The sequence below is a fragment of the Prionailurus viverrinus genome, chromosome A3 (assembly GCF_022837055.1).
Source record: "Prionailurus viverrinus isolate Anna chromosome A3, UM_Priviv_1.0, whole genome shotgun sequence".
Lineage (NCBI taxonomy): Eukaryota > Metazoa > Chordata > Mammalia > Carnivora > Felidae > Prionailurus > Prionailurus viverrinus.
This window is the reverse complement of record NC_062563.1, coordinates 112813248-112957426: the sequence shown is the minus strand read 5'-3', so window position 1 is coordinate 112957426 and position 144179 is coordinate 112813248. Positions and strand designations below refer to the sequence as shown.

Below are 144179 nucleotides of genomic sequence, written 5' to 3'. Positions count from 1 at the left end.
ATCAACTGAATGCAGTAAGAGTTCCTGGATCTGTCTTGAACTAGAAGACACATTCAATAAAAAATATTATTGAGATAAGAGGGAAATGGCCTGTAGTTTAGATAGAAGTATTGTATCAAAGTTAAATTTCCTGAAGTTGAAAAATAAGTAAGTTGTATTTTATCCCTGAAAGTAAGGAGCTGCAGAGAACAGTAAAAGGAAGGTAATGTAGACACTTCTACATTACTGGTGCTACCACATTGGTGGTAGAGTGAGTAAACTCTTACTCTTGAATATATATTTTAAGAATTCCTAGAATTTCTGGTTTGCTTCCATCCCTTGATACACTCGTTTGGTGATATGGGGCAGCTATGTAATGGAGACAGTTTCTTGTTCCTATTATGGCCTGAATCTGGAATGTAAAAATGTTCTGGCATCTTCACCAAATTGGAGTGGTTGGACTCATCAGTGAAAGGGAAGACTTAAATCCTGTGCCCACCAGTAATCAGGCCAAGCAGCATGATCCTGAGGTATCCTGAGGGACATTTCCCTAAATATAGACATTGTAAAACAGAAAACATACCAATCTGTCACAAATCTATGAATATGAATACTCTGGATGTGGTTTGAAATATCCTTGCTTTCAATACAGAGGGAAAAAGTGGAAACATATTTATACAAGTATGAAATGATTTCCTCATTTTCACTGATCGGACAATTTCACATTTGAAATTTTAATTAATTTTTTGTTCTTCTATTCAGGAGATCCTCACTGTGTCCTTCTTAGGCTTATGTGTTAGATGTCAAATTGAAGTGCTTCTAAATATTCTATTCTTGAATTATTTTTATTTTCTCCATTTCTAGTACTAGTTCAATCCTTCATGGGTAGTGGTTCAAGAACTTTCTAACCGCTATGGCTACTAAAGGTTATCTCCCATACAATCTGTCATCCAACATGTGACCCTCAGATTTTTTTGCGTCAAATATAAATCTGACCATGCTCTACCCACTTTTAAGATTGTAATAGTTTACTTTTTCTATAGGACAAAGCCAGCTATATCATCATAGTAAATATTGTTCTCTCCCAAACTTCCTTCAGTTGATGTAGAACTACTTTCTGTTTTGGGAACAAACCACATCCATGTGTATTTTTTCTGAAGTATGCCTTCTTTTTAGGGTTATTTTCCTTATGCTTCTGGGAAACTGAGGCCTTGATTAAAATGTGTCCTCTCTCATCAAACAATATTAAGAGGTGCAGATATGGACTTTCACGGCACATTTATCTGGTTTCTTTCAGACTAGAATATGTTTCTAAATTTCCATATTTCCCTTTCCCTGGTAACTTGGACCATAGCTTCTGTGATGCAGGCCTCACATCTTATCCCAGTGATTTGTACAATGTTTGGATCCTGTTATAGTTTTAATAAATATTTGTCAAATTCAAAGATAATATTTACCATGACTACATAATTAAGTCAACTGGAGAAGAAAATAAGATGTTAGGAGAATGGTCTATAAAAGAAAATCCCCCAAAGACTTCAGAAGCAAGAGCACATGTTGCACAAATGGTCTGAATGCATGTACCGCCCATTAAAAAGTTTCAAATTGTACCTAATGATACTCCATTAACAACACCCAAGATGATTTTGAAAACATTAAAGATGTTGGACAGAATTAGACATCTGGCTTGAAATAATTCCAGTGGGATACAGACAGGCAATCTCTTTGAAGTAAAAATGTTTATGCAACACAGAAGAATTATCAAATACTCTACCTACTGCCAGAGAGTGGCTGCAGCCAAATATTAAATAATGTGAAAGAGAAAATCAGGCTGTAATTCTCTCAATGGGATATAAACCGAGGATAGGCCTTGTTTCAGACATGTATTGGGACACAAGCAATACATTCATTCAATAGTATTATCTTTAGTACAAAACAAAATGAGAAAAATGAACAGAAAATATAATTTTGCCTTTCAAAAATTTAACTCAGAATAATGCCTCTTTATCATTTTTGAGTAGTGCTTTGATTTCAGTCAAGGGGAATATTAAAAAAGTAAGACGTTAATTACTAAGTATGTAACTTTTTCTACTCTTGTTGTTTTTATATTTTTTTCTTTTAAGTAGGCCTTTGTGTATACTTCACATGATTCATTTATTAAAAGACTTAAGACTATGAGCAGAATAAGAATTAATTTTCATGGCGTGGTTTCTCTTATTTGCATACATAATGACACTTATCTTTAGTAAAGAGGCTTTTGAGAGGTAAGTAAGAAGCAGATAATCTATAGAATTCATAAGCACCATCAGGACATCTTTGTACTCTGTTGTCCTCCTCCCTCTGCACTGCAGAACCTGGCTCATGATTCCTTTCAAACTACATTATAAACAAGTCAAATTCCAGCAGAATATTTACATCAGTGGCTCATTCAACCTCTCTGGCTTGAAAAGGCTTCCTGGGCATTGAAATTATGGCAGGATTATGACTTATTTGATTAATTATATGAATAGTAACCCACCCACTTCTATGTGTTACAAGCCAAGTCCCTTAGGGAATGAAAAGAATAATAGTATTAAGTAATAATACTTAACATTTATTGAGCAATTACCATGTGTTGGTATTTTGTTAAGGAATTTACATGTATTTTCTCACAGAAGCTCCATGATGTGGGAAATATTACCTATATTTTATACATGAGGAAACTCAGTACAGTGTGATTATTTTCCCAAGAGCCATATGAAGTGAAGAAACAAGATATGATCCAGTTCTGGTCCAAGATAGCAACATAGGAAGACCCTGAATTCTCCTCCTCCACAAATACACCAAATCAATACCTATTTTTAGAGTGGTTCCTTCTGAAGAACAACCAAGGACTGACTGAATAGTTTCTGCATAACAAATGATAAGGAGACCACACAGAGAAGAGCAAAAAAGACAGAGACACTGTAACAAGGGAATCCCTACAGCCAACACCACCATTGGAGGGATAGTAATACGAGATTTGTCTACCCAGGGGCACAGAAAAAAAAAGTCATGGTTTAGAAGGACAACTAGAATGTAAAGGAACCAGGCCTAGAACACTGACAAGCAGCAGAGAAGTTGCTGGAACTCTCTCCAGGTCATATGGGCTGGCAAACACCACAGTCTACTCCTTCCACCTTGACAGAGCTGATGGGAAAAGGGTCTGGATGTCATAGCTGGCCTGCTGCCTCAGTGAGTCCTGAGACTCCAACCCACACCAGTCTAGGACACCCTGGGACATGGAAAAAAAAAGTTAGTTTATAAGAGCAACTGGAATCTAAAGGAGTCAGCTCTGAACTCTGCCAAATGGCAGGGGAGATGTTGGAACTTTCTCTGGGTCAGAGGGGCTGGTGAATATCACATTTTGTTTCCATCCCACCTCAATAGTATAGATGGGAACAGGATCCAGGCATCCTAGCTGGCCTACCGCTTCAATGAACACCAAGCCCCTAGACTACATTAGCCTAAGCATTCCTACCAAGACAGCCTCAGGGCAGTGCATACTGGGATACCCCTAGTCAGTGCTTACTAGAGTTCCAGGCATAGTGCCAAAGTGACACAGGTGCAAAGTAGCCAGAACACTCGGGTCCACACCGCTTTGACTTCATATGGCTTGTTAGGGCAACCCCAGCATAGAGTGCTCTAGGACCTTCTGACTCATTCCTGCTTTGGCTCCAGCAACCCTGCCAGAGTACCCCCTGATATAGAGCACCCCAGGATACCCTGGCCCATGCCAGCCTCAGCTCCAGCTACCCTGCTAGGACACTATCTGCACAGAGAGCCCCCCACCCCTGGACACTCAACCTACCCCAGCCACAGATCCAACCAGAAGTCACCAGGCACACACAATCTATACAGCAAATGACTATACACAAGACAGTTTCTTCAAGTTTAGGAGAAATGGATGTTCTAATTCATAGAAACAAACACAGAAATTCAAAACTAAAGGAGGAGACAAAGGACCATGCTTCTACCAAAAGAACAAGATGTTATATACAAACCTAATGATAACCTCAAATCAAAACCCAGTCATAGATATGCAAAAAGTAAAGAGAAAGGAATCTCAGTATCTCACCAAAGAAAGCCAGCTTTGATAGAAGAGAGCAAGGGAAGAAAGGAACAGAGAAGAACTACAAATACAACCATAAAATAAGTTTTAAAAAATGGCAAATGCATACCTATCAGTAATTATGTTGAAGTGGACTAGACGTTCCAATCGAAAGACACATATGCGATTGGATTAAAAAACAAGACCCATCTATATGCTGCCTACAAGAGACTCTCTTCAAACCCAAAGACACATGCAGATTGAAAGTGAGGGGATGGAGAAATATTTGTCATGCAAATGGATGTGCAAAGAAAGCATGGGTAGCAATACTCATATCAGATAAAATAGACTTTAAAACATAGACTGTAACAAGAGACAAGGAAGGACACTATATAATAATAAAGGGGACAATCCAACAAGAAAATATTACAAATTATAAATATGCAACTAACACAGGAGCACCCAAACACATAAAACAATAACAAACATAAAGGAAGTAATTGATGCTAATACAGTAATAGTTGGGGACTTTTAAAACCCCACTTACATCAATGGACAGATCATCCAAACAGAAAATCAACAAGGAAATAGTGACTTTGAATGATACGCTGGACCAGGTGTATTTAACAGATATATTCAGAACACTCCATTCTAAACAGCAGAATATACATTCTTTTCAAGTGCAAATGGAGAATTCTCCAGGACAGATCACATGTTAGGGCACAAAACAAGTCTCAACAAATTTAAAAAGATCAGTCATACCCATGTATCTTTTCTGACCACAACAGTGTAAAACTAAAAATCAACCATAAGGGGCGCCTGGGTGGCGCAGTCAGTTAAGCGTCCGACTTCAGCCAGGTCACGATCTCGTGGTCCGGGAGTTCGAGCCCCACGTCGGGCTCTGGGCTGATGATGGCTCAGAGCCTGGAGCCTGTTTCCGATTCTGTGTCTCCCTCTCTCTCTGCCCCTCCCCCGTTCATGCTCTGTCTCTTTCTGTCCCAAAAATAAATAAACGTTGAAAAAAAAATTAAAAAAAAAAATCAACCATAAGAAAAAAATCTGGAAAGAACACATACATGGAGGTTAAATAACATTCTACTAAACAATGAATGGGTCAGCTAAGACATCAAAGGGGAAGTTAAAAAATACATGGAGACAAATTAAAGTGAAAACACAATAGTCCAAAATCTTTGGGATGCAACAAAAGTGGTTCTAAGAGGATATAGCAATACAGGCCTACCTCAACAAGAAAAATCTCAAACAACCTAACCTCATACCTAAAGAGCTAGAGGAAGAATGAATGAAGCATAAAGCCAGCAAAAGGAAGGAAATAATAAAGATTAGAGCAGAAATAAATGATATAGAAACTTAAAAGTCCCACAATAAACCAGATCAATGAAACCATGAGCTGGTTCTTTGAAAGGATAAAGAGAATTGATAAACCTCTAGCCAGACTCATCAATCAATCAATAAGTAAATAAAGTGGGCTCAAATAAAACCAGAAATGAAAGAGAAATAACAAGTGACACCACAGAACTACAAAGCATTGTAAGAGAATATTAGGAAAAATTATATGCTAACAAATTGGACAACCTAGAAGAAATGGATAAATTCTTAGCAACATGTAACCTACCAAAACCAAAGCAGGAAGAAATAGAAAATTTGTACAGACTAATTACCAGCAATAAAATTAAATCAGCAAACAAAAGTCCAGGACCAAATGGATTCACACATGCATTCTTCCAAACGTTTAGAGTTAATACCTATTCTCCTCAAACTCAAACTCAAAAAAAAAAAAAAAAAAAAGAAGGGACAGGAAAACTTCCAAGCTCATTCTATGAGGCCAACATTACCCAAATACCAAAGCCAGATAAAGACACTACAAAAGAAAACTACAGGCTATTACCCTTGATGAACATAGATGCAAAAATTGTCAACAAAATACTAGTAAACCACAGTCAGCTCTTCATTAAAAGGATCATTTACCATGATCAAGTGGGATTTATTCTGGGCATGTAGGATGGGTCGATATTCACAAAATGTCAATGTGATACACCACATTAACAAAATGAAAGATAAAAATCATATCATCTCAAAAGATGCAGAAAAACTATTGGGCAAATTCAACTCTCAAGAGTTTTTATCTCATGATAAAAAGTATCAACAGATTGAGCTAACATCAATTGTTAGCTTGGAGATTTCCCTCTAAGATCAGGAAAAGGACAAGGATGTCCACTCTCACTACTTTTACTCAACATAATACTGAAAATGTTAGACACAGCATTAGACAAGAAAAATAAATAAAATGCAACTGTATTGTCAAGGAAGAAGTAAACTGTCACTATTTGAAGATGACATGGTACTATACAGAGAAAACCCTAAAGACTCTACCAAAACACTATTAGAATAAATTCAGTAATGTTATAGGATACAAAATATATAGAAATCATTTAGGTTTCTACACACCAATAATGAAGTAGCAGAAAGAAAGAAAACAATTCCATTTACAATGTACTACAAAGAATAAACTACCTAAGAATAAATTTAAAGAGGTGAAAGACCTGTACTCTGAAAACTAGAAAACATGGATGAAATAAATTAAAGACACAAATGGAAAGACTTATCATGTTCATGAATTGGAAGAATTAATATTGTTAAAATGTCCATACTACCTAAAATAATCTACAGATTGAAGGCAATCTCTATCAAAATACTGACAGCATTTTTCAAAGTGGTAGAACAAATACTAAAATTGGTATGAAACTACAAAAAAACTTCAAATAGCCAAAGCAATCTTGAGAAAAAACAAAGCTGGATTTCAAGATAAACCACAAAACTATAGTCAAAACAATACTGTACTGGCACAAAAATAGACACAAAGATCGATAGAACAGAAAAGAGAATTCAGTAATAAACCTACACTTATATGGTCAATTAAACTATAATAAAGGAGGCATGAATATAAAATGGGAGAAAGATAATCTCCTCAGTAAGTAGTGCTGGGAAAACTAGACAGTTACCTGCAAAAGAATGAAACTGTACTACTCTCTTATACCATATGCAAACAAAACAAAAACACCACACCTCAAAATGAATTAAAAACCTAAATGTGAGACGTGAAACCATTAAAATTCTTGAGGAAAATATAAGCATCTCTTATACATCTTAAACATTGGCCTTAGCAACATTTTTCTAGATACGTCTCCTTAGACAAAGAAAACAGAAGCAAAAATAAGCAACTGGGACTACACCAAAATAAAAAGCTTTTCCACAGCAAAGGAAACCATCAACAACACAAAAAGGGAACTACTGGACAGAAGAAGATACTTGTAAATGATATATCAGATAAAAGGTTAATCTCTAAAATATAGAAGGAAATTTTGCAAGTCAAAGAACTTATACAACTAAAAAAAATACACCAAATAATTTGATGATGAAAACGGGCAGAGAATGTACATAGATATTTTTCAAAGAAGACATACAGAAGGCCAGCAGACACATGAAAAGGTACTCAACATTACTAATCATCAGGGAAAGGCAAATTAAAACCACCATGAGATACGCCCTTACACTTGTTGGAATGATCAGAATCAAAAAAAAAAAAAAACAAAAAAAACAAGAAATACCAAGCATCGAGAAGGGTGTGGAGAAAAAGGAACCATTGAACACTATTAGTAGGAATGTAAATTGGTGCAGTCACTGTGGAAAACAGTTTGGCAGTTTCTAAAAACATTAAAAATAGAATTGGTGTACGATACAATAATTCCATTCCATTGATGAGAATGAAAACACTCACTTGAAAATATATTCGTACCCCTATGCTTATTTTAGCATTATTTACAATAGCTAAAACATGGAAGCAACTCAACTGTCCATCGATAGATGAATGGATAAGGAAGTTGTGTTATATGTACACAAGGGAATATTACTCAGCCATAGAAAGAATGAGATCTTGCTATTTGGGACAAAATGGATGGACCTTGAAAGTATTAAGCTAAGTGAAATAATTCAGACAGAGAAAGGCAAATACCATATGATTTCACTTATATGTGGCATCTGAAAAACAAATGAATAAACATAAAAAGCAGAAACAAGTTTATAAATGCAGAGAACAAACTGGTAGGTGCCAGAAGGGTTTGGGGGTAGGGAGATTGGCAAAATGGGTGAAGGGGATTGGAAGGTACAGGCTTTCAGTTATGGAATGTATAAATTGGGGGGATGAAGGGTATAAAATAGTGAACACAGTCAATGGTATTGTTTAAGTGCTGTATGGTCCCAGATGGTAGCTGTACTTGTGAGTGAGCATAGCATAAGGCAGAGTTATCTACTCACCATGTTACACACCTAAAACTAACGTAACCTGTGTGTCAACCTACTTCAGTTTAAAAAAATAGCAACATAATAATAAACACACCAAATATAGCTAAATTTTAAGGAGAAAGCTTAAATAATGTACAAATATACAAAACCAGAGAGTAAAGAGCCAGGGTTAGAACCCATATCGCCCTGAACCCCACATCGAGTGACCTCTTAGCCAACCTATCTCCCTTGATGGATTGACACTTGTACACAAAAAAAGGGTCAGAAACTTCACAATCTCACCTAGTCTCCCCTTTTTCAATCATCATAGTTATTTCTCACTTTCTGAAGTCAGTCATGGGCACCCTGGACTGAAGGCTCCACCCAGCCTCTCTCCATATTTTCCTGCTGTATCCTACTGCCACCGATACATCAGATGGCAAGCAAATTATGTGTTTCCATTTGGGCCATTTTAAAGTTTAATCCTATAAACCTAGAATGTATGAGGCTCAAAACTTAAAATGGGAAAGTAGGTCCAATTTGCCCACAATTTTGAACACGTGCTTGATTGATAAATTTATAGTTTATTCAGGTATGCTATCTGGCACTATGTAAGTTTCAAAAATTAAGAATATGCTCCCTTGGAGATACTGCCATTTGTAATACTCATTCGCAATTTCTTCAACTTCCACACACAATTTTTGAAATACACATTCTTCATTGGATTTTTTTCTCTGATCTGCTGATGTCTCTTTGGCTGTGTAAAAAATCTACTTCAAACACTGCTTTATGTTCACAAGTCACTTACAAAGCATTAGTATTTCTTGAAGATTCATTAAGTTGATTTTATTTTCAAGAACCTAATATTTTAAAGAAAAAAAACTGCATGCAAATCATCCTATATCTCAACTAGAATTTCACTTTGACCTTTTTCTAAACCATATGACTTACTAGGTGATTTCACTATTACACTTCTTTGTTTTTGAAACCTGTTGATTAATATTGATTCAAGAGCTGCTTCATAATACCTGAATTGTTGCTTAGCAACTAGCTCAGTTCTTTCTAGGTTTTAGGAGGCTGCACATGTTGGAAGGAAAGGATGAAGCCATGGGATGATCTTAAATAAATAAATGGCTTTCAGTTTTCCAAATATCAAGTGATAATAAAACAGTATAAGTCTTTTAGTCCCCAATCTATTGTGATCTGTCATAGAGGAACATTGTTCCTACAAATTAATAATGATATATATGTTTCCTACAAGAGTATTGTTGATTTTATTCTAGTTATGTCTCATTTTATTTTCCTCTAGTAGTATATTTTACATTATGCTGATAAGTTTCTTAATAAAGATTCAACAGTTTTAACTAAGAAACTACATTTTGGAGATTGTCCTATCATTAAAAGGAAGGAAAGAATGATGGGGTACATACTGGCTATCCATGTATGGCATACGTGTCATCAGTGACTTTTCTAAAATAGAAAAATAAATGATCACAAACTTTTATTTGCAGATCTTTGTTTTCATTGTCAAAAACTGTGAGTATTCTAACCATCATACAAAAAGTTCTACAAAACCAGAACTTTTTGGTTATTTGGGTATTTGTATCAGTGTCTTTCCAGAAGGAATGCTTAATTGAAGTATTTGGAAACTTAACTGAATGGATAAAAGGTTGCAAAAAAGAGGAGCTTAGAATGGGTGAACAAGAATGCAAAAGAAGTTTAAGTCATTCAACAAGAATGAAAGAAATTCTAAATGTCATGAGTTTTATATGAATAACCAAACTTAAGCTGTACTTATCACAGTGGTTTGCTAAATTTCCAAAAGGTCCAAAGCTGAAATATCAAAAGTGAGACTTGATCTTCACAGGGTCTCTTAATTTTGAAACAAGTGATACTAAGAACTCTGTGAGTCTAATATTGAGATTATCTGAAGATTCATTAGACTGACTGCAATATAAAAAAATCAATGAAAAACAGTGGACAAATAAGTTTGCATCAATTTCAGGAGTAACAATATTAATTAGAAGCTAATTATGGTAGGAATGCTTAGGATCTGTTTGGTTTTCTTCTTAGAGAAAGGCATACACAAATACATACCCCAGTACGTGTGACCAAGGCATACCTGATAAGATAGGTCTATTTTTTCAAAAGAGCTATTATTCTTTATTTTAACAATACAAATAGAATTTCTGTTCTTCCACGTAATACCTGGGAGATCTTAAACAATTCCTCTCTCCTTCAAGAGATTCAGTTTCCTCATATAAAGTAAATGAGAGTCGTAATTAGGTACTCAACCAAAGGGCAAAATGTGGTATAAACAGCTTTCAAACCAACTGGAGATTCACAGTGAGACACATATTTTACACTGAGATCTAGTACATACACAGGCACGTGTGTCTGAACAGAAGATCCTGGAAACTCTATCTACCTTTCTATGTGTAATGTACCCTACTACTTTCTATTTCTTAGTACTAATTTATTTTCATAAAAAATAAAAGCTTGTTCCACTTCATGAAATTTGTGTTTAAGTCTACTAATAGGTTACAAACTATAGTTTGAAAAATATTACAGTAGGGGGTTACAGGGACAAGATCTTATGATTTGAGGTGTTCGGTGTATGAGAGCACTCTTACACTTCCATCTAAATGAAATCATTCATTCATTTCAGGCACACTTGGTTGAATTTATTAAAGAACTCAGTACATCACAGAAAATAAGAGAGGAAAAATGATAATTGGTAACCTATTGCTTTGATCTTAATGGTAACAGTTTGATGATTAAATGATAGTATGCCACCATTCCTGTTTTTCTGAGAATTTTAACAGATTACCAGGAAATAGTGTTTTTTTTTTTATAAACCATAAGTGATAGGAACATTGTTATGTATTTGATGAAATTATAGCTTTGGGGTTATTGATTAGCTATCTAAACATACTATACCTTTTCTTTAATATTACAGGTTATTTTATTTCCCCAATATCCTATGGAAAATATTTCCTTTATCCTTCACATACACCTGAAGATGAAATAAGGTTTGCTTTCAAAATGTACTTCATATGCTGGAAATAAGTAATTCCATTTCATGGAGTTATATATTTTTAATGCCTTTTCTACTTTCTGATTTACTTCCATGTCAGGAATGGATCCTGAAACACCCAGTAGGAAAAAGGAGGGAAATGGATGTCTAATACATACTACTCACTCCTGTACTCCGTAAACAGCTAGATTATATCTCACAAGACTTCATACTAAGATGTTTCTGATCTGGAACCTCCTAAATTGAAAACATTTTATTCAGTGAAGTTTGTTTCTCCTCAATTTTCCTTAAAGTATTTTTAAAATGTTTATTTTGAGAGGATGCATGGGGAAGGGGCAGCAAGAGGGAGAGATAGAACCCCAAACAGGCTCCACACTGTCAGCAAAGAGCTGGATGCAGGGCTCGAAGTTATGAGCCGTGAGATCATGACCTGAGCCAAAAATCAAGAGTTGGGTGGTTAACTGCCTTTAACCACCCATTTGCTCCTCTCCATTAATTTTTTTTAAAGACCATCCATGTTTATCTATGTTGGGATTAAGTAAACAAAACCCATATAAAATTAAGACAAACTAGAAAATTAAGAGTACGTCTTTTCCCAGTTGCTTAGAACAGAAGAGCACATTAGAAGTCCATGCTGTGAATTCCCACCCATGTGTCAGAAGAATGGAAGACTATGGTTTACCTGTTCTTCAGCTGTCTTCCCACCAGCACAGATTTTGTTCTCCCTGGATGAGAACTGAATACAAATGTGTTTGTAAAAGTTGAAACAATGGATACTCATTAGTAAGCCGAGATGAGCCCAGAGCTCTGATTCTGAAAACCAAAAGCCAAGGCCTACTATCATCAGACTGCACAGAGAATGGGGGGTAGTGAGCGAGGCTTACTCACAGACCCCACCAGCCATGCAGGGAGCCCATCTCTACCTGCACCTCACTTTGACAAAGCTGCTGTGGGGAAGGACCCTGACGGAGCTGTGAGCCACGTTCCTCCCTGAAAATCATCTCTCACTGCACAACACCAGCTTCTGTTGCACATCTGTCCCTCCAACCCCATTTCTCCTTCCTGTTCATCTCTTTTCATATATATCCAGTTTAAACTCTTTGTTTTTCATTGTCCTCAAGGTGAAACAGAAGTGGGGAGGTAGGTGAGCAGAGATGGGGAAGTGCGTGTCAAACTTAAGCTCTTAATTTCACATTTTCAAGTTTTAAAAGCTTTTCAGTGATAAAAGATAATTGTCTAGGTCTTAGGTTAAACATACATATAATTATGGTTTCCTTATGGAATCAAAATGCCTGATGAATCAACAAGTGTGGTATCACCACAAGCTGGTGGAACCATAGTAGAGGCCCTCTACCAAAGGTGTTTGCTCAAAATGTTGTTTATAAATACATTTTTATCACAAACGTTAGTGCAGTAGACCAGAGTGACCAAACCATACATTGGCATACTACAACTATTCATGAAAAATTCAGGAAGAATTCTTGTTACTTTTTTTCCATCAGAATTTTGGAGATAGGGGCACTGGCAAGGAAGAAGATATGTAATTTTTTTTTTCTTCAAGACATGGTTTCACTGTGCTCTTCTCTGTGAAACTCTTCTTAACAATATGCTGCTGTAGATAAAGCCATAAGTTTCTCTGTACCTTCCAAGTCATGTAGACTATCTTATTTTTTTTTTAATTTTTTTAACATTTTATTTATTTTTGAGACAGGGAGAGACAGAGCATGAACAGGGGAGGGTCAGAGAGAGGGAGACACAGAATCTGACACAGGCTCCAGGCTCTGAGCTGTCGGCACAGAGCCCGACGCGGGGCTCGAACTCGCGGACCGTGAGATCATGACCAGAGCTGAAGTCGGCCGCTTAACTGACTGAGCCACCCAGGCGCCCTTCATGTAGACTATTTTAAATGCGAAATAAATGTGTGCTATATCAGTGAATAGATAAGTGAATGAAAGAAGTTAAGGAGAAAATACAATTAATCAGATCAGGTAGGTATTTCTGTTAATTTGATTTTGTTGACTGTCATTAATACAGACATTTTGTTTTGGCTCAAAATACCCAGAGATAGAATCAAAAGCTTTTGTCTATATTTGAATCAGCTAATACTTAAGTCTTTTGTTTTGTTAGCTTAAACTTGACCTTAGTGTGAAACTTTACCATCACATTCCCTGTAAATACCTTAGATTTCAGTTCACCAAGAGTATTGAGATTTAGCTACAAGAAAGAAGGAAAAGAAAAGGAAGAAAGCAAACAAATAGAAATCCTTTAAGCTTTAGAGCTTCATTTAGAATAATCCTTTTCGGGGCACCTGGGTGGCTCAAAAGGTTGAGCTTCCAACTCTTTATTTCAGCTCAGGTCATGATCCCAGGGTTGTTGGGATGGAATCCTGCCTCAGGCTCTGTGCTACGCTTGAATCCTGATTGATACACACTCTCTCTTCCTCCCTCTCTCCCTCTCTCTCTCCTGTTGCCCCTCTCCCCCTGCACTCTCTCTCTTTTTTCCTCTCAGATAAAAATGGAAAAATATTTAAAAAATAGTCCTTTTCTCTAGGAAATTTCGTAACTTATCCAAAAATCCAACATTCCTTTTGTTTCAGAAAAAAAATTAGTAACTGCTCATGCAAATGACTGGATGTGACTAGGATGATAATGGGGCTGGATATTTTTCTCTGTGTTAGTAACTTTTTGAGTGTCTGTCTTTCCTGAATACTAATCAAGGAAAAAAAATAGATGGGCATAGATAATATAATATAAATTATGTTCAGTCCATGGTTATTCACGGAGGGATATACAAGTCAACCTAAGACCTTCTCCAGTTCTGAGGTTTGGTTCAAGCTCCCCCAACAAGTATGCCAAGAAGTTGTGTGTAAGAACTCTTGTGGTTACTGTTTCCCCAGGTTCACAAAGAGATGACTGGTAATGTGTTTTCCTTTACATTTCAGCTCATTTGGGAGTTTATAATGAGTTAAATATATAGTGCAATATTTAAAGGAGTTTTAGGAAATGACCCTCATTATTAAATGTATCATGCATACAGAAAACTAAATATCTATCTATCTATATATATATATATGCAAAAAATGAGCTAGCATGATGAAAAGAAATACTGATGTGTTCTTTGGAAGGATAAAGGAATTTCTTTCTAGAGAAAGCTGACATGCGAAAGAAATTAACCATCCTAAAAACTTTGTCAAAATAGGTCTTTAAATTTCAGTGTTTATTAAAATAAGAAAATGCCAATAATAAAGACTATGATTCTGAATTTACTACTAAGATGAATGTTTTTGTTGTAAAAAATATCACAAACATTTGCAATATTGTGACTATTATCAGAGATATAACAGAATCACTGTGTTGGCATTTGGAGTATGTAGCTTCTAAATGCCCTTTCTTTTTGTAAAACGATTTGTTCACACATTAATTTGGATGATTACATTAAACTGTATAATTGCTATTATACTCTCAAATCAGTTCTAATTATTCCAGTAGTGATTATTAGTAGAAAATTTTCCTTTGTTTACTATACCCTCTACCACTCCCAAAACAACTTCTAAAACAAATACGAGCCATCCTAAAACATAATGAGGCATTATTCTCAAAGTCTCTTACATCTAGTTCCACTTGTATGACTTCGCCAAAACAAATCTCTGAGAAGCCTCACTAATGAGACAATTTAATGGATTCTTTTTAACCCCTATACTTCGTGTCCTTTCTGCAGGATATGAGACATTTGAGGCAGTGGAGTAAGAAAACCCTGTGTCTGGATGTCTTTTCTCTTAGCTTCTGTGCTGTTGTGTTCCCTTCTGTCTACTTCATAACTCTCCTTTCTCACCCACCCTTTCCGTAAACATGTACTAGAATTTGTCATCAGTATTTCCTTTGTCTATAGTTGCTCACCCGGATATCACATCTTTCAATTTCCCACAGTTATGAGGATGAGTCAAAATTTGTTTTATTCATGTCTCAGCATTATTTTAAATCTTAAAAAAATATTTCCTTATAACCCCACAAATCTACATGCTAAAAATTCAATTTAAAAAAAATTCATGCAGTTGTCTCACCCACGCACTTCTAAACCAACTTCTCTTCCTTGTCTGATGTTATCATCATCTACTACATGTCCCTGAGTCAAAGATTGAGGTCACTGTTGATTTTGCCACTTAGCTCATGTGTAAGATTTAGTCACTTGCAAGTACTATCGATTTTATAAACTAATACAGTACATTTATTCGGCACCTACTCTATGAGAAATGGCTTTTAGCACTTTGCATATATGATGATTTAAATCCTCAAAACATGACAGTGAAGGAGTATCACTGTCCACATTATAAAAATTTGGAAATAAGGGTTCAGTGTGTATAAGTAACTTACCTAGTCAGAAACTAGACAGGACCTGGGGTTCAAACCAGTTTTGTTTGTTTTTTTTACAATAATATTTTGTGTTCTTTCCACCAAACTCTATCACTTTTATTTCCTTAATGTCTCACATCCCTCTTCTCCCCAGTTCTCTTAAATCCACATCACATGACACTTCCTCTTGCCTGCACTCTGACTCTTACTTCTCATTACTTCTATTTTTCCTAAATGACATCTTTGTCATATGACTCTTCCATAAATTTTAACTATTCCCCCATTGTTTGCAAATTATGTACAGACCCCTTTGACAGGTTATTCAGTTAGAACTCTTTGCTCGTACTCAGCAGAAACTGATTCTGATTAAGTTAGGCAAAACAAAATGAAAAAAAACAAAACTTCATAAACACACCACACATGCGCGTTCACACACACACACACGTACACACACAGGCAGTTTATTGGTAGGATACTGAAGAGCTCACTAAAGTAAAGAAGCAGGGCCTTGGGAAGAATAAGAAAGTGGGCAGATTCTGATAGTGGGACTCATGAATCTTTGTGTGAAGGTGCTGTAATCAACGGACTCATCTTCATGTGCCTCCTTGATTAAGTCTCAAATTCCTTAGGGGCAGATACATTGGCCCATATTGGGTTACATGTCTACCTGGTGGTAGGTGATAGAGGAGGAAGGGTAATAGTGATGATATTGTTAATCCCAATTGTAGTAGATGGCAGGAAGAATGGGAGCACCCCTAAAGAAAAGTACTCTATTTCCTAAAGAAGGGAGCAGAGGCACTCACGGGTGTAAAGGACAAGTGTCCATATGCAAGGCCTGTAGGTGCTCCAATGGAACCACAGCCTTTTTCAGCATCATTACCAACTCCCTCTTCCAAGTTATGCAACCCTGAAATCCTCACCATTCTCCATACATGCTATTAGCCTTTTAGGCCCCTGTTTTCTGGAATATTTGCCTTTCCCATGCCTTTAACAAAAGACTTACTATCCTTCTAGGCTCTGTGCAAATGATACTTTGTCATGATTGTTTCAAGATCTTTACTGACAAGTCATTTCCACTTCCTTTTGTTTTTTCTAAGCATTTCCTTTTGCTTATCTTCAACAGCACTTTTCAAAGTCTGCTTTCTATATTTTTTAATGAAATGTAAGTGCTTTGATGGCATGCATGTTTTACTCATCTCTGCATACTTTCTAAAGTTGAACATGAGTCCCTAATTGCAGTGATTAATAAATATAGGTATAGTTATTTTTCTATGCCATTTTTCTTATTGTCGATTCAAAGTACAGGATTTAATCTAATGAAATTATATCAATTATCTCCAAACTTATTGTAATATCCATGATGGGGAATTACACATAGCATTTCAAATTATTAACTTATACATAGTAGATAATGAAAGAATGTGTTGATGCAACCTTGATTTAATAAAGTTTAATAGCAATCTAACAGATTATTTAAAAGAAAAGGATAAAGTTACTGAAAGGGGGAGGGAGAAAAACAGTCCAATAATCACTAGACATTTGTAAAAAAATAATTCTTAGAACACAGCTATGAGATGGGCATTGTTATTTTACACATGAGGAAACTGAGGCTTGGATGGGGTTAATTTCTTAAAGGAGATAAAAGATACAGAAATTGTCACATATTAAAGACTGCTTTTTCCATTAACTGACAACTTTTTACATCTGAAATAATGAACATATATGGTTTTAAAAATATCAAGCCAATGGGCTTCCTCATAAAAATGAGCAGTAATTCTGCTCTAACCTTCATTATCTCAGAGGCAGCCACCTATAATCATTTCTTTTTGGACCTACTCAGGTGGTTAACTTCATTTTCTATGTAATATGCATATGCTACACTCTCTTGATGGATTGTAAGGAATAGACAGGGATTCTTTTGCAAATAATTTTTTAAAAGGCTAAATTACAGGATATTATAAAAGAAGGATAAGAGGGGCACCTGGGTGGCGCAGTCGGTTAAGCGTCCGACTTCAGCCAGGTCACGATCTCGCGGTCCGTGAGTTCGAGCCCCGCGTCAGGCTCTGGGCTGATGGCCCGGAGCCTGGAGCCTGTTTCCGATTCTGTGTCTCCCTCTCTCTCTGCCCCTCCCCTGTTCATGCTCTGTCTCTCTCTGTCCCAAAAATAAATAAAAAATGTTGAAAAAAAATTTAAAAGAAGGATAAGATAAATCCATGTAGCAAATAACCCAATAGAAAAACAAAAACAAAAAACGATTCTTAGAAGAGGAAACACAGTTGTCCACTGAACACAGAAACTATTCTAATCACAACTAGTAATCTAAGAAATCAACATCTATTAGCAAGATCCCATTTTCTATTAGCAAGAACCTAATGATTCAATCTAATGACTGGTAAAAGGCAAAACTTGTAATAGTGTGAGGATGCAGGGAACTAGAGCCAGGCAGTGTTGGAAGATGTGTAAATAGCACAGCCATTTTGCAGGGCAATTTGGTAGCATCTACTAAAACAAACAGAACCTCTGCACGTTCTGTAACCAACATTCCACTGCACTGTATCCTGTGCACAAGCACCTTCACACGTGACCACGGAGAAGCGTATGAGGCTGTTTACTGTAGTGTTATGCGAGGGGATACTGGAAACAACCTCAATACCCATCTTGTACAAGTTGCCTGTTTATATCCTTTGCCATAATTTTAATTGGTTATCTGCATTATTTTATTGATTTACAGGAGCTCTGAATAAATTTTGGATAGTAACTCTTTGCTTCATAAATGTTGCAAATATTTTCACCTAAGTTCCCACTTGTTGTCTAACTTTTCCATGCTTTTTTTCCTTTCAAAATTTTATCTCAATTCTAGTAATTGATGAATTTTAGCATTTGCTTTATGTATCATTTTTGGAATTGCCTTTTTTACCTCAAAGACTGTGATTTTTCTTACTACCTTCATGGCCTTAATTATTTCGTCTCCCTGGAATTCTTGTTTTCATGATCTCTTATTATGAAAGGAAAGGAGCTCTGTTTACAGTTCTCCCTTACCTCCCAATAATTTCCTGAAATCAAGTCTTAATTAATATATTTAAACCACAATTTCTTTGACAGATTTTGTTTGCTCTGGGTCTGCGAACTGCATTCCTTTCTTCTTGTAGTGAGAACAGAAAGTAGACTTCAATGGATTGTTCACTGTCAGCCTCTCCTGCTCCTGTGTCCTCTGTGCACTCTGAAGGCTCACTCAGTCCTAGAGCTCCACTGGGCTTATTTTCTCTGCTGGCCTTCCACAGTTCTAGGATACAGCCTATTCTGCTTTCTATTTTTCTCCTACTATGTGGAAATTAATGTACTGTCTTACTCCTTTTTAATAGTGATTTACAACATCTACATTCCTTTAGCATCATTGTAATGTGCATTAAGAGAGGAGGGAAATAAATGCATATGTGTGACCTGCTATCTGAGAAAAAATTACCTCACACAGTGTAAAATTATATTGTATTATCTCTTTTTTAAGTTTATTTGTTTTGAGAAAGAGAGGGCATGAGCAGGATTGGGGCAGAGAGAAGGAGAGAGAGAGAATCCCAGTGCAGAGCCCGATGTGGGCCCACAAACCATGAGATCATGACCTGAGCCAAAATCAAGAGTCAGATGATTAACTGACTGAGCACCCAGGCACCCCAATTACTGTATTATCTTTAAGGCCAAGTGAGTTTACCCTGTGTTCTTACTGGAAGAAAATTATAAAAGAAGAGATTTATTTATGCATTTAAATAAAATATGTTAAAACTTCACCTATTTGAGCTCTAATTGTTCCTTATTAACAAGATGTATTTTCCTCAATTTTATCATTATATATTTAATCAGGACTCTGCTAGACTTTTTTTCAAAACCTCTTATCTCTAATTTCTGTTTCCTTAAAATTGACTCAAGCCATAGAGCTTCTAATGGTCAAAATCACATCAACAAAGAAAAATAAACTCAATATAAAGTACTCATAGAAATTATTCAGGATCTATTTTAGGAACTTGTCTTTTTCATCTTTTCAGATGCATTCCTGCTGTTCCCTCAGCCATCTGCTTCACATGCTTTCCTCTATCCCCTTAATGGGGATGGTGATACCCTGCTGACAGCTAGAACTCTATCATTGTCATCATGTGGGACACTATTCCAATCTAAGGCATCTCAACTGCCAACTACTTTTCTATTGTCTTTCTCTACCAATTCTCATGATTGTGACCAAGTGCATGAGTGAAACCCTGATTAGCACAAGTAGACTGAAGAAGAACAGAGTCCTACACAAAATGCAGCTACCTAGCTTTCAACAGATTTCAAAGCAGTTTGCATTCATATACAACAACACAAACGTCACTGAATGATTCTTACAAAGCTCATCATATCATCTTACAAACTTCTATTTTCCCTTCAAAGAAGAGTACCAGGTCATTTGCTCTTTAGTTTACACATATAGGGATATATATATATATATATATATATATATATATATATATATATATATATCACATATATATCACATATATATCACATATCACACACACACACACACACACACATATATATATATAACATATATATATATATATTATATATATATATGAGTTTGGAATGAAAGGAGAGGATGAGAGATTGCATCTAAAATGAGAAGCAGGAGAGCAGAAAGACCTAATTAATCCACATTGTTAGCTAGCGTGGAGCAGTCCCTGGTTCCAACTTCAGCATGGACATAGCAATAATAAAACAGAAAGAAGAGAGGGACTTTGTACTGGAGAAAACATAAGAATATAAGGAGAGTTTGCCTTCTCAAGTCAAGATGTGGATGAGGGACACCCACCCCAGAAATATCCCCTTCCTTTTTTTGTTTTTAAAATTTTTCAGTTTTTCTCCCTTGTTCCTCAGGAACTAAATCCCTTTGGTGCTTTCCTCATTTCTCCTGTTTCAGGGAAAAGTGAAAGAAACATCTTCACCTTAGTGTTGGTGATTATTTTGCTTAAAGGAAGATACACTCTAACTTTAAAAGAAAGACATGTTTTGGTAAAATAGAGATCCCAGAAATAAGCACCCACATACATGGTCAAATGACATGGTGCCGAGACTATTCAATAGGAGAAAGACAGTATTTTCAACAAATGATATTGATAAAACTGGATATCAACACAGAAACAAAATTTGGCACTTACTTTATTTATATTATGTATAAAAGTTACCTCAATATGGATCAAAGATCAAAATGTAAGAGCAAAAACTTGAACCCTTAGAAGAAAAAATAAGGGGAGAGCTTTATGGTATTGGACTTGGTAATAATTTCTTGGATATGACAGAAAAAAACACAGGCAGTAAAAGGAAAAGAAAAAACATAGATAAATTGGACTTCATCAAAGTTAAAAGCTTTTTTTTTTTTTGCATCAAAGGATACTATCTAGAAAGTGAAAAGGCAACTCACAGAATGGGAGGGAATATGTGCAAATTATATTCTGATAAGGGATTAATATCCAAAATATAAGGAACTTGTACAACATAACGACAAAAAACAAACAACCCAATATAAAACATAGGTAAAGAAATAGGCGCTTCTCTAAAGAAGATATACAAAGTGCCAATAAGCAAGTAATAAGGTGTTCAACATCACTAATCATTATAAAATGCAAATTGAAGTTACAAGGAGATATTACTTCATGCCCATTAGGATGGCTACTATGGAAAAAAATGTATTGGTGAGGATATGGACAAATTTGATCCTTTGTGCGTTGCTGGTGGGAATGAAAATGGTGAAGCTGCTTTGAGAACCATTGTGACAATTGCTAAAAAAATTAAACATGGAATTACGATAAGATCCGCGATTCCACTTGTGAATGTTACTCAAAAGAAGCGAAAGCAGGGACTCAGATATTTGTGCACCCATGTTCACAGCAGCATTGTACACAATAGTCAAAAGGTAAGTGTAACCCAGGTGTGCACTGATGACTGAATTGATTGTTGCATAACAATATGGATGTGCTTAATACCACTGAATATACTTTATGTTATATATACTTTGCTACATAAAAAAAAGTATATATGAAAAAAACCCACATAGTTTTGAAATGGCACATAAATTCATTTTAACCTAGATAATGGGAAGACAACAATGCTTAGTTCACCAAAGGCAATTTAGTAATGAGTTGCAAGGAAGGACAATTGGGGCCTTCGCATACAACCATTCAAATATACTTATGTATACCAGTCACATTCCAGGGACAGTGTTATGGCAAATCAGATAATGTCCCTGCTCTGACTTGTAATTCAGGAGGACAGAGAAAATTAATCAAATAGTGACAAAAAAATCAATTTATAAATATGTAAAATGTAAATGTATTTGTATTGAACAAGCATTAAAATCTTTATTTTTCCCTAAAAATTTCCTTTTAAAACCACTTTCTTGATATTCTTCCTTAATGCTGGTTGTAATCTCTGGCAGGATTCAGAGGATTTTTTTTTAGTCAATTACATGAATAAACATATAGCCTTTGTGTAGGTAATAAAAACTTGAGTCTAGGTTATCAAGAGCTTTTTTTTTTTAATCATACCATTTAAATATTCTCTCCCCTAACTCAGGCCTTATTATCCTTGAAGGACTACAGCGAGTAATAGAGATATTATATATTTCTTCTCTCCTCCTTGCTTTGCCTCCTCTCCAATTAGGCAACTCCAATTTGGGAACTTGTAGAGTTGGTAGGTCAGTAAAAGAAGATAAATAGAGGAGCAAATCCTCATTAGGCTGGCATAAATCTCTACTCTTTCCCAAATTCTCCCTTCCACCAAGCTTTTGCATCCAGTGACACTTCAAGGTACTTTCTGCTGAAGTCACCTCTTCCTCTGTCTTTTGCGATAGTGCAAACTAATAGCACTGCAGCCTTCTCTTGTGTGTGTGTGTGTGTGTGTGTGTGTGTGTGTGTGTGCGCACATGTGTTTCTCATTCTCTCTCTTTCCTCAGGTCAAGGTATAGCATCTCAAGAACCCAATTACACCTCATGTTGTTGAAAACCACAGCACATGGACAACTTTTTCCAAATAATCAAATAATGAACTCAAAATAATCTCCAAACTGACTTTTTCTGTTATATCTTATAGGCAGATGATGTTCTAATGTTGGCAGAGGTAGCTTTGTAATGCCTTTATTGAGAGTTTTATATAAGTAGGTTTATTAGTCTGCCAGGGCTGCTATAAAAAAAGACCACAGACTAAGTGGTCTTAACAATAGAAATTTATTTCTCAAATTTCTGGGGGCTGTTAAGTCCAAGGTCAAGGTGTTGATTAATTTGGACAGCTGACTTCTGACTTTTTTCTTACGTAATGGAAAGAGAAGGAGGGAGAGAGGGAGGGAGGTGGAGGGAAAGAGAGAGAGAGCAAGCGAGTGAGCTTGGTGTCTTCTCTTCTTATGAGGGCACCAACCCTATCAGATTAGGGCCCCATCCTTATGATCTCATTTAATCTTTCACTTACTCATTGGCCCTATCTCCAAATACAGGCACATTGGGAGTTAGGGCTTCAATATATTATTTTTGCAGGGAACACAAATATTTGGCTCATAACAGTACATAACCTTATATTCCCATTTACCTGGGGTAGTCTAAGTTCACATCTATGGTCAAAGCTTAGTTTTTAATAGAATTCCAGTTTATTCACAAAATAGTGCCAGTTTAGATGATAAATAAGAAAGCCATCTCTTGTGTAAATATTCTAGCACTTTATTTTATTCAATCATGAGAATAAAGGAAGTCCTGCCATTTGGGACAACATGGATGGATCTTAAGGACATTATGCCAAGTGAAAAAAAGTCAAACAAAGACAAACACTTTATGTTCTCACTTATTTGTGGAATATAAAAAAGTCCTAACTCCTAGAAATAGAGATTACAGTGTTGGTTGCCACAGACTAGGGGGTAGGGAAATTAGGGAGATATTAATCAAAAGATACAGACTTGGGGCGCCTAGGTGGCTCAGTAGATTAAGCATCTGACTTTGGCTCAGGTCATGATCTCACCGTTGTGAGTTTGAACCCTACCTGGAGCCTCCTTTGATTCTGTGTCTCCCTCTCTGCACCAACCCCCCCCATCCCCCGCCCACTCAGGTACTCATTTGCTCTCGCACGCGCGATCTGTCTCAAAAATAAACTTTTTTTGGGGCGCCTGGGTGGCGCAGTCGGTTAAGCGTCCGACTTCAGCCAGGTCACGATCTCGCGGTCCGTGAGTTCGAGCCCCGCGTCGGGCTCTGGGCTGATGGCTCGGAGCCTGGAGCCTGTTTCTGATTCTGTGTCTCCCTCTCTCTCTGCCCCTCCCCCGTTCATGCTCTGTCTCTCTCTGTCCCAAAAATAAATAAACGTTGAAAAAAAAATTAAAAAAAAAATAAAATAAAATAAACTTTTTTTTTTAAAGTACAGACTTTCAGTTATAAGGTGAATAAGGTAAGAGTATCTAGTGTACATCATGGTGTCTATAATTAGCAATACTGCATTATAAAATTGAAAGTTGCTAAGAGAGTAGATTTTAGATGTTATCACAACACACACAAAAAAGGTAATTATGTGAGGGGATGGAGGTATTAACTAATCTTAGTCTGGTAGTATTTTAAAATATATATGTGTATCAATTAATCTCATTGTACACCAAAATGTACATGTTATACGTCAGCACTACTATCTCAATAAACCTGGAAAAAATTACTTAAAGAGGAGTCTGCCCTAATACTGCAATGATTCCCCCATAATAGCCTTAGAAGAATTTCAGCACCTTGGACAGTTGCAGGATAAATCCCATCCTATTTTCTAACCAAAAGTGCTGAGAAACTGAGGGTTATATTGAGAGAAACAATTAACTCAATTTATCCAATTTCATGGAATCATTTGATTTTTCTAGATTGTCAAATGGTCTACTATATTTAATAAAATACATTGATTATAAAATTTTACATTTTTGTTAAAATATTTTAAACATGCTATTTCACAAACAAAAAGATAATGCTAAAAGTACACTGTTCAGATAACCATTATCATAGGTGAATAAACAAATAAGGTTACTAAGCTATTTCTCTGGTACCACTAATAACCTAATAGCCATGTCTCCAGATTATAGGCCCAGTGATTTGGAGAAAGCAGCTTTTTAAGTTCCTAGTTGTAAACTGATGGTTATTTTCATATATGTGGGAATTTCTTATTTTAGGTTAATTTTAGGGTCTCAGAGCATGGTGGAGAGAATATTGGCTTTGAGATTTAGGAGGCATAGGTGTTAGGTTTAGGTATAGGATTGGAGTAGTATTTTAATTCTCTGGCTCTTAGTCTCTTTGAGACTGTACAACTAGATAACCTGAGAGGTATAACTAGGTGATCTCAAAGTTCCAATAAATGTGTAATTCATCATAAAGAAGTCACATGTGCCTATCAGGACTTTCTTGTCACTATGCTGTTCAGCATCTTCTCTAAAAGCAGGGCAAGATACTCTGTCAACTAAAGGCTTTTCTCAGTTCTTGCAATCATAGCAGCCGATCCTTGTGGGAGGCAGTGGTGAGCTATGGATTCATTTCCCCTGTGACAAGAACAATATCATAAAAAGCTTTCTTGCAGCTTGGCATGCCTGTTATAAGCAGTGGCAAGCATTTTAACCATGCTACTACTAGAGGTTTTCATTACCTTAAGTGACATCTTACATCACTAGTGCCAGCATAGCTTGTCACCAAGTACCACAGAACCATATCTGCCTCCCCCTAGATCTATCCTACTAGCACAGGCAATTTTGCTTTCTGATGAGGCTTATTGTAGGCTGCAGAAAACCACAGTGTCTTACTCCATGGTTACACAAATAACCTCCTCAATCAAAGCAGACAGATTCAGGTAGCAGCATTCACTGCCTCCTGATAGAGCAAAAGTTTTCAATCTGATGAGCTGGGAATGTTCGATTAGCATTATAAAAAAAAAAACAGATGTGCTAAAAATGTCCATAAATGTCTTGCACATAGATTGATGCGTTACCTCTTATAAATGCCCTTGTCCAAGTAAACATTATCAGGTCAAGGGAAAATAGTCATCATCTTTTAATAATCTTATTTTGAATTTATGTTACAAGTATCAAGGGCAAAATAAATTACAGATCATAAGCCAAAGGAAGCTAAAAGATCACGTGTAGTGTGATGTCCTTAAACAGTTCTTGTACTTCAAGCAGAAAATTCTGGTTGTGACCCTCCATGTTCCTCTTCTTGTCTGGACATAAACAAGCTACCTAACCTCCATAGCCTGCTATTGCCACATATGATATTGGGTTGAATATGCACTTTTCTAAGATGACTTCTGATCTGATAGCCCTTGATTTTAGTGCTCAGAATGAGATAGCACTTTTCTCAGAACTTCAAGGCTTTCCCCATACCACCCCAGCACTACTAGCTTTGAACTTCACTATCTCTAAAACACTCCAGACCTTATAGGTCTTGGCAAAATAAGACACATGCATTTTAAATATCTTCCCATGATGTATAAGAATAAAATGTACTGGCAAAGAATTTGGATTTCTACTAGCAGAGTTTAGGCAAACACAGAAATAAAAATATTTTTGTGTGTTTTAGCTCATATTACTATAGCCCCCAATTTTATATAATAGAGGGACCTACAAGTTGAGAATTGTATCCTTTCTTCATTTAATTGTCCTATCACTTTATGGTCTTTTATAATGTAACTGGATACTGGCAATCATTATACTTATTATATAAATTTATATTTAGTAACATGAAAAGAATTTGTGGTCTGTCAATGTTAAAAAGCATTACAAAAAGAATTTAGTAATTTTGTAAACTGATGTTTGTTTTCATATATGTGGGAATTTCTTATTTCAGTTTAATTTTAGGGTCTCAGAGCATGGTAGAGAGAATATTGGCTTTGAGTAACCCCATTATACTTACTTATATTTTCATATATATAATAAATAACTATATATGCATACATAACTGTTTGGAAAAGTGTTCTGTGATTCTATGTTATAGGATCATAACTGCTTTTTCACTTTTCACTATAATTTGAACTTATTATAATGTACATGCATTACTTTCATAAAAAATAAAACCACAATGATACAGAAAAATAAATCTTTCAAATCAAAGTCCAAATTGATTCCAAATATGCTTTTCCTAAACCTTAGTAATTATTATAGCCAGACTTATAAATATGTATACAGATTGTAATTATTCTTTCTTATATTTGTGGCACATTTTTCATTTTAGGCAAGAATATTTTTTTTAATTTTTTTTTCAACGTTTATTTATTTTTGGGACAGAGAGAGACAGAGCATGAACGGGCGAGGGGTAGAGAGAGAGGGAGACACACAATCGGAAACAGGCTCCAGGCTCTGAGCCATCAGCCCAGAGCCTGACGCGGGATGGACCCGCGAGATCTCACGGACCGCGAGATCGTGACCTGGCTGAAGTCGGACACTTAACCGACTGCACCACCCAGGCGCCCCTAGGCAAGAATATTTTATACACAAATTGAGGTGTATGTGTATAAATAATGCTTTCATTTTAAAATTCAACCAAACCGAATAGTTTAATTTTAGCGTTTACCTGTGAACCTCTCATCTAGTTTTTTAACAGATACCCAATGCATGATTTTGAATGAATAACAGATTTTAAAATGATTTAATTGCAGCAGATAATTTGAAGATAAGGCATGTTTAACCATCAGGAAACGTGGAAAATTAAGTGTTAGCCCCTCTTTAATAGATGATGAAAATGAGATACAGCTTCAAGTTGCTAAAAGTCTCTGAGTGCCTACTGTTTTTTTCTCAATTTTTTTTATTTTAAAGGACTTTAATGATGAGTCTAGGATTGAAGAGTGAACTCTGTTCACAGACTTAACCTACATGACTACTGCAAACAGTCTGAGATGTTTTTATTATATTTTATTAAATAAATTAATATTATAAAATATTTTCTATAAAATAAGTTTAAATACATATAATTTTTTTTACATAAAATAAATCCAGTAATCCTATCATGTGGAGAAAATCATCGATAGCATTTGGTTTACATCATTTATATTCTTTTAGCCTTTTGTGTGTTTGTGTATACATACATTTTTTAAATCAAGAAATTATACTATACTATCTGCCTTATAATGTATCTTTTTTACTTATGGAAAACATATGAGCTTCCTTGAAACATGTTAAATATTTTCTTCTATTTAAATAGGTGATAATTTATTTCATGGATGTGCTTTTATTTATTGAAACATCTATGAAATTTCCTCCAAATTTTGGAATGCTAATTTTTTTTTTGATCTGTAATTGTGGTCTCTCAGGATGGTTTATCAACTAATGCCTTTTCTAAATTACAGAATGCTTCTAGATTCCATGTGTCTTCATTGGTTTAGGCTACTGTAACAGAATATCATAGAATGAGTGGATTATAAACAATAAACATTGGTTTCTCACAGTTCTGGAAGCTGGGAGACCTAGGATCAAGGCATTGGCAGATTCAGTGTTTGGTGAGTGCTTCCTCATCCACAGAGAGCTGTCTTTTTGCTATCCTAACATGGTAGAAAAAAGAAAGGATCTCTCTGAAGCCTCTTTTATAATTGCACTATTCCTGTTTATGAAGGCTCTGTCTTCATGACCTAATCACCTCCCAAAGGCCCCATCTCCTAATACCCTTACTTTAAGTGTTAGGATTTCAACATCAATTTTGAGAGGATACAAACATTTAAACCATAGCACCACATATTGAAATTTTTCTAAATCCAGAGAAAACAACAATAACCAAATAGTACAATGCTATCAATGATTGTGATAGCATTTTAACAGAGATGAAGGAAGTTATACCTGTAAGTGCTTTGCCATCATACAGCCATCTAGATTGGACTGTTGTCCACCTTGCTAAGCTGTAGTCTCATTGCTACTCAAAGATGCTTCAGCCAAAATGGCAAATTCAGCTTTTCTACATTTGGACATTTTCCTCATGCAGCATTCTCAGATTGGAAGTTTCTGTTGAACATCTTCAAAAGCTGAAATGCTTCTCATTCTTGAAGTCCAAAATTTTATGAAATTTTAAAATTATCTCTAATTCTCTGAGATAATTTTTATATTTATCTAATTTATATGGATCTTTCATGAGTTTTACACAATTAAAATATTACTAAAGGGCTTCTAACCCAGTTACAGATTTATATGAGTATATCCATAACTTTTGATTTAAAATTTCTGAATCCAGAAAGTTGCTTGTCAATAAACAGACTTCCTAAAAATACCTTCTGATAGCCTTATTTTTTTAAACCTTATATTCTTTTTTTTAAATGTTTATTTTTGAGAGAGAGAGAGACAGAGCATGAATGGGGGAGGGGCAGAGAGAGGGGGAAACACAGAATCTGAATCAGGCTCCAGGCCCAGATGCAGGACTCGAACCCATGAACTGTGAGATCATGACCGAAGCCAAAGTTGGATACTTAACCAACTGAGCCACCCAGACATCCCAAACATTATATTCTGTGAAAAAGTTTCTAACTTTAAAGATTTAATTCATATGCAAGGATATTTAAGTTTGGGCACTGTATTCTCACTACTAAAAATAAGATTATCTTCAGTGTTGAAGAAGGCAGGTGAGGCAAAGCTTTATCATTTCCCCCTTGGTTTCATGCAGGTCACAATCCCTTTACTGGTAATACTTTTTTGGATGGCAGGAGCACAGACTCCAAATAAGTCTGAAATCAATGGTATGTGCCCCTATACAAGATTCTGCTGTAAGTCTCCATCCTGGTACTCTAATCTGCTGTATAATTTTAATTCATTCTCTAAAATAACCATCCTGCATTTGGAAAGACAACAGGATATTGACACTAAGCCACTGCACAGCTGTGGAGAGGATTAGGTATGAGAGTATTAGAAGATGTACCACACCTACAGAACATCTTCCCACCTACAGATTCAGCTATCATGAGGCAATCCATTGGAAAGGAAGAGGTGGGCAGAAAGAGGGAGCTAGTTGCAGCTGACTTTGACATGTGGTTAATTATTTACACTTTAAAATAGCTTAGAAGCCACTTTTTTTTTCTCTCCCTCTTACAAACCTCAACTAACGGAGACAGGTGTTTGGGCAATGTGAATTGTCAGGTCTAACTGCCCATCTTGACCTCCTTGCTTCAGTAGCAGCACCTTTTTTAAGCCCAATGCGTGTGAGTTGAAAGAAAAATACCTTAAATGGGCTACGTTCCCACAGTCAAAGCAAAGCTGGGAATGGAAGCAATTATCCAGACCATTTAGGGAAAGAGAGGTAAAGGTTTCTGGACATATCAGCCAAATAGAAAATTAACGCATGAAAAATGGAAAGCACCAATTCTCATCACAATTCAGCTCTTGCTTTGCAGAAGGTTTGTACAAATGGTGTCCCTGAGTATAAATGGTGAAGAGCTAGAAGGTACTTAAATGCCACTTGTTTATCCTGCTTGATTCAAACCTACCAGCCTCAAACTTTTTGCCCCAGTCAACTCTCAACCTCTGCTTTGCCTCTAAGAATGCCAAGAGCCACAAAACTCTCAACCACTATCTAGTGCAGTGTTTCAGAAATCTATTCTTGTAGAAAATCAGCAGGTGGTTTGTGTTCCTTTCTGTCATTCCTCCAGGTTCCTCTCCCTTTGTCTCCTTCCTCACCCATTTCTAAGCACCCAGTGGTACTTGCCCTTCCCTAGCCTCCCAAGACTTGGTTTTGCCTGCATGTCTGGGTCTGTGAATTATGGTATATACTTGGTTTGTCATGACACACAATTCACTGCCACATTAAAAAACAAAGGAAGGATGTTTATCTTGTAGCTTGCATTAAATGTGATGTTAATACATTAATGGGTTAAGTCATTATCTACAGTTTTGCTCTTTACATTTTAATTGGGATTAAGCTGCAACTGGGACTGGTATCTTCTAACAGTCACAATACCATGGTAATTTCAGGCACTGTGGATGGATAATGAGGGACAATTGTGGAGCAGGTGGACCTCTTATTGCCTATAAAACACACCTCCTGTGATGCCATGCATAAAGTTGGATGGCTGTTAAATTCAGCCAGTGTTTTATGTTTTCCTATTTTACTCTGGGTTGAAATACACTGTCATTATTATGTCAGCCACCTTCTTTATACCGTCCTCACCTCTCCTGCCTTTATTAATCACTTCAATGTTGCTCCTGTAAAAGTCTAGAAGAGTATTCCTTTTTGCTCCCGCTACATTTAAATTTCCAAACTTTTTATCCCTTCTTATGCCTGCCCAAACAAAAGTGTGATCAGAGAAAGTCTTTTCAATTCTCCTGCTCAGAGGGCATAGGAAACAGAAAATGGCGCCACCAATGGCCATCTGGTGGCCCTGCCCTAGTGACACTGACTTGTTTTAACAAATGTCATGAGAGCAGATTTAGAAGAAAAAGAACTTAAGGTTTCCTTTAAAATAGATCTAGGTTTGTTTTAGTTCTGTCCTTTACTAATCATGAGAACTTGTATCAGGATGCCTGATCTGTACAGACTTTTATTTCATCTCTAATGTGGAAGCAATATTATTTATCTCAAAATGTTACTGCTGGGATTAACATATCTATACGAAATGCCTAAGACTGCAAAATATGCTACAGTTCAGTGAATGGTAGCTTAGTAGTAGTATTGGTAGAGCACTGTTGCAGGAGTTAAAGGGATGAATTTGGTACACAGATTTTCTCTCTATTGGCTAGTGGTGAGTTAACTTGAATATCATGTCCAATCTGAAGTTATAGACTGAATTGTTATCCTCTAACTCCCAATGTAACTGTATTTGAAAACAGGGCTTGTAAGGAAGTAATTAAGGTTAAATGAGGTCATAAGGGTGGGACCTTAATCCAATAGGACTGATGTCCTTATAAGAAGAGGAGACACCAGGAGTGTGTACACACAGAGGAAAGGCCGTGTGAGGACACAGGGAGAAGACAGCTCCCTGAAGACAGCCTCAAGAGAAACCAACCCACCAGCTCCTTAATCTTGAACTTCCAGCCCCCAAAACTGTGAGAAAACCAATTCCTGTTGTTTAAGTCACCCAGGCTGTGGTATTTTGTTAAGGCAGCCCCTGCTGACTACTATGCCTGACATCAGTTAGCTGCTTTGGGAGTTCAGATAAGAGAGAGAGGTTTTCTGTTTGTTTCTCAATGAAGAAAGCAGAGAAGTCTACATGGAGGGAAGCCTTGGAGGACAGGGGCGTTGTTGAACAAAGGGAGACAGGGACACAGGCAAATACAGTGAAGAGTCTGCAAGCCCAGTTGGGGGAGATTGGAAACCTAGGGGCAGAACACAGGGACAGCAATGTAGCTCGGGGATTCCCTCAGACAGAATATTATTTCTTCACTCTGGAAGTTAAGCACATAGAAAATACATGTGACTATATATACATAAATATGACTTTTTTGGCATTTAAATAATCATAATGTATACCTTGATAGCAAATTACCTCTTTTCCAGAAAGGTCTGAAGCTATTGTTTTGCACAGTAACATGATCCATGACATCCACCAAGTTAGTCTTCTATACATAAAGGGCATGTTTTGAATAAGAAAATTAGGTATCTTTTGAAAACACCTTCTTTTCCAACCAAGGAGATAACAGAACCCATGCTGTTGTGATACATAAAAGTTTTTGAATACAACAGTTTGGATTGAATTCCGGGCTCCTCAATTTATAAGCTGTTTGCCTTTGATGAAATCCTTAATTGTTGTAAACCTCAGTTTCCTCGGCAATAAGCTTAATAGTTACTCCTACTTCCTACTTCAGGGGCTAAGTTGTGAGAATGTAAAAGAGGTGTGCAGTTAGTACAAGCAATAGTAACCCCTGTTTTAAATATTATGCTCTAAAAAGAAGTTAGGGAGGGAGAGAGCCAAGGCATGGGAGACTCTTAAAAACTGAGAACAAACTGAGGGTTGATGGGGGGTGAGGAGAGCACGTTTTGGGATGAGCACTGGGTGTTGTATGGAAACCAATTTGACAATACATTTCATATTAAAACAAAAATAAATAAATATTATGCTCTAGTACTTATCAGGAAACAAGATTGTAGCAGCCATCGAAGAAAAGGGGTGGTGGTGTGATGTGATGGAAACCACTTGCTCACCTCCCACTTCTATCTCATACTGTATTCACGTTAATTTTTTTGTTCCTGGAATAAACATTAGACACTTACCCTCTGGGCAAAAGCAGTGATGGTGCTAGGAGCATTTGGGGAAAATAGAAATACTTATTATGTACTAAGTTGTTGGCAGTCTTTACAAACAGATCATGTTCTTCCTCAGCCAGCCAAAAGAGGACTCTAAGGTAAAATATACTTTGATGAGGTTTAGGATGAAGAGATACATTTGTCATGCACTCAGGAGAGCAGATCCAGGTGAAAGGGTTTGGAGAGGAGTGTTGGGCAGCCCTGGGCAGCTGTCAGTCCCAGGAAGATGGGGTAATCAACAAGAGAGAGGATGCAGATTTTGGTGGCTCATGCATCCTGTAAACAAAATATACCTATTTTGTTTTATTAAAGTTTGTAACAGGCTCTTTATGGTGTAGTATATCACATCTGCCCCCACCTGTCATCATTTCTGGGAAAACCAGACGAAACCTCCCTATAACTTTGCATATAGAGTTCTACAGGTTCATGCGTTACCTGTCATCAGTTCTAGAAGAGGAAATACCTTAAGACTTTAATCTCTTAAAAATATTGCTAATGTTCTTTATGTTTTTAAATACCAATGAAGGGCTGGAATTTTCCATCAATTTATTTGGGGGGGCATATGTATTACATATCGTGCGCGAACATGTTTTGAGAGCTTCACAGATATTAACTGATTTAATCCTTATCACAACTCTGTGATGTAGAAACTATTATTTATATCTCTCAAAGAAGCTGAGACACAGTTAAGTATATGTAAGTCCACAAAGCAGATACATGATGGAGAATGGCAAGGAAACTTGCTATCTTAATTATTATCTTAATCATTAAAACCTCTATCAGCAAATACTACCAGATATAATAATAAAATGCTTGGCCTTCCTCTCCACTTTTTTTTTTTTAAATCTATTTGGATCCCAGTGACAAAGTTCATGGCATCATGTTAGTAAAATACAGTACTTTCAGGTTAGCTAGTCTGTTTTGGTCCTAGACACTACTTTGGTTACACTAATATAGCACAGTAAAGAGAAGCTGGGTGCTAATATTAATCCAGAACTGATGTTATTTGTAAATGGATAATCTGAATATCTCAAACAGTTGCATTTCCTAAGCTCCTCAATCTATCATAGTTTTTCTACAAACAAAATATAAATAGAGGTGAAATTTATTGCCAAAAATCCCAAGAATGTAATATTTTTTAAAGAAGAACCCCAAACTTTTCTTTTTCTAGAAGAAGTGGAATGTTTTTTTCCAAAAAAAAGAGAAATGTTTATGAGAGGATGTACTCCATGTACACATACTCATACAAAAATACATATGCCATATATATTTATAAGAAACATAGACTCTATAGATATATCTTTACTCTTATTTTTAAAAGTTATTTTGTATTATCTCTCAAAAGCATACATGGCCTAAAAACTCAAGTCAGTGATCTAAGGTTGTGATGGTGGTCTTCTTCATCCAAAAGGTGCTATTGCTTGCTTTCTCTCTAAAGTACCTTGCTATGTTTCATTGATCTGGGATGAGCCTTGATTACATGTCAGTCACATGGGCTTTTTCTCTGTTAATGCTATTTCTTAGTCTTTTCTAGATTTTGTAAAAAACTACCACAGATTGGGTGGTTTATAAACAACAGAAATTTATTTTTACAACTCTGGAGGCTGGAAGTCCAAGATCAAGGCACCACCATCTTTGTGTTCTGGTGAGAATCTATTCTCCAGTTTGTAACATGTGCCTTCTTGCTGTATCCTCACATAGTGGAAGGGGTGAGGGAGGTTTCTGGGGTCTGTTTCAAAAAGGCACTCATTCCACTCATGTGGGCTACACCCTCATGACCAAAGCACCTCCCAAAGACCCCACCCTCCTAATACCATCACACCGGGCATTAGGGTTTCAATATATAAACTTTGCAGGGACACAGACCTTCAGAATGTAGCATCTGATAACAGATTTCTTCATGAAAATGTGGAGATGGGAGAGAGAAAGGCTGTCAGAGGCCTTGGTTTAAAAACCTCTCTCATTGATGCCTTGGATTCCTTCACATTCTATTTCTATATCCTTATCATTAGCATAGATAGTAGAGCATTGTAGGTAAGAATACAGCACTGGACCCAGCTGGCCTAGATCTGAGAGAAGTCCTTGGGCCAACTTGGCCAAGTGATCCAACTTTCAGTGCTTCAGTGTTTTTATCTGCAACATGTAAATAATATTAATAATTAATAACAATAATTATAATATATCATATATTAATATGTAATATATATAATTGTAATTTTATTATTATTCCTGCCTCAATAGTGGTTGAGAATCATATGAATACATATTTTTATATATGTATATAAATTATATATATGTGTGTGTGATACATATTATATACACTTACAGTAAAATATATATGCACATGTGTACATTTGTATAAATACTCTTTAAGATATATACATATATCTTAAAGAATGTCTTGCACATATACATGTAAGTACTAAGTAAGTGTCTGCTATTATTATTAGTTCACTATCCCTCACTGTCAATGAGCTCATGATACAAATAGAGAGAGATAGGGAACATATTGCATAGTGATGTATAGATTCTGAAGTAAAATTACCTTGGGCAATTTATTTAACCTTTACAAGACTTTTCTACCTCACCTGTGAAACTGAGAAAATACTATTTTCAAGGCCATGACAAAGATTAAGTGATCTAATACTTATAAATTATCTGACATAATACTTGGCATATACCAAGAGCTCAATAACTATGTTTATTTTATCATTATTAATGTTATTATTAAACCAATTTCAGTAAGTATTTGACCTGTTATTAGTAGTATTAGTCTTTTTTTTAATGTTTATTTTTGAGAGAGACAGAGACAGAGAGCGAGTGGGGGAGGGTCAGGGAGAGAGGGAGACACAGAATCTGAAGCAGGCTCCTGGCTCTGAGCCGTCCGCACAGAGCCAGGATGTGGGGCTCAAACCCATAAACCACAAGATCATGACCTGAGCCGAAGTCAGATGCTTAACCCACTGAGCCACCCAGGCGCCCCAGTATTAGTCTTAGTTGTAGTATTAAATCAAACACACATTGAACTTTTTCTGATACAGGATATATGTGCCTATATTGCATATTGTGTGTGGCTTAAAGCGACATTGCAGTTTGAAGCATGGCCACTAAACACCCTGATAATAAGAATTTAGACATTTCCCTACAAAATTCCTCTTTATTTTCTGCAATGTTTTTGTTTTTCTTTGGAAATCCTAGGCTTCTGCCTTGCACTGTGCCTCTGCTGGAGTTGGGCACACATTATTAGTACAATCAAGTTTCTGTGTAGTAACAGAAGATAGCAGTTCTCTAGAAGAGGACTTCAAATTAATTTCCAAGCAGCAAGGCTGCTACTGCACAGTCCATCATTGTCAGACACTCCATTCATCCTACGTGACCAGGAATAGCAACGAATGTTTCGAGCAGGAACACTGCCTGCCAAGTCCCATATCTTTAAAAATGGACTCTAAACAGACACCTCATAATGAGCCTGGCCTCATCTCTGATCTCATGAAATAATCTATTAGTCGGCCATCAGGTTGTTCATTAACTTGTTCCTTCCTCACACCTTTGTTGGATTTAATAAGAAATTTGCTTTCTTTAATTCCCTGTTAAAAATAAATCAGTTACATTTCTCGGAGTTGTTCTTTTAAAGGACTCTGATCTCATCTCTGTCAACTTTTGTCCAGTCCAGTGATCCAGTAGTGGAGTGATGCTAAACCTTCCTAACATACAGTAGGATACGTGACCCGTGTCTATACTTTGATTTCACACAGGAGGAATATGTTGCATGTGGCTCATTTTTCCAAACAGTAACACTTCAAAGACCATTTGGTCTGTAGCTTTTTATTGTTTTTTAATTGAAAAACACTGTATGAACTTGCCCAGAAAGAATGTGTGGTACTCATCTTCCACACTCAATGTGGCCTGATTCTTGCTATTTTATCATATATTCTATCATTCCCCCTCACCATTTTGAATATATATATCATCTAAAAACTAGTTCACTAGAGCAGAACAGGGTGTGAGACTATTAAATTCACATTTCACTTAAAATTGAGCCCCACCTTCACTTTGCTCATTAGCCTTCCAAAGCCTCAATTTTCACATCAGTAAAAAATAATATTACCTACCCCACAGAGTTGCAGTACGTTGCAGTACGTGCACAGTACGTTGCAGAGTTCCACAGATACGGGAGGGGCCAAGGACACATTTTCTATCAGGTTTGTTATTATTATCTTAGAAATGTGAAGTGAGATCCCTACACAAAGGATTATGATGGTTCTTCAGAGAATGAGAGCCAGAAAAGTAAACACAACATTGTTTCCCCAGGAAGTATGTTTAACATAGGGTAATAAGTTAATAAACACACACAGGCTTTTGAACTTGCTCCACAGACCCAGGATGACCTTTTAGGCCTGAGGTTGTGCTGACCATAGTGGGAATAATAAATATTGGGTATCCTTAGTGGGGAATCACAGTTGAAATTCATATACATCGATGCATTGACAAGAGTCAGGAGCATAAGAGAAGAGATTTATGGATGGCATGTGCTGATTGCTAGAAGGAAAAGAATGACCCCTGACTTACTGTGTTTAACTCAGAATATTCTACATAGTAAATGATCAACGGTCTGAGAAATAAACAATCTCAGCCTTTTCTTCAAAATGTCTAAATAATAGAGAGTATAGAATGCAAATATCTACATGGCCATATAAACAAATACCAAACACTAGATTAAGACATATCTGATGTGTATCATCAGATACGCAGTTATATTTAGCTGAATTGTAATGTATACCAGATGGCAAGCAGGCACCTCTAGGTTGATTTCAGGCAATAGACATGCTTTCCTAGGTCTGCATAGTGTTGGATGAGATTGTAGCCTAAACACTTTGGCTTATTTTTGAACAATGGATAAAATAGGATATTTTATATAAAAGTCAGTTACTTATATAAGTGACTTATTAAAAATATATAAGAAAAATAAAGGGATAGTGCAAGGGAGAGCCCCATGGTAATGGAACAATTATTCATCTTGCATGTGGTGGTGTTTACACAAATCTACACATAAGATAAAATGGTATAAAATTTAAAAATTGTATAACAATTATATACCCACACTCAAATAAGAGGTAAAAGCTGAATAAGCTCTGTGGATTATACCGATGTTTTCCTGGTTTTGATAGTGTGCTAAAGTAATGCAAGTAGTATACTATAGTGTAATATGTGTATATACTATGTATACATAATATACCATGTATATGATACTATGTATAGTAATATAATAGTACTATAGTAATAATACTATAGTGCTGCAAGTAGTACAGTATAGTGTACTTGGTATATCTACTATGTACCTACGGTATACCATGTATATGATACTATGTACAGTAACATAATAGTACTATAGTAATAGTATAGTAATGCAAGTAGTACAGCATAGTGTACTATGTATATATACTATGTATATGTAATATACTATGTATAGCAATGCAATGGTACTAAATAGTAGCATTGCAAGTAGCATAGTATATAACAAGATATGTATATATAGTATGCTGTGTATATGATACTATGTATAGTAATGCAGTAGTACTATAGCAATAGTACTATAGTCATATAAATACTTTAGTATAGTATACAATACTATGTATAGTAATGCAAGAGGTTACTATTAGGGGAGGCTGGGTAAAGGGAGCACAAGACTTCCCTGTACATTTTTGCAACTTCCCTGGAGTGTATAATAACTTCTGAAATTCTAAATTTTATGGACATACATAAACATACATAAAGAGTATTTGAAAAAAATCCCACAATGAGAAATTTTTACAAATACCCTGTCAGAGGAGGAGATTTTGTTTTTGTTTATTTGCATCTGTTTCTGTAAGTGATAAATTAAGCAGATAAATATGAGGAAAGAGACTATTTGAACAACCTAATTAGTAAGCTTGGTTTAAAAGACACATATAAATAATGGAATATTACTCAGCAATCAAAAGGAAAGAAATCTTGCCATTTTTCAACTACGTGGATGGAACTAGAGGGTATTATGCTAAATGAAGTGTTTCAGTCAGAGGAAGACAAACATCATATGACTTCACTCATATGAGGACTTTAAGACACAGAACAGATGAACACAAGGGAAAGGAAGCAACAATAATATAAAAACAGAGAGGGGGACAAAACATAAGAGACTCTTAGATATGGAGAACAAAGAGAGGGTTACTGGAGGGGTTGTGGGGGGGGGATGGGATCAACGAGTAAGGGGCATTAAGGAATCTACTCCTGAAATCATTGTTGCACCATATGCTAACTAACTTGAATGTAAATTAAGAAAAATAAATAAATAAATAAATAAATAAATAAATAAATAAATAACATATAAAATCTATATTCAGTAATTGAAGGGTACACCATATTTAAATATGCACATGGAACATTTGAGAAAAGTTACTATGTATTAGACTATAAACTCTCAACAAATGTCAAATAATTGATTGCCAAACAATTGGCAAGAGAATACACACACAATACCACTCCAGGTACATAGATTTGAAAATATGAACAACTATATATTAAAGATACATAATTAAAGGGGCACCTGGGTGGCACAGTCGGTTAAGCGTCCCACTTCAGCCAGGTCATGATCTCGCGGTCCGTGAGTTCGAGCCCCGCGTCAGGCTCTGGGCTGATGGCTCAGAGCCTGGAGCCTGTTTCCGATTCTGTGTCTCCCTCTCTCTCTGCCCCTCCCCCGTTCATGCTCTGTCTCTCTCTGTCCCAAAAATAAATAAACATTGAGAAAAAAACATAATTATGTAATAAATACAGAAACGCAAGAAACTAGTAACAACCAAAATTGATATAATAAATGTTTCTGGGGGTCAGTGGATGAGGAGGGATAGGTGGATAAGAAGGGAAGCTTCGATACTCAGGAGGCTCCAAAAGCATGTGTAATGTTTTATTTCTAAAACCAAAAAATGGATACACAAGTATTTACCTTAGTATTGCTTACTCCCTCTAGTATATCCACATTATTTCACAATTAATTTTAAAACAACGGCACACACAAAGCTTTAACTCTGTGATTCACCACAAAACCACTGTTCCCCACTTTGACAGTGAGTTGAATGAGAAAACATAGATTGTTGCTTTTCCCTAACATAATACTAAGGAGAGAATAAAATATTTATTTTTAAAAGCTAGTTTATGTTTTAATAGCAACCCCAAGCATTCCCTTTACCTGATAGCACCCTGTAGGTATTTGAATTTATGGACACTAACGCTAGCACAGAGGAGACATTGCACAGACATTATTATTACTGTTGTTGCTAACACCAGACGGTATCCTGCATCTTGGCTTAGAAATTTGTCTCGTGATTATAAAAGGCCAATATAAATATGGAAGAATGAATAAAGAGATCTATAAAACAAAAGATCAGACATGCAGTTTATAATGGTTCTAAACTGCTTTGAATTCCTTTGTAAGGAGAGTAGAAATGAGGTTGCACAAAAATGTATAATTATTTTTGCTTTTAATTAACATCGCTTTACTCATAATTGTTATACTTCAAATCTATCCTCTCTGGCCTGGCAAATCAGAGTCAGTGTTGAATAAATTAAGAAAATACTAAAAGAAACTAGGTTTAAAGCAAGGGAAACCTTTGGTGAACTGATATTATCGTGCTTATTATAGAATGTGTTCCTTACAAAGGGGCTTCATCTCTTGTGTGACACCAGAGAATAAGTTTTGATCACTAAATGGCTTTTCAACCTGGGAAGTATGCACATTGAGCAGCTACTGGAATGAATGTTTGGGAGACAGTTACTATCAAATTAAAGATGAAGAGGATGTGATCTATGTACTTATGGATTCAACTCTTGAGCACGGTGAGATATATACAAAAATGTGTGCACATTTTAACAGTGCCACAACTTATGTTTATTGTTGGCAAAAAGATGAGTGGATTTTAAGCAGGAAATTGGAAAGTTTGTTATCCATGCATCATGGTAATGCTAGTCCTTACCGACTGCACCCTTGGCAAATGTATATTATTAAGGCTGTGTGTTGGTTGTATGCTGTTGAATGAGGCTAAGGGTATACATTTATGCCACTTTTCACTTCAAATTTCAGGAAAAGACAGTGAAGTTGCATAAAAGTAAATGAATTCATAAATGGTTTTTATAATGAGAGGGGTTTCATCACTGGATTAGAGACTTTGAAATATGTATGGAAATTTAGACTATACAGAATAGTAGAGGAATCTAGTAGCAATCCATAGACATGGATAGGAGGAGACTGTAGCAGAGAGAAAACATACTCCAACTGAACCTTAGGGAGTCCTTAAACATATAGAACAGGAGTAGGCTATAGACCAGAGAAAGGAATTTATGTCAAGAGTAAATGACCACATCTTCCCACAGTGCATATTTAGAGAGATTAGCACCAAGACCTGCTTTCTAAAGAAAATGAACAATGTACTTATGGGAGACAAGACCTTAAAGTAAACATCTTATTTTGGCATAAGACAGGTGATTTGATGGTCACAGGATGCCTGCATGCTCTGTACTCATTCAGGACAAACAGAAGTGTGTCAGTTGACATGTCCCCATCCATGAAATAGAACTCCTAGTCATGTCTTCTATATGGGGGAACAGAGACCTACATAGTGCTATAGGAAATTGGGGTCAATAGCTAATATTAACACACATTTTTTTAATTCATGGATATGAATTGAGGAGAAAATACGATCAGAAATTTTCAGGAAGCCGAGAGCAAAAATAGAGAAGCACCATGATGAACAAATAGGAAAAAAATAATGCCAAAAGAAAAAGAATTCAAGGATCAGAAAAATGCCTTTTAAAATCTATAGTGAAATTCTTAAATTCCAGAAGCTTCTGCATTTAAAAAAATCAAGATTTCACTAAAAACAAAAACTTATCAGAGAATAAGAAAGTATTTCTGGAAAGAAAAATCATTTAGAAACAATTAGAAAATAAACGAAAGTTATAAATCAAAAGACAGAACAAAAAGTCAAAAAAGGATGAAATTCTGAGAACAACATCAGAGATATGGAGGCTCAAATTCCATCATCCAACTAATAAGTATTTTAGAAAGAGTTAACAGGAAAAAAGGAGACAAGACACTAGTCAAAGAACTAATTGAGATTATATCACAGTATTTCAGACCAAAAAATATCAGATTAAGAAGACCCACAGACTTCCTGGAATGGTAGATAGATAAAGTTCTCCCATTAAGATACATTTCATGAAATTTCAGAATTGCAAAGATGAAAAGATGGTCTTAACAGTAATTATGGAAACATTCCAGTTTATAGACAAATAAATGAACAGAAATCAGATTTGCATTAGAAAACTGGAAGCTGTAAGAGAAAATTGTACTTTCTTGCCAACTATTCATAATGTGTGAAGACAAAATAGAGTTCTTTTTTTCAGATTTGTAAGGTACACTGAAAAAAAAAAGAAATGAGATAAAAACCAAGGGGAAAAAACTGCACAGTATTTTAAAATTGCATTTAATTCAGAATTCCAGAATGAGAGCTATTCTGCATAATTGTGTAGAGACCAACTAACCCTAACTGAAACAAGAAGTCAGAGCCTTCATTTCAACAACGTTATGATGAAGAACTTGTATGATTGTAGAGTCAGGCTAAAGGTATATGCTTCATTTATAGGTGAGCAAAAGGAAATTCACATCTACAGGAAGACCAAAAAAAAAAAAAAAAGAAAAAAAAGAAAGTTAAGAATCATAAATAAATTTAAGACAAACTTAACTAATTCACGATTTCAACTTCAAATAATTGGTGTTATTTGAGAAAAAGATAAGCAATTTAACTCTGATATTGTTCTTCAAGGGAATGGAGAGAAAAGTTATTTTAATTTAGTATAGTTCCATGCTATTTGATTTTTTTGTACTGTGTATATAATTTAACTAGTAGAGGTAATATAATAATAACTACAATGAAGTTATGCACTGGTATTTTATGAGCCAAGAGTCAGGACAGGTAGCCCAGACTAGAAATATTCAACTAAGTCTTCTGAGAGGAGATACATAAATGGTACATAATAAAATGAGTTTAGAAGTAAGTAATTCAGCAACAAATTGGAAAGATGGTGGGAAAGAAGGAAGAGAGGGTAGGAAGAAGAAATTCCAACAAGAATAGTGTGAACAAACAGGGGACTGCATCAATATTTATCTATTTAGTTATGTTAGATCTTTCTGTATAGTAGCCACTGGAAATAAAAGTTATTTAAGAAATAACCACTTCATAAACAATTTAAAATCAAATGGTGGAGACAGATCAGCAAGATTGAGTTGTAATAAAGTGCCACAATTTAGTATTTTGGGTGGTGGGATTTGCAATTGAAAATGGGAGAGTACGTGGTAGGTTGTGTGAAAACATGAGGAAAGCTGTTAATATTTGAACAGTCATTGAGGGGCAGAAGAGAAGGATCAACAAAAATACATTAAGTGATTGTCTAGAAGTTTAAGGGCTTTTCTAGCACTGAATTGTCACCCTATCAGAAGATAATACTCTTCTCTCCAGAGACACTTAGCATCCATTTTGAAGGAGTTGAAAATATGTATTATCCAACTACATTGAGGGTCAGTCTAAATTGTGTGACAGAAATGCAGAAATTTGAGTGGGATTGAAGGGACTGATGAAAAAGTAAATCAGGTAATTAATAAGGCATCCAGAACCAAGATGTAAGCGATGATGGCGAAGTATGATACAAAGACTAAGAAAAATGAAGGGACTGAGGTCCTATATGTTTCTTTAAGGATTAAAGGATCAGTAAACAGGATTCAGCAGAGTGCTAAGGTGGGAAGGGTCCTTAGAATAATAACCATGTCCTTTCCTATTTGCATATAATGTGCCTTCCAGCAATCCTTGACACTGAAGTGAACACTCTGACATTCCAAATCCCCTCTTAAAATTACTCAACAGATTACTGTAGTGTGATATCATAGAAAAACATGGCAGGGGGAATACCATTTACCATGACTAGTATTTGGTAGAAAGCACAGACATGGAGGCCCACGAGATCTCCATGGAAATCTGAAAAACACACTTGACCTTTCTGAGACTCATTTTCCTCTCTCTCTAAAAATTTTGAATTATCTGTAGTATTATCTATTCCTAGAATCATTGTACAGAGTTTACTTGGAAGAATATAAAATGAGCTTTTAACATATCATTCCATATGTCAATATAAAACACTACCTAACAGGTATTAGGGTTACTTTTTATTACTTTCCTCTTTTGCCTCATTGTTGCAATTACCACTGAAATAGAATTAATCCCAAAGACAGAATTTGCTTAGTCAGGCAAATGATCTACAAATGACCTAGTTTGTCTGATGTCTATAATCAATAGACTTCAATCATATAAAGACATTAATTTTGTTAGTTTTCCTTTATTTTCCTTTATTTTGCTTATTTTACTTTATTTGATGAGTGGGACAAATTCTGGTGCAGTGCGAGATTTCAGATAACACAAAACAGATCAAACTCTTAATGGTCTATAACAGATGGACTCAGTCATCATGCAAATGTCTGTTTTTCCTCTAATATTTTCCTGAAAACAAAATGGACTCATATCCTTTATAGAAATAAATGGGGGGGGGTGTACCCTGTGCACCTTCTATTTTCCTAAAGGTGCAAGAGAATTATTTAAATGAAAAATTTGAGCTTTGAATTTTCATTCTGATAAATGCTGAACATTCTACTTCCAGGGTCTTGGTTAAATCTCTTTATTCTGTATGACTGAAGGCTTCCTCCATCTTTCTCTCCCTCCTTCTTTTGCTCTCCTTCTTTCCCTCTCCTCTCTTTAATTTTCTCAACACTGTTGGAAAAAGCCACCTGTTTGTTTGTATGTTTGTTTATTTTAACTTTACTTCAAGAACCTAGAGATACTACCTTTATGATTGGTTGGTAAACACTGACTTCTGGCCTTATCTGAATATTAGTTTTTCTTGGTTATAATGTTCATATATTGCTGTTGGATATTCTGGAAAAATGAATGAAAATGTTCTAGGCTATGTACATCTTACTTGGACCCAGAGAGAATTGTCACATATTTCTCTACACAATATTGCATTCAATATGACATATTATGATATACTGGTATTTGGCTATGCGCACTTTGTGATAGTTTCAAAGAACAGAAAAGACTGTGGAATAAAGCAATATACGTTTTTTCTGGACTGTATGAAAAATTCATGTATAATCTACTACTCAAGCCAAAAATAATCCGTTTCTTATGCTGCTAAGGATTTATTTGCATCACTTCACTAATTAGCAATTTACATCGTATCAAGTGGCCTTAACTCCTCTAATAGATTCCAAATGGGCCATTAGGTTATTTAATTCTAGTTAGTTTTATACTTTTTCATGAGAAGAAAATGCAACAAAAAGATTTCCTAAAGGAAAAGACTTGTTTGGAATTCAGTGTTTAAACAATAAAAATGAAAGAAAAAGTGATAGACATTGGTAACTGTGACATATGTACAAATTGTTTTCCCTGAGGATTTACATCCTTAATAGTTCAGTTCTTGTCACTCTTTGTTGTCTTTCATAATTGGTTCACACAGAGCAAGGATGAAGCTGATTGGCCTGCTTAGTATACCACTTGTTAAAAATTGGGATCTGAATAAGTGCTTCTTGAGGCAGTGATTAGGGAAAGAAAAAAACAGAGAGAAAATTGCTGTACTCCCCGAGGTCTGACTTTGTGCAGTTTGTTCCTTTTGCTTTTTAAAATATACTCTTCTCTACTTCATCTCCCAATTTCCATGTCAAAATTCCCAGGCCACACCCAAATCTCTCACAACCCGTTATCTGTAGGAATGACTTTCTTCTCTGTAGTAGGCTTGAGTATTGGGAACTAAAACTGTCTATCCCTATATAATGCTTAAAAGCTGAAATTGAAACTACCTCTCCATCCACCCAACTTACTCTCTCCATTAGGGGTTGGCAAACATTTTCTGAGAAGGGCCAGATAGTATATATTGTAGGATTTTCAGGCCACATCACATCTTTGTTACATTTTTTTTCTTTCAATCTTTAAAAAATGTGAAGCATTTTTTCAGCTTTGTTTATAGGGCTGGATACCTAGAAACAATTTGAAGATCCCTGGTCTACATTAACATAACTTGACTATGCTATTGTCTTCATTAGCATGATTTCGCTATTCCAGGAATGGACCTTCCAAAAGAACCAAGAATTCTTCAGTGGAAATCAATAGTTTACACCCTAAGATTCTATGAATGCTTTGTCTCTAAATTCCTTACCTTGCTTTTTGTACCAATCCTAAATGGTTATGTTATGATCCTTACCCTATTCTAATCAAGCTCCCATCCCCTGGCCCCCCGCTCCCGGTGAAAGTCCTCCTTTAAAATTTTTTTTTTCAACGTTTATTTATTTTTCGGACAGAGAGAGACAGAGCATGAATGGGGGAGGGGCAGAGAGAGAGGGAGACACAGAATCAGAAACAGGCTCCAGGCTCTGGGCCATCAGCCCAGAGCCTGACGCGGGGCTCGAATTCCCGGACCGCGAGACCGTGACCTGGCTGAAGTCGGACGCTTAACCGACTGCGCCACCCAGGCGCCCCGAAAGTCCTCCTTTAAACAGAACTTTCAATTCTCAGTAAATTCCAGCCTTGTCTTCCCCTCTTAAAGACAGGACTAAAACTCCATGGAGGAAGTATTCTCACCTGCACTAAACTCAGCTTTGTATCATCAATAGGTTGTTTTGGTAGATGCTGTTTTGGCAGATATTTGTGGATCCAGCATTCAACATTCAATAGAATGGTTTTGATTCTATTATAGTGTCTTTCATACATTTGCTTTTAATTATGGTTATATGAGTATATGCCTGTCTCCCTAGTTGACTTTAATATCCAGGCTATTACAAATCATATTGTGATTATATTCTATTATGGATTTTGCACATAGTAGGTGACAAGTATCCTTTGCCATACAGCAACATAATCAATGATCTTAACTGAACCACAGTTATTCAATTCAGTCCTGTCTGTCTCTCACATTGGGTTTGCTGTGTGAAAGCATCTTTCACTTCCATTCATGTACAACACAAAATGAGAAAGAAAGTTGTTCCAAGAGCCGTAATTAAGCCTTCTTAAAATGTCCCCAGGAATAATCAATGCTGTTGCTCCACAGGATATATTCTGTGAAAGTAGCAGTATTTTGTGTCTGGATTTCTTTGTATCTTCAACTATTCCCATGACTGCGGATCAGGGCATCCCCACAGTGCAGATCCAATCAAGGAAACACTGTGTTTCTTCAATTTGACAAGATGCAGAGCAAGAAAAGAAACAAAGAATAAGTCTCACTAAAAAGGAACAAGGTCTTCCTGATGTGTTCTGATGCAGTCAAGGGCAAGCAGGGCAGCCCTGTTCCATTACCTAGGATTTAGTAATTAATACCTAACTGCCCAGGTGTGCACTTCCACGGCACCAGAGATTGCTGGACAAACAATAGGTATTTTGTCAGTGAAATGGAAAAAATAGTCTCTTTTTTTTTTAAGTAGAAAACCTTGTCAGAAAGCACCACGTGAACTGTTGATCTCTTGGGGAACACTGAATGGGTGTGCTGTTATATGTCTGTCAATATTTTCTTACTTTTTTTCTTAGGTTGTAAGCCAGTAACCATGCTATGTAAGTTAAAGACTATGAAGATAAAACTAAATGCACATGATCAGAGAAATGGCTGGAAGTTGAAGAGGACCAAAAATATGCTGATTTATATTAAGTCAATATGCATACTACTTACCGTACGGTAGTTAATAAGGCATGGATAGTATATCATTCACATGAGTAAATGTAATTACTCTGCTTATCCAAAGCACCATTTCTGGACTACCTAAAGGAAAGTTGTTACAGGGAAGTAAAGGAGAATATGTTTCAGAAGCCCTTCTAGCTTTAAAAGGAATAACTCTCTTCTGCTATCAGACCATATATTTAGGGAAGATCATGGCTCTGTGTTATATCTCACTGGAATATAACTCCCAGGTTACCCTACAGCTCTTCAGGCACACAGTTGTTGGCTTCTCCTATGTGATTCTTGTGAAGAGAAAAAACAAAGAAAACACATACACAGCTGCCTCAGAGCAAATGCCATTTGATTTCATGGAAGGTATAGGTGACAGGTTACACTTCTGATAAATAGGCATATCTTCTGCAATTTCTCCAGGCTCAGAGTCAGGAGATTTGCCATTTTGTTGCTAGATTCTTTCCCCTGACCTTTGCTTTGCTTGACCTGGCACATCTAGAGGGGGTGGCAGGACCAGGGTAGGTGGGAAGGGGGGAGGGTGGAGGAGGGATGAGGCAGAACTAATATGCATCAGACTCAAGCTATCATCAAAATGGGATCTTTTATGCTCTGCCCTGCCACCATCACATAGAGCTTTGCTCTGTTGATCTCTTAAGGGCTCTCCCAATGAAACAAATCAGGTTATTGAAATAAATGTTGGATTCCTACAGTGATTGTCTTTTGGCTAATGATACCTAACAGGACTTAAAAAGGGAGGGTGTCCCCTCTGTTGAAGCTATTTTTGTTTATCAGTTTTGCTAGATTATACACCTTTCTTTCTACAACATCACCTGACTCATTCAGTCCCACCCAACTCCTATTTTAAAGAAGTTAATTATACAGATAGTGGTCTTATGCTATTCACGTGATAATTTCATAAAATATGTAAGTTTGTTCTGAAACCATATTCATAGACATCCTCCTTATTTTGAAGTATGATATTCTGATGCACACCTAATTTATTTCTCTACATAATTTTTGTAAAAGTTTTGTTTAGAAAGCAAGATGAGGAGACTCTTTTGCCTGACAAAGATGATGTAAAGCAGTTTATGCATCTGAAGAATGACCTGTACTGGGTAGATCAATGCATATTTGACTAAGTTTTAAAGTAATATGGAGAAAAAAACCAAAATCTCCATCAACAGATGAGTGAATAGACAGATCATGGTATTCTTGTATAATGGAGTATTTTCTCAGCAATAAAACATGAATACTACTGATAATGCAACGTCATGGATGTATCTTATTAGTTTTGCTGAAAAAAAGAAGCCAGACCCCTTCATCACCAAAGAAGAATACACACTGCAAGATTCTATTTTATAACATTCTAGAAAAAAAATATCTGTAACTACAGAAAAAGCGGATCAGTGATTGACTGGTAGCAGGGAGTGGAGTGGACAGAAAGGAGGCATTAAAAAGGGGCCACAAGCAAAATTTGGTCAGTAATGGGTAAGTTAATGTGTATAGATTGCTGTGATGGTTTCACAGACATTATATAGAAAGATCAAACCTTATCAGACTGTTTGTTAAATATGTGCTGAGTCATTAATTGTATTTCAATTGTATCTTAAGTCTGTAAAAACATATCTGAAATAATGTCAAATCCTTAATAGGATTAAATAAAGCAGGTGAGATAGAATGTCCGTTTGAAAGTTGTATAGTTTTTGAACTTTTGACCTATAGGAGGTAAGAAGAATCCTTACACAATTCCTTACACATGCCTGTGGGAATCTTCACACGATGCCTGTGGGTAAGAAGTAAGAAAGCCAGCATGTTCCTTATCACTAACTGTACAATACCTCAAACAAACATGGGCCGTTGTAGGTAACAAGCAATTTAGGTTCAAGAGACATCTAATGGCCCAAAATATGATGTTTACAAAAAGAATAAACACAGATAAATTCTTTTCAATAAATAAAGCATACTTCTTGTTTACGTTATTCTAGAACATAAACACAGAAGAAAACAGGGGGAAGCTAAAAAAAAATAGAAGATACAGAAAAAGAAATGAAAAAGTGAATATAGTCCATTCATCTCAATGATAATATAAGGTAGATACACAAAGATAAATAAAAACGCAGCAAATAGAATTTTATGAAATATTTCCATCTTTTCAGCGCTGAGAAAACTTTCCTAACAAGATGTACAGTGCCCTCTTTCAATAAAAAGTCACATCAGCAACTGAGTAAAATTAGAGAAAGGTTAGATCTGGCTCTTGGGCTCTGTCTCTCCCCAGGTCTGTAACTCTGAGTTCGAAAGAAGAATGAAAAAAAATTAAATGTTGTTACCTAGGAGTCTGTGCAGACTCCATTCAGACTGTCATTTAATGGGATGGCATTTAAAAATCCTCTGTGATTTATCAATAAAAATGAGTTGAGAAAGGGCAATGAACTAAAAAGCAAGGGTAGGAAATTACTAACAGCAATTTGTGGCATTAGCAAAGGAAGTATTTTCAGGCTGAAGGTTTCTCCATTCCTGATGAAATACACCAGTGAGGCCTCTGTGTTAGGCCAACTGTGTTGTGAGAATAGCCAATTGAACATTACTTCTAGGCAATTTAAAAACAAAATACCCCCACCATCAGATGCATAACTAATGAGAAAATTTTTAGGAATAGCTCAACAATTTGTGACCATCTCATTTTTTTTCCTACCATTGACATTTAAGAAGAAATCAGGAGAATCTGACTTATTTTCACTACTGTCCTCTGCAATGCTTTTCAGGAATCAACCAATGGCTTAATGTACATCTAGTCTTTATAGTCTCCATTGACTAATGAGTTATAAACTGTTCTGCTTATTTTTCTTCTTCAGCGAATTGTTAAGAGATCCTTCAGGTTTGTGCTTCAGCAGAACATTTTTTCTAATGAAGCCATATAAATAGACTTAAAAGATTTACAATTTTTTCTGTTATCCAGGAGTTGTTTTCCATTATGTTCACTTCAACTTCCAATAGCTTATATATTATTTAGCTTTTTTAAAAAAATGCTTATTTATTTTTGAGAGAGAGAGAGAGAAAGAGAGAGAGTGTGAGTGGGGAAGGAGCAGAAAGAGGGGGAGAGAGAATCCCAAGCAGGCTCCATGCTCAGTGCAGAGCCCAATGCAGGGCTCGATCCCACAACTGTGAGATCATGACCTGAGCCAAAATCAAGACTTGGATGCTTAACCAAACTGAGTCACCCAGATGCCTCTTGACCTTCCTTTTAAAAGTCAGCATGTAAAGTTTCACTAGGTAAAACTCTAACCTTGGATCTCTTATTTTTGTAAGTAACCTCTACCTCCAATGTGGGGTTCAAACTCATGACCCCAAGATCAAGAGCTGCATCCTCAGCCAGGTGCCCCTAAAACCCTTGGAACTTTTCTGGTAGATGTGGTAGGAGAAAACACAGATGGAGAGTTTGGTGAAGTCCTTAGTACATATCAGTTGTCATTGCAATATACTGTAGAACTGATATTCAAGAGTGGGCAAGGAGAGACTTGCACACAATAAATGAGATACTTAGCATAACACTCTCCAGTTCCATCCATGTTGCTACAAAAGGCCATATTTCATTCTTTCTCATTGCCAAGCAGTATTCCATTGCATATATAAACCACAATTTCTTTATCCATTCATCAGTAGATGGACATTTAGGCTTTTTCCATAATTTGACTATTGTTGAAAGTGCTGCTATAAACATTGCGGTACAAGTGTCCCTATACATCTGCACTCCTGTGTCCCTTGGGTAAATTCCTAGCAGTGCTATTGCTGGGTCATAGGGAAAAAAAATTTAGAGAGGGAGAGGCAAACCATAAGAGACTCTTAAAAACTGAGAATAAATGAAGGGTTGATGGGGGGTGGGAGGGAAGGGAAAGTGGGTGATAGGCATTGAGGAGGGCACCTGTTGGCATGAGCACTGGGTGTTGTATAGAAACAAATTTGACAATAAATTTCATATTAAAAATTTTTTTAAAAAATAAATAAATATGTTTTAAAAAATAAACCATAGGAGAGCCCCCCCTGCCAAAAGGAAATGAGATACTAAGCTTTTTGAAGCAATGATAATATATGAATCTCTATATTTATAATTTCCATGTGGAAGCCACTCAACAAATATCTAAAACAAAAGAAGGTGGTATTTCATGGTAAGGAATTACATCCCGGTCTCTGCCAAGATGAGGAATTCTTTTCTCATGGGCCATTACCAGGCTAGGCCCTTCAAGGCTCAGGTAGCTTTGGGCTGTGCGGCAGTGACTCTAATCCCCACATGGATTTTCCACTCACTGGAATCCCAGAACACAAGGGAGGAAGGATGAAGGCAGGAAGCCCAGCATCAATGGCCTTAGCATAGTATGACTGTCTCTTTTGTGTGGCCAGGAAAAAATGAAATTTATATGAATACCCATGGCAAGATTTGCTGCAGGTAAGAAACTGCCATCAGGAGAATGAGACATTAAATGAGAAAAGGCGTGATTCAGTATTTCTGAAAATTTGCTGATAAGCATCGACAGGCTATGTCAAATGATCAGTTTAGCCTCTTCTGCTGCCAGGGCCCTTCAGGCAGTGATGCCTTCTCTTCAGGCTGGTATATGACTTACCCTGGCAGCCACAACTAACTGCTTCAGAAAATACAGATCTTTTTAAAAATAATAAAAATTTATCACAGATGCATTCTTATGAGGGAGGTGGAAGATATGATTTTTAAACTATTTTTATGATATCCACAGAAAAATTTTTAAAATTGTATTATAAAAAGAGAAAAATTGTTTCCAAGGTAAAGTCCAAGAGATGAAAACTTAGTTCCTAACAAAAATATATGTTAGGTAGACTGAAACAATGAATGAAGACAACACTGATGAGATGGTCTGAGAAAACCAGGGTGTCTAGTGTATACATATAAGTTTATACGTATATGCATATGCATATACAAAACACTCTTTAGTGTGCGTGAGGAGGACTTTTTTTAAAAAAGTAATTTTTTTTAAATGGGTGATGGGCACTGAGGAAGGCAGCTGAGATGAGCATTGGGTGTTGTATGTAAGTATTGAATCATGGGAATCTACCCCCAAAACCAAGAGCACACTGTATACACTGTATGTCAGCCAATTTGACAATAAATTATATTAAAAAAATAAAATGAATAAAATATACGAAAAATTTTTAAAAAGTAATTTTTGCTGTTCTCTGCTTTTAAATGAGGTAGTTTTCAAAGGCCCTTTTTTTCCAAATGCCTCCAATGGTCATATCATGATGCCCTAATACCATGTAGTTAAAATGCAGTTGAGTTCGATGTAATTGAAGCTTCTTTTTATAAGTGGATTAATCCCCCATCCTCATGACCTACTCTAACCCTAATTATTTCCCAAAAGCGCCATCTCCAAATAGCAGCATATTGGGGATTAGGGCTTCCACATATGGATCACGGGTGGGAGCGGAACAGAAACCTTCAGAAGGCTTAAGTTCTAAGCTTAAGATAATTCATCTGGTTATTAATGTAGTAAGAAGCTGGGTTCTAAGAGAAGGGAGGATGAACAGATACTGTTGAGGATATAGGAGTCAGAGAGTAAAGCTCTCTAGAAAACAGGCAGTTACATTAAGAGAACCACAAGGGGACTGGAAAGGCAGTAGGAATGTCATGATTCTGGAAGTCTGGAGAAAAAGAAAGGGAGAAATGAATGGGAAAGGGAGGGGTCACCGATTACAGAATGTTTCTTTTGCTACTAGCTTTGCTTAGGGAAAAGTACCGTCACAGGCAGATTTTAGACTTTTCAAAAGCTGTTTCTTTCTCTGAAGCCAGGCTGCCTGAGGTATTATTTAGAATCTTGATGTTTGTCCCAGTCACCACGGATGTACGGATACTAAGTGTTCTGGCTCTAGATAATGAAGCCAGACTTGTGAAGATGTCTGTGAAGTCATATCCTGTGTTTTCAAATGTCTAAAGGGCTAGGTACAAACAAAGCCCAGAATGAATAAGTGAATACTAGCTACAATTAATTAATTTCTGAAGACACAAACAATGAATTCAATTCCAAAAATATTTTAAAGCACAGTCTGTAAAGACAGTTTGAAATTGGTTAGCAGAAGTTATTTTAGCTTAAAAGTCTTATGTTTTATTTCAGAAATGAAAGTGAGAAGCTTCAGAGACAACAGCTGTTACTTTTGAACATAAAGTGTTAGAAGGGAAGTTAGAAAATTATCTAAAGTTCACAGATGTCTCCAGTCATCAACAATAGATGTCACTAATCATTTCCTGGTATTTGAATAGATATGACTCATCCACCAGTTGGCTGAATTGGTTGGAGGTGTGGGGAATTGACCTATAAACAGACAAATAAGTAAATCTGTGCTGCAACCAGAAGAGAATTATCCTATTTCTTAAAAATTAAAGAATTATTACCACAAGCTCTGTTTACTTGGCTAAAATTCATCTAATGTCTTTCTTATGCAAGTTAATATTTTTACAGGCTTCAATTAACTTAGACATTTCAAACTATTTCTGTTAAACCTTCAGCCCATATGAATGTGGTAGAAATGATGATAGTAGGGTAAAGCAATTTTTGTTTGCTCTATATGATAGGGAATAGGCTTCTTTTCTTTTTTTACCTAAAAGTTCCCACTTAATATATTAATATCAAAACTTTTTTACCAGAGTAACTAACACCATTTCTGGTGTTTGGGCCTACAACTGAAAGAGAGAATGAAGATACTCACTTTTCCCTTAAAAGAGAGTTAAAGCAGAATTTCTCATAGCTATAACTCTATGTTGAATTGTGTAGGAAATTCTTTAAAGACTGTCTATTCAGAAACTTCTTTGCGTTAATTCCAGTGTTTACACAATTGGTAAAATGCTTACTTGCCTTTGATGGTGGTTTACAACTAACTGACCTTCATTTACATTGACGTGTGGCAGGGTAGGCTTCATGGGTATGCGACCTGTGCAGCTGCACTGGGCCCAGTGCTCTGAAAAGCCCCATGTTTGATTTAATCCTTTATTGCCACCACTTTGAGATTCTTAGTAATTATTCAAAAAGGGACCCTGTGTTTTCATTTTGCACTGGGTCCCACAAATGGCATGGCTGGTTCTAGCATTATAAGACGTAGAGTAAGTTCTCAAGGTTCTGGATGATATCCAAAGACACTAGGGTCTCTCGCACTTGTGCACATGTGACTATTTTGACAAGACAGTTAGGACTGATAGAACCAGGCTTCTTCAGAACAATGTGCCATCAAGTCACTTCACTGAATGTAGAGTGGTGGGAGTAATCTTTGGTAGAAATGTATAGTTTTCTGTGATACCAAGAGTAAGGACTGTTAGAATATGTGCATTAAATGATACTAAACTTTGTCTTATGTTTTTCTAGGAGAGGGTGATGAAGGAAGAGAAGCTGGGTATTAGATATAGCCATTATGCCGCAGGCACATCCGATCCACACAGAAAAACTCCAGCCCACATACACTGAGGGCAATGATGATAGAGTAGCCTGAAAATACTACTACTACTTATATTACATGATACTTATAGATTCTCTCACAATAAAGATCCTAACTGAGGTCTAGTAAATTCAACATTAGATTCAAGAACCTAAATGCATTGTAAAATGTCATAGTAAGTTAAGGTAAATACCGAACATGAATCTTGTAAATTTGTGCCATTTTTGGCTGTTGTCTTCACTTGTTAAAAATCTTTGAGCCTCTAAGTAGAAGACAGGCCCCCATAATGGGGGTTTTACTGAAGTAGATAAAGTAATCTTTGAGCTACCAGAGAGGATCTTATCTATAAAGAATCCCAGCCCAGAGCAATGATTTAGGTGGTGGGAAGGAAACCTGGCACCAGAAATGCTGCAGAAAAGAAGGCAAAGAGGAAGACATGGAAAGGAAAATACCGAATATGAGTGTTGAAAGAAAACCTTGTGATCAACTTGTCCGTCTCTACTTCTGTCCCAGTCCAACCTGATGGAAGGCCCTCTCAAGAGCTGCTGGAAAGATGAATTTTCACTTTAGAAACAGTTACAAACGAGCACTTTATCTCAAAATACCACATTTCATTCCATTGAAGAACTCTAATTGCTTCCAAGTTCTAGCTTAAGTTAAAATGAAATTTGACTTTCTGTAAATTTGAATAAAATGTGGTCTCTGCTCTCAACCCTGCAGAGGAATACAACCATACACACATGAGACCAGTACACATGTGAACAAATCATAGCGGAGGAGTCCAGAAAACCTGTTTAGAGAGGCATATTGCTAGAATTGTAGGATAGGGCTTCAGAGGACAAGCTCATTGGCAAGGACTGTAAATAATGGCAAATTATGAAAGGGGGAACACAGACATTTTCTACTAATCCTAACGACTTATTTTCCTTAATCCACATGATTTATTTTAATGTGTAAAAATTATCTTGACCTTCTTTTTAGACAAAATAACAAACTCAAATAATTCCTTAAATATTGTGTGTGTCATCCATTTTTGATTTAACAAATACCAATATCTACCTTTTTACCCTATCTGTGACTATTCTCTAGTTCTTCAGGGTTCCTATTAATGTGAACCACCACATATAAACCCACTCCATCAGATTTGCTGTGTTCGTTGCAGCCAGACTTTGTTCCCTGGGTCAGAGTATTTATTCTCTCACATGTTAGGCTAGCATTAGAGTTAGTGCCAGCAGCATCATTATTTTGTTGGCTTATGCTGAACCTGTATTTTGATCAGTGAAGTATAAGGCAGGTATCCTGCACTAGTATATGCTTGGAGATCTACGAGAAGGTTTTCCTGATCTTTTCTCATTTTCTCTCTTGACATTTGCAACAACATGGATGGACCTAGAAGGTATTATGCTAACTTAAATAATTCAGACAAAGACAGATACCGTAAGATTTCATTGATATGTGGAATTTAAAAAATAAACAAAACCCAGAAACAGACCCATAAATACAGAGAACTAACAGTTGCCAGAGGTGAAGGGGATGGGGAAAGGGGCAAAAGAGTGGGAGGTATCGGCTTCCAGTTATGGAATGAATAAGTTATGGGATTAAAGGGTACAGCATAGAGAATATAATCAATGATGCTGTGATGTTGTAGGGTGACAGGTGGGAGCTACATTTGTCCTGAGCACAGCATAACGGATAGACTTGCCAAATCATTGTTGTACACCTGAAGCTAACGTAACAGTGTGTGTTAACTGTACTTCAATTAAGAAAATTTGATAACTGTCTTCATTATTTTTATTTTTTATTTATTTATTTATTTTTTCAACGTTTATTTATTTTTGGGACAGAGAGAGACAGAGCATGAACGGGGGAGGGGCAGAGAGAGAGGGAGACACAGATTCGGAAACAGGCTCCAGGCTCTGAGCCATCAGCCCAGAGCCTGACGCGGGGCTCGAACTCCCGGACCGCGAGATCGTGACCTGGCTGAAGTCGGACGCTTAACCGACTGCGCCACTCAGGCGCCCCCATTATTTTTATTTTTTAAAAAGTTTGTTTGAGAGGGGGGAGGGGCAGAGAGAGAGGGAGAGAGAGAAAATCTCAAGCAGGCTCCTTGCTGTCAGCACAGAGCCCAATGCGGGGCTCAATGCCACAAACCCGTGAGTGGGATCATGACCTGAGCTGAAATCAAGAGTCAGTTTCTCAACCAACTGAGCCACCCAGGTGCCCCATCAGCATTTTTAAATTGGGAAAAAATTCACAAAGCAAGGAAACCAAACAAAAGCCCAAAGCACCTTTACAAAGGCTGAAAAAGAGCCACAGGACATTCCAACAACAGCTTCCTCAGGTTTCAACAGAACTTCTCACCATTAAAGTAGGCTTCTTAAAATCACCCATTTTGGTTTTTACAAAATAAGTTTCCATTATTTCCATGTGTCTTAATGTTAACACAGTGGATTTGCCACTACCTGAGAGCCTCCTAACAGATTCATCTAAAATGTGACTAAGACAGTCTTGTTATTATGTGTATTGCTGATGAGCCCAGCTGGATCATGGGGATTTTCATATACTTTAAAAATAATCCATTCAGACGCTCTTTGATTATTTAAAATTTTGTTGGAATAATTTCTACTCCCCCCCCCCAGATTGTAGTTTTCTCAAATAACCTATCTTTTTTTCTCCTTTTGAAACCTTAGAACACTTGCTTAATCCCCCATTTTCTGAGTGTACTCTTTCCTCGTTTTCATCATTGTTCAGATTATCACACTACACTTGCAGTCTCTTTAGTATCTGGTTATGTGCCAATTCTTCACTTGCTAAGTAGAAATCTTAGATTATTTTATCACTTGTTTGGGACCTCCAATATATTTCTATTATAAAGATTATTTTCCTGACTCTAGAAGACTGAACTAAAATTGGATCTGAGTAGGAGTGCCTTCTCTCTTGAGCTGCTAGCATTTGATCATTTTCCTTAAGCACTGGGATTCTGACTTTCTATTTCTCTTCCACATCATGGAAAATATATATATTTGTTAGCACCTTTCTTGAGACTTCAGCTCATTCTGGCATACTTTTCCTGAACGACTTCTTCTGAATCATGCCACTTTTTTAGGACTCACTTGTGATTTTGTGTTTTTCTTTCCATCTTACAAAGATTTTGAAAATATGAGATTTTGTCCACTGTAGTGGGCACATTCTATAATTCTATAATTTCTAGCATTAATTGCATATTTAGCATTTTCTGTTTTGCATTCCTAGTATGTAAATTTTTGTGCATTGTTGAAATCAATTTACCAATGCAATTTAATGTATCTAAGCTTTTGACTCTGTGAGGTTGACTTATATTTCTTTTGTGTACTGTCCTTGTCTATTTTTGGCACTTTAGTTAGATAAATATCATAAAATGGATTACTTTCCCTCTTTTGTATTCTCTGGAAAAGTTTGTGAAGGTCAGGGATAAACCATTTGGGAAGGTTTCCTAACGTTTCCTATAATAGCATCTAGACTTGGTATCATTGGAGAGTGGAGAACAGGAGGTAATTTTGACTACCTGTTGCCCACTGACCCATTCAGGGTTACAAATTCTTAAAATGAGTTAGTCACATGCTTATTTATTTTTAACAAATTTCTATTGTATAGACATTTTATAATTTATAGGTATTAAATCGCTCATTGTATTTATAATTTCAAAAATACTATTCTATTATAGTATATGATATATGTAAAAATATATGCACACATTCACATACATGCACACATGTATACCCTATAGTACATATATATGTGTATAGGCATAGTACATATATAATCCATAAATGTGTACATCTTGTGTGTGGGGGAGACAAGTTTCTCTATTTGAGAAGATTTGCTTGAATTTTATCTATTTCATTCATTTTTGGAATATAACAGATATTTCACTTCTACATAAAATTTGATGCCGGACCTCAAAATCAATTTTCAACTTGTTCTAGAAAATTATCATCCATGTCTTTCCTCTACTTATGTGGCTAGAAATGTACTTGTATAATAATGCCACTTGTCTATTCATTGCTTCTCAAAAGCCCACACTGTGCTTCTACTCCACTCCTTTTGGAAATACTCCCTGAGTCTTGACCAGACCTAGCTAGGAGCTCCATCCACTATGCTCTCATTACTTCCTGTCTTTGACTCCATTCCAACAGGTAATGTGTCTACTCATCTTGCTTTATCTAAATGCACGTTTCCTTAGCATATTGTAATCTTCTTGGGAACAAATGCAGTGGCTTTTGTTTGTGGCCCCCAAATGCCCTCAATGTGTTCAGTATAGAGTTGGCACTGAAAAACTTAGTTTGAATTTTTAATATTACTCCTGTTAATTTTTCCCATGTGAAGCACAAGAAAAATTAGTAGTTTGAATACATTTTGACAAATCAGGAAAATATTCACTTAATCTTTAAGAAGATTGCACACTCACTAATATGGTATGTCAGAACTATTTGATTTATAATTTATCTTTTTCTAACAAGAATTTCAACAGGTATATCGCACTTGCATATTTCTACTTCCACAGCTTTAGAAGAAGTTTCTCAAACATTATCAATTTCCTTCTGTGGTTGTGACAGCATTCCTGCTTTTACGTGTGAATACACAGATCATACTATATCATCTGAAGCATGAAATAAGGGCTTCATTGTTCATTGTTTAGGCTCATCATCTCAAGGAAGAGGCTATGCCCTTCAGAATCCATCAAATTAAAATCTCTTATTCATTGTCTCTCATTAAGTCATGTTCTCTTGCTTATGCAATGTTTATCAATTTGATTTATTTTAACCATATTAACACTTTATTTTTTCTCCTGATGAGTTTTCATTCTGCTAACAAAAGATGTACAATTGGAAAAGTCTTGTCTTTCAGGCTTTTGTTGCAACTGTGGGAATTTGCAAATTCTCCCTGTGGGCTTGCCAGAAATTTAAGTAACAAGGTTAATTTAAATTATTTTAATAAGAGATTTAAGATGCTTAATTAAGTTCACTGATTTCAACAAGAATATATGATTTTGAAAAGAAAAAAAATGACTACCCCATGTGGTAGAGGACACCGTCTAAACCATGACAATGTAGATCATTATTTTTTTTCCAATGTCTATTCTGATTTATTTTTTAGTCACTCAATATATTTATTAAATGTGAGTAAATAAGTTTTGAGCATCCTCTTATCTTCCCCAAATATACACCATATTCAAGGCTTATTTCCCAGTTGTGATATCTTGGGATGTAATGACTGAGTCAATCTGTATCCTCATTGTAACTTTCATAAATGTATCAGATTTTGAGCATAGCCCCTCCACATTTGAAAGACAGAAACATTCTAAATTAAAAGAGAGAGAGAGAGAGAGAGAGAGAGAGAGAGAGAGAGAGAGAGAGAGAGAGACATATTCTAAGTCACATTTTCTCCTCACTTTGGATTCTCCCAATTTTGGACTCTTATTGGACCTACATCAACTCTGAGGTTACTCAGTTATTTTTAATGATTCCTTTCACTTTTTGCTTCATTTTTTCTTTTCTTCTCTTTGTGCCTTGCTCCATTTCCCTAAATAACACTGCAACATAAGTGAGCATGGGAGTATGTGAAAATATTAATTTTTTTTTTTTTGCTTGCTTGCTCTGTGTGATAAAGTAGTTGAGAAAGAACAGCTAAATTCTGTTAGGTTCTCTTTGCCCACAAGTTGTAAGAGAAAGTGGTCAGCCATAGACTCATTCTTGGAATGCTCTTTCAGGTATATGAAAAGTAGTGCCAGGAAATTTCATGTATTCCAGGAGCTCCTGAGATCAAACAGCAATATTTTGTTTTGTTTTGTTTCATGTTTGTTTTTGAAACAGAGAGAGAACGAGAGCGAGCGAGCAGAGGGAGGGAGGGACAGACATAATCTGAAGCAGGCTCTAGGCTCGGAGCTGTCAGCACAGAGCCCAATGAGGGGCTCCAACTCACGAACCATGAGATCATGACCTGAGCTGAATTCTGACACTTAACCCACCCAGGTGCCCCCAACCAGCAGTTTTAAAAAAGATATTCTATGGTAATTTACATCAAATGTTTTCTGAAGGCATGAGAGAACCAAGAATAGTGGATATGGAGAGAGCTGAAGGGCATGTTTTATATGTGTTTCTGTGTGAAGTGATAGACATCACAGCTTCTGAACCTGGGTTTCCTGCTTGAGTGAACGGGGAAAGGTCAGATAGTAGTCAGCAAGGTCGGCTACAGACATTTAGTTCAAGAGAGTACATACATGCTCACAGAGAGAACCACACTTATACACACATACACACACTATTCACATCTGCTGTTCTGATCCTAGGGAGGAGCATATAAAAAGGGACCCAGCTCTGGTTATTTATAAGTCCAAATATAAGCTTGTAAGAAAATCTGAGAAAAATATATAAAGCAAGTATTTTTTTTATCTCTATATGTGCTAGAGTGTCTTTTATTCTTAATCCTCTGCTCCCTACATCCACTTGTGAAGACAACCATTTACAAATGGTGGCTGCAAATTCCATACTTTCTTTGTTTAGAATTCAAGTGATAGCTTACTTTGCTTCTTTATTGTTAGAACTTGGACCATTGAGTAACTGGCCTTAAGGAACACCTTGAATATCAGCCTCTAAACAGCCTCTAAACCCTGTACAACAGCCCCAGACCAAGACACCAAGGGAATAGCAGGTCAGAGATGGCAGACCACATACAACCATATCACAGAACGCCAACAGCCTCCCCAGCCCACTTCTTGGACTCAGTCTTTAGATCAAGGTCTGTTTGATAATTCTGCAACAAAATAAGAAGAAGATGGATTGGAACTCTGCCACCAGAAACTTGAGGCAATGGTCTAGCTGCAATCTCAAAATTGAGGTTATGAAAAGAAGACATATTTCTAAACTAAAAAAAAAATGATGCCTTTTTCAAAGACCATGTGGAAGGTCATTGAATGATCTGAGCCATTGTTACCTATTTTTTTTTGCATTGTGATATACACTAAAAATGGGATGAATGGAGAAAAACAATAGGATGTATAATTTTAAAGGAGTATGTGGAGATGAAGAGCTTGGGGAAGGAGAAGATGCAAGTGAGAAACCAGATGTTTGGTAGTAAAGGTTGACTAAGGGTTTGCTGAGAAACCTTTAGCAGTTTGATGGGTAAATGAGCAAGGCTGGGGAGAAGACATGTCCCAACACAGGAAAAACAGACTTTGGTTCCTTATGCAGCCAAAGGGAATGGATGACTTCTTTCTATTTCATTGGTGTTTGTTTTGCTGGTTTTTCATGGCTTTAGATCCTCCAGTTATGGGATAGGGACAGAAATACTATCCTGTTACCAAGCCTCAGCTTTTGCTGGCCCACCCTGCCCGCTTGAAGGAGACAACCTGGGCCAGCTCCTTATTCTAGGCACGGAGGGCTCTGGTGCCAGGAGAATGACAAAGGAATACAACCTCTCTAATTAGATCAGAGCAGTCGTTGCCTGAATAATCTTACCTCTTTTCTGGAAGCTTCCCCTCCAAGTAAAGATAACTGCCTGTCCTGAAAGTTAAGACCAATTAAAGACACATTGCTTGAGTTACTTACTATAGTTACTTTTTCCCGGTTCCTCATAGGATTCTGAGAGGGTATTTAGGAACTTTCCTGTTGAACCATTGCAATGAACTATTTCTGGCAGCTCATCTGTATAAGGTGAAAGAGGAAAACTGGTGGGTGCTAAAAAAACCATTTGATTCAAGGCAGCACTGTTTTTGTTTCTGAATATCCTTGAAGGTTGGAAAGTGAACTAGGCAAGATGATTCCTCTGCATGCAGTTAGTTTCCAGTATTTATCGAGAAGGCCATAGGGAATTTTAGGCCTACACCCTTCTCCACAGACATAAAGGGCTTCTGTTCATGTTAAATCAGTGAAGACAGCTCTGCTAGGAATCACCAACAAGAGCACAAAGAGGATCAAAATGACCAGCAGTCACTCACTGCTCATTTCCTTTGCTTCAACAGCCCCATAAGATTTCTCTTAAAGATGCTGGCAAATGCATCTTCAGAGGTGAGTGGTCATCACATCTTGATTTCTATCTCTCTTGGCACACGGTTTTTCAGATTGCTGTACCTTCTTCTAGTATGAACCAGAATGCATAGTGAGGCTTTACCTTGAACACTTAGAGGCTAAAACCTGTGACCCCCACCAAGAGGGTACATTTTTAGAGACAGTTGTTTAGACCTACCTCCATGTCTTCTAATACATCTCTCTTTTTGTGAGTGTACATTACATGGCCTTTCTTCTCTGAACTATCAAACTCCTGTCTCAGGGTCTCACACAGGGACCTTCTCTAATACACTGTTCATTGGACCCCCTACTCACTCTTCAGGTATGTCTTCCCACAAGCATGTAAGTCCATGACATAAGGACTGTGGATTTCTTCTAGCTCAGGCACTACGCCTGATGTCAGAATCATCCTAGGCAATCAGTAATGCTGGAGACAGCACATCTCGTCTTAGAGAGACCCTGAGAGAGACCTCTAGTCTATAGTGATTCCCAGAAATACAGGGAGTCAATTTCACAGGGCCCATTACTGTCGATGGGTAGTGGGGTGACAGGTGGGTACATTTCAGTGCTATCTATAAGTTCTAGCCCAGGGCCAACAAACTTCCTCTTAAAAAGGCCAGATACCATATAGCAAATATTTTAGGCTTCGGAGACCTTTACTCTCTGTTGCCTTTGTAGTATGGAAACAGCTGTAGATAAAACACAAAATGAACAAGTGAGGCTATGTTCTAATGAAGCTATTTACAAAAGCAGACACTGGGACAGATCTGATCAGTGAGCCACAGTTTGCCAGAGCCTGTTCTAGACAGTAATTTCTTCATTAAATATTTTAAAATCTGACAGAGACTACAGTTTTAACTGTTCCATTCGATCCCTCTGCTCTGCTATAACAGCATCTCCCAGCTATATTATTTGCAAAGAATACAGACATTTGTTTGTGTGGAAAGAATACAGTGATGACCCTCCATCAACTTTATTTATACTAACTATTTGTTTTAGAGAGTCCCGTAACTTCAAAACAATTTAGCACACATTGCTACAAACCAGCCTTGAGGAGTTTTCATTAAAGCTTGATATCTTTTTTGTTATGTTACTTTTCATAGTAAATCTTGTGCTATTCATTGCTTTCCCATAAAGATCATCTGTTGTTGCTTATTCTAAGGATTAGGTAGTTCATAGGACTGAGAGGAAATAATTTTGACAGATAAGGGAGCAAATAGAGTCATTTAAACCATTCACTTCTTTCCCTATAAATCAGAGCTGGGTGACGACTATTAAAGAACTGTTCCCATCTCCATTAACCAGCACTGTCTCCTACTCAGTCAGCTGTGTACATTGTGGCTGTTTTGAGCCAAGCTCTAACATCACTTACAGGGCTGATATATCAGACTAATATGAACACTCACCACTTGCACTCACAACATGCCCATAACACATGCATTATCCGGGGGAATTAATTGTTAGCAATGAATTCAACATTCAGCCTTTAACATTTTTTATTCTGCCAGTGAAGCCAGAGAATGAATCTGTTCTTTCAAGCAAGCTATTATTAATCTCTGGCTTCCACAAATGGCAAAGAGCCACTGAATCCAGCTGACAGGACATATTTATTTAAAGACTAATAAGAAGTATTATCCACATTAGTTAAAATGTATTTGTCATCATGTTTAGATCTTTTCAGACCTATTGCTGGAGTTGGATTGGAGTACACAAGACCAACTAACTTGTTTTGATTGTTATCTAAAGTTGAGGCATTGAGAAAATTTCCAAAATACATTCTGGAAATCATTTTAGCTTCATTTTGGTTAGAACATAATCTTGCAACAGATGTTATTTAACTTTTTTTGCTAAGGAAATACATTTGAAAAGCCTTCAGTGTTTGGTGGGACCAGATTTGGAGATGTCTCTTTACTCAGCGTTTAAATTAGGATTTTGACTGTAATGGGCTCAAATACATGAGGTAAGGATAGAAATGGGAAACAGGGCTTCACAAAGTAAAATTTGAGAACACGAGGGAGGAGTGATTCTAGAGGCTTATCCTCTACTCTCTAGATTCATTACCCAAGAAAAATGTTTCCTTTGCTGTCCCTTTTTAATCATGCCAAGAATATTGTCAGCATCTCTCAAATTACTATGCGGATTTAAAAGAATCTATTTTATCGTGTAATTTTTGAGTCTCTTAAAAGACTCTTAAAAACTGAGAATAAACTGAGGGTTGATGGGGGTTGGGAGGGAGGAGTAAGTGGGTGATGGGCATTGAGGAGGGCACCTGTTGGGATGAGCACTGGGTGTTGTATGGAAACCAATCTGACAATAAATTTCATATTAAAAAACAAAAGAGAAAAAGGGTATTAAACCAAAGGCACAGTATCTCAAATTTTGTACCTACTGAACATCTACAAAGCCCTCTTAAGAATCCCATTATATTTTTAGAGGTTTTTTTTTAATTGGTAGATGCTTTTTAATATTTCTATGGTTCATATGCAAAAATGATCATTGCTTCATGGTAGTGACATGTGATTTACCTCATGCCCAGTCTAGCATCTTCTGAGTTCTAACTTTCCTTTCACAGCATTATGGGAAAGTCTTTGAAGAGTAGAGGCCTCAGGGACAATTTTGAAATTGACTTCACCCTTATGATGTCTGTGAAGCGGAGGCTACGATTGAAATGTACCTGCAATTTGCCACCAGGAGGCATATTTGGCCATTTCTAAGATGCAAACAGCTAAAAAATGCATTCCCAAGGACTAAGATCTGAATGAAGTTCAATTATTTCTGCATTTCTGTGCTCCTATTGGATGCAGCAGTTGCAAAGTGCTGCAAAAAAGACTTATCTTTCTCTTAATGGGAATGAAATAACAGCAGAAAGAGCTATGAAATGAGATTTTCCATCTGACATTGTTTTTCAAAGATCCCTCTAATAGTTCGGTATGGCTTTTTAAATTTTTTTTTTCAACATTTTTTATTTATTTATTTTTGGGACAGAGAGAGACAGAGCATGAACAGGGGAGGGGCAGAGAGAGAGGGAGACACAGAATCGGAAACAGGCTCCAGGCTCCGGGCCATCAGCCCAGAGCCTGACGCGGGGCTCGAACTCGCGGACCACGAGATCGTGACCTGGCTGAAGTCAGATGCTTAACCGACTGCGCCACCCAGGCGCCCCTGGTATGGCTTTTTAAATATTACTGTACTCCCCTGAGCTTTAACTTCTTTAATTTAATTGAAATTTTATCACTCGTTTAATAAATTCATTACTAATGCCTACAGAGACTGTCTGATACTTATGTGTATACAAACAGAAAATGCAATACTCCACAATAAAAATCCTGGACTATATTAAGAGGAAGGTAAAAGAATGTGCTTAAAAAACATTAGAATATTCAATTAGTATTCAGTTAAAACTTCAGTGTTGACATTTATTCAAAAAAATAGCTAAAAAGATTAGTATGTCAGAGAGTAGATCAGCCTTGAATATTATTGGGTGGGTCTGTCTCTTCTACACGTTTCCATGGTCATCGTGCTTTATGTGGCCCCAGCACTCTTGCTCACCCAAACTAACTTTCCTGGAGTTTACCCAAGCACTGCATCTTATGTCATAACTCCAAGAGTGTGGAGGGGCTGATTTCTGACAATAGTCTGCTTTCCTGCTTGTCTCCTATTTGTCTCTAAAACTCAGATTCAAGGTCTCTTCCTATTGGCAGTGATCCTTGCCTGCTGTAGCTGAGTTAGGGGCCCCTTCCTTGTGCATCATTAAGTCCTATGCTTGTCCTTTCCATAGTACCTAATTTACCAAATTGAAACACTTTTTCTTGGTATACTCTACACTTAACTGTGACTTCCTTGACGAGATCTACTGTGTTGTTGTCCATTTCCAGACATCCAATGAGTAGATACACAATAAACATTTATTGTATAGAAGGGCTTATGGAGTTTACCAGAGGGCTGTTCAGTTGTAGAGAGATAAGTGCCCAGAGAAATAAATCTTTTTCAGGGCACCTGGGTGGCCCAGTCAGCTGGTCATCTGACTTCAGCTCAAGTCATGATCTTGCAGTTCATGAGTTGGTCACTGCTTCATTGCAGAGCCAGGTTGGAATCCTCTGTCCCTGTCTCTATCTCTCCCCTCCCCTGCTTGTGCTCTCTCTTTCTCACTCTCTCTCTCTCAAAAATAAACATTAAAGAAAAAAAGAATAAATCTTTGTCTTGACTGTGAAAACCTATGGGGTGCTTTGGTTCTAGAGAGATGATGAATATTTCTTTTGGGTCTGTATTATGAGATCAAGCTCTGGAAAAGTGTGGGTCCTTCACATAAGACTCAGATCTATCCCAGGGCTTCTCATGTTGGGGTCCTGTGTGATAAAAGATTAACTCAGAACAGCTGTGTTGTTCACAGTCTGTGCAAGGTATAGACCCTGCTCTGCTTCTCAGAGGTAACTTCTAAGCCCTTGAGATAAGCTCCCTGATAAGAGTGTTTTGAAGCCTGGGCCCTGGGCCGTACCCCAGTCTATGTCAACATTGTGATTTATGGTGGAGCCCTTGCGGCCTCGGCCCTTGGAGGAGCTGGACACCAAGGTTAGCCACACAGATGGTCAGCCATGCCAACGTGATGGTACACACCAACGCTGAGGTGAACATTCCTGGTTGGCAGGGCTCTGTGTTGGTGCTGGGAGAAAGAAGTGTTACACATGTGACCCCACTATGAGAAAGAAACTGGAAGCTCGTGTCTGGGATCTCCTGGAACCTGCCCTAAGCACCTTTTCCTTTTTGGTGTAATAAACTTCATCTCTGAGATAATAGCTTTCCTGAGCTCTGTGAGTTCCTCTAGCAAATCACTGAAACTGAGTGAGGTCTTTTGAACATTCAAATGCAGAATCTGAGCATCAAAAGGACAGTATAGAGAAACTTCTGATCTGTCTTTATCTTAAAACACCTTATTTCCCCTGCAGGAGGAGGCCATGGTTTGCAAACTGCATTGCGTGGCTTCAGTATAACAGTCCCTTCTGCTGAGCTGCTGTGGAATTTTCTGGACCTTTGATGATAACTTATGTGAGCTTGACACTAACCTCTACTTTTAGGTTAAATGTCGATTCTTAGTGTATGTTAAATCAGACTAAAATCTGTTGTTTTCTTTGGGACAGATTAGAACTGAACTAACGTATTTCTGAGACTTCATCATGTTCTTCATGGCCTTACAGGTCAAAATATTTTCTGAAATCTACTTTGGTGTAAATAACTTCTTACATAGATCTTAATTAGGGATGCACTTACAATGTATAAAGATGCAGTTTGTCTTGGAGTAAGTACAATGAGAGGGAGAATGTTATAGAGCTACTAATAAGAAAAAAAAGTCTGTTTACTATGGAAGTTAATCTGATTTTAATATGAATGAGCTTGTTTTAAGATGCCAAATGTAATTCCTAGGGTAACCACCAGGAAACAATCCAAAACTAAAAACTTAAGGAAACAACAACAACAAGGAAATCAATAGGATAGTGGAAAATATCTACTTAAAACAAAAGAGGGGGGTCACCTGGGTGGCTCAGTTGGTTGAGGGTCTGACTTGGCTCAGGTCGTGATCCCACGGTTCATGAGTTTAAGCCCACATTTCGTGCTCTGTGCTGACAACTCAGAGCCTGGAGCCTGCTTCAGATTCCGTGTCTCCCTCTTTCTCTGCCCCTCCCTTGCTTGTGCGCTCTCTCTCTCTCTCTGTCTGTCTCTCAAAAATAAATAAGTAAACATTAAAAAAAAGAAGGGAGTATTGGAGGAATAAGGAAACAAAAAAAAGGCAAAATATACAAAAAACAATGAGCAACTTCGGACACATAAATACTACCTTATTAGAAAGGATAGGTGAAGGTACTAAACACTGTAATCAAAGACAGAGATTGAAAGAACAGATAAGAAGCATATGGTCCAACTATATGCTGTATACATAAGGTGGGAAGATCAAAGTTCTGGATAAGTTACCAGTGGCAGACAAAATAGTGTTTCTCAAAAGTTCTCTGTATTTCCCTTTACTTCTTAGATTCCTTATAATAAGAGGGTTTCATTGTTGCAGCCAAAGGAATGTGAATGGAAAGGAGTGTGCTATTTCTAGGACCATAATTTTTAAAAGCATATATACATCCTTTGCAGCTCTCACTTCTTCTTCCTTGTTGTCTCCACAAGTTATTTCTGACATGGTTGGAACCTAAATCTCTGGGCCACTGCCTGGTGAGGTCACTCGACTTCATAAGTAAGAAATAAACTTGTTGCACTAAAACAGCTTTATTATTTATTACCAGGACCTATTTTAACCCAATACGGGAACAAATACATCAACAAATGAGGTAACAATTTAATCTACAAAACATAATGCCTTACATAGTATAGACAGAGTATTATTGTCTTTTCTTTTTTAATATTTATTTACTTTTGAAAGAAAGTCAGTCAGAGCACTAGTGGAGAAGGGGCAGAGAGGGGGAGACACAGAATCTGAAGCAGGCTTCAGGCTCTGAGCTGTCAGCACAGAGCCTGACATGGGGCTGGAATCCACGGAACTCAAGATCGTGACCTGAGTGGAAGTTGGATGCTTAACTGACTGTCACCCAGGCAATGCCAATATAGAGGTTATTGTAAAATGGGTTCTTGATCTGATCGAGGATGAGTTCCTTTCATTAACATTGTCTTATTTGACTTCTATAATACTTCAGCATAGTAATGAATATTCCTTAAATAGTATTCTTGGAATATGATTGAGGCCATCTTCCTTCAATTTCCACAGAGTCTTATGTGGACCGATTATGTCAGTCACCGATTAGAAGACTCTTCATTCATAAAATTGTTGGGAATCCAGTTTTAGAAGATATATGATTATGTATTATTAACCAACAAGCCCCCAAATATGAAAAAGACAGAAAGAACAAAGGAAACAGAAAAGAACATTCTTTCAGTTGTTCATGTAAAAACCTGGGAGTCATCCATTACTCCTTTCTGTCTCTCACACTCCACATCCAATCCCGCATAGTCCTGCCTAGTCAGCCTTCAAATTATATGCAGAATTTAACCACTTCTTCAATTTCCTTTAACATTTATTTATTTTTGAGAGACAGAGAGAGACACAGAGCACGAGCAGGGGAAGGGTAGAGAGAGAGAGGGAGACACAGAATCCAAAGCAGGTTCCAGGCTCTGAGCTGTCAACATAGAGTCTGATGTGGGGCTCAAAACCCATGAACCATGAGGTCATGATCTGAGTGGAAGTCAGACGCTTAACCAACTGAGACACCCAGGCACTCCTAACCACTTCTTATCATCTCTACTGCTGCCACTCTGGGCTAAGCGACCCTCATCGCTTACTGGGATTAATACAAGCTTTAAAACTGGCCTACTTGTTTTTATACTTGTCTCTCTTCTGTCTATTTACGAAAGAACAGCCAGAGCAATCCTCTTAAAAGGTAGTCAGATCATGTCAATCTTCTGCTTACTGTCCTTCAGGCATGTCTTCTCCATCAGAGTCAACGCCAAAGCCCTACCAAAGACTAAAAGGCCATACATGATATTTCTGGCCCTTACTCCCCAATACTTCCACCCTTGACCACTCCACTTCCTTGAAGTTCTAGGAGTAGTTCAGGCAGGCTTTTGCCTTAGTGTTTTTGTATTTGTTCTTTCATCTCCTTAGAATGATTGTCTTCGGGTATCCACATGGCTTACTCTCTCACTTTACTGCAGTGTTGCCTTTTCATTAGACTGTCTTGACCCATCAGGTCATCCTATTATTCTAAATGCAACCCTTCCCATCCCTCTTTTCTACATTATTTTTCTCCTTCCTTTTCACTACCTGATGTACTCCACACTTCATTGATGTGTCTTCTTTATTCTCAGTTTCTCCCACACAAAGTATGCGTCATGGGGCAAGGATTTTTGTCTATGTGCCAAGGGCGGTGCTTGGCACTTAACAGTGTTCAATAAATATACTTCTAAAATGGTGCTGGGAGAACTGGACAGCAACATGCAGAAGAATGAAATTAGACCACTTTCTTACACCATGTACAAAAATAAACTCAAGATGGATGAAGGACCTGAATGGGAGACAGGAAACCATCAAAACCCTAGAGGGGAAAGCAGGAAAAAAACCCTCTGACCTCAGCCGCAGCAATTTCTTACTTGACACATCTCCAAAGGCAAGAGAATTAAAAGCAAAAATGAACTATTGGGACCTCATTAACATAAAAAGCTTTTGCACCGCAAAGGAAACAATCAACAAAACTAAAAGGCAACCTATGGAATGGGAAAAGATATTTGCAAATGACCTATCAGACAAAGGACTAGTATCCAAAATCCATGAAGAACTCACCAAACTCCACACCCGAAAAACAAATAATCCAGTGAAGAATTGGGCCGAAGACGTGAATAGACACTTCTCTAAATAAGACATCCCGATGACTAACAGGCACATGAAAAGATGCTCAACGTCACTCCTCATCAGGGAAATACAAATCAAAACCACACGAGATATCACCTCATGCCAGTCAGAGTGGCTAAAATGAACAAATCAGGAGACCATAGATGCTGGAGTGGATGTGGAGAAACGGGAACCCTCTTGCACTGTTGGTGGGAATGCAAACTGGTGCAGCCACTCTGGAAAACAGTGTGGAGGTTCCTCAAAAAATTAAAAATAGATCTATCCTATGACCCAGCAATAGCATTGCTAGGAATTTACCCAAGGGATACAGGAGTACTGATGCATAGGGGCACTTGTATTCCAATGTTTTATAGCAGCATTTTCAACAACAGCCAAATTATGGAAAGAGCCTAAATGTCCATCAATTGATGGATGGATCAAGAAATTGTGGTTTATATACACAATGGAACACCATGTGGCAATGAGAAAGAATGAAATATGGTCTTTTGTTGCAACGTGGATGGAACTGGAGAGTGTTATGCTAAGTGAAATAAGTCATACAGAGAAAGACAGATACCATATGTTTTCACTCTTATGTAGATCCTGAGAAACTTAACAGAAGGCCATGGGAGAGGGGAAGAAAAAAAAGAGAGGGAGGCAAACCATAAGAGACTCTTAAAAGCTGAGACTAAACTGAGGGCTGATGGGGGGTGGGAGGCAGGGGAAAGTGGGTGATGGGTATTGAGGAGGGTACCTGTTGGGATGAGCACTGGGTGTTGTATGGAAACCAATTTGACAGTAAATTTCATATTAAAATAAAAAAATATATATATATATACATATATATATACTTTTAGAAGTACTTCTGAGTAGTAGATGCAGAGTTGGACATTTTATACATTTCACTTAATCTTCATAATACTCCTATTATGCAGATACTTCTGTCTCCTTTTTAAAAGATGAAGACATTGAAACTGAGAGAGGTTAAAATATGTGAATCTAGGTTTTCCTGACTTCAAAGCCATTGTTCTTTATTATATCTAAGCTACATTTTCTCAGGAAAATAAGTGTTATGTGACAGGTCCTTAGGTCTTTATTTCCTTTTTATCTGGGACTCTATTCAGTCTTCCTTTCGCTCTCTGACTTTTCATGTTAACACTGCAAAGACGACCCATTGTGAAGCCTGGCTTAGCCACACTGTCACCATCACCTCTAAAATCTCAGTAGTTGGAGTAGAGCTGTCAGACTTTTGTGAACATGGCAAGCATCTCAGTGAAATAAAAGGCCAATGACATGGTGTACCTTGTAAAAGCTATCATAGTGGAAAAGAACATGCAGCGATGTTCACATCATGAAGAGAAATGTCACCATGTGCATATAATTTTGAAATTCTTACCTATATTTTTTATATATGCTACCTGGGTTAACAGTTCTGAGACAATAAAAGAAAGACACAATCATTTTGTTCAGCTCAACTGCTCAAAATGAGAAAAAAAAAACGTTCTCTATAAAAGTGAATATCAGGTGAGCAATCTGAAATATCGCCTATTGATCTAATCAAAAGAGACCATTCAAAATGAATATGGTCCAGGTTTATGTAATATTTGGAATAAGTCAACTGCTTGGTACTTTTGAGGTAAAAGTTTTATGGCAGCTGAATACTAATGGCAGAAAAGTCAAGGGCAGAAAAGATAAATTTGGAATAAAAAGTGAAACCAAGTGGAATGGCTAGAAGTTGAGTCATGAAGAATGAAGGAAAATCAGAATAGAGAGAACAAAACAGTGTAGTGATGAAACAGGAAGTTTTGCTTACAATGCCAGTCCAAGATTTATGTGAACGAGGATATTTGAGAATTCATAGTGGAAAGATCAATAAGGTGAAAGCGGCTTTTCATCCTTAGCTTGTTGAATTCAGATTTTTAAATTTCTTACAATGAACAATAATACATGCCATAAAAAGAGTATTTGTTGAAGAAAGTTATCAAAACATGTATTTATGTTTTGGTGTGTGTGTGTGTGTGTGTGTGTGTGTGTGTGTGTAAAGGACACACATATATTCCCAAACAGCTTATTTCTGTGATTCCATATGTCAGAGAAAATTTGCTTGGAGTTTTTTTCTAAAGATGCTAGGGTAACACAGAAGACTGAATGTTTTTACAGATAAAAGCAGATAAAACCTCACATGCTATGATTTGCACTCTGCAAGTTCATTTCTTACTCATGTAACAGACCAAAGCCGGTGCTGATAGCCAGATCGTTCTCCTTCATGGCAGAAATTTAAAGTTCTACATGACCCTGGGATCATCTCCATTCTAGGCTACTGGAAGAGAAACAAACATACCAGGAAGATGACGCCTGAAGAGCTTTTCAGGGGCCAGGCCCCAAAGGGCACATTTCTCTTTTGCTCATATTCCATTAGCTAGATCTCCATTGCATGGCTAGACTCACCTGCCCAGCTATGTACGCAGGTAGGAGAGGAACACAGCTTTGAGAAGAGGCAGGACGTCTTACCCAACATGCATGCTGACCTTCTACGTGCATAAGCAAAGCATTATTTTAGACACTGACACACATACATTTGCATATTGTGTTTTTTGAGGATCCCAAAACAGAATATTAATTGTATGACTTTTGATAATAATAAACTGCTCCAGGGGCGCCTGGGTGGCTCAGTCAGTTGAGCGTCTGACTTTGGCTCAGGTCATGATCTCGCGGTTTGTGAGTTCGAGTCCCATGTCGGGCTCTATGCTGACAGCTCGGAGCCTGGAGCCTGCTTCAGATTCTGTGTCTCTCCATCTCTCGGCCCCTCCCCTGTTCACGCTCTGTGTCTCTCTGTCTCTCAATAACAAATAAACGTTAATTTTTTTTTTAATAATAAACTTCTCCATTTGGGTTTATGTCATATGTCTTATTAGCATGTACTTTTTGGTTTATATCAAATGACAGAAAACATAGAATTTTAGAGTTTCATAATAGTTTGAATTTCAAAAGCTATTCGCTATAGATTATTTGGGGCGTTAATGGAGCCCTGTAATTGAAATGCTGAAAATGTAAATTAATTGGCTTGTAAATGAGACAGGTATAACAAGTAAATGAGGTCCTGGGGGTCTGTTTTCATTCAGCTACTGAGTTGCAGGAGAAAGTGAGAATGTTTACAGAGGTTAATGGAATAATTATACAGGATTTATCAATTCTATTAAAATTACATTTAAAATATAAGGCTGTATTGTACACCTTAAATTATGGGCTTTCTCAGAATTCAAATGTTCAGCATTCAAGAGCCATTTTGCATAGTCATGGGAAGGTAGCTGTCTTTTTAAAATTAGGAATTTATATACAACTTCTCTTTCTATTCAGTTTCTAGTCTTTTATGCAAGAGTCATCTATCGTCAAGGTAAGTTCCTATAAGTCCTAGAGGAGAGAGATGCCAAGTGCAGAATACAAAGAATGCCATGGCCATAATCTTTTTCCAGTACCATCACTTAGAAAACCGTATCTCCAGATAGAGACTATTTCAAATATTAACATGTATAAGCTCCTATTTCTCTCTCTTCCTTCTTCTTTTCTTTTTTTTTCCCCAATTTTATCATCTCCAGATTGCTTCTTCCAGTGAGTTCTTAATTTACTGGCTGAAATGATGGGAGTGGAAGCCAAGAGCATGCTTTCACCTAAGTAAGAATCTTGGCCTCCAAGAATTAGTGATGCCTCCACAAAGCTGCTAAAACCACCACCTTCATTCCTCCATTTCTGGGGTGAATTCCCCCATACACCCAAGAGGAGTTAAGCTTAAACCACTTTACAAGCATATCAGATTAATCTTCCCAGTATCCCTCCCGTTAGTTTTATGCCTCGGAGTTCATCTTTCCTAGATAGATAGCATTCAACTCTAGTCACCTAAACTACTGTTGTCCGTGTTTTTTTTTCAAGTGCCCTTTGAACTTCAATGGATCAATAATTTTTGATTTAAGAAACATTATTCAAATTCATTAATATTCTAGATTTCCTTAAATAAAAATAAAATGTCATCTAAAAACTGAAAGTATGAGAAGTAAATATAATTGGTATCTGAATGTTTATAATCTAAAATAAAAACATTTTTTTAATGTTTTTATAAATTTTTTTTAATGTTTATTTATTTTTGACAGAGAGAGAGACAGAGCATGAGTTGGGGAGGTGCAGAGACAGGGAAACACAGAATCTGAAGCAGGCTCCAGGCTCTGAGCTGTCAGCACAGAGCCCGATGCGAGGCTCGAACCCATAGACGGGGAGATCATGACCTGAGCCGAAGTCACATGCTCAACCGACTGAGCCACCCAGGTGCCCCCGATTGTTTTGTTTTTGTTTTTGTTTTTGTTTTTGTTTTTTTTAACAAAAGACATTTAACAGTTTTTCACCTGGGCACTGACATTTTGGATAGATAATTCTTTGGTGTGGGAAGCTGTTCTTATATTGTAGGATATTTAGCAGGATTCCCGGCCTCTCCCTAGGAGATGCCACCCAGCTGGGACAATCTCAATTGTCTCCATATCCTGTGAAATGTAATGCTGGTGGAAGGCAAGTTGCTTCAGTTGAAGACCACTGGGCATTATGGTTAACTTTATTTTAATTGCAAATATGGCAAATATTCACACGTATGCGCTTAACTGTTGATGAAATACCACACTCCTCATCCTGACAATTCACCATCCAGAGGCAGAAATGTTTACATGTTTATACAGCTGTTAATCAATATGGGACTTTAGGTAAGTCTATAGTGAATGAGAGTCTAGGCTAATTCATTGGTTTTAGCCTTCATAATGCAGGAGAAACGATAAGGTTTTTAGTGTGGCTTAGCCTTTTTAAATGCTGAAGTGTCAACAAATTATGATAGTACAAATTGAGTCAGTGAATGTCTTAGTGTTTCGCTATTAGAATGGGTGGGCTGGGGACAAACAACTAAATACTAAATTTAAGAGTCATATACCTTAGTTATATCTGAATGCTAGAATATTTAAGATTATTCTTTAGATATTTCAATTTTGTTTTTATTCAGTATTGAAAAATGAACATTTATCTGATGAATTTCAGTCATGCAAAAATTTTGACAATAAATTTGGGCTAAAAAAAGCATTACACAGTCTGTATAGATCTCAGGTTTAGGTTTGTCAGGTTTTTGAGAAATACCTAAATTCCGAAACTCCTATAGCCTGGGTCCCAGCTAGCCTGGAGGCTACTTCACTACTTGGAAGCTTCTACAATGTTGAATTAAAACATCTTAGCCACTTAAGGCTATTCATAATAATGACTCCAGTTAGGTAGCAGAAGCTAATTCTCCTACAGGCATTCACACTGGGACATTCACAAGCAATTGAGAAGAACTTAACTGGAAGGTGGAAAAGAGATGAATAATATCTGTATTTCTAATTGTGAGCAACTTTGGCTTCTACCCTTCCTTAACTAGTCAGCCCACAGTTCTCTAGTGGGGATATTTCATACACGTGGGTTAAAGTTTCAAGTTATAGTTGCCATGTTATGTAAGTTAACTTGGTATTTTAAATACCCACAATTAGGCAGCTTATTGTTCCAATAGGACTCTGGTTCAACTGCATATGTGCTTTCAGGTCCCCTAAGTGTCTCCTGACCCCAAATGTCTCCTAAGTGAAGATGTGAAGAAATACACCTTGTTTATCTCTTTGCATATACTCTACAGATTTTACCACAGAACCCGTATGGAGGGATTCTTATGCCACACTTTCTAGTCTGCATATATGAACAGAGTGCAGAGAATGAGGAAACATTTTTATAACTACCTTTGTCAGGCTTACACTACAGTACTAAAGCAAATTACCATGAAAGTACAAAATTTGTACATGAATTAAAACACACATTTCCTGGAAATAAATGCTTTGTAACACATCTCAGATACTACCTCTGCTACAAAGTATTTCCTGACTCCAAAATGGGTACGTTTCCCTTCTCAGCCTAACAACCCTCATGACCATTGTGCTTTTATGATTACACATTTAAAAAATAATATTCTGTCTTATAGAAATTCATGTGCTTCTGCTAGGAATTTACCCAAGGGATACAAGAGTACTGATGCATAGGGGCACTTGTACCCCAATGTTTATAGCAGCACTCTCAACAATAGCCAAATTATGGAAAGAGCCTAAATGTCCATCAACTGATGAATGGATAAAGAAATTGTGGTTTATATACACAATGGAGTACTACGTGGCAATGAGAAAGAATGAAATATGGCCCTTTGTAGCAACATGGATGGAACTGGAGAGTGTGATGCTAAGTGAAATAAGCCATACAGAGAAAGACAGATACCATATGGTTTCACTCTTATGTGGATCCTGAGAAACTTAACAGGAACCCATGGGGGAGGGAAAGGAAAAAAAAAAAAAAAAAAGAGGCTAGAGTGCGAGAGAGCCAAAGCATAAGAGACTGTTAAAAACTGAGAACAAACTGAGGGTTGATGGGGGTTGGGAGGGAGGGGAGGGTGGGTGATGGGTATTGAGGAGAGCACCTTTTGGGATGAGCACTGGGTGTTGTATGGAAACCAATTTGACAATAAACTTCATATATTGAAAAAAAGAAAAGAAATTCATGTGCTTATCTTATATTGACCTCTTAATCTGTAAGCTCTTTCAGGAGATATTTCAGAGTCTCATTTTAGAATTACGTTGCCTCACATAGTCATATTGATCATTCTAGTTACTATAGCCAGATTTTTTTTTAAATCACCCAAAATATTTATTATACTCAGCAATCTGTAGTTTGGGCAGGACTCAATGGGGATAGCTCATTCTTGTTCTTCTGGGTGTCAGCTGGAGTGGCTCTGATATCATCCAAAGACTTGCTCACTCACTTATTTGATGGGTGCTAATGGCTGTTAGCCAAGACCTTCGCTGAAACCATTGACCAGAATATCATCCACTGGTCTCTGTGTCTCCTAATATGGTGGCTGGGTTCCCAGAGTGACAAATGGACGTGATGGGATATAAACAATTATAGGCATCCTCTGATGCAAAGCAAAGTGCATTCCTTCGGGCCAAAAGGGTCAAGTGGCATAAAAAGCTCACTTTATGCGTCTCTGTATTACATGGGCTATTCTTTGAGAGGTCCCTACCACTTAGGAAAGAAGTCCAGGGCCAAGGAATTTGTCACTGCAGTGAAAATTTCCCAGATCTCTTTCCCTAACACCACCCTCTTCTCTACTCTGCCATCAGCACCCATTCATCTCTTCAGGAACTTTTCTATATAGCTCAGTTTTAACTCCTATCATTTTGTTTGGAAAGTATTTACTTGTTTGCTTCCCCTTCATCTTTATTAGGAGCATGACATATTACTTAAAATATTGGAGATCAAGGCTTTGTTATACTAATGGAGGAAATAAATCTTGGATCTTGTGTCAGCGAATGTGTGTTTATCGCAAGTGCAGAAAGCAGCATAAATTTACTGTGGCCTTCTCCAGGTGGAAACAAAATGCTTTAGGAGCTGACCTTGGGTGGAAGAGAAAACCCGGGACTTGAATGAATGAATGAATGAATGAGTAGAAAATGACCCTAATCACTAACTTGGTTACAATATCTAAATAAATTCTGATAAAGTTTCTCACTACCCTTGAAAGGCTTAACAGTACTTGCCTGGAAAGTCCTCAAAACTCTAGTTAATACTTCTTTTTTTTTAATGTTTATTTTTTTAATGTTTATTTTTGAGAGAGAAAGACAGAGTACGAGCGGGGTAAGGGCAGAACGAGAGAGGGAGACACAGAATCTGAAGCAGGCTCCAGGCCTTCAGCTGTCAGCACAGAGCCTGACGTGGGGCTTGAACTCAAGAACCATGAGATCATGAGCTGAGCTGAAACCAAGAGTCAGACGCTTAACCAACTGAGCCACCCAGGCACCCCTCTAGTTAATACTTCTAATAAGACAGTTGAGACACAGTTGACATATTTTTGCTCTATCTACCACTAGACAATGAGCTCTTTGAGAGCAGTATCCAATTACTTGGTTGTGATAGTTTCTTTGTATATGATGACTGAGAAGATGGATTAATCAAGATAGATTTTTGATTAAATATAAACATTTTTTTTATGTTATTGGTAAACATAACTTTCGGTAAACAAAGTGTGCCTGACTTTGATTATGAATGTGGAGAAAGTCATCTTTTATTGTCTACTATAGTCACCTTTCCCCCATTGTTAAAACCATTCAAATCTCTATCAAGGCAGAATATTAGCTATTATAAAGTTTATCATTTTATGTTAAGGTATAATGATAAGAAGTTTTCTGAACTATAAGAAAAAAGTCAAAAGAAGAAAGAGAGAGAAAGAGGATATAATGAGATCGTAAGTATCCAGGAAATATTGTCTGTCTGTTATGATTTATGTAATGAAATTAAAAAGTTGAAAGCCAATTTTAAAGCATTTCAAAGTAATATCAGAGAAATTAATTTGAAGGATACATTTAATGTTTTGAATCAGAATCCGTCAAGCCTGTCATGAATTTTAACTGAGTAAAAAAAGTATTCTGATGCATATTGTATGGATGTTGGAGTTTCAAATACCACAAAACTACCCAAGAGATGATGATACAATAGAACTCAATTACCTGGGAGTAATAAAGTACTTCAGTTGAAATCATGATGAATGTCAAAGGAAATATTTTGATGTATTTAAATAATGAACTCTACTGTTTGTAAAAGCTAGCTGTGCCAGATACCCTATAGAATAAGATCTTTGATTTTAACTCTAATTTTTCTTAACCTTTTATTACTGTGTGTACACACATACACATATCATAAGTATACATAGCATAAGTATAAGGCTCACTAAACATTCAGAAACTTAACACCCCTGTATAACCAATAACTACATCAAAAAACAAAACATTGTCAACATACCAAAAGCCCTCGTTATGCCCTCTTCCTATCTCTACCTGCCTCCCCAAGTAATTACTATTCTGAGTGCTGACAACATTGATTATTTGGAACAAAAAAGATACTATGTGTTTTTGTGTGTGTGGCTGGCTTCTTGTGTTCAACACTGTTGACCTTAAAAGTAGAATGACCAGTTATTTTACCAGCAAAATGGATTATTCAGGAATAGAATAGGGATCGAAGTTTGGGACATACAAGCTACGGCAAACTGTAGGCAAGTCCAGAGATCAAAGGAGAGGAATGTTACTTTATAGAGAAAAGAAGGAAGTTAGAAGGGGCTGCTTTGAATGCAGGTCCATCAGAGGAGAGTGAGAGTTCAGGGTGGTGATGGTTTCTCATTGGCTGAATTGTGATATTTTTCTTATTGGCTGAGCTTGTTGCTGGGCAAGGAGAAATTCTTCCTGCCTCCTGTTGGAGTAGCAAAGTAGACTTCTTCTGTTGGGAATGCAAAGTATGTCTTTTGGTGTTGGGGTCTGCACCTGACAATGAGTGATAGGGCATGAGAGCTCCTCCTCCCGGCCCCCTAACTCCATTTTAAATGAGGTTTCAAACCATGTTTGTGGGAATAATTCATATTGTTGCTAATAGTTGTATATTGTTAATTTTTATTGCTGCAGGGTATTATATTAGACAAATATTCTACCATGTATTTATCTATTCTAGTCTTAATGACAATTTGGGTAACTTCAGTTTGGTGCTATTATAAATAAGACTGCTGTGAAAATTCAAATACATGTCTTTTAGTGAATGTATTTTAACACCAACTACTCTTAGCATGTGCTGTGTAAATTATCATGTAAAATTACACAATTAATGTAAACTATATCTATTTTTCAGGTGTCAGTATAAAATACATTTCTTTAAGCTATCTATTAAAGCAAGATACTTATAATTAAATATAATTTAATTATGTTTAATTCTTTCTTTAAAGAGAGTCTAGTACATTCCAAATATAAAACTAGATACCTTATCTAGTTATTACTGATAAATACTCTGTAAAATGAATATTACTATACAATTTTGGTAGATAATTTTATTAAAAATTTATCACTATTAAGTTGCAAAAATAAATTATGTTCTAACATAAACTTTGTTTGCAAAATGAAGGAGGGAAAAATGGGAAGAAGAAAAGAGAAGGGAAAGATACTACAAAGAGATGTTTCCAAATGAAATTTAGAACTTCTGTTTGACGAAAACCCGTCTGTATTAGATTTTCTGAGGGACAGACCTGGAGACAAAGATTCAATCAAGCAAGTTGCCACTGCAGACAACTAGAAGTCTAGAACCACTGAAGATTATAGGGCTCAGAGACATCTCCTTTTGGGACCATGGGAGCTGGGGTATTTTTAAATTAATTCTTGGAGTTAATGGTACAGGACTGATCCTAGAAGTGTTATTTTTCTGTTACTATCTGACTGCTGTGAACATGAGCAGAGAAGGTTCCAGATAAAACTTTAGGCAAAGACATAATGCTTACAGTTGGAAATCACTTAGTATGCACTTAAATGACAACACTCCAAGGAACATGGATGGAGCACCAAGGTCATCTGTAATTCTTTACTTGCCCTTGACACATCCCCCTATGTCCCATGTTAAATTCACTGGAGATCTCAATATTATCAATGTTTTTCATGGTGGCCAGTCACAGTTTCATTGAAAAAATATAATAAAAGGAGAAGTGAGACAAATACATTCCCTCCCCCTCACCAACTACGATTTTCTATATTGCCTTCACTCTCAGCCAGCCTCTTCACTGGTCTTGCCCCATAAGTAAACATAGTCCTTCATCCCATAGGGATCTGTGTCCCTGGATAACATGACCTTGTGAGGCATCCTTGTTGTAATTATCCATTAATGAATATCACTCATCATAAAAACACCTGAAGACTGCCCAGGGAATATCTTGAATTCTAGTCATAATTCTCCTGCCTCCATCCTGTAGCAGCAATCCCATCTCCTCATGATATTTAGATTCTATTATTTCTGCTAACATAGTAACATTTTGCTCATTATGCTTTCTAGTCTTCAGTTAGGAGAAACCCCAATGATCAGGTAGCAGTTGGGCATTTAGGTTTTCTGTAACTTTTACTGTGTTCCCTATTAGAAGAGTCCTCCCAGGGAACCAGGACCTAGAGCTTAAAGTAATAGGCATAGGAAGTACAAAGTCCTAATGCGAGCACAGGACACATGCTCCTGTGTGGTGAGGAGAACCAGTTTCTATCTTCTGTTGCTCAGATGTATTTATTCTATGAGAGCTATAACACCATATAATGTCATTGGTTCAACTACATCCCACACCTTTAAGGGCAGCACTCAACTCAATCATGAATGGCATCATCCCCAACCTGGTATCTCAGCTCTGCATTTAAAGAGGCCATGCTAACATTTCTATTAGGCTTAGAGCTTCTAAGTGATGAGGTATATCCGGGACTAGAGAATTACGTACTCACATGTTCATTGTTCATTTCATTTTCTGAAAATGGGTTCTTTAGATCCAAGGTGATATTACATGAGATGCACTGCCCATTCAGTCTGTGAGCCCCGACCAAGACAGGTTTAATGTTCGCCTCAGTTTGACTAATCCTTTAACAGGATTCTTCCTGACTATGGGCCATGACCTCACTTTTCTTAATTACTTTAGAAAACTCCTAATTATTAATTCTTTAATATGATATTGATACGGAGAGCCAGCTATACAGTCTATTTAATGGTTAAAAGACCTAGACTCCTTCCGATGATATTTGGGTAAAATTAGTAGAGTTAATGCTATTTTGGGGCAAGACCATTAGTGTATACTGATGTCTATTCCAGCTGAATGTAAAATGCTTCTAATCCTCTTTCCTGATTAGTATTGGAGGTAAAAAGCACATTTGCCAGATCGATAACTGTATATCAAATGCTCAAGGCTGTATTGATCTGTTCTAGTAAAGTTCCACATCTGGCACCACAGCTGTGATTGGAAATAACACCTGGTTAAGTGTGTGCTACTTGCTATCATTCGCCGTGCTCTTTTTTTTTTTTTAAGGGAGACAACACGTAGACCCATCAATTCTATTTAGACATTAAAATAAAAACTTCCACCATTACATCCTTTAGGCTTTTGCCATTGCCATTTTCTTCTACCTGGGATATAGCATTGCCGTTACTTTACTAACCTGCTTGGAAGGCTTTCATTTGAACTTTCCTACCATTATTGCCCTCCTTTACAGGTCAGGTTGCAGATATAGGAACCCTGTGAACCAAGTAAATGCATCCTGATTATGCATTCACGGACTGAGAAATGTCAGAGGTGAGGGCTCTGTGGAATCACTGGATCCACAATGATACGACTAAAGGCCAGTATTCCATCTATCATCCGACCTCCACATGCTTGCATCCTAACTAGGGGTCTGTGATGACATTTTGGACTCCCTAGCATATTGTTAGCCCAGAGTTTATAACACGTTTCAAATTATAAAAGTGGGCCCTTTAGGTCCCTTTGAGGAAAGATTATGAAATTTGGTATTAGGTACACTTGTTTTGTTTTATAGAGTATTCCTTGAGAGGATGCAGCCTCTTCTGGAACAGGCTCCCTGGAAATTGGTTTTATGGTTATGATGTTGCATTGTGGTAGCTGACATCAGCCTTTTGATCACATGTTTTTAAGGTTTTTGTGTTGTATGTGTGTGTTGTTGTTTTTATTGTACAAGGCAGGCAGTATCATGGTCCAGCAGCCTGCGGGATCTGAATGCTACCCATAATACATGAGCTTGGAAGAAGCTGCTTCCCCAGTTAGGCCTCAGGTGATACCAAAGCCCGGGCTGACATTTTGATAGCAGCTGTGTGAGAGACCAAATGTGATCCAACTAAGCTATGTCTAGACTGACTCACAGAAACTATGTTATTATATGTTATTTTAAGCCACTAAGTTTGTAGGAATTTGTTATGCAGCAATAGCTACCTGATATGCCAGTTCCAGTACTCCTCCAGCTGGGGCCTGCTGAGCTGTAATCACAATTACTAGTGTAGAAACAATGAGGGAAATTAGGAGCGGCTCTGGCTGTACAAGATCTGCCTCAGCTGAAGTCTTTGCATGGTCTCCAGAGGAAGGGACACTGTTATTGTCTGGTAAGAAGAGTGTGCCATTTCTGCTAGCCCAGGGGGTTCTAGGAAATATCAGCGGTCAGAGTTCTCAAACATTTTACCTAGGTATCTCATTTAGGGTCTTAAAGTCCCCTCCTTCCCTTATCATGGCTCTGACTTGAATATAGAAGACTTGCCAGGATGTGAATTTCACTTTCTTTATACCTTTGTTTTGGGGCCTGATATTGAGCTCGGGGTGCTCACTAGATACAGTGTGGGTGAGTCTTTAATGCTGCTAAAGCATGTGGCTTGCCTCTTCATACCAGATGACATGACCTTCAGGGTACTTTAATTACTTAACGATCAAAAAATTTGACCACTCCTGCAATAATTATTGTCTCCTATCACAAGAGATACTACACAAGCCAGTGCCTTTTATTTCATTTATATCCCAATTCACCACAGCTAAATGGCTTGCTTATTATAATGCTATAGCATCTCTGGAATTTTCATTACCGTACTTACTACTAGTAATGGGGTCCTAGAAACATCTACTCACTGAGTGACAAAATTTCAAAATTTTATCTTGAAGATCTGCTTCCTAAAACCACTTCTAGTACGAAGTGCCTTAATCTGGGTTCCCCCAGAAACTGACACTGAGAGAATGATGCACGTGTCAGTAGTTTGTGAGATATTTCAGAAAATACAAGCAATTAAGTGGACATTGAGATAGAGAAGGGGATAAGTTAATGAAGGATGCATTACCAAACAAATTACCATAATAGGCAACTAGAGCCTAAACTACATGAGGAAATCTCAAAGTCATGGTCCCTATTGGGTGAGGGAGTTGGGGTATTTATGTACCACCTGAGATCAATTTTTGGTAGATATTGTTTTGATGAGCCATGACTTCTCTGTGACACCAGGTCTGCAGTACGGCAATTTAAGCTTCCACAGAGATTCGCCTTGAGGCAAAGAGATTCAGATACTGGTTATTGAAAGTGTGTAGAAATCTACCGAAATGACAAGGTGGAGAGGATACAGACTGAGCATCAGCAGCACCTGCCACACTATACTATTGCCTTTCTCCACAGATAATATTATATTAAGGAAATCTTTCAGGGAAAATTAAAAACTATACCCTCAATGATACACTGCAATACATGGTATTATTTCTGGAAGTTTCCTAGTATCAGCGTAGTGGAAAGCTGTAGGTTAATAACCAAATTCTTACCAAAGTTTTTTTTTTTTTTATTTTTCTTTAACTGAGAGCACTTTAAAAACATTTTCTTTATGACCAGATAAGAATATTTTCTTATTATACTCTTTAAAGTTATAATTATTTTATTTACTTTTAAGTATTTTGGGATTTTATTATTTACCTTGCAACTTCTAACAGGATACTGAACATTCATATGAAACATGAAAATTAAGGTCATTTTTTGGATATGTGACAGCTAATAAACAAAGGTCACAGTATCCTGCTAAGCGACAAAAAGTAGATCTAATCCTGGCTTTCACAATAATTTGTGTACTGTTAATTTACTCTTGCATATAGCTATCTCATGCTTTAAGTAAATAGTCCATTCCTAACATTCAAAGATTTTATACTAAATATAGCTAAAACATATTAAAATTCTTATATAAAAGTAAAACCTATTATATTTGTATGTTAAATGCTCTCTAAAATCACATCATAATCCCCAATTAAAGTACAAATTTATATACGAATGCAGTAAGTCAAAGTTTATAATGTAATTTCTAGGATAACAATAAAAAAAAACATACAGAAAATGAGTAACTGGCAAGCACAGAATGGAAAAACAGGGTAATGAAATTTAATCAACATGAGAGAAGAAAAGAAAGAAAAAGAAACATAGTTCAGGCAAATTATAAAATGGTAGATTTAAATGCACTACAATGGTAGTTTTACCAAATTCAAATGAGCTAATCAATTCAAGATAAAAGGGATTTAAATTTCAACAAAATCTAACTACATTGTGCATGTAAAAGATACACTTAGAAAGATACCAAAGTTACATAACACAATAAGTTAATATGTGCCACTAAACAAAAGAAAGCTGGTTTAGCTCCGTTAATATATTTATATCAGTTTAAGTAGATTTTATTCAAAAGATATTAGTATTAATAAGAGAGATATTTTATAATAATAAATGGTTAAATTCACTAGGGAATTGTAATTCTAAATTTCTACAGACCTAATAACACATTATCAAATAAAGAAAAAAAGGACAGAATCCCAAGAAGAAATTGACAATAATTGGAGTAGGAGAGTTAATATACCTCCCTCAGCAACTGCTCAAACAAGTAGAAAAAGATGAAAACAGTAAAAAATATGGAAAATTTGAGAAATAATACTGACAAACTTGACCTAATGGAAATATTAAAACACTGCTTGATACAACTATGTAAACATTCAAGCGCACATGGATTATTTAACAAAGTTGACCACGTTTTGAGTAAATTTCATCTTTAAAACATTAAAATCAAAGAGGGTAGATCCTCTTAACCACAATAAAATTAAACTAGAAATCAGTAACAAAGAAAAAATGACTAGAAAATTCCCATGTATTTGGAAATTTGGAACTGTATTCCAAAATAATCCAAAGGTCAAAAAAGAAGTCATATGGATATTAGACAATAAACTGAATGATTATGAAGATAAGCTCTTTATGCGAAAAGCCAGTGTTCTTGTCTATACGCTGAAGCCTGATCATTGAACATGTACTGTTTGGCGTATGGTAGATGCTGGGTAAATACTTCGCAGTAAATGAATCCGACAGTAACTGAATGTAATTCCTTTGATGATAGCACCTACTGGGTATGAAAGATTTAAACCTGTGCCAAAAACCTCAAGAACAGGTAAAGATTCTTCAAAAAGAGATTACAAGCAGAGCTCAGCATTCAGGTTTCCTATGTTTGCAGCACGGGTAGGAGGAGGAGGAGGAAAACTGGAGGGGGCAGCTGAAGAAATAGGTACTGTTTTTCATAATTGAAACTGAGACTCCTACCTGCATTGTTTACAGTGTTCAAAGAGTGAGGCCAGACACAGTAAATGTAGGGGAAGCCTGGCTTATTTTCATTAACTGCAAAGTATTTACCCAGCATCTACCATATGCCAAACGGTACCTGTTTGACGATCAGGCTTCAGTGTATAGACAAGTACACTGGCCTTTCGCATAAAGAGCTTATCTTCATAATCATTCAGTTTATTGTCTAATATCCATGACTTCTTTTTTGGCCTATGGATTATTTTGGAATAATAAGCCTAGCTTATTTTATCTAGGTAGGCTGTCAGTACCAGCTTTATATGAATCAGCTTGTTACTTACTAGAATATGGACTATTTCTTTTGTCTTAAATTTATATATACTGATCTAGAAGTTCTCCAGAATCATAAAATGACTGTTACTAATTATAGAATCATTTCCAGAATCTGTAGCTCCTCGTTCCAGAAAAGAAATTCTATTAAACATTACCAATTAAAGATTCAGTTGTTATTATTGACCTAAATTCATCAGTTGTAGTGATATTAGCGTGAAGGTTTACAACATTTTTATGAAATATTAATAATCTGTGACTGTGTAAAGGTGGGGCTGGAAGTAAAATGCCCATATTCTTTCCATTTCACTTGTGAAACCGCTTTACAAGGTTTCAATTAGATCCTTGCTTTTACCCCTGAGAGAAGCTAACGGATGTATTGCATTAATTATGGTTCTTAGAGACAGGCTCAGGGAAGCCAACATTATAAAATTATAATTATTGCAGTTTTGCAGGCTCTACTTTTTCTCTCACCCCACGTGCTTACAGAGTTGAAATGTGGCTTTACAAACAATAGCTTTGGAGGAAGTGTGAGTGCAAGACTGCGTAACCAAATATATGAATCGATGTGGCTTATGATATTTCAGATGTAAAATTCTTCTCACCATTGAATACCATTTAATGTGTATTTGTGAATCTATTAAATTTAGTTTTATTTACATATATGCATATGTACTTACATACACACATGCATAAAGTGGGAAATATATATATGTGTATATATATATATACACATATATATACATATGTGTGTGTATGTATATATATTCACTGCTATGTATATATATTCAGTGACTGAATATATACATACATACACACACACAAAGTTGCATTTGTGTTTGTACCCGTGTATTTGTGTATGTTTGTTTGTGTGGGTATGGCATGAGGGAAAGGGATGAGAACTTTCTACTATCAGTACAGAGAGCTGTCCCAAATCACAGTGCAGGTATTTGAAAATAGAACGGATCGGTGTGGTCACTAGTGATTTCCTTTAATTTTTTTAAAACCAGAAAGGAATTGAATGGCTCCCCTGAAAAATGTATCATGTCAATAAAGCACGTTTGACTAAGGCAATCGCCTATGTAGACCCTCACATTGTTTTAAAAGCTACAGTCTCTAAAAGAGAAAAGCCAGGGATAAGAATCTTACTTCTCTTTATAAGGGTAGTGTTTTGAAGAGAGCTGTCACAACATTTTCTCAATTTAAAGAATAAAATTTGCTAGAAGTTCCTATATGTCAGAGTATTATCTAAAAGCATGATTAAATTTAAAAACAGAATTTATTAAGTGATCCAGATTCATTTAGGTTACTGAGGTTATAAATCAAAAAGCACTTACATGCAGAGGTAACAGGAACTGGGCTGACTTTATATGTTCAAAAGGAAAGATTTTATTTTTGGTGAAATAAAATTTTAAAAAATAATGGGCAGTTAATTAAAAGTCATAAAATGCAGGAGACAAGTTAGGTAGTATTAAATTTAATTTAATAATTCAAGGCAATGCTTTCTAAATACTAAACTTGTAGCATAAATCATATTTATGGCCTGAATAAATTAAGAAATAAGTGGCTGAAATAGTAGGTTAATTAAAATTAGTGCATTTTTAAAACTGGCAAACCAGATAGCATGGTGGGCTAATATATAAGAGGTTGGCAGTTATTTCAGCCAAAATAGTGAAAGCAGATGGGCACCTAGACATGACTTCAACAGACTTTAGTTTTTTATAGCCTTATACTGGGTCATATAAATTATCACATTATCTTTTTTTTTTGAAACAGTATTATCACATGATGAATATTTCTTTAGACTAAATAATTGTACAACTTTTTAACTATGAGAGTCTGGCATGTTATCTCATTTTCCTTACTTATGAAATATGGATAATAATAAGATCTCCTAGGATTTTTCAAAGGTTAAACTAATATACAAAATAGAACACTGTTACTTTCACTTATTGAAAGCTAGTGCATTTTTATATATTACCTTTGCTTTGACACTTACAGTATAACCCACATTAAGGACATTCTAGATACAGAGCATAGTTTAAGTCACAGAATTCTGCAAATTGTAGGTTCATTTTATGGTGTTTGGGTTTATAACAGCTTTGCAAGCAGTTAAATAGATTACAACTAAGGAGACCATGCCAACCTAATTGAAGAGGCAACCAAACTAGGGTTCTATTTTTCTCTCCTTTAGCCATTTTATCTGTATGAAAATTATCTTCTTCAGGATCTCTCAGAAAAGCTTTCACACTGTTGGAACACTTTTAATAAATGGGATTTGGTCTAGGGAAGAAAATTAATGAGACCTCAAAGAAAATTTATTTCAGAAAGAATATAGCCTTTTAGATGATATAGCACCTTACAGGGAGTTTGGATATGGTAGAGAATTGGTCAGGAAATAAAAAAAGGTTTTTTTTTTTTTTTTTTTTTATGATTCAAGGACTAAAAATGAGATCTGTAATTGGAAAAGGTCTACAAGATCATGGTGCCTTTTGAATTGCAAACACCAGGTTAAGAACTTAGGAGAAAGATATTTTGGAAAGTGCTCAGAGAGCAAATGATCTAATGCCTTCTATTTATTCCCATCTATCAGAGGTCCCATTGCACACTGCTCATCTTATCTGACAGAAGATTTTCGATTCATTGGCCTTACTGCTGACCTTTTATTCTCTTAAAACCCAAGAATCCCACATACTGATATAGCAAAATGGGAAAACTTCCTTTAGAATTAGGTCTGATTTCACTTACCCCATGTCACACTTTGTGTTTTAATTTTTTTGGTGTCAGGGGAGGGGAGCAAGTAGGAGGAAGATTTTAGAACACTGCACAAGGATCAAGGATGTTGGGTCATAGACAACCAGGTTCAATTCTTGCCGGAGATACATGCTGTACCACTTTTAGGGACCTTCAATGGAAAGAACAGTTATTAATTTTGTTATTTAATCTATAGCACAGTTCATATAAAACAAAAACATTAAAAAATGCTTATTGAAAAAGTGGGTTGTAAAGCAAGTGTTTTTTTTAACTTTATATGTACTATTCTGTAACATGGGAGTTGTACTTTTTATGCTTGTGAGAATTAAGTTAGACAATGGACATTAAAGGAACTTTCCTCGATGGTAGTTCTGATGATTTGTATTAAAAATATTCACTTGCATAACAAGATCTTGTTGTTCTTTTTGATGCATACAGAGGTATTACTACTTTAAACATTAAGCCTGCCAAGAATTCATACCTCTTGAGTATTTTCTTCACATACAAATTTGAGTCAATTTTTTGATATCTATTGGAAATAAATATTTTTCACAATTAGATAATTATAATAGAGTTTTAGGTGAGCATTTTTACAGGTTAAATAGATCTGGAACAGTTCTGATCTATGTTAATTGTGAAAACTTACAATAAGAGAGAAAGAAATTTTATGCCAGTAAAAACCTTTGTTTCATTTTCCTGATTTTTTCTTCCTCAAAAACTGTAGGGTTTTAAGAAGGAAATGTTAAATGCTGTTCCACATTTAGTGGCAAAATTGCTTGTTTTTTAAAGCTTTTTTTTCTTCTTCCTATGAGTACATTGTTTGTTTTTTCCCCTAGATTACCATGCATAGGAAGTCATCTGAACTGTCCAGTCTTTATAATATTATCATACTGATTTAACTGAAATACTCACTAGATCTAATAAAATTTAATGTGAAACTACAATTAAGCATTGGATTGCTTCCCAGTCCATGTTTTCAATTGTCAATATAGCCTCTAAGTGTTTTTGAGTACTAAATTAGGAAAAGCCAGGCAACTCTAAAGTCTCCTTGTAAGGATTTTCTTTACGTATTGTATAAAGTGCAATTTGTAACTAAGCTGTCCTGTGTTTCTTTCACCTACAGTACTTTCAAGCCAGCAAAACACTGTTAGACCATAACTTGATCTAATACCCATTGATTACCCAGTATTGGATGATGCTTTTAACCCCATATCAGCACCAGCTCCCTGCTGACTCTAATTTCAACAATAGCACTATTCCTTTAAAGAAAAAAAAGGACCACCTGAGACCTTCTACATTTATTCGTATACATTAGATCATCCTGAATTTGTTCATAAGCCTTTGGTGGAGGCAAAATCCAGCAATGGAGTTTTCACTTCTATTGAACTAGAAATACATTCAGATGTACCCCTGCTGGTTTACTGCAAAAGGATACAATCATTAAAACTTCTTTTCATTGATAATTTTGGATACCAGTAGAGGAATGACATGCTTCTATTCTCTGGAAGTAGAAGTCTAGATAAGCATCCTTGGCCAAGAGAACTGCTCCTAGGGAGTAAAGTCTTTTCCACTGTGCATGTTGGCATTATTTCTTTTGCTATCTACACATACCTACTCTATCCACATGACCTCTAACAGCTTTCGACTTACAGATCTTATATCTTCTTAACTTCAGTTATCCAAGAGAATGCCTCGGATCTTTTAAAAGTCTGAGTTTACAAATCCTAGAGAAAGGAATTATTACTCTAAGGGAAAGGTTGGATCTGATGCCCTCCACTGAATTCATCAATTTTGCCTAAAGTAACCTGATTATATAAAAGTGTGACACCTCCCATAGGAACAATATGGATGCAAGGGAGGAAGGAGAAGATGCTAGAACAGTGGAGGAGGTGAACAAAAGGACTTTTTCCAGATTGTCAGGTCTCATATATTGTCTTACTTTCTTTTTTTTTCAAAGTTTATTTATTTTTGGGACAGAGAGAGGCAGAGCATGAACGGGGGAGGGGCAGAGAGAGAGGGAGACACAGAATCGGAAACAGGCTCCAGGCTCTGAGCCATCAGCCCAGAGCCCGACGCGGGGCTCGAACTCACGGACTGCGAGATCGTGACCTGGCTGAAGTCGGACGCTCAACCGACTGCGCCACCCAGGCGCCCCAGTCTTACTTTCATATCCACTCCAGTAAATTAGAATTTTCCATATCCATATATAATGGTAAACCAGTGTACTTTGGACTGCCAGGAAAGTACCATCTGTTTTTATCACACCTCAACTTGACCTTTTTTGTTAACGTCCCTTGTTGAGGGCAAGAAAGTGATGTCAGAGTCCTTAATCATTTAAATTTCTCTGCTGTATATTAAACTATAGATCCTATAAGCCATCCAGCCAGTTCTATAATATTGATATAATGACTGTCTGGTATTGATTCTCTGCACTCTGTTTCTCTGGATCTCATTTAAGGATACAAATGATCTTTAACTGACAATGTGATACATTGTAGCTTTTTGTTTTTCTTCACGTAATCTCTGTTGATCTCACTTTTCCCATTCTTTTGTAACCAGGTGGGAAAAATCAGTGTCAACCATTCCAGTGAACTATAAAAAAATACATATGCAGGAAATGTTAAAGACAAAATATACCAGAAAGCTTCTGCTAAAAAATAATCAGATGCGCTCTGACCCAAGATTTGACTAAAAAACTAGCATGTACATTGTAAACACTAAATTAAAGATGATCATATATTTTAAGTCACTGGGATTTACCAGTAACTTCAGATAAGTTTATTAGACTTCAGATCTCAACACAAGTCAGTACAGATTCTGATTATCTCCAATAGGCCTTTCCTAAAATATCAGGGTAATGAAAACAGAACTCAATTAGATTAAAAAAAAAAAATCAGTACATTCTTGTCTTTCTTTTTTTTTTTTTTTAAATTTTTTTTTTTCAACGTTTTTATTTATTTTTGGGACAGAGAGAGACAGAGCATGAACGGGGGAGGGGCAGAGAGAGAGGGAGACACAGAATCGGAAACAGGCTCCAGGCTCCGAGCCATCAGCCCAGAGCCCGACGCGGGGCTCGAACTCACGGACCGCAAGATCGTGACCTGGCTGAAGTCGGACGCTCAACCGACCGCGCCACCCAGGCGCCCCACATTCTTGTCTTTCTGATCACAGATAACATGAACGTCACCTACTAGTAATTATTCAATTAATTCAACCAATACAGTGAATGTTGTTTTTTGAGGTTCAAAAATAAATAGAAACAAACAATGCCAGTAACAAAAATTTTTCCCTGATGGAAGAACAGTTTTTCTTTAGCTTGTTATAAACATACTAAAGATGATAAACTACTTTAGTCAGTTGATGAAATCTAATTTTTGGTGACTCATTTATATTATTTTTTTTAACTTTTGCCTTATTTTCTACTCTTCTATGCCTAAAAGTCAAAATTTACAATGTAAGTTTAATTCAGTGGTAAAAAGATAAAAATCTAATTGTTTTATCTCCTCTGTTCATTACTCATTAGGGACTATTATTTGAAGCTTATTTAAAAGAACAAAGTGCTACCTCTATTTCTAGATGATAATATACAGTCTCAGAGGATCTGGATGTTTATCACTCACAAAAATCACTTTGATACAGGTTTTGTTATTAGTTGACCCAATGTATAACAGCACTGTATTTAACAAAAATATCCATTAACGTTTTCTGACTTACTGAATCTTATGGAATTTAAATTAACTAATTTATAGAAAACTTGTTTCCTTGATTCATAACTCTTCTGAAAATCAGCTTCTTACTCAGAATCCCATGGTGACACTACATTAGGCTACGGTCAGAAAAGGCAGAATGAATAGTCAAGAAAAAAAAAACACCTAAATTATAATAGATTCTGTAATGGAATACTACTTTAAGTCAATAGGTACTCAATAATCTAAGTTAGTCAGTGGACTCTTTACCCAGTGTTCCATCATGTGTGCTTATTTCATGATTTCCTTGTATACAAGCTTATTAAAAATATGGTTAATTTTTGAAAAAAAAAAACCCTCCCTGAATCTTGCTAGGTATAAATAATAAAATCCAGTTTTATTAAATAGTTTCCTGAACTATTTAAACAAATGTTTTAAAAATCTATATATATATTTTTCATTTTCCCCCTCAGCTTTAGTGAGGCATGATGGACAAGTAAAAATTGTATACATTTAGGTTGTACAATATGCTGTTTTTGTCTTAAAGTGTACAATGTTATTATTTAATATACACATGAATTGTGACATGATTGCCACAGTCAAGCTAATTAACACCTTCATCACTTCTTACAGGTACCTTTTTTCTTGGGGTGAGAACACTTAAGATATACTCTCTTAGCAAGTTTCAAGGATACAACGCACTATGGTTAACTATAATCACCATACTGTACATTAAATCCCCCAAAGCTATTCATTTTATAAGTGAAAGTTTGCACCCTTTGACCAACATCTCCCCATCAGGTACAAGTTCAAGCAACAATATCCATTAATGAAAGACCCAAAGTGACAAAAACCGCATGAGGACTGGGATTTTACTTTGATGCATTCAATGTTGTGTGCCTGCAAACCCAAACACAACTTGCAGGCATCATTGCTCAACTCTCATTTAAAAAAGAAAATGCTTCTAACATTTCTCAGTAAACATTATGTTTGCTGTGGGTTTTTGATAGCTTCTCTTTGCTTCTCTTTATGTTAACATGCGTGTCTTCTTTTTTAATACATTAAATCTCTCTTTCATTTATACACCTTCTCCCACTATGTCATCCATCTATTCATTTTGTTTCTTGTGTCCTCCCCTGAAGAACTATCCTTACTTTTGATGTAATGACATTCATCAAAGTTTTGTCCTATGATTTCTGACTCTGAAGTTTTGTTTTCAAAGTACTTTCCTGCCTACAGATCATAAAGATACCCAGTTTTGTTTTCTTCTATTGTCTTATAGTTTATCTTTCACATGTAGACCATTAATCTTTTCAGTCACTTTTGAATGTACTGTTAAGTACACATCCATTTTCATTTTTCCTCCTTGAAGGAGTTTATTTAACTCCTTCTGCTAATTTGTCCTATTCTTACTACTTTTGATAGTTCCATGGTCATATATAAGTTCCGATATACACTAACAAATTTTAAAACTTTGAAAAGTGTATAAATTATGGAAAAATACATGCTGTCAAAATGTCCTGTTCCAAAACATAACAATAAATTTTAAACAAAATTAAAATAGCCAAGATTGCCCCTAGACATAAACAAATCAAAAAGCCAGTCTCAGAAGGCTTTGAAGTGAATTCATACAAACTTTCAAATAATATTAAATTCCTACATTATACAAATTGCTTCACAAACTAGAATAAGAGGTAAAGATGCCCAGTTCATTTTATGAAGCTAGTGTACTCCTGATTACCATAAGGGTAATGACAAAATAATACAGGCCCATTTCACTTAGGAATATAGATTTTAAAATAATGCATAAGCTTACCAAATCCTACAGTTTTATTTAATCACATGATTGCATATGAATATAAGAATGGTTCAGTATCAGAAAAATCTATCGACAATATTCAGTCTATTAAAAGAAAAACATTCTTTTGGAATTAATATTACAAAACGTAGCATCTATTAATTTAAAAAATTCAATAAATGAAGGCTGGAAGAAAACTTCCTTAACTTAATAAAAATGGTACAAGAAGCCCAATAACAAACATTATATCTGACAGAGAAATTTTAGACACCTGTAGATTTTTTTTTTTTAACATCAGTGACAAAGCCACATTTAATAGACCCCTGGAAGTTCTGCCTAATGTTAAAAGAGGGAAAATGAATTAAGAGTTGCAAGGATTAGAAAAGAAAGCATACAATTGTCGGTATATATAGATGTTTAATCATCTACCTAAGGGAAAGCAAGCAACAGAATCAGCATACAAACTATAGGAACAAATGAGAGTCTTGTAAGTTGCCTGGACACACAATCAACCTTTGAGAAGCAGTAATATTTGTGTACTGCAGAAATAACCAAATAAAGAGAGGCGCCTCTCTATGGCTCTCTCATCTATATTGTGGGCAAAGGCAAGGCTGCCTTTGTTCTAGGCTATCTTTTTAAGGATATTTGTACTTAGAATAGGACAGACTTGTTTATTTTCCATTATAAAAGGTGTGCGTTCTCTGTCCTCAAAGTTCCTTCCTCTGGTCCTCTTCTCATTTCTCCATGGTAATTGGAGCTCAGAGAACCGGGGCAAAAAACTAATATTCTGGCTAATGTTATTGCTGTGAGTAATAAATTACCCTTGGTCTCTGAACCAAGAGTCAGGTTTTTCCTGCGGGCATCCATTAAAGTGTGGTAGGCTAACTTGTTAGCTTGTATACTGGGTAAAAATCTTAGACCCTTCATATTCTTTGCACCAACTAGAAAATTCAAAATAGGACACCATCACACTCACAACAAAAACTTCAATTTATGTGGTAATTTATCTAGTGTACAATATGGAAAAAAACTATAGAAATAATTAAGGAAGTAAAAGAAGATCTTAATTTTTCCAGAAACATTCCCTGTTTTTAGAAGAAATGGCTAACCATTATAAATCAGTCAGTTATCCTGGATGACTCATTGTCCTCCAGTGACATTTCCAATTTGAAATATAAACCTAACATAATGTGTCTACAACTTATATGGAAGAATAATTTATTAATAGCTAAGTCAACCTTACATAAGTAAGGGTAAAGCAGAGGTATTTGCTCTAAGAGAATTAATATTACAAAACATACATATTATGGGATATTGGCTTAGTAACATTAGCTCACATACATGTACTTATACTTTCAAAAATGTTAATAAATTTTTTAATTAATTTTATGTATTATTTAGAATGAATTTGACAATGTAAACACTAAAAGACTATTAAGCAGTCTTTTAGTGTTATTTAGTGTGTAAAACATATATGTTATCCAATGCAACTTTAGTGAGGGAAAACAATGCTCAGGCTATTCTGACATCATTTCAACAACATGGATATGCTTCATTACACACGTTGTTGTGTAACTTGCATGTAGAATTATTTTTTGAAGTGAACTGAAGTCTAAGCCTACACTGGCATATATATGTTTCTCACCAGTGACACAAATTCATCAGTAATGGTGATGTCAGGTTACTTTAATAAAATAATATGAATGGAAATAAGCAAATTTCTTTAAAAAATAAAGGAATATGCAAATTATAATGCAGTGGCTCTGTTTTAAAAGTAGGTCTTCTCATGGGTTTGTATTTCACTTGAATTCACTGTTCTGAAGGACAAACAGCTGATTTACTCCAAAGAGCGTCCTTTAACTCTCCAAGGTTAACACGAAACTTAGTAAATTGATAGTGTAGAACCTAGTGAAAGATTAGAATATAAATAGAGGACTTCAAACTTTATTGCTGACTTTGAGATTTAGGAATAATATTTGTCACATTATTAGAAAGCTATTACTTTTCAATGATAAATTGTTTTTCATGAGGGTCTGTGATCATTAGACCACACTTTGGATTGTATTGATTGTTCAAACATGAGATCTAGTCACAATCTTACTATAAAATTTCCCCCCAGCATTCTCTGCTAGATCATACAGTACTTTATATATCTTTATATTGTGGACAACACCAAGGGAAAAAAAATAGCATAGAAGAGTTGCTTTGTTTTAATGTACAAAATGTAATGTTGTAAATTTAATTATATCACCATGGTTCTTTGATTTTATTTTAATGTGCTGTTTATTATGACTATGTGCTTTTTATTATATAGTTCCTCCATGAGGAAAGGAAAATTAGCCCCTAAAAATTCAGGACTTGCTGGACTCTGACAGGTAGGCCTTGATATTGTTAGGAGCTGACCTGACCAACAGCTAGACAGCATTACTCTGTGACTGTAATGAAGTGATACAAAAACACGAACAATTCTTGATGTGGATTAAAAGAAAAACATCACGGTGCCAACCCTAAAATATCTAACATCACCCTATCCCAGATTTAGCTTTACTCTTTACTCTGGTCTTCTCCCTTTCTAAATGAGATAGGTTTTCACTCAATTATAGAACTATTTACAGTTCCTGAGAGCATCTAATTTAGACCAAAGCCTCACGTGATTGAATGCTCTTGTAAAACACCTACTCAAAGCCCAAATTGTAATAAGTTCTTTGTAAGATCCTCCATGAGGATAATGAGATGCTCCATTCTTCCTCATGGTGTGCACTTTCCCTTCCTGTATTCATAATGCAACCCAAGTTGTGTTACTACTATGTTTCTGGATATCTTCTTCTAGAGGACACTGTGACGAGTTCTTTGTAACCTTGCCTTATATCCTAAACCAAAAAAGCTACAGAAAAAAACAAACAAAAAACCAAAACAAAACAAAAAAACAAAACAGAGAAACAGCAACCAAATAACAGCATCAATATCAAATTACTTAACTAATTCAAGGCTAATACCTGGTTATTAAGTTCTCATCAGTGTTGAGCAAATTGTTTCTAGCATACTTCAACATTCCATATCACTAGGCATCAGGAAATTGTAACTGAAAATAAAATAAAATTAATTCTGGCTACTATCTGCAAAGTCATTTCTCCAAAAGTGTTTAAGAAAATCAAAAGGAATCTCAAGATAAAAAGAAAAATATTAGATTGTTATGTTATTCTGTCTACAAACTAGCTTATCAGAAACAGTACTTCCTAACCTCTATCTTGTAAAACATTAATGATTCTAAATTAATTGCCAATTAATACTGATCTTTCACAAGCTCTTCCAAAGTAGATAAGGGAGAGGAACATTTTCCAACTTATTTTTATAGCGCCAGTACCACTGTCATATCAAAACTAGACAAGGACACCTTGAAATAACAAAAGTGTGTACTAGTATCTCTTATGGATGTAAAAATCCTCAAGAAAATTAGCAAACCACATCCAGAAGCACACAAAAATAATTATACACCATGACCAAGTGGTACATATCCCAAGAATGCAATTAGTTTTAACATCCAAAAATCAACTGATGTAATACATCATGTCTACAGAAAGAAGAAGCAAAACTCCTATGATCATCTTAATAGACACAGAAAAAACATTTTATGAAATCCAACATTCTTTCATGAAAAAACACATTAAAAAAAAGAATACAAGACACTTCCCCAACTTTGTAAGTGTTACCTACTCAAATTCCACAGGTAACATCATACTTAATGGTGAATGACTAAAATTAGGAACACTCTTGCCACTTGTATTCAACACTGTACATGAGATTCTATCCAGGGAAACTAGGCAAGAAAAATAAATAAAAGGTCTCCAGATTGGAAAGGAATAAAAATATTTCTATTTCCAGATGATATGATCTTATATATATAGAAAGGAATCCAATAAATAACTGTTAAAACTAATAAATCATTTTGGCAATGTTTCAGGATATAAGATCATTATATAAAGCTCAATTATATTTTATATACTTGCAATAAAAATATAAAAATTAAATTTAGAAAATACCATTTATGAAGTGTAAAAAAGAATGAAATACTTAGGTATACATTTAACAAAAGAAGTGCAAAGTTTGTACTCTGGAAACTACAAAACTTTGTTCAATAAATCTAGAAAGATCGAAATGAATAGAAAAACATGCTATATTCATGGATTAAAAGGCTTAACATTGTTAAATGGCAGAACTCCCCAAACTGATCTACAGGTTCATTGAGATCTCTATCAAAATTTCACCTGACTTCTTTGTATAAATTAACAGATGATTCTAAGATTTGTATGGAAGTACAAAGGACCCAGAATAGCCAAAATGATCCTGAAAAAGAACAAAGTAAGACAACTTAAACATCTTGATTTCAAAGCATACTTTACAGGAACAAAAACCAAGGCATTACAGTACTTGCTTAAGGATAGACATATAGATCTATGGAATACAGTTGAAAGTCTGTATTTAAATCCATACATCTATGGTCAACTTATTTTTGACAATAGTGACAAAACCATCAAAAGTAGGGAAAGAATAGTATTCTCAACAAATGCTATAGAGATGACAAGATAGCCACATGCAAAGGAAGGAAGTTGGACCTTCACTTCACGGGCAAAATTAACTTGAATAAAAAACCTAAATGTAAAAACTAAGAGTACATTTATTATGATGAGCACTGAGTAATATATAGACATGTTGAATCACTATATTGTACACCTGAAAGTAATATAACACTGTATGTTAATTATATTAGAATTTTAAAAAAAGCTAAAAGACAGCCCATAGATTGGGAGATAAGGGACTTGTATCTAGAACATATAAAGACTCCTATAATTCAACAACAAAAAGACAACCCAATTAAAAAATTGGCAAATGATCTGAATGGTGATTTATCCAGGGAATTTATGAATTTAAGTTTATACAATGAGTAACATAAATATGATTATATGGACACAAATTTGGACAAAAAACACAGAAAAATACACATGGTATGATCCCATTTTTATAATATACAAAAAAAGACCATCTTGTACTATGGTGATAAAAGTCAGGACAGTGGGTACCATCGTTAAAGCAGAAACAGAGAGGTAGAACAGGAGAGCTTCTCCAGATTCTGGTAATTTCTCTTTTCTTGATGTTGGTGCTGTTAATAGAAATGTTTATTTTATACAAATTTATTGAGCTGTGAACTTATAAGTGCACTTATCTGCATACGCACTTGCATCCCTAAAAGCACTACAAATGGATGTGGATAGATGTGCATTAATAGAGCTCTAGGAGTTAAATTAAGCTTGAGAAACACCAACACGTAGAATAGTATATTTTTTCAATACAGTGGTCTTTGATGATGTGTGTTTTCTTATTTTAAATGTATGTTATGCCACATTCTAGAAAGGATTGAAGCTGGTTTAAGAGGATAAACAAAAGTATAGCAAGACACAGGTGAAAAAGAAGAAAAGTAGAGGTAGAAAGTAGAAGCTTATGATCACAATTATGTGTATTTATTTCTAAGTTATTTGCATTTTTTTTCCTCAGTCTTTCTTTGCACGTCTCATTTACTTTGTCTTTTGTTCAGCTTGGCATGTAGATAAGTAAAGGCAAGTAAAGAGAATATCCATAATCGGTTCACTGTTGTAATTTTATCTATTTCATATTTATCCAAGTGAAATCCAAAGAATTCTCTGAGAGGCTCTGCAGGGGACAGTGAGGCAGTGTGAGTTCTTAGCAAGGACCAAGTTTCTGAGACGGGGTATCCCCGCCCCAGGGCAGCCCTTGCTGTTGTCCTTTCTCTGAGCTCCCACAGCCCTTGTCTGTACTGTCACTTTTGGTGTTCATTACACACAGTCTTGTTACATTAAAAAAACTGTCTAGATTTCTGTCGTTTGCTCATTTTGTATACTATCATGAGTCTCAGATACTATGCTGTTAAAGAAAACATCGTCAAAACACTCTTGGTATCTTGGACTGCTAAATATCAATTCCTTTCTTTCCAGGCTAAATGTTCAGTTTCTGCTGCTGTAACTTCAGAGCTGGGACATCTTGAAAAAGATTAAGTATAGGTCTGTCTTCTCTGCGCTGGGAGCAGCTGTCCTGTCATAGCCCCTCATCCCCCAAAAGTGTACCCCTGTAGGAAGTCTGTTCCCACCCCTTTATTGGTCAGTAGCACCTCTCAGCTGTTGAGCTGATCACTATCTAAAACCATCAGAGAAACTGACAGATGAGAGCATCAGCAACTTGGCAGCCCCAAATCCCTTGACCTGACTTATGCCTAGCTGCAGCTTCCGAACCAGTGGCGTTTCAATAGACATCAACACAGCAGCCAAGTTCATTGGGACTTTAGGCTGCCACGGTAGGAGTATTGGAATTGGGACTGTGTTTGGGAGCCTCATAATTTGTTATGCCAGGAACCCCTCTCTGAAGCAATAGCTCCTTTTCGGGCTTTGCCCTCTTGGAGGCCATGGGACTCTTTTGCCTGATGGCGGCCTTTCTGAAACTCTTCACCATGTGAAGGAGCCTTCTCCACCTCATATATGGCTTTCTCCCATGTTTCATCTACCCTGTAGCTTTCTTTTCCTAAACCTCAGACAACCTGGAGAAAGTGGTTGGCTCGGGGTCTGACAGAGGGAAGACAAATAAATACTGCATTAATAAGAAAAAAAAATACACAGGTGGTCAAGGCTTGTTTTCAGGTGACATCCATTATTCAAATTAAAAAAATGAAAGAATGGTGAATTAAAGTGTTTTCATCATGTGCTACATGGAGGGAGAATTCTGTCATTTTTCATGAAGACGGATCATCACTACATGCAATCTTTATAATTCTGCACATTTCTTTAATCTATCTGTAGATCTCACTTCTATAAGACAGTGACTCTGTACTATCAAATGAACAAATCCCTTTACCTTTGTTTGTTGTTAATGGTCTTAGGAGCCATATTTCAATTCAGTTCAGCTGTGAGACTTTTACTGTTTTTATAACTCTGTGTTCAGTCATATGCTAGGTACTCCGAAAAGATTTTTAAAACTCCTCCCTTTAAATCTTGCATTCTCATTGAGCACACATCGTTCCTGTACAAAAACAATAAAATATGACAGGGTCCATTTTCGTCCTGTCCTACCAATGCCAGTGCAGGTAGCAAGGATTGCTTTCTTTGAGAACTGTTCATTAAGACCAGCATGATTTGCTTGACAGCTTGTATTTTCATTGTCTTGATTAAAATGTACCAAGTGATTGGCTCAGGGATTTTGCTAATGGGCAAGTGAGCCAAGGTTGCAGGTTCCCTGGCTTTCAAAGTTTTCTTTGGATTTGCTTAGGTTTGATTTTATTTTTTATAATATTTTGTGGTTCCCCTGACCTCTTACTTCAATCTACAGCCGCTGTCAAATACATAAATAAGCAGACATCCTAGTTCTAAGAAGCAAGACAAATGATTCCTCTGATTCGATCGGTTTGAGGACACAGATAGGACTATGCTTGCTACTTTTATTTTTCTTTTTCCAAGATGATTAATTAATTGTATTTCAGTATTTGAGAAGAGGGGGAACATTTACAGTTATGTGTATTTAATTGTGACATATATCCAACATTGAGAGGATGGTCTGATAACACTTTCAGTAGATATGTCTTTAAACAGATGAAAAGAATTGAAGACACTTCAAAGTTAACTTTTTAAACTGAAAAAAAATTGTAAGTTAGGTAAGAGTACTTTATTTCCTCCTTTGTGGTTCAAAGAATGCTGAACAGAGTTGAGAGGTGTTCCTGCTCCTGAATTATAGAAAACTAGCCATCCAACCCCTTTAGACATTTTTTTTTTATTAATGACTTTGAGTAAGTTATTTGAAAAGTGTAATTTCTGCTCATCTTCTATAATTACCATTTAGTCACTACCTAATATGCAATGAAGTAGTGCCTTCTTACTTGAGCCTGAGGAAACATCTTGTTCAGAGTAACACCGTTAGCTGGACAGCGATGGAGTCAGAGATCTAACCATTCTGTGTGACTCCAAAGTCCTTTGTTGGTTCTCTTCCATTAAGTAATCACTTTTATGAGAGGTGGTCCACTTTCCTCTTTGAATGCATGCAGTCCGGAGTCAGAGGCAAAACCCAACTCTGCTGCTGACCTGCTATGCAACCTTTAACAAGTTCTTCTATTCCTCATGTTTCCGTTTTATAGTCTACAGAAGGGGATAATAATTGCTCCTTTACAAGGGTGGTGTGAGGTTTAAAGTCAGTATACATAAAGCACTTAGGACAAGGCCTGGTGTAATTAGCACTCCTGTGGTGTTACCCACTGCTGTTCTTTTCCTTGCTCTTGCATCAAGAGGAGAGCCACGGGAGTAAAATCAATGGGTGTATAGAGGTGGTGTGAATGCATCAAATATACCTCTGTTCACTTTGCATGACACAATAGTCCAGTTCTTGGTTTAAATTGGAACACTGCAAGTCAAATGGAATTTCAGTCATCCCATAATAGCCTTGCAGATTTGATTTACAAATTAAAATGAAAACCTCTTGATGCTATATATGGCTTTACCAGGGCTTCTAACTCCTATCAATTATATGGTAATGTCCATTGTCATGGTGAATCATTTATGAGTAGACATTTAAGTGGATGGTACCACTTGACGAGACCCATTTTAAGTCAGTGTATAGTATGCCCATGTATACATAACTGGGATTAGATTCAGAACACCGGTGTGCCAGTGCTAACTCTGCTGATCCCTTCTAATAAAATATGTAAAATAAATCTTTTAATCTCTGCAGTGTTAAATAGGTATTATTAAACATAATACCTATTTCTTCACTGGCACTATTTTGAGGATCAAATGAAGTCACATCTGTATATAGAGTTCCATACAGTAAACTTCTTTTCAAAATTAAAATACATTGTTCATTAGAACTTCATTTAAGAAAACTGCTCTAAATTCAACCCCAAATTCTACTAACAGTTTTTGCAATAGCCTTTAATACTATAGCAGTTTCTGCATCGGGGTGCTTAACATTTCTGTACTTGTCTCCTATAAGAGATCAAGTGCTTTAATGTTTCTAGGGTTACAAAGATTATCCTCCCCAATGGTGGTTTACTGCAAGGACCCACAAGAACGAGGGCAAAGGGGAGTTAGATCACAAATTACATCATTCTCTCATCCTAGTTATTCCAGAGCACGTAATGTGCTAAGAATAATACAATGAGACACAGTGGCCTACTTTCCTTGCTGACTGAGCATCCAAAAGAGAGTATTAATGGGATGCCACTCTGTGTGCAACACCTCTATCAGGCAGAATGTACCCCTTAGCAATCTGTGTCCAGCTTGCAGATTGTGACTTCCAGTTTAAGCACTAGCTTAACCTAACCCTTTGTAGTTAGGATGACAGCATCAGTTTCTCTAGTAGATCCAGCTGTACCATTATTAGCAATTAATGATAAATACCAACTGCTGGGCACTTTCTCTTGAGTATGTATTCAAGGCTTGAAGCTCATGGATGATGTCCTCAAGTTTTTCTGGTATACTCATCTGTCTGAATCATGTTCCTTACTCTTAGCCCCCCAGTTCTAAAAGCCATTTTTTCAGCATTGTACATTAAAACAAACTAGCGATACTGATTAAATGAGTAAAAACGATTTGGCCATACTTTCTTTTTGATGCTGAATTAGTAAGTTAGCAGGAATCATTAAACTTCATGCCTAGCAGTCAATACCAAACTTACGGAATCAAAGAGATTCCAAGAGAGCATGGACCCATATATTTTGTCCCGTCAAGTTAGGCAAGGATTTTGTGAAAAGATAGAATATAACACTGGCCATCGGCCCACCCATCACTTATCAGTGCAGCAGATTTATTCCCCTCTCCTTTTCACTACCTGTGAGCATACAAATCATAGAAATCATTGAGCCCAAAGCCCACACTGGAGGATTTTTTTCCTCTGAAATAGGTGTAAACCTTTATATAGAATTCAAAGATCATTCAAGGTCAAGGCTTACGTGTTTATGATTAACAACATCTCTCTCTCTCTCTCTCTTCCTCTGCCTGTCTTTCTTAGGTGTATCTAGTCTTGTCTGTTTTATTTGGTCACCTTCTCTCCCTCCCCCGACTTGCATTGATTTTTAGCATTTAATATTAGTGTTTTTTACATGCAATCCTTGGTGAAATTATAAAAGCAGGGCATACTGAGAAGCATAAAATCATCAAATGCTTATGCTGTGAACCAAATATAATTACTCAGCTTGGGATATAGCCAAAGACATTTGCTATTGGAATTTTAATGTCAAGCGGCAAGAGATCTCCATCTATTTTCCTTTGGAAAGTTCATGGGCACGTGTCAATCATTGTATCTGTTTTTGGAAATAATACTACAATGTTTCAGTTTGCTTCTCCAATTAATTCTTATCCATCATATTCTCACCATGATTCTACTGCAAATATGTTCTTTAAAATCTGGATGTAACCTCTATTCAAGAATTGTTTCTTGTTTCTCTGAGGATTTCTGGAAGAAGGGATGGCTTTGTAATTTAATTGGATTTTATTCCAATATGGTAATAGCATGCTTCTAATTGTCAGATACTTCAAGAGCAAGTTAAATAAACACATTTTATGAACTGAAAAAAAGTTTTATTGACCATTAACTTTTATAAGCTAGTTTCAAGGTAGCACCTTATACAATCAAATGTATTGCCACTTCTTGTTTATGGGTCATTTTATCACTACATGGTTTGGGAAAAATATTAAAAACTATTGAAGGGATCATATATCTAAGGACACAGAGAAAATTTATTATTGCAATTAGCGTTTAAATGGTTATAATGCATATTTCTATTGACTTTATAAAATTCATTTAAATACTACCCCTTGAGAAGTCAGTAAGTAATGAGAACTTGATTTTTGAAATGCACGCTTGATACAATAAACATTAAAATAAACTATTACTGTTTTCACAGTTGTCATTGAGTGACTAATATGTAAACCCTAAATATTTTTTTCTTCTTACTAACAGTTTCAACGGGGGAATTTTTTTTCTAGGTTACCTGGCTGGGTTTTTCTCAATCATTATTTCTTGGGTATTCGAAATTCTCTGTCCCCACTAAGGCCGCAAAGCTGTGCCCAGTGCCTGTTCCCTGGTGCTCTGTCTGAATTATGGATACTTTTCCAGCCACCCCACTTACCTCCAAAGCCACTGTTTCCCTGGGCCTTATTTCAAAGTCCATCCTGCGTGCATTCTCATTGCTGACCCTGAATGCCTTCTCCTAAATATCTTACTTTAGACTGTATTGTTCTTACCGCCACACCTATCACTGTCTCAGGTGACTAGAAGGTTGATGAGGGGAAAACGGTGTTGTGGAAGTCAATTTGGGAAGGCTTGCCTCATCCGTTTTCCAGACATACGAGATGTATATATAGTTTAGGCTTGAGCAGAGATACCTGCTCCTGCTTCCCAAGAATTATTAACCAAATTAATGGTAAGCAGTGTTATATTATGTACCACAGAAATAAGTAATGATCTTTACCATGCCTTTAGAAATTATTTCTAGAGCCTAGCACAGTATGCTTTTCATATGTGATAAATAAATCTTTGCTGAGTGATTTAATGAAGATATTTTCTTAAACTGGTAAGACCAATACTACGATGTACATACACAAATGTATGTCACTCATTTAGTTATTCAACAGGCATTTGATAGAACAAATTTTATGTCTGCTGCTGTATACAGATGTTTAACCATCACTACAGGGTTTTTTAAAAATTTTTTATCTATGTTTGAGAGAGAGAGAGAATGCAAGTGGGGGAGGAACAGAGAGGAAGGAGACACAGAATCCAAAGCAGGCTCCAGGCTTTGAGATGTCAGCACAGAGACCGACGTGGGGCTTGAACCCAAGAACTGTGAGTGAGTTCATGACCTGAGCTGCAGTCAGATTCTCAACTGACTGAGCCACCCAGACACCCCCATCACTACAGTTCTTAAAGAGGGTAAGACACTTAAAGTCTCATAGTTAATAAGTTATCAGTCACATTAACACAGATCTGTTTAACTTCAAATGTCATACTTGTTTCACTGAATCTCACTTTATTGTACATTACCTGGAGATGTATTAAGAAATCAAAGTAATAGGAATAATGAGAATGATAACCGTTAATACCTATTCAATTGTTCCAATGCATCAGACACTTAACTAAGTGTTTTATATGTATGTAATTTAATATTGACAACATTATTCTGTAGTGAATATTATTGGTTCTATGACACAAATGCAAAAACTGAGCTTCAGAGAAACAAGTCACATGACCAGAAATAGTTAGTAGCAAAACTCACTTTTATGTCCTGGATGTCTTACTCTAAATGCGTGTTCCACTGTTACAGTAAATGTAAATAGGATGAAGAACTCTCAAAGGAAAGTCTGGGCTAAATTATTTACAAAGGCAGGTTTTAGGGAGGACAAACGTATACACTGAGTGGGCTCAGAGTGTAGCTGAAAAAGTGTTCTATCTAGTAGGGTAAGAAGTACTCAAGCGTACCTCGATAACTGTGAGCAATGCTTTTGGGGGGAAGTTAAATGATGGAACCATTTGTGGAAGACTCAGTCGTGAAAAAAATTAAAAGAGGGAATTTGGGCCATTTAGGCATGCATTACTATGGCGAATGCTGTAAGGCAGAAGGGAAATGAATGGATAAAAGAGTTTTTGATTACATTTGCCAGGAAATTGGCTGGAACTACAGTGAAGGAACAGGGGGTTTGGATGAAGGAATTCAGGCAGAGATAAAGATTTCTGAGGAGTGGTAAAAACAACAGGATCCCATAGCCCACTTTTAAGAAAAAGGCATAATCTTTAACTCGTATCTTCTCTTTTACTGATATAATAAAATGCCGTTCTTGTGATCAATAAAAGACATTCCAACGTTTTTACAACTATTGTTCCAATACGTATCTTAGACACAAATGTAGAAAGGATAACATAAAGCAGTTCTGTATGGCCTAATTTCCATTTATTTATTTGATTAGTCTCTCTACCTTAAGCTCATATTAACATAGAGGAGGAAATTTTTCTCTATGCATCGAAAATGTATCTCAATGTAAAGGTTAATAACTTAGAAAATATGGCAGCAATTTTCCTTAGCATTGGCTTAATGTTAAATGGAAGAATATTCCACTACTTCCAACTTTGAAGTTTATCACTATAGCCATTTGAGTGCTATTGAGCTAAATAAAAGGGCCCTAGCAAATTTTTATAATGAGAATTTTCATATTCACACAACTTACACTTGGATGAAGTGATTTTACTCTCTTTGCTCATAAAAAGATAACGTTTGAGAAGGCTTCCTTTGAGAGGTCATTTGCAGATATAAACATTTTTTTAAGATAAGGAGAATGGTTTGCTGTTTCTAAAGATCCTCATATTTCAATTAGACATGAAACTTTTGCAGAAATTATAGCAGTGATGTCAACTTTGAAATACCTCAGCAGTGTCAGCTATGTTAAGATATGACAATTGAGTGGAACAAATAGCATTGCTTTATTGAAAGAGTCTAGAGTAGGACTAGAATAAACTTTTTCAATGCATACGCTTGGCTTCAGTTCAAACTCCTTTGTGAGTTTGAACAACACTTTTCTGTCAGCAAATGCGAGGTGCTCTAAGCTCCAGAGATCCAAATGTACCGTTTTAAAACTCGGTAACACATTTCTTTACCTTTGCCGACCGTTTGGCTTTTTAGAAAAATCATAACTACATTGGGCTTTGATTATAGAAAGTAGTGATTAATGGCATTGCAAAATATTTCAAAAGAGCATCACATGTAGCATTTGCTTTCTAGAGAACACTATATCCAGCCGGGTTATCATACCTGGAAGGGAGAAACATACCTGGAATGGAAAATCATTTCATCCTCAGTAAAGCCTACTTTAGATTGTCAAGGGAGAGCCTGAAGGGTAATCTACATACGATTCCGCATATCTAATGCGGTATCAAGTCAGGTAGTATAAACCTACCACCACAACCACCATCATCCAACCCTCCATACAGTTACCCCTAAAAGTCAATCTCCAAGTAAAAGCCAAGTACTGGTTATGGAAATACAACCTCAAGACATGTTTCTTTTCCTTGTGTTTCAACTGGAATGGTATCTATAAGCTCTCTTTATACAGAGATTCTGGAGTTTCTGCTAGCCTGTGTATGTATGGGCTTGATTTTATATAGGCTTGAATGAATATAGATATAGATGTGTGTGTGTGTATGTGTGTGTGTGTATCTATATCTACATCTACATCTATATCTATATCTATATCTATATCTATATCTATCTATAATCTGAAACACTGTTATATCATACAGTCACTTCTGGCTACCATCTGTAAAGACTGAAACCACCACCATCTGGGTAGATTATATACATTCGTAAGTAACCTCTGGCCCTTATAACTGACCCCAGTCCATGCCTACTCCCTCAGACAGGCTAAATCAGCACACTTAGCAACCGTGACCTCAATCTTTAACGCGTTCATTTTTTTTTTTTTTCCACCAGACATTATATTTCTCCTCCTCTGGGCTTTGTGACACCGCTTTATGTTCTTTCCTAATTTTTCTAGATATTCTTCAGTTTCTCTACCTTTCCCCCTGCCTTTTTGCTTCTCTCCTCAGCCCTGTGCTCTTCTGAATCCACAATTTCTCCAAACAACCCTATTCTCACTTCAAGTACATGTTTGCTAATCAACAGTAGACCGATCTCTTTTGTAATCCAGATCTATAGCTCTAGCAGCCTGACAGATATAGCCACCTTCATGTCTCCTATTCAAAATAGAAACAAATCAGACAAACAAAATAAAGTAACAAGTCTAGCCTTTTTACATGTTTAGTTTTTTAAAAATTTTTTTTTTCAACGTTTATTTATTTTTGGGACAGAGAGAGACAGAGCATGAACGGGGGAGGGGCAGAGAGAGAGGGAGACACAGAATCGGAAACAGGCTCCAGGCTCTGAGCCATCAGCCCAGAGCCCGATGCGGGACTCGAACTTACGGACCGCGAGATCGTGACCTGGCTGAAGTCGGACGCTTAACCGACTGCGCCACCCAGGCGCCCCCATGTTTAGTTTTTTAAATGACATCCTAAACTAGATGTAGTCACTTAAGGCAAATTTGTGCTTGTACCCTTAACAGTACTGAACCCCACTATGCCCCTTCTAATAGGCCATCAAATATTCTTGATTCTACAATCAACAACCAACAGCTTCAATCTCTTGAATCACGTGTGTTTTATTTTTTTTTAATATGAAATTTAATGTCAAATTGGTTTCCATACAACACCCAGTGCTCATCCCAAAAGGTGCCCTCCTCAATACCCATCACCCACCCTCCTCTCCTTCCCAACCCCCATCAACCCTTAGTTTGTTCTCAGTTTTTAAGAGTCTCTTATGCTTTGGCGCTCTCCCTCTCTAACCTTTTTTTCTCCTTCCCCTCCCCCATGGACTTCTGTTAAGTTTGTCAGGATCCACATAAGAATGAAAACATATGGTATCTGTCTTTCTCTTACGACTTATTTCACTTAACATAACACTCTCCAGTTCCATCCACTTGCTACAAAGGGCCATATTTCATTCTTTCTCATTGCCACGTAGTATTCCATTGTGTATATAAACCACAATTTCTTTATCCATTCATCAGTTAATAGACATAATCACGTGTGTTTTATACTTTTCCTCTGCTAGTCTCTTAGTCCAGACTGCTGGAATTTCTCATAGGACATAAGGAAAGAGCCTCCTGTATCTCCTGGTTCTGACTGAATCCCCACATTCCAGCCCCACAGGTAGACACATTGCCCATTCTTTGCATTGTTGCAAATTGGATCATGTCATTCCCATGAAAAGTTTCCCAAAGTACCTTTAGGATTTCTTTCAGGGTAAAATTGTGGTACAGAAGTCCCTCCAAGGTTTGGAGCTGCCCACAATTCCAACTTCTTTCTCATGTTTTACATCTGCGTACTGCGCATGTGATGTTCCTTCTGCCTGAAATATGCCTCTCTCTTCCCCATATTTTTCTTCTTTCATCTTTGACAGAACATTGAGCTGAACAGAGCCTTCAAAAAATCCTAAGCCCCAGTCAAGGGTCACAAGCCCTTGCTTTGTGCAACACTACTCTTATACAACACGTTGTTCTCAAAATCAATTACTTTTAAATAAATTAAAATTTAATTTTGCATTTACTAGTTTGATAAATATGTTTGCATTTACTATTTAGTCTGATAAATATTAGGTGGTAAATCTGTATTTGCTGAATAAAGATATAAATTGAAAAGAATATAGAAAAACAACTTCTATTTGATCTTACTTGGAAAAGGTAATTACATTCTATCACCCCCTTCATGTTTCTGTTATTGCCTATTTCCAAGTGGTCTAAAAAATGAGAACTAGCCCTCATAGGGATAATATTCTTTAAACATAGGTAGTTTGTGGATTCTGTGAATAGCTAGATATTCAAAATTGTAAGATTTCTTGGAAAACCTGTGCTGAGTTATGCATTGTCAGAAGGCATTCATTCCAACACCTGAAGACAGTACTTAGCTGTCAGGGGAACGCAGTTATGAACATACACAGGGATCACATTCTCAAGGAGAGAATATGTTGCCTGTTTCTCTAACAAAGGAGTTAAAAAAAAATAAGCTGCCTATAGCATCATTACGAAGATAGAAAGCCAGTTCCCACCATCATTAGAGATGCTCTGAGCATCTTTTTAATTTTTTCTTTCTTACATTTTACAGATTATATGTATAGCTATGATTCCACCTAAATTTTTTATTACATTTTTAATTTATTTTTGATAGAGGGAGAGACAGAGCACAAGTGGGGGAGAAGCAGAGAGAGAGAGGGAGACACAGAATCCGAAACAGGCTCCAGGCTCCAAGCTGTCAGCACAGAGCCCGACGGAGGGCTCGAACTCACAAACCGCAAGATCATGACCTGAGCCGAAGTCGGACGCTTAACCGACTGAGCCACCCAGGCGCCCCGCTATGATTCCATCTAATACTACTTTTTGGTAAGAAGCGATAATCCTATGGGGATTTATGATTATTACTGGTTTTTAAAAACCCCTTTGGAAATAGCAACATGTATTTGTGCATGTTGTATTAATTCATTAGCATTAGTTTGGTCACTCAAAAACCCAATGTTAAGTCCCTGGAAACAAGCACTGATATCTAAGTATGTATGTGGATATCACTTTGCTTTTATTTAATTTAACTCATTTCATATTTACAATGAATATTAGCTTTAGAATCAGACAAAACACCAAAGGTATAAGGCATGAATGTTGTACTAAGGAAATTTTACATTTTTACTGAGGGTGGGATATAGGAAGAAGAGATAATCAAACATAATATGACATAAGTTAAATGTCTAAATGTTTGGTCTTTAAGTATATTGTTCTCTTAAGGACACCAACTTATACTCCCCCTCTCTCGTGAAAACTGGATTATTGGGAAGATTCTGATATTCTGAATTGCAACCCACAAGGATCTTAAACTAAGGAGTGTGATAACAAGTAGCCAATTTATAATGCAAAATATTGTACTGTTAAAGCAACATTAACATAAAGTTTCATATGGTGACAAATAATTGTGATAGAACATTTTCTAAAACATTCTCTGCAAATAAATATACTTTAAATTCAGGATAATTGTGGATGACAAGGATGAGCCTTATTCACTGGAAAGGTAATTTTACTGCTAGGACATCTCTCAAGGAAAATATCTGAAGCATATTAAAATAAATTGGCGTATGCAAATGATGTTAAAATTATGTTATGAGGTTAAGTATACTAAAGGATCATAAAACAATACAGTAAATAGTAGGCAATGACCAAGTCATTTATACAGCCAATAAAATAATCTTTTCTCTAAGCTTATGTTATAAGGAATGCTTTTGCTATAATAATTAAAACATTCAGGAATATGAAATATATTTATGGTATAACTGTGTTAAATTAAACAAAATATGCAAAAGGGGACTAGTGCTAAGCATATTAAACATTTAGGTGGCTTTATCTGAGTTCTCTCATGCTTTTTCTTCCTTTTTATTATACTTTTAAATATTTGATCTTTTTAAAATTATGGACATATATTACAACTGCACTCTGAAAATAAATTTTATTTGAAATTTAAATAAATCACATAAAAATAAATGGAACTGGTAAAGATCCCTAAATCTACCAACAACTCCTCCTCTTTATATATAATGAAAGATTTTTGTTATTGATTTTAAATTTACTTAAGTTGACTTTATTTTCTGCTAAATTTTATGCACTTTAACACATATGTAAATCTATGCAATCACCACTACAATTAGGATGCATAACAGTTCTATCACCCTAAAAAACTCTTGTACTGGACTGCCCATTTGTAAATCAAACCTCCCCCAAGACTAATCAGGCAACCATCAACTTGTTCCTTATCCCTACAGTACTTTTTCCCCCAGAATTTCATGGTAAAGAACATTTTGAGACTGTTTTCTTTCATTTAGCATAATGTTTTGACACAATCTAAATATTCTTTCTTGGGTGAATGGATACAAACTGTGGTACATCCATGCAATTAAACACTCTTTGTAATAAAAGAAAGAAAGTATTGACACATACAACACAGATATGTGTCAAAACAATTCCTACTTTTTATATTCTGGAATGGAAATTGCTCCTTTTTATCTTAATTGAGTACAATACATAAAACAACTAAAACTCATAAAATATTATATAAAATAATATAAAATATTTGTCACATGTAATAACCATTGTTTTTTCTTTTTTGACAAATATGTACCTCAATATATTCCAGCTTTAGAATGGATTTATGCATAATGCAAATTGAATTTTCAGCTGTCACTGATTCTCTGGATTTTCCAGATAGCAAAGCTAAACCTAAGAATGTTACCTACAACTGACATCCACCCAAAATCTAAACTACTAACCATTTTGCCTACCAAGATTTGAGGTAATGAATCATCTTAGTAATAGACGTGAAGGTAAAAACCGCACTGTCTGTACTAAAATAACTTTATAACATGTACTTTTTAATAGACTATTTGTTTTTAAATAGTTCCAATATTTACATTGCATAAAACATTTAATGTAAGGTTAAAATTAAAGGAATTATATATGGTAAAATTTTTACACAGCTAATATACCAAGGTTAATTAACAGCTGTTAGATGATCTGGGAGATCATAGGAGTCAGTGGTGTAGGTGATTATCAATTCTACTGTATGCATTATCCCAAAGTCACAAACACAAAAGAACCATTTCCTTTTTTAAAAATAATCCTGGGTTTCCATTTTTTACACACTTGTCATGTGTAAAGCTTGAACTGGAGTAATAAAAACCCCTGTACTTTACTGAGCTTAAATAACTCTGTTGGGCCAACACTTCATGTCTAGAACAGTAGACCAAATTTAATTGTTTTAAGAGGAGTAAAAAAGACTGCAAAGGTAATAGAAACATACTCTTCCATCCATACAAGGTGAAGAGAGCCAAGAAAGTGGAAGGGTGGAGAAAAGGCCTCTTGAAGGGAATAAAATTAGAAAAGAGATAATTGCCTGTACCTACTGTATGGGAAATAATGTAAGTCATTTGGAATGGTCACTTAAAAAAAGACAGCTTCATAATGCATTCACAACAGACTTGAGCAAATCTCAACATTTCTTCATTGTTAGTATTTACATTGTTTAGTCTGGTACTGATGATTGTTGCCACCAACAAGTTTTATAGCATGTTTTTTGTGGCACATTGAAATAAGCCAAAAACATGTACATAAAACTGACATAGACAAATTAAGAAAATTATATAACAGATAGGGATGCCTGGGTGGCTCAGTCAGTCGAGTGTCCAACTTTGTCTCAGGTCATGATCTCATGGTTTGTGGGTTTGAGCCCCACGCCGGGCTCTGGGCTGACAGCTCAGAGCTTGGATCCTGCTTCAGATTCTGTGTGTGTGTGTCTCTCTGCCCCTCCCCCACTCATGCTCTGTCTCTCTCTGCCTCTCAAAAAAAAAAAAAAAGAAATGTAATAAAAAAAGTTTTTAAAAATGATATGACAGATAATGGTGATTTGTATTTTGATATTTGCGTGTCATTCTGATAGACTATTGGTACTGACTTCAAAAGAATGGAACACAGGCAAACTGCATTTTTCAGGTAATACAAGTTTTTCTCCCCAGGCCAGAGGACTTGGACTCACAAGATAATGACTTCCAGCCACATTCATTCTAGGTTAAACATAATAGGCATAAGCAATTTCTCCACCTAATTGGCTTATTTGTTCAACAATACCTTGCTTAGAAAAACAAGTGTAGAATCAACAAGATGTAAGTAACACAGGGGCACGTGTAGTCTGTGAGGAACCATCTATGGTAAAGGAAGCATCATTGATCAGAATAGTGTCATTAGGTGAGTGTGGACTGACAGATAAATGGACTTATCACTAAAAATACATTATAATTAAGAAAAATAGAAACATATACGGAAATCATATATTTATATCAAAGTTAGTGGAACAAAGAAACTCACAATCTAAAATGGAATAATCAGTTTGTCCAGCAAAGATATTTGATATTTGAATTACAAGTTATATATATTCTGTAATATTTGAACACAATACCAGGAAAGACTAAGTGAATTATAAACTGTGAGTAATATCAATACCCCACTCAATCATATATTATAAAAAGTAAACAATGGAACGATATCCACAGTTATAAGTTACACACACACACACACACACACACACACACACACACTGCAAACCAGACATCTCCATGTGTAGTATGTAGGTAATTATATTTCATAACTATGAAACATATAGATACATTAATTCAAATTTTGATTTTGCTATTTTGTCTGTGACAACAACAAACAAGGCCAAGTAGGAAACACAAATAACCATGAATTTTGAGAGCAAGGGAGCAATTCAACAAATTCAAACATCCCTCTGTTTTCTGTAATAATGGAAATAGCATCTAGGTATAAAACAAATAAGCAACAGTCAATTTCATACCCTATACTTCATTAAGAGATACCTGATGGAATCAACACTGGTGATTCCAAAGGCGAGAGTATTTTTATTCATATTAGGGGAAGAAAAATCCAAAGAGAGGGTATAATTCCTTATATGTTTATTGAAAATTTTGTGTATTCTCTCTTGCTGTTTGCCCATGCTGCTATCTCTGTTAGAACATAGACGTCTGTGGCTGAAATAGTAACAGAGAAAAATAAACGTGTTCCAAGTAAGTGATTACAGCAGCTTGTCTGTGCTGTACTAGTGGACAGATTGTTCTGACTTCTTTCAAGTCATGGCTAAGGTAAAACCTGGTAACTTAAGATTTCCTACACTACATGAGCCTGCAGATCCCCATCTCAGCAAATAACCTTTCTTATTAGGATCCCAACTTCAAAAGGCATTAACATATAAGGGCAGGATAACAAGTGAATAATGTTGTCAATCAGTTTGTTACCTGTTTAAGGAAACAAATTACCCCAATCAAGGATTTATTTCATTATATCCTTATCTTTTTTTATATATTTAACACATAAACCATGTGCCAATACCTACGATCAATGTTTTAGAAGTGTTACTTCTTTAATAACAACCCGATTTTTAAATATTTATCAATACGAAAATTGAGGCAGAGAGACATTAAGTAATTTTCCAACGGTCACCTAACTGGCAAAGGGTAGCAGTGGGGTTTGAACTTTGACCATAGGACTTAGATGTACTACAATGTACAGGCCCTTATTTTATTAATTTGGAAAAAATTGTTTAAATAACTAATGATGTTTCATGCGAATGTGATTCCATATCCAAAATTAATCATTCATGGGGTTGAAAAGGAGATCCTGAAATTCATTTAATCCCCCATACACACACAGGCTAAAGCCTAGTATATCTGGCAAATATTTGGTACTTGTTATATATTTGCTGAATCAACAAATGAAATAATACAGTATGAATATCCTAATCAACTCAGACAAGTAGATGTCATTATATAAGGTTCATTATTTTGTGGAAGAGTGGCTTCCATTATTTTGTGGAAGACTGTTTCAAGGTGATAGCACTACTTCTGACATAGCAATGGCTCAATCATAGGTACCAAAAGCACTAGGATATTATGATTGGTCTGCAGAATGATAGCCATTAATTAGGGAGTTGATCAGAGATATCTAAATATGGATCAAATATTATGTACTTTTAAAGAAGAAAGAGATAATATTGACTGCAGAAAACAAAATACAAACAAACATTAGTTGCCAGACCTAAAAAAAGGTGTAGAAGTACCTGTCAACGGATGCCTTGGATAAGTGTGAGTTACAGATTAAGTTTTCTTTGTCTAACTTTGACACTTTTTAAATCTCACCTTAAGCCAAACCCACTCTCTGAATAATCTTCAACTGTGGCTTCACTGTGTCCTATTACATGACAAAACTTCTTTTTAATTTCAGAAAGCAATATAATAAGCAAATATTTAAATGCAAACTGCGAACAAAAGCTATTGACTGATATGATAGCAGACTCGAGAAAGAGGTGGAGAATTAATGAGATTATAGTGAGAAAAGAGACAAATGCCAATGGGGTTAGTAATCTAAAATGTCTGCAACTTTTATTACATCTGTGGGCAATTCCCAAGACAGTTCTGCTAAGGAAAAGGCTAGTTACTTCAGATCATTCCTCTGTAAAGTCACAATCTCTTGTCAAGAGGCTTTTTAGAACAGAGTTGAAAAGACCTGTGGATGAATGGGAAAGGGCTGGATCCCATGAAGATGATTGCGCTCTAGATGACTGCCTGTCCTGGAGAATCCCAGAGGAACCCCATTGCAGAGGCAGAACAAACCGTAACAATTTCATCTCTAACATACTGGATTAAAAGCCCAGGGAGAGAACCATTGCCCATGATTTTCTTTTTAATATATTATTTAAGAATGTCAGAAGCGTCTTGAATACTCATGGAAAGATTTTCCAAAATGAAAATATTAATTCATGCCCATAACGTTATCTGTTTAAATAATACTCAACACCTAAGCCCTGAAAAGTGGACCAATCCCAGGAATATGAACTGTTATGTATCTATTTCAGTAGACAAACAGAACATGGCAAAACAATCAACTAATTTTATCTCCTCAAATTTTCATTTGCTTCCTTCCTTAAAAAAATATGAAAGATAGCAATTTAAAAACATAAAATTAAATCACTGAAGATTTTTTTTGTTGTTGTTGTTTTGTTTGTTTTGCCTTTAATGAATTTTAAACAAAAGTATTTCAAAGGTCTCCATGGTTTAATTTCCAGATGAGGGGCGCCTGGGTGGCTCAGTGGGTTAAGCAGCCGACTTCGGCTCCGGTCATGATTTCGCGGTCCGTGAGTTTGGGCCCCGCGTCGGGCTCTGTGCTGACAGCTCAGAGCCTGGAGCCTGTTTCAGATTCTGTGTCTTCCTCTCTCTGACCCTCCCCCATTCGTGCTCTGTCTCTTTCTGTCTCAAAAATAAATAAACGTTAAAAAATTTTAAATAATTTCCAGATGAATATTTTGAATCACATAAAGTCAAGAAAGTCTGGAAATAGAGGAGAGCAGAAATATAGGGATTTGAGAAATATGAGATTTAACACACAAAAAACTATTCACTCTTGTTAGTTAATTAGTTAGTTAAATCCAAGTTAGTTCACATACAATGCAGTGTTGGTTTCAGCAGTAGAACCCAGTGATGCAAACTGGTGCAGCCATTCAGGAAAATAATAAAGAGGTTTCTTAAAAAATTAAAAATGAACTACCCTATGACCCAGCAATTGCACTAGTAGGTATTCATCCGAAGGATACAAAAATGCTGATTCGAAGGGGCACATGCACCCCAGTGTTTATAGCAGTGTTATCAGCAATAGCCAAACTATGGAATGAGCCCCATGTCTACAAACTGACGAGTGGATAAGGAAGATGTGGTTTACATATACAATGAAATACTACTTGGCAGTGAGAAAGAATGAAATATGGCCATTTGCAGCAATGTGGGTGGAACTGGAGGGTATTATGCTAAGTGAAATAAGTCAGGCAGAGAAAGACAGATACCATATGTTTTCACTCATATGTGGATCCTGACAAACTTAACAGAAGACCATGGGGGAGGGGAAGGAGAGAAAAAAAGGTTATAGAGAGGGAGGGAGGCAAACCATAAGAGACTCTTAACTACTGAGAACAAAGTGAGGATTGATGGGAGGTAGGGGAGAGGGGAAAGTGGGTGATGGGCATCAAGGAAGTTACCTATTGGGATGAGCACTGGATGTTGTAAGGAAACCAATTTGACAGTAAATTATATTTAATAATAAAAAGACAAAAAATAAAACTCAAAAAATAAATTTCACTTTCTCCCTTTTTTACTACTTCCTTTCTATGTGTATACCTCCTAACATGGAAACCACAAAAGATTGAGACTAAATAGAAAACATAAGAAATTCCTCTAAAATAAAGGAGAAAAGTTGCATTTGAGTTTATAAAGTGAGGCCAAATTCTAGATGGAATGGTGTGCCTCAACCTCTTTAGTTCACATGCTCCTTAAGTAAACATAAGACTATGAGCCTTTCTTTAATGTTAACATTTCAGAATACAGCTTATCTGGTGTAATGAAAACAAATATTATACACCTAATTTTTAATGTATAATGTGTATTTTCTACTCATTCAAGACTTTCTTCTAACCTTTTCCTCAATTTAATATGTCCTTCAAGGGATCACAATGCCCTTCCTCAAGGAAGAAGCACTACACCAAATGTTATAACAACAAGCAAAAATTCTTTTTCCCTATGTGGGTTCATGAAACTACCATTTAGAAATTCTCCTGTGGGCATTTCAAAGAAATATTTGAAATGGTTTACCAAGTGTTTTAAATCAGAACATCAGATCTGTAGGGAGATTTTACAAACTTGGGGCAAACTGAAGCCATATCAACAGCCAAGTAGTAAGCTTAATAATCACAGGCTTATCTGAAATCATATGAATCTACAGGGACAAATAAAACATTTACAGAGCACCTCTATTACCTGTTGTACTACAGGCACAGACACAAAGCAGTAAGAATAAAAATGGAGAAGAACTAAACAAAACACCTGGATCAAATAAGGCAGAGGTCTTCTTTTTTTTTTCTCTTCTATTTTTTTGGGAGTCTGACTGGTTTACATTACAGTATAAGCATCTGAGAAATTCCACTTGTCCACAATGTCACCTCAAAGTGTCTCAGACAAGCTTTCAGCTCTGGGCCATGTCCAGGTTGTAATTGCTGGGGCCACCATACAACATACATGGCTCAAGGTTCAGATTAAGTTACAGTTACAATAGAAGGATATGCTCTTTCTATAGGGATGTAGAAGATTGCAAGTGGGGAGCATGGGGGAGGACGAAGGTCTCAGAAACTGAATTGATGAAGAATTTGTACATTTTATTCTGAGAAGGACACTTGTTTGTAAGTACACTGGCCCGAAGGCTCAAAGCTGAACACACACACAAAAAATTAAAAAAAAAATTGTTTCCAGCCAAAAGATTTGACTTAAGGACTCAAGCTAAACAGCACAGGTGAAAGAAGATACAAACTGGTAAGCCTAATTCAATTGTGGGAAACAGATACCATGTGAAGGAAAATCAGGTCTAAGAGTTAGTTGAAATTAACAAGATCCCAGACATGGGGTAGGATAAAGCAAATGACAGTACCTGTAGATTCACAGACATGAGAGGCTGAAAATGTTCCTCAAAGATGTCTGTATCTTAATCCCCAGAATCTGCCAGTATATTCCCTTACTTGGTAAAAGGTACATTGAAGATGGGACTTAAGTTAAAGATTTTGAGATGGGGACATCATCCTGGATTATTCTGGGTAACCATAAAAGTCTTATAAGAAGGAGGCAGAGGATCAGAGTCAGAGGAGATGATGTGACTATGGAAGGAGAGGGAAAAAAAGATATATGATGATAGAAACAGGGGTAAGGATTACGGAAGGCCACAAGCCAAGGAATATGGGGAGCCTCTTGAAGCTAAAAAGGGGCAAGTAAGTGGATCCCTCCCTAGCACCTCCAGAAGGAACATAGCTCTGCCAAACCATTTTAGCCTTCTGATCTCTAGAATAGAAAGATTAAACATTTGTGTTGCTTCAAGGCTTTGTGTATTAATTTATTACCACAAGTAGCAATTGGAAATGAATGCAATAATACAATAGAAATTGTGCAATTGGAAATAATAGGCATGGTGTAACATGAGTCAGAGAAGCAGGCAGGGAGACACAGATAATAAAGATGGAAAATCACATATTTGCATGAGGTAATTAGAAGATAGGAACCAGGAACAGTAGGGTCTGGACAGTAGGTCTAAGGAGAAATTAATAAAAAATGTTCTGTCCCCTTAATTGTGGCAAGATGCCTATGTTTTTCCTTCCCATGGATAAGACAAGGATAAGGTAATCAATATACCTAAATCAAGGTAAGGTTTATGGGTATAGAAGAGAAGCAAAACAATACTATGATCGAATAAAACACTCAGGTACTCTGAGGAAGGATATCAGTGCCCTCCACAATGCCATCCTTAAAAGTTCAGGGTGCACAAAGCCCAAATATTGCTGTTTTTGTGTCATCATCTATGGATATATCCATCATCACTAATTTATGAGAAAGATTGCTTTACTTTCCCATAAGGGACAGAATGACTCATTACCCGTACTCTCTCACTTTTCTTTCCCTACCTTGAGCAGCTATTTTTTTCAGGTAAGTTTCCACTAAAATGCCCTTCATTATTCATTTTGTATCTTAATAATTTAGCAAGAACACTGTCTTACAAAACTTCACTGCAGGTTGCTGGCATGTATAACTTTCAGTAAGGACTCACTAACCACACACTAATAACCCTTATATAAATAATTAAACACACCCAGGGCACTTGCACCCTGTTATTCTAAGTCTAGAGAGAAAAGCAAATAAGATTTCCTTATACACAAGTGCTGTTATTTTGGTCATCTTGGCATCTTAGAAATAGCTTCTAACTCACCCCAGACATAGTGTTTCTAAAGTCCTCCACTTACAGCTAAAATAGTTATAACGCCCCATTGCAAAAGAAAGGCCAAAAGGAAGCACTGTCAGAGTGAGATCTTTGATTAAGATTAATTATAATCTTACCTGATTTCTATACCTCTAACTGGCTGACTTTGAGAATACCACCTTCTCTCCATTCTCCACTACAGGGAGAACTTGGGACTGGAAGCTATATATGTGGGACAACTCACGCTTCTGATGCCTATGATGAATATTCTCAATCAGAATACAATTTATGTCTAATTCTATCACACTTCAATTTTCCACTAAAGTGGGTGCACAGCCTCACGATTTTCATTATAGCAAACTAGACAGCTATTACCATTTGCTCCTCATGCCTACTCCAAACGTAGCCTATCTTCCTTGGTGGATTTCTCTCCATATTCAAATCTAAGACTAATCTACAACATTAGGAAGTGGGGAATTAGGCTCCAGTTGTTCTCAAGCACAACCTAGTTTTGTGGCTGGCTCTAAGGTGACTTTGCTGCTCTCTCCACTCCTCAGGTAGTTTTTAGTTGCATTCTTTGAGGGTGGTGTCTGGATCCCATTGCTGGATATTACCAGTGCACTAAACCCATCTCCCATTTTGAGGCCACCATGGTAAGGTACTGCTACTAACTAATCTGTTGAAACAAGCATTTTCCTTCTCCATTAGACCACCTTTATTGACCTTAGAAGCTCTATCATCTCCAGCCTCAGACTTTAAGTATTGAGCTTATAGTGGCAATGTTCTTCTATTATTCTCTTACACTGATTCCAGAGGAATCAGACAGATCTGTTTATAACCTTTCAATTCCTCCCAAACTGCTAGCTCAGGCTCACCTTTCCTAGAGTGGCCAAAATTACCACTCTCTGACACAGATGATCTTTTCATCAACACCTATTGTTGACATAGCTAAGCTAACAGATAATTGCTCTGTGATTCAGGGATGCTTTAGTGATATCAAAAGGAAGAGGACAAGAATGAAAGGACAGTGAACAAGCAGCAGTAATTTTCAGGGCTGTTGAAAAATCATACATCGATGACCCCCTTACCTCTGAGCAAGGGGTATCTCAGAGCCCATCTCTGAGTTTTCCCCAGTATTCTGTAGTTGCTCTGGTGATTAATCAGAGAGATTTGTGAAGGTGTTACTAAACAGCAAGCAATCATCTTGTTACATTTTGCTGTGGTAAGAACATGAGGTCCAATGCCATATAGTAACATTCAATTATTTAATGATAGCTGTTATGTGCATTGATGGTTGTTAACTCCACTTTTGTGTGAAATAAATTTAACTGTCAAATGGAATTTTACAGACTTAGAGGCCATTGACATGTGTATTTTACAGAAAAAAATATATATACCTTCGCCCTAGCTTATGCAGAACGTCTTTATTTAATGTTGATAGTGGCCAAGGAGCAGTTGGCCGGGAAAGGTGGTTCCTGTCAGATGCTCAAAAGTTCCAGATTGCTGTCTCACCACACCTGTTATGGCAGTTTTCAAGGGAGAATGAATAAGGAATCTTAAAGATCAAAACTAATTTTTAGGACCATCTGCCTTAAATTATTTTAAAACAAGTTTTGTCATATTTAAAGAAACTTGCATAAATACATGCATATTGATATGAAATATATAGAAAATCCTTGTTTTGCATGTTTTAATATGCATGAATTTCCACAGTGTAGTGAAATAATACCACTCTCGCAACAGTACAGTCCAAATTTCAGTTACCAATGTATATTAACTGTTACTAATTACATTAAGTACAAACTTCACTACTGGCCCTTAAAGTCCATAAATCATTATGTAAATGAAAGGCATACATCATGATCAGTGACTAATCACATCATTTCCTTGCAGAGCTGTCACTATTTACTGCCCATTTTTTTTGTTATTCAGTTTACATATACACACAGACACATAGTTGGGTTGCCTCTGTGTCTTCCAGTGATAAACTCACATAGAATGCTTATAAAAATGGGCAATTGAAAAAGGTACCGGCCAGTGTTGGTGGAAGGGCAACCAAGAAATGAAAAGAAATGCCAAAAGTGAAACTCAAATAGAACATAAATGGATTTTATGGAGACGAAATGCTGGCTATGGAAACGTTCTTACTGCTTCTATTGTAAAGGGAGCTGGATAAATTAGTGAAGTCACATTTATCCACAGAAATGAGAAACACAGTTGTGATGAGGATGACTTATCCCAGGGGAGGAAATACTGGAAAAATACTTTACAGTAAAAGACCTCTCTCACAATGCTGAATACACAAAGGATAAAGTGCTAGAAGCTGATCCTAACTTAGCAAAGAACATGCTAATTGTGCAAGCCATAGAAAAGAGGTTTGTTCTGTACTGTAACTGTGTAATAAGATGAAGGCAAACACTATTTTAACCATCCTTGACAGTTCATTTCTTTTTGAAAAGCAATAAGACATTAAGTTCTCAATGTTTCTAATTTTTAAAGTTACTGTGCATTAAATAAATGTAATTTTACTATTTTCAAAACATTTCCCATGAATTTATAACAAAGAGTATGAGAGTTTGTGATGTTTGGAAAAAAATACTTGTGAAGGTCACACGATATTTACATTTTCTCATTGATTATATTTTTTTTCTGAAATTTATTGACAAATTGGTTTCCATACAACACCCAGTGCTCATCCCAAAAGGTGCCCTCCTCAATACCCATCACCCACCCTCTCCTCCCTCCCACCCCCCATCAACCCTCAGTTTGTTCTCAGTTTTTAACAGTCTCTTATGCTTTGGCTCTCTCCCATTCTAACCTCTTTTTTTTTTTTTTCCTTCCCCTCCCCCATGGGTTCCTGTTAAGATTCTCAGGATCCACATAAGAGTGAAACCATATGGTATCTGTCTTTCTCTGTATGGCTTATTTCACTTAGCATTCTCATTGATTATTAAGTTAATTTTATACAGTTTCAGTTTGCATGGTCGTTTTATAGTCCTGAAGTGCCATGCTTACCTTAGAAAGCAAGAACCATTTCTTCTTACGCTATATATTCTCATTGGGAGATCAGGTCCCTCAGGTGGGTTGGTTAAAGGATTTGATGGCGAGATAACTATATGTTTCTCAACAAGTAAATGGGTTGCAAAATCTTGTGTTCTGAAGGGCAGAAATAGGGAGGGAATGGCCAAAAGCACATTACCTACCATGAATTATGAGAAAGAAATTGTGGAAAAGTCTCAAACCTATAGATTAGAGAATTGAGGTCTATAAACCTGGTTGGACAGAGAAGAAGATGGAACCCCAGTAATGAAACTATGTATTTATAGAAGGTGGAGTAAAGGAGACACAAATACGTATGTAGTTATGTCTGGGCCCTCATTCTTCCCTTGTTCAATATCCCCTGAGGGATAAAGAGAAAAAAAAATGGGAAAAACATATCTGTCACTCTTATACATATACATACCAACACATATGTATACATGTACGAACACACAAAGTGTTACGGGCATAACTTCATGCTTACATAAATGAGTTTTATCCACCTGAATGCCTTAAAATTAATACATCGATTTTGTGTTTTTAAAATTTTTTTAATGTTATTTTTGAGAGAGAGAGAGAGACAGGCAGACAGACAGACAGACAAACATGGTGCGAGCAGAGGAAGGCAGAGAGAGAGAGAGAGGGAGACACAGAATCTGAAGCAGGCTCCAGGCTCTGAGCTGCCAGTGCAGAGCCTGACGCGGGGCTCAAACTCACAAACCCTAAGATCATAACCTGAGCTGAAGTCGGACGCTTCACTGACTGAGCCACCCAGATGCCCCTCGTGTTCTTATTTATTACGTGGGAAATTAGTTTGGGATTTGGAAAATACTGAGTCAGTAAGGAGGACACTGTAAACATGTTGGGATGAATGAAATTCTGAAAAATTATTATAATCGCATCCACAGTGAGTGAATTAATATTATCTCTTAATCTTTGTGAGGCTTCATTTATTTGTCCTCCTTCACTACACAGTAAAAAATGAGACAAGGCCTACCTTGGTGTTGTGAATTGCATTATGTTGAGCGTTGTTGAGGGTTTTTAAAAACTAGTTTATGATGTATTGTGAATAATTTTCTATGTGCATCCAAGGGAGTAATCAATATACCTTCCTTTTAAATTGAAAGCTGTGTTCAGCCACTCCCACAGCTCTGTAATTTCCAATTTTATCTCTGAATTCGAATAAGAAGCAAAATCTTGTAAGTGGACACAGTGTGCAGAATGATCAATGACCTGCCACCAAAGAACGTTGTTTGTCATGAGGATTCTGTTCTTCATGGTTTGGAGGGGAAGCGGCGTGTAGTAATCATTCCCACTTACCTTTTCGGAATCACCTACCTGATTTTGTTTATTCTCTGAAGCAAGAGATGTGATGAGATCACTCGGGGGCTGAGTCCCTCTCTTGCTAAGGCAGCCACCAGCAGGGGAAAGACTTCACCTGGAACTTTAGCACAACAAAGACACTGTACTGAGTACTCCAGGAAGACTCCTGCTAGCTTTCTCCTGGTTCATTCCAAGCCTATCGATGTTGGGTTGTAGAAGTTACTGCTTCTGATTTGATCTGTGTGGCCTTGGGGTCAAGCCACTGTCTGACTCTGAGTCCCAGTTTCTTCAAGAGTGAAATACATGCTTGATCTATTTTACCTCTAAGGTGAAACATTCTCTGAATTTTGCTGCAATCATATATATACATGTATGTGGCTGTATGTGTATATACATAAATATGCATACATACAGTCTTCTGAAGTTTGCTTTTTTACTTAGTAGCTTTTAGACACCACTTCATAACAGTTCATAGAGAACTTCCTTATTTTTATGGCTGGAGCACGCTTTATTGTATCTACATACAATAGTCGATTCAAATAATCTCTTAATTTGAACATTTAGAAGGTTATCAATTATCAACATTTTGTAATTTCAAATAGTACTGAAATAGACATATGAGTTTTCCTACCACATACCATGTCTGAATGAATTAGAGATTTAAATTAAAAAAATGAAAGTATGCAAGTACTAGGAGAAAACAGGAGTAAATTGTTCTTAATCTGAGTGTAAAGCAAGGCTTTACGACTCTTCTGAACACATAATCTGTATAATATGGGGGACATTTAGTCTTTGAGAGAGATTTAATCATAGTGAGGTCATCAGTGCAATAAATATCAGATCCCTGTCTTTTTGTTCACACACATGGGGCATCTTGACTTGGGGTATCTTCTACTTGTTTGAAACAGTTACCCGCTCTTTGGTGTTACCACAACACAAATCATATGATATGGTAGTTATTTGTCTATATTAATTCCTTACTAAGCCAGGGATTTCTAAAACCAAAGTGTTCGTTTTCCTTTTCCATGCACACCTCCTCCCACTTTCTGATTCTATAAGCCTATACCGCTACCAGAAACCTGCATTTTAACCAGGACTCAGGAACTCTGACATAGGTGGCTTCAGGAAGTATGTTTTACCAAATAAATCAGGCTTTGAGCCCCCTGAAAGCTGGAGCTCTACTGTATTTATTTTTCTACTATAATTATTCCTCTAATACACACATAAAGACCAAGAGTGTAATAAGTACACAATAAATGTTTTTGAGGAATAAAACATTAATAGTTGATGGTTCTTTAACAAGAATGAATTTAAGATATATTTAATAATGATGGTTAAGCTTTCAAGACAATACAGTTCAGATTACTTTCTTTCTTCATAAGCCTTATTTACTCGGAAATATTTTGCCTACTGTAGTAGCTAATTTTATATGTCAACTTGACTAAGCCATGGAGTACGCAGATATCTGATCAAAAATTCCCCATGTATCTTAGTGAAAGTGTTATTGGATGAAATCAATGTTTGAATAGACTGAGCATAGCACCTTGCCCTCCGTAATGTGGGTGGACCCCATCCAATCAAGTGAAGACCTGAAAACAGCAAAAAGGTTGAGAGGGAAATCCTCCTACCTAACTAATTGAGCTGGGACATCCATGTTCTTCTGCACTCCAACTCAGCTTACACAACTGGTTCTTAAGACATCGGGTGACAGTTGAAATTATACCATTCATTCTACCAAGTGTCCAGCTTGCTACACATAGACCTTGGGACTGCTCTACCTCTGTAATTACAGGAGCCAATTCCTTCTAATAACTCTCTCAAATGTATATGTTTGTATTTAGTAGTTATATTTATATAACCCTCTATCCTATGGTTTGAGAGAACCCTAATATACCTGCCTAGGCTATTCTAATGGAGACTGAGTTTAAAACAACAACCCAAAACAACAATGAGAACAAATCTTGCTTCAACTTTCTTATCTTCCTTTCTGTTCCCGTTCCCTTTCCCTTTCCTTCCCTCCTTCTCTCTCCCTCTCTCTCTTTTTTCAGGGGTGCCTGTGTGGCTCAGTCAGTTAAGTGTGCAGCCTGGGCTCAGTTCATGATCTTGTGGCTCATGGGTTCGAGCTCCACGTCAGGCTTCACACTGGCAGTGCAGAGCCTGCTTGGGATTCATTCTCTCCCCCTCCTTCCCTCCCTCTCGCTCTCCCTCCCTCTCTCCCCCCACCTCCATCCCTCCCTTGCTTGCATGTGCTCTCTCTCTCCTAAAATAAATAAATAGACTTAAAAAACTTCATATGTCTTTTCTAAAATAGATATACTATTTTATAGTAAAATAGACATACCGGTTTATATTGTGTGCTTCACTAAAAAGAACTGCCTAATATCTCATACAAAATCTCACTGAACTTTTATTTTTAATTTCCAAGATAGTTATAACATACATTGTATATACTAAATATACATATATTTACATACACATAAAATAATATGTCTGTGGATATAAACATGTAGACAGTATATTAGAGGTCTCTGGAGAAACAGAACCAAAGGATATATGTAGGTATCTATGAAGACACTTATTACAGGAATAGGCCCACATATTTATGAAAGCTGAGTAGTCCTACAATCTGTCTACTGAAAGCTGGAGAACAAAGAAAACCAGTAATATAATTCATCCCAAATCTGAGGGCCACTGGTGCTTATCTCTTCCAGAAACACTCTCACAGACCCACCCAGAAATAGTGTTTTACAAGCCATCTGGACACCCCTTAGTCAAGTTTCCACATAAAATTAACCATCACGGAGAGATAGACAGACAGATTTTTCATGTTCTGCACATATACAGTCAACACTACTCAGAGAAAAAGAAATGTGTAAAAGCTTTTATGTGAGACTAACTTTAAAATCACGATGTATCCAGTTCTGTAAATTTGAGGGTAAAATGGACAGCACCTATCTGTAGCACCAACAGAGGAGAAACCCATTAGTATATATATTTTTTTTTTTTGAGGAAAAAATAACATTATTGTCTGGAAATATCAAGGAAGTAGACAAGAAAGTGAATAGCAGGGAAAACAATAAATTTATTTGATGCAGCCAAATGTTGGCAGATACAGGGAATTGTAAGGCAAGACTGACAAAAAATGTGATGGCAAGAAAAGAAAGATGTTAACTTAGTGATACAAAAAAATCAAACTCTGCTGGTGCCTTTGTAGCATGAACAACCCATAAAAGAATCTCACACAGTGGTTTCTTATTACTGGCTCTGTTTTCAGAGTTACACATCAGTCCCAGTGCTTCAGACTGTGCTCATTCAAGCAAAGTAGGAAAGATATGATTGAATGATTAACCAATAAATGAGATTCATGCAAATGGCCTCTTGGAAAATTCTCAAGTCAAAATAAATATTTTATGTACTGGGCAAATTTTGTATAGCTAAATAATGCTCATAGTCTATATTTTGATTCATCTGTCTGCACACACATATATGTGACTAAGCCAAGGCAAAGTGGGCAAGTACATTTATGACATCCTCTTTTTTTCTTGCACTCATGAGGTTTTTTTTTTTTTCCATCCCCTCCCATCTCAACTCATGGCAGCTCTGATCTTTTTACAGTCTTCATGTTTTGCCTTTACTAGAAAGTTGCATGGCTGGAATCATACAGTATGTAGCCTCTTCACTTGGGCTTCTTTCATTTAGTAATACATGTTTAAATTTCCTTCAGGACTTTTTATGGCTCTATAGCTCATTTCTTTTTAAAGCTGAATAATATTCAATATCTGAATATACCGTGGTTTATTTATCCATTCATCTACCGAAGGACATGTTGATTGCTCCCAAGTTTTGACAATTGTGAATAAATCTGCTATAAACATCCATGTGGATATAAGTTTTCAATTCCTCTGAATAAATACCAAGGAGTGTGACAACTGAATGATATGGGAACAGCATGTTTAGTTTTGAGTAAGAAACCACTCAAATGCCTTCCAAAATGGCTCTACCATTTTGTACTCCCACTGGCAATGAATGGGAGATCCTGTTGCTTTTACATCCTTGCCAGCATTTGGTGTTGCCAGTGTTCTGGATTTTGGCTATTCCAAGAGGTGTGTGGTGGTATCTCAATGTTATTTAATCTCACATGCACTTGTAATGTCCTTTGCTGGTTCCATTTCATGGAACAAGTGTCGCTTGTTAAGATTTTTTTATGTTCTAAAGTAATTTGTACTAGCATTAGAGGTGTTTGAGCCAAGAAAACAACAAAAGAGATCATGCTGGGAGAGTGGGGTTTCAGGCAGGTATAGGCAGGTATATATTTACATTTATTTATTTTCGAGAGATAGACAGAAACAAAGCACAAGTGGGGGAGGGGCAGAGAGAGAAGGAGACACAGAATCCCAAGCAGGCTCCAGGCTCTGAGCTGTCCACACAGAGCCCAATGTAGGGCTCGAACTCACAAACTGTGAGATCATGATGAGTCGGAGTCAGGTGCTTAACTGACTGAGCCACCCAGGCGCCCCCTTAGGCAGGTATATTGATCTTTGTTTTTCAGGCATAAGTCTCATATCGTGTAGAAAGCCATACTAATCGGCTGACACTTCAGAACAGTGATGCACCAGGACGCTTTGAAGGAGTAAGTACATATGTTGATATCAGACAGACTGAGTTTGGATCCTGACAATTCCATCTAATAGCTGTGTAACCCTAGACAAATTACTTAATCTTTTGAAGAGTCAATGCTCTATAAAACAGGAGTAAATATCTCCCGCCATGATATTGTTTTGAGATTAAAATTTAAATTAGATAATTTCAAATGCATTGTAAGTACCTGATTTAGTACTTGAGTACTTTAGCAGGTACTAAAATGGCTACTATTCTTCTTATTACTAACTATGGTGGGACAGTGTTAATATTAGGAGTGATATTTTTACATATGTGGGTTGTTTGAGGATTAAATCAAGTTGTATTAGAAAAATTTTTCTGTCACAGTACATGGTAGAAGCATTCACTGAAATGGACCTTTCATTTGTAAGAAGCAAAGGGTGAGCCTGCTTTTATTTTATTGTGTTGGATAGTTTTTAACCAGTTTCTGAGAGCTGAAATGCAAACCAAAATAGCTCTTTTACTACATGGATGTATATTATTATGACACGCTTTTGGATTTATCCCCAGTTTCTTTCTCACTTTCCTCCAATCTTTCAGTTCTACTTATTAAAAAAAAATCAGAAATGGTAATGATCTCCTCTAAGCTTCTGGTGATCAGGATCAAGGAAGCTGCTTGAGTTTAAACCAAATGGAGGGTGACTTTTTATTCTCAAGTTCTTTACATAAAACATAAGAGATCTCTTTGTATTACAACCTTCATTTATAAGGAAATATTGATTATTTGCATTTAGATTAAAATACACTAGTGTTTTATATATTATAACTATGTTCAAAGACCTCAAAATATAAAATTAAACTGTTAATAACGGCCATCTTTAGTTTCAGGAAATATATTTAATTAAATCTATACATAAATATTCCAAAACAGATATTATTGCTCTTATAATCAAAGGAAACATTCTTACATCACACATTTTCAGGAAATGCTGTCTCTTTGCTACAGACTTTTGAGTGATTTCTGAACCAAAGGAATTCCTTGATGCCCTCTTAAAAGGTAAACATTCCTGAAACCTCACTATGTGTAAATGCTAAATGTTACTGTTTAAAAGCTAAGTTTATGACACAAATATTCTTGTTTCTGAAAGTTTTTCATTAAGGTAATTTAAAAAAATTACTCTGATATTTGTTCAGAATTATAGTTCAACTATACCTAAGTACAAAACTTGACTAGTCTTAGTCTATTATATATGCATATATATTATATAAAGTAAAACTTTGGATTGTGACTTGTTCTGCAAGTGTTCTGCAAGATGAGAAAACATTTCTAATATTTTTAACCTGATAAACAAGCAATATCTTGCAATATGGGCAGTACGTGATGTCAAACATCACATGATCACAAGTGAGCCGATGGTTTCTCTCTCTGTCTCTCTCTCTCTCTCTCTCTCTCTCTCTCTCTCTCCCTCCCTCCCTCCCTCCCTCCCTCCTTCCCTCCCTCCCTTATTCTCTGTGGGATTCTGGGTGATCATCTCCCATGCTCAGATGCTCGGTCTCAGGCTGTGCTCTTTAGAAGAAATCAGTGATTTTTTCGAACATTGGAAGGTGCCCACAACTGGCACTACTGTGTTTTTTGTCACTTGAAAGCACCTAAGGAGCGGCCTTTGCTTTTCCATACAAGAGTAAGCTTAGGAATACATTGCTTCATTCTAGGTCAGGCTGTCTGCAGATACAGACCCTTTCCTCTGCTGCCTTATTGCCAGGTACATTAAGTACAATATATGACAAGAGTTTATTCATACAGTTCTGTAGTCAACATCCGTGCGAGTGTATACAATGGCCCCCATGCAGAAAAAGGTTGAAAACAAAGGCGGTAGGAAGAAAGAGATGATTATGGTGCAAGTTAAGAAGGAGATCATCAAGAAGTACAAATGAGGTATGCAAGTAGCCAAAATTGCAAGATTTTATAAGAAGTCTACATTTGCATCTTATCTGCAGAGGAGGAGGAGAAAAGATGGAAGAATCCCTCACTTCAAGTAAGATTAGGGAGATGTGTAAAATGTGGGAAACAGCGCAAAATGTTGTAGAAAAGACCACCCGAGTAAGGCTGTAGCAGTGCGAGCGATGAATGTGTTTAGCAACAATGCAATGTCACGTTTCCGGAAAACTCAAAAGGAGGCGACAGCAACTGTCATTGGGTAAGCTCCTTGTTAAAGTTGTGCAAGAAGAAGAAGATTCCATTGACCGATGGATAGCAGTAAATCCGTTAGTGACACACAATAAGCCTCTTCTTTCTTATAAGTCGTCCTACACAATAAGCCTCTTCTTTCTTGTCTCCCTCACACCAGCCACAAAGGTTTTCCAAGGTAAGTGGAGGTTAATTTCTTTTTTTATATTTTGTATTTTATTATTTTGTATTATATTACAGTATTGTAATCATTTTTATTGAATGATTTTGGGTTGTGGAACAAATCATCTGAGTTTCCATTATTTCTTATGGGGAAATTCACTTTGATATACAAGTGCTTTGGATTACAAGCATGCTTCCGGGACAAATTATGCTTATACACCAAAGTTTTACTGTACTTACAATTTCCCCAAAATATAAACAGCAATATTCATGTTTTTCTATACAGCATATTCCATTTCTCTTTATCTTTGAAGTGCCTGCCAGATTTACTAACTTTCAAAAGTAGACATGAAAACATCTGTTTTCCTCATCTTTTTTTAAAATTTTTTGAATGTTTATTTATTTTTAGAGAGAGACAGACAGAATGCAAGAGGCAGAGGGGCAGAGAGGGATATACAGAATCCGAAGCAGATTCTAGGCTCTGAGCTGTCAACAAAGAGCCCAACGTGGGGCTCAAACCCACAAACTGTGAGATCAAGACCTGAGCCAAAGTTGGACGCTTCACCGGCCACCCCCAGGTGCCCATTTTCCTCATCTTATGATTTTGTCTTCAGAAGTTAATCATATGTCAATCATTAACTTCTAAGGGAAGACTGAAGGAAAAACAAGATTATGTAGATATTCATGTGAAATTTGCTAAAATGGAGCTGATAACAGTTTATTTTAAATAGTTGAATTGGTATCTATTTTTTTCTTTTTCATTTCATTGAGTTATATCAGGTTAATCCTAATATAACTGTATTTCAAAAAGGTCATTGAATTGTCATTGTACAATAAGGCATTTGGGAAACATGAACTTGGGAGTTCCTTTCTCTTCTCTGGGTGGAGACGAACAATTTTGGTTCATACTATTAAAGGGCAAATTTGCATATGCTCAATATTTTGGTTTTGAGTTAAGATATTAGGCATCCCCTCACCTGCTCCCTAAAAAAAAAAGCAAAGTATCTTTCCTCTTCAATTGCTCTAGTTTAATAAAAGCAAAGATTGTAACTGCTGTGAATCATTGGCAGGGCTCTTAGCACTGCATGTATTCTAAACACATCTTCAAGTCGGCTGGCAACCTTGTTCCCTAACCCAAAGCCTGCATACTAATGTGAAAAGTCTGATATTATTCAGGCCACATAAAGACTACTTTTCTCCTGAAATACCACCTTGAAAAGATACCAAACACAGTAAGTTATATGTAAAAAGTGAATATTAAAAGTAATACCACTGTCTCACCCAAGAAGTGGGTCAAGTTTTCTGGATCAAAATCTAGTTGATTGCATGTGAAAATGATGTATTTCATATCAGAGTTAGTCATATATACAGATGAAAACAGGTGGATGTCAGGGCTCCTGGGTGGCTTAGTCCGTTAAGCATCCAGCTTTGGCTCTGGTCATGATCTCATGGCTCTCTGCCCTTCCTCTGCTTGCACTCTGTCTCTCTCTCAAAATAATAAGTGTTAAAAAAACCCAAACAGGTGGATGTTACTTGAGGGATGCTATGTTGTTAGTTATCTATACCCCACATCCATAAGCAGTGTACAAGTTTTCCTGAATTTCATTTTTTTGGATTTATTCATTTGGGTTATTATTTTCTCTAGAGAGTTCTTATTAAAAAGCAATTGTTAGCTTGCAATAGAGGGTTGATGCATTACAATGAATTATTTATGAGGATGGTTAAGTTTTACTTTGGGGATAAGAAATAAGGATGTGGATGATATAAAACAGAATCCCCAGGAAATTATATGTAGGGTTTGTGTACAAGACAACTCTACCATCACCATGTAACTCTTTGAAGGCAAAGCCTGAATCTTATTTATTTTTATATGCTCCATTTTGCTTATTAGAGTTCCACACATCCGTTTCAATATAGAATTGAAGAAGTGATTTCTACTAATAGAAGCATTAACAAAGATGGAACTTTTTCCATGCAAGGACAGCTTAAGAGAATCTTGACAATGGAGATGCCCAAGCATAAGCATAGGCAAGAATGAGGCCATCCACCATATAGTCAGCTGTTCCTACTTTGGTCATTTTCAGGAGGCCACCCAGATCCTCAAATAATTAGCCTCCGTTTAGGGAAGAATCCAACTCAAGAGGAAATAGATTAGTGTAAGTGCTTTGCTTACAGTAATACTGCAATGGAAGATGAGTGTTTACTTTCTTTGTATTCTCAGGAAAATCTACTTTTGGAAGTAAGCTAATGAGAATCGATTGAGGGGACCAGATAGCAGTGACAGTGACTTTTGAGTGTCTCGTAATGGGATAGCAGGAGGTATAAAGGCTCTGTATTCCCCAAATCTGAGGTTAGGATCTTGGCTACATGGATCTTTGGAGGTGTGATTTATCCCCTAGGAGTATCCAGTTACCTTTCAAAAAAGAGAAATTCTGATATATGTCTATGTCACTGAATGAAACAAAATTGCCTTTATCAAGCGTTACGTCTTGATTCAAATAATAATGGCCTCCACTCTCACCTCCCCTAACATGAGACTCCCAAAGAACACAACCTCCCTGTTCCATTACAGTTACATTCAAATTCAAGAAATGTTGGTAAATCAAAAAAAATATTACTGTCAAAGAAATTTTGTTTTCTTTTTGTTCAATAACAAAGAAAGATCAAAGATTGTCTCCATTTCTGGATTTCACAACAAAACTTTCATTTTCCTTTCCATTGTCTTCTATCTGTATCATCAATTTACGTTAGGGCCACTTACCTATTAGGCTTTTGCTAATTTCTGGCTTCTCTAAAATCTATATTTAACACAAGAGAAGAAAAGAGAGACATTTTCTGGACCTTTCACATACATGACCAGATTATAAAATGAACGGAACTGTTTTGAACAGACTCGAAACTGGTTTTAGGTTGGGCAGCAGTGCAGTAATCTAGGCATTGTGTTCTAACTGTTGTTTTGTTTTGAACAGATTTCAATCACGTTCGTAAACAAATAAGGACTGGAGTATATGCTGCTGGATGCTTCTGGTAAGGACAAGGAGCGGTCAGACAGTGATAGAGACAATGCTGAGTGTTGATATAATCACTGGAGAATGTATAGAAATAAACTATACACACAAAAATTCAAAGCCAGAGCTCTCCTGCTGCAAAACATCATTGTAAATGGTATTTCTTTTGATGCCTTTCCATCCTTTCTCTATCCTTCTTTTATTTCAAAACTATATTCACCTCCACCTCGAGATTGACAGACACATGTGCACGTACACACACACACACACACACACACACACACACACACACACACATTGATGTTTATAATAAAAACTCACTTGGCTTACATCCTATTTCCTCACAAGGCCTTGCTTTCTACTGAAATGTTTTAGCAAAATCTCTTTAAACTAAAACTGGTCATGTATAAACAACCAAAGAGCAATGGAATGAGAGTGGGTAGTGCTTCCTTTAAACTTAACTCAGAGGACAGAAGCAATTAAAAGTACTATCACTCCACAGCCTAGGTAAGTTCTGATGAGACACCATTTACAGAAGTAGTATCTCTAACCTCATGAAATTAGGATGAAAATCTCATATCCTGGGGGAGCTTGGAGAAAAGGATTAGTATGGGGAGAGTAAGGTGATCCTTTGGGACATAGACAAGACTTAATATTCGTTATTATAATCCTTCAAAGATGGAATTAATGACAGGAAGGGGAAAGAAGTAATACTTATTGAACATCAGCTGTTCTAGACGATACTGATGAGTACATACATACGTATACATATGACCCAAAAGAGAAAAATATTTAACTCTAGAGATGTGATTGCACATTTGAGTTAAGGGGGATTCAGAGACTCCCCACAAGCTGCCTATTTCTTCAGTTACATGAAGGAGATTGCTGCTTCTCCATGATCATACCCCGGCACGATGGCAGATTTGGGATACGAATGCAAGGGGTTTTGACTCAGCAGACAGTAATTTTACTAAAGCAATAATCTAAATTTTTGTAAGCCCAAAAGTTATTTACTTTAATTCAGTTCTAGGAAAACAAGAGTAAAGAAAATTCTGCTGCTCCTGTCCTGATTATTCTCTGTAGAGATAGGACTGTTTAATAGGTACTTTAATTATATGTAGCACCTTCCTAAAATAGACAGTGAACTTTAGCAGGGGATTTATGATGACTTTCCCATTTATTTAACCACACTGATTCTTTCATGAACATGGCAGTGTGAGCTCTCCCCACTCTTCATCTCAAATCCACCACCAAGACTCCACATTTAATTAAGTTTGTATTTATGAAGCCCTCCTGTCCTCTGAGCAATTCAAAGAAGACATAACTAATACAAAATCGCTAAATGTCAGCTTCCAGAGAAGTGAGATTTCTTCATGAGAACCAGGCTCTCTGCCCACATTCCCCAACCCACACTGATACACCAAATGACACCAGTTATATTGCTGATCTTATGAAATATGTCTTAAAATAAATGCATACAAGACATTACTTCTATTTCTTTTCAGCTAGGAAGAAACAAAATTGCCAACTTCCAATTGTGTTTTTTAGAAAAGGTTCCCATCAATCCATTTACAGACGTTTGTGGGAAAATTTTATTAGGTCTCTGTCCCTTTTCATTTGAATGTATCAGGTGTTCCAGATGAGGCGACTTTTGAGTCACTTTTGGCCGTTCATATAATACCACTCCACCTAGAGTCTAACTCTATTCTGTCTCCCATTATTTGCATTCTTCTACTTTTTCTCCCTCCCCCCCCGCCATTGGCCCACTGTCTTTTATTCACCCACTGTTTTAATAACTGTCTACTCAACCTGTCTATGAGGGAGGGATTCCCACCCTATGGCTATGGGGGTGGCCATTATCACACACACAATACCAATTATTAATCACCATAATCACTAGTAATCACCAATGTATTAATTATATATACTCTCATTCCAAGGAAGAGGACACCACTGCCATGCAGGGCCACGTGGGGTTGCACTTGGGAGCAGAGTGAATAAGCAGGCTTTGTAGTATCAAGAGGGTGAGGTGGCTCCCGATCCCAACAGGAGGATGGGATTAGCTTGTTTGAATAATTCAAAGGGCTGGCAAAGAACTGAAATCTGCCACTCAGAGATAAGCAGGAACTGTACCTGGTCCCCATGAAAAGAAGGGTTGTTTGGCTCGGGGACCTTATCAACAGAGCAGAGTGGGGAGGGGAACTTGTCATTAGGCCATTTGTAGCCCCCTTATATTTACCAGTCATCAAGCAGGACATAATAGAGACTTAAAATTAGGCTTCACATCGCACCCATCTTCCCATTTAAGGTAGCAGATATTTACTGAGTACTCACTATGTCCAAAATTACAGGCTATATAATCTCCGTAATAGCTAGAGTCTTGGGCCATATGTTACCCAATTTTAAATACTATTTGTCCTCAACTGGGTGACACCATTAAGGCAAGTATTATTTGACCATTTTACAGATGAGGAAAAATTGTATTTACAGAAATTGTGCTTTGTCTAAGATTTCACAGCTCATAATTGTACTTAGCTTTCAAATTAGGTCTCCATTTATTAGAATACTCTACTTTTTTTCTTCCTCTGTTTGTGCTTTGAGTATATCCAGTGGACATAATAAGCTTGTTAGATTTTGGGCTAAGAACATTCTCATGCAACCACTCAAACATGAAGCAAGACTGACCAAGCTACCTTTTCGGGGATGATGCTCAGGATGCCTGATCTCCTTTCTTCCCCTGTTATACTACACACTTGGAGTGGAATACATGGGGAAGCATACACTTTCCAAGATGAGCATGCCATCATGTATTCAAATCTTTTTGCTGCCCAGCCCAAGCATGCTGGTAGAAGCAGAACCCTAATGGACAATAGATAAACATATTTTTGTTTCTTAAAAATGAATGGCCAGGTGGCCTGGCGCCAAAACTATAGAACAACATGAAGGCATAATTCTGGCTGCTTGTGCTCAGATGTCTACATGATCTTTGGATGCCTCAGAAAGATTTAAATTCTTCCAGAACTGTAGCTGCCAGTGTGCCTTGAGCTGTGATTCAATGTAAAGATAAAGATGAGCCAATGTAACACTTATAGAAACATAAGATTTAAGATTGTCTGAATGCTTCCATGTCTTAAGCATCTCTTGAGAAATTCCAGAATTTAAATAGGTCAGCAAATGATGACTCCTTCAATTACACAATCTGGAAAGATGGCTTCCTGTGTCTTTCAGTGGATGAGCCCAACATATAAAAAAGGAAAATTCGTTGAAAAAGTACATTTTTAGGTTTAACTAGTACAGGTGAACATGACTCTTTCTAGAAGAAAAAGCTTCCTTCTCTTAATTTACTGTGTGCATGTGTGTATGCGTGTTTTCCTTATGAGATAAATAGAAGTTTCTGGAATTATTTCTGTGACTTCTCCCCAAACAACATTTTTTTGGCTTCTTGTGCCAAAGTCAAATGGAGAATACAGTGGAAAGCTTTTCCAAAATTGCTGATGGGGGAGAGTAAATAGAAAAGATTTGCACCAGATTTATTATTTTATGCTGATTTGTGTAGTGTATCTTCCTTTTGAAAGGGATGAGAAGAAACATATCCCTAACCAATTCATTTTCCAGTTTTGAATGTGAATAAGAATATAGGAATTGACATATATATTTTATCCTAAGCATTAAATAAGTCCCAGAAGAAAAACAAAGGTCTAAATAATCATAATATGTAACTCTAATTCAAATAAAATAACCGAGTTCAGTTTCCTTTAGGATTGTTAACCACCTTATTAAAAATAACTTTTGGAAATAATAAATAAGTTATCCTCCTGTGTATGCTGTTTTCACATAGCATGGATGAATATTAATAAACAATATATGTTAAAACATTCCAAATCCATAAATAACACATATGAGCTTTTTAAATGAACACAACTTCCAAATTTTTATTTACTTGAATTCAGTCAGAATCTTGAAGCTTGGATTCGTTTAGCTATTCCCTATAGTTTCATTGACTATATTGCCTATGTCTTAGGGATGAGGAAGGTTCAATTCTTATAATTTCAATGTAATGTAATGTAAACTCAAACTCGTGATTATCATAATGTAAATTACAATTTGTGATTATCCTGAATTCAATTTTCCTGATAATCACAGAAAAAAGAAGTTTGGTTGTTTGGTTTTGGTGTAAAGAATTGTGTGTGGCATGTGTGTTCAGAAATAGTATTGGCAAGGGGATTCTCCACACATATGACATCATTTAACTAAAGTCCTTCTTTGTTCTCTGGTTACTTTTCATACTACACACACTTATGTGCACACACACACACACACATACACACACACACACACACATAAAAATCCCCTAGAGTATGCATATCTATTAAGCTTTAACTAGTTAAAAGGGGAATTTTGTCTTAAATGTTTATTTATTTTTGACAGAGAGAGAGAGAGAGAGAGAGAGAGAGAGAGAGAGAGAGAGAGAGAGAGCGCATAAGTGGGGTAGGGGCAGAGAGAGAGGGAGACACAGAATCTGAAGCAGGCTCCAAGCTCTGAGCTGTCAGCACAGAGCCTGACGCGGGGCTCAAACTCAGAGACCGTGAGATCATGACTTGAGCCAAAGTTGGATGCTCAACCTACTGAGCCACCCAGGCACCCCGGGAAATTGTGTTTTTTTTGCAGGGATAACTGAGGTTGGTAGTGTCAGATGATAAAAGAGCACCCAAGGTGAATCTTAATTCTTTACTCTTCTGAAATTGGTTATAGCTCACAACATCATCACCATGTAGATGCAAGACTTCTTTTTTTTTAATGCTCGTTTATTTTTGAGAGTGAGGGAGAGACAGAGCATGAGCAGGGGAGGAACAGAGAGAGAGGGAGACACAGAATCTTAAGCAGGCTTCAGGCTCTGAACTGTCAGCACAGAGCCCAACACGGGGCTCAAACTCATGGACTGTGAGATTATGACCTGAGCCGAAGTCGGATGCTTAACTGACTGAGCCACCCAGGTGTCACAAAAATCTTTAAAAATTCTTAGTATGAAATAAGTTTCTTATGTGGCAGAATTTTCTTTTCTTTCTCCAGAGAAACTGGTATACTTTCTACCATGGACTAGTATTTTTTCCCATTTTAATTTGCCCGCGAGGAAACATGGAAACACATCTGCTCCCCAACACCAGATATTGAATTGACCTGCATCTCATGGCCTGCATGTTAACTTTCCCTGTTTGGTCTTATCTTTTATTCTAACCTTATTTTTAGTGCTCTAGATAGCATGCCTAAGTCACTGTTTTGTTTTAGAATGATGTAGCTTTAAATCAAACAATCAATAGTATGTCTCTAATTTTTTTATCCTAAACACATTGGATCTCAAGACATGTATCTGTGCTTTAATGTGCAAAACCAGAAATAACTGCATTTGCTTAAGATATTCAATCAGTTTCTTGTCATAAGACCTGTGTGCATAAGATTGGTAACTTTCTAGAGAGAGTCATATCTTCTATGAGATATAGAAAATTTAAGTTTTCTTCCAATAAAATGGATACTGTAATTCTCTAAGATATAAAGATAGCACATATGCTTTAAAAGCAAAATAATAGTCTATATTTTACTAGAAATCTTAAAAATCTCCCTGATTCTTTATTCAAGCCATGTGATATAGGGGTTATTATGTCTACAATAGAAGTAATAGCTACTTTAACTGAACATATACGTGGCATCAGACACAATGCTAAATGCTTTTTAAAATCAGTCATCTTATTTAATTCTCACAATAAACTTGTATTCTATTTTTATTTTAAAGATGGGAAAACTAAGGACCATGTGTGAAATTTATGTGCATGTTCATAAAGTTAACAAATGACAGAGCTGGGATTTGAATCTGTATTTGCTAGGAATAATTTTGTTTATGGTTATTACAAAATCCTCAAGTAGTAAAGTTTTAAACAAGATACAGGTTCATTTCTTTTTTATTGTAAGGTTCTAGTGTTACATAGTTCAGAACTAGGCTGAGGAGTGTGCTCAAATCATCCTCACAGCTCTAGGCTCCTGTTATTGTCAACTTTCTATTATCTTTAGGTGTAGCTTTTGTCCTCATGTGCCAGGTGGTGTTATCTTCCATGGAGCAGGACTGAAGGAGAGAAGACTAAGAAAGGACAAAAGGTATACTCCTGATGTCGCCCAAGGAAAGTTCCAGGAAGCTGGCTAGTAACATTTATGCTTCTAACCCAATGACTGTAGTTGGCCAGATGGTACACTACTTACTAAGCAGATGACCACTGAGCAAGCCTGAACCCCGTGTAACAGCCTAAGAAAAAACCCTTGCCAACATGGCCTTCACTAGGAATACTAACTTAGCTGAATTTCCCACGTAGTACATCAGGATCTTACCTTGAGGAGACTATATTTTTCTGCAATAATATTTGAAGTCTCTTACTCAACTTTTTATGAAGACAGAAGAAGAGCTAGTTACAGGATGATTATTGCCCAGTGGTGTTCAGTTTACCAGATGAATGGCTGGTTGCATTTATAATATGAGAACTGTGTAAATTTCTTCACATCCAAATTAAACATAAACATATAAAACAAACTAAAAAGAATGAGCAGAAACATGTTGATATAAGCTGCTAGTTTCTCCACATCAAGCAGAGAGTGA

At 36.5% G+C, this 144179-nt stretch overlaps 1 pseudogene; it reads left to right on the top strand.

Moving 5' to 3' along the window:
• The first annotated feature begins 43676 nt into the window (after window positions 1-43676).
• On the top strand, window positions 43677-102711 carry LOC125162969 (ATP synthase F(0) complex subunit C2, mitochondrial-like; annotated as a pseudogene).
• The last annotated feature ends 41468 nt before the right edge of the window (window positions 102712-144179 follow it).